General features: G+C 37.1%; 5 protein-coding genes across 6 annotated transcripts in view; 4 read left to right on the top strand and 1 right to left on the bottom strand.

The window, feature by feature from the left end:
- LOC140137878 (uncharacterized) overlaps nt 1-2,664 on the top strand; it is a 20,386-nt gene extending 17,722 nt beyond the window's left edge. The window contains exon 2 of the mRNA XM_072159682.1: nt 883-2,664. Coding sequence (XP_072015783.1) covers nt 917-2,359 — 1,443 coding nt within the window. The 5' untranslated portion in view covers nt 883-916 and the 3' untranslated portion in view covers nt 2,360-2,664. The remainder of the gene's footprint in view (nt 1-882) is intronic.
- A 23,683-nt stretch (nt 2,665-26,347) lies between these two features.
- Nucleotides 26,348-50,355, top strand: LOC140137243 (uncharacterized). Its single transcript, XM_072158891.1, is given in 5 exon segments — nt 26,348-26,360; nt 46,259-46,363; nt 46,366-46,459; nt 47,133-48,634; nt 48,637-50,355. Coding segments are annotated over 5 exon segments (1,833 nt in total). The 3' UTR covers nt 48,756-50,355.
- On the top strand, nt 30,639-84,998 carry LOC140137242 (uncharacterized). Its single transcript, XM_072158890.1, is given in 9 exon segments — nt 30,639-30,897; nt 54,704-56,442; nt 56,445-56,721; nt 63,110-64,182; nt 64,185-65,205; nt 74,603-74,847; nt 78,523-80,007; nt 82,923-82,994; nt 83,446-84,998. Coding segments are annotated over 8 exon segments (6,921 nt in total). The 5' UTR covers nt 30,639-30,897; nt 54,704-54,713; the 3' UTR covers nt 84,465-84,998.
- Nucleotides 70,104-116,648, top strand: LOC140137879 (kynurenine formamidase-like). Of its 2 annotated transcripts, none has more exons than XM_072159684.1 (12): nt 70,104-70,284; nt 97,969-98,060; nt 99,296-99,386; nt 100,532-100,639; nt 102,560-102,608; nt 102,933-103,018; nt 106,946-107,018; nt 107,582-107,682; nt 110,718-110,796; nt 111,968-112,103; nt 114,000-114,104; nt 114,797-116,648. In XM_072159684.1, exons 2-12 carry the CDS (start codon nt 97,986-97,988, stop codon nt 114,830-114,832), a joined length of 939 nt encoding a protein of 312 aa, XP_072015785.1. In that variant the 5' UTR covers nt 70,104-70,284; nt 97,969-97,985; the 3' UTR covers nt 114,833-116,648. The 2 variants fall into 2 exon arrangements, with proteins under 2 accessions (XP_072015785.1, XP_072015784.1); XM_072159683.1 differs by lacking the exon at nt 70,104-70,284 and adding an exon at nt 90,716-90,842.
- Nucleotides 116,649-125,451: 8,803 nt separating this feature from the next.
- LOC140137877 (small ribosomal subunit protein uS7) lies at nt 125,452-132,341 on the bottom strand. The gene is made up of 6 exons (XM_072159681.1): nt 132,252-132,341; nt 128,814-128,934; nt 128,180-128,389; nt 127,035-127,163; nt 126,691-126,789; nt 125,452-125,964 (listed from the first exon to the last, which is right to left on the bottom strand). Exons 2-6 carry the CDS (start codon nt 128,925-128,927, stop codon nt 125,896-125,898), a joined length of 621 nt encoding a protein of 206 aa, XP_072015782.1. The 5' UTR covers nt 128,928-128,934; nt 132,252-132,341; the 3' UTR covers nt 125,452-125,895.
- Between the last annotated feature and the right edge of the window lie 11,838 nt (nt 132,342-144,179).

The following is a 144,179-nucleotide window of genomic DNA, read 5'->3' as shown; positions in this document are numbered from 1 at the left end:
TATATAAATTAAAAAAACTGGGTGTGTATTGTCACTGTTGGCACGGCACCCTTTTTAAATCATTAAAAGGGTGGGGGTTTAAACTTTGCTGGTAAAAAGGGTGGATTGAATAAACAGCGGCGTGACGTTGGCTACAGCTTTTTGAGGCACTTCAGTGTGCACAAATGGCGGATCAAGCATTAAGTGGTGGGAGTCCTGACTTTGTACATAAAAAGGGTGCCTTGGTTAAAAGGGTGCCACAAAAATAAAAAGGGTGGGGGTCTGACCCCTCTGCCAGCAGTGATTGTGTACAAAGTATAGGCCATGTGGGCAAAAACTGGGTATGTATTTACAAATTTGGGTGTGTAAAACACTCCCTGCACGGCTGGCTGCCTAAGCCCTTGCATATATAGCAAAACAGCGCTTCAAGTTGTGCTAAAATAGTCTAAAAATTTTTTTCGCGCCCTTCGAGCGCAAATGTCCTTTTAAAATCTATGCTCGTCTCCCTCTAATGTAATGCTCCCGCCGACTTATACCTAAACTAAAACTTGGCCACTTGAGTGCACGTATGCCTTCCTCACGGTCCGTTTGGGGGCCTCCAAATTTTGGCCTGGCCCAGGGCCCCCAAAAAGGTAACTTCGGCCGCACCAGTGTGCAGTCACGTGTCCGGGGCTGGCTTTGGATGTGATCATGTAAAATCATCCTTTTTTAGGCGATTATAGCCATTAAGCCCCCCAAGATAACTCTGAGCCCCCCCAGGAAAATATCCTGGACACAAAGGTGGTGTGTGCGACCCTTATGAATCTAAGCCTCCCTCCCCCGCATGACTCTGAGAGCCCCCCGCAGGAACAGAACCTGGACAGGCTGGTGAAGTTGTTTCATTTTGTCCTTTTTTTAACACAGGTAAAGCAGCTATAGCTACAAGCATTTTAGATTGATGTCACTGAGGATGCCCTACATTTGTAAGATGTCAACAATTCAGTTACAGCCATTCAGATGTACAATATGTGAAGCCAGTTTTGACACCTTTGACAAGCGTGCACAACACATGCGTAGACACAAGGTGAAGTATAGTAAACTATGCAGCAAGAAGAGATATCTTGTACAGGGTGTGGAAACCTCATTCAGTGAGATATTTTTTCAGGATAAAAGGAAGATGTTGTGGTTATGTAAGGATTGTGAGAAATGTTATCCAAGTAAACGTGCCCTGCATAAACACTTAATAATGCACCATGGGAAGAAACCTTATGAGTGCAAGTTTTGTCAGAGAGGCTTTATGTGTATTATTGAATATGAAAAGCACATCAAAAAGAAAAAGTGTCGATTTTGTGGGATATGTTTTGCACCAAGTTGTAATTTAAAAGTGCACATGAGAATCCATTATACCAAAGGAACAACCTACCAGTGTGTGCATTGCCAGAAATGTTTTGCAATAAAGTATAAACTTTATCAGCACATCAGAAGTCACATCAAAGTGAAACCTTATAAGTGTGAGTACTGTCAGAAATGCTTTGTAACAAGAAACCGTCTCGAATTTCACATGAGAACTCACACCAATAAGAAGCGTTTTCAGTGTACGCATTGTCAGAAATGGTTTGAAGGAAAGTCTAAGCTACAACGACACGTCAGAACACATACAAAAGAGAAACCGTATCAATGCGAGTATTGTCAAAAATATTTTGCACAAAGTGCGCATCTCAAAGCACATGTTACAACTCACACCAAAGAGAAACCGTATCTGTGTTACCACTGCCAGAAAGTCTTTGCAACAACGGGTAATCTATCACGACACATGAAAACTCACACCAAAGAGAAACCTTATCAATGTGAAGTTTGTCAGAAATACTTTGCACAAAGTTTTAACCTCAAGAGACACATAAGCACTCACGCAAAACAGAACCCAGATCAGTGGGAGTATTTTCAGAAATACCTTACATCATTTAATGTTCTGCATCGACGCCCCAGAGTGCAAGAAAAACTCTTCAAATGTCAATATTGTGGGAAAGGATTTTCATATCATGGTGATTGCAGGAAACACATCAGCGTAACTCACACCAAAGATAATTACAATCAATGTGAGTATTGTGGGAAATGCTTTGCACAAAGTTGTGATCTCAATAGACACATCAGAATCCACACCAAAGAGAAACCCTATAAATGTGAGTATTGTCAGAAATGTTTTACTCAAAAAACCTCTCTGAAAATACACATCAGAACTCACACTAAAGAGAAGCCATACAAGTGTATGCTTTGTCAGAAATCGTTTGCAGTGAATGATACTCTACAGCAACACATCAGAACTCACACCAAAGAGAAACCCTTTAAGTGTAAATATTGTGGAGTGTGTTATGCAGTAAGGGCTAGCCTCAAAAACACATGAGAAACCACAGTAAAGATAACCCCAATCAGTAATGAAAGAAATGCTTTACACAAAGACAGCATCTCAACAAGTGACATTTATAGGTCACATCAAAGACTAGTGTTATCATGGTAGCAGAAATGCTTAAGATGAATGTAAAAAAACATAATTTTAATGCCAGTATTTTTAGCAAGGCATTTTGCAAAATGATACTTAGTTCAATTCAGTTCTCTTCAAATTACACAATTTACTAAATTACCCATGAGCACAAGGAGACATTCTGTCTTAATTTATATGAACAGAAAAAAAAATTTGACAGAAATAAGATAGTAAGTAGTTTTAGAACTATATAATATAATCTGAATGGAAATAAAAAAATTCTATCTAATTATATAGATGAGAATAGCCTACAGCTGTGATATATGGCTTACCACAATCCCCTTTAAGCCACTGACCAATTAACAGTCCTTATATATGGCATACAAGGCCAGACATGTTCCTACCATTAACAGCCCCTGGTAACAGCCCTCTTAATGGCATACAAGGCCAGACATGTTACTACCATTAACAGCCCCAGGTAACAGCCCTCTTAATGGCTTACAAGGCCAGACATGTTACTACCATTAACAGCCCCAGGTAACAGCCCTCTTAATGGCTTACAAGGCCAGACATGTTACTACCATTAACAGCCCCAGGTAACAGCCCTCTTAATGGCATACAAGGCCAGACATGTTACTACCATTAACAGCCCCAGGTAATAGCCCTCTTAATGGCTTACAAGGCCAGACATGTTACTACCATTAACAGCCCCAGGTAACAGCCCTCTTAATGGCTTACAAGGCCAGACATGTTACTACCATTAACAGCCCCAGGTAACAGCCCTCTTAATGGCTTACAAGGCCAGACATGTTACTACCATTAAGGGGGTACTACACCCCTACCCAATTTTGTACCTATTTTTGCATTTTCTCAAAAATTATAGCGCATTGGGGACAAGTAAGATATGAATATTATAGGGGCAAGGACTACAACTACTGCATTGGAAATTTTATTTCAGCACAGACAACAGTTGTGGAGTTGTGGGTCAAAAATGAGGAAAACCAATATTTGATCAATAAATCAATAACTACTTGCTTTAAGTTGTTGAATTTGCAGTACAGTAGTTGTAGTCCTTGCCCCTATAATATACATATCTTACTTGTCACCAAAAATGTGCTGTCATTTTTGAGAAAAATGCAAAAATATGCATAAAATTTGCCAGGGGTGTAGTACACCCTTAATAGCCCCAGGTAACAGCCCTCTTAATGACATACAAGGCCAGACATGTCCCTACCATTAACAGCCCCAGGCAACAGCCCTTAAAGCCAATGCTTTAAGCCAATGTGACCATATTTGGTCACAAGGACCATTGGGTGGGGGCACAAATGTTACATGACCAACTCGGGGTCAAAGGTCATCCAAAGGTCATTATGGCCAAAATGTGATTTTCACTAAAAATGCTTCTTCCACAAATTACATAACACAATGTCGTTACTTGCATACCTGCATCGCCTTTAGCCAGTGTCTAAAAGTTGTACAAAGAATTGAGGTCAAAGGTCATTAAGGGGGTAAAATCTTACATTTGCATTATCTCAATATCCGTAAGGGGTATGGGGCTCAAACTCGTTAACAACAAATCTCATGACCAGAGGAACATTTTACAGGGGTCAGGTCAAAGGTCATGCAGAGGTCATATTTTAGAAATGCATTTTCTGTACATCTGTAAGGGGTACGGGACTCACACTCTGTGACAACAAACTTGATGACCAGGGGAATATATTGGAACACTTTGCAGGGGTCAGGTTAAAGGTTATCTGGGGTCAAATCTTATAATTTCTTTTTCTGGACATCTGTAAGGGGTATGGGGCTCGAACTCAGTGATAACAGATCTCATGACCAGGGGAACATTTTGCAGGGGTCGGGTCAAAGGTCATGCAGAGGTCAAATTTTAGAAATGCATTTTTTGGACATCTGTAATGGGTACAAGGCTCAATTTTGATGACAACAAACCTTGTGACCTGGGAAACATTAGGTCAAAGGTCAGATCAAAAGGTCATTAAAGGGTTACATGCCTGGCGATTGTCTGCGCTCTGTGAGCGCAAATTATCTCTAGTTTTATTTGTTTCTAAGGTCAATATGACTTTGCTTTTATGCACATGATTTGCGCTTGATAATTATTTTCCAAGGTGTAATGCATAGTAGCTGGCAAAACAATTTTTTGCATGAAAAAGTCAACCTGAGGCCACCTGAGGTCAAAGGTCAAATGAGGTGAAATGTTAAAATGTTCAATTGGGCTTAAACTTGGTGCACATCATCCTTTATATGAGAATGTGGAAACAGTCAACCGAAGGTCATCTGAGGTCAAATGTCATTTCAGGGTCATCAGGGGTCATTTACTTTGCATGGTTTTCACTACCTATCTCTTTAGATGACCTATTTGGGATATCACCCATCCTTATTTTTACTTCTGTAAAGGTGCTGTGCATTGTGCCAAAAATTGCTTTCCCGCTTCAACCAGCCGAAAATCCCCCCCCTTTGCCATGCCAACAAATTCTTGTCCCACCCCCTCCATTGTACCATCCCCCAGGAATGAGCATTAATTACTGCACAGCCCTGTACAGCGCTGATTATAAATCTTGACTGAACCATGAGTTCTTCAACACATTTTCTTTCTGTTCTTTTTCCTTCCATTTTATCTACTGCAGGTGCATGTGTTATAAGATTAGATTGATGCCATCAAAGGATGCCAACCATGTTACAGCCATTTAGATGTACAATCTGTGGAGCTAGTTTTTATTCCCATGACAGATGTGTACAACATACACATATACACAACATGAAGTATAGAAAACTATGCAGCAAGACGAAATATCATAACCATAATCAAGACTTGGAAGCCTCGACCAGTGCAATATTTTTTCAGGATAAAAGCAAGACATTGTGGTTATGTAAGAATTGCGAGAAATGTTATCCAAGTAAACGTGCCCTACATAGGCACTTAATAATACACCATGGGAAGAATCCATATGAGTGCAAGTTTTGCCAGAAATGCTTTAAGTATCGTACTGAATTTAAAAAGCACCTCATAAGTCACTCAATAGATAAATGTTTTGCACAAAGTAGTGGTCTCACAACAAACAACAGAGCTCACATAGAGAAGCCGTACCAATGTGAGTATTGTCAGAAACGGTTTTCAAAAAAGTTTTGTCTACAACGGCACATCAGAACTCACACAAAGGAAAAGCCCTTCCAGTGTGATTCTTGTCAGAAATACTTTGCACGAAGAGACCAGCTAAAATCACACATCACACGTAAGCACACCAAGAGACCTTACCAGTGTGTACATTGTCATAAATGCTTTGCTGTAAATGATGATCTAAAAAAACACATTTTAAGGCACACTAAATATCAGTGTATATATTGTCAGAAATACTGTGCAAACAAAGACAAACTTGAAACACACGTCAGAGTTCACACCAAAGAGAAACCCTATCAATGTGAGAAATGTGGGAAATGTTTTCCATATACAAACTCTCTCAGCTCACACATCAGATCTCATAGCAAAGAGAAACCGTATCAATGCAACCATTGTCAGAAATATTTTTCAGATAAAAGTTGCTTGCAACGACACATACGAGTAATTCACACCAAAGAAACGCCATATCAGTGTGCGCGTTGTTGGAAGCGTTTTGTAGTAGTTAGTAAGCTACAATGTCATATGAAAATGCACACCAAAGAAAAACCTTATCAATGTGAGTATTGTCAGAAACGGTTTTCAAGAAAAGGAAATCTAAAGCAACACATACGGATTCATACCAAATCAATGTGAGTTTCGTCTGATATGCTTTACACAAGGACCTCCATAGGCGTAGATCCCGGGGCGTGGGGGGGATCCCCCCCCAATATTTTGCCAGGGGGGTGCTCCATACAATCATCCCCCCCCAATGTTGACGCCTGAATATAGGTTTCTGATCAAATTTATCTCACATTTGCCCATTTTAGCCCCAAAAGTGCAAATTTTGCGGCTTCAAGACGCATTTATTCCACTTTTGCCCCATATTTCATCAGTTTAGCTTCAAAATAGCAAATTTTTAGCACGCTTCGCGCGCATTTATAACATCAACTTATTCTGTCGCCAAAAGGTGATGGATTCACTATTGTTCAAGAATTTTCAACACCCAATGTCAAAAAGAAATCTACGCCACTGAGGACCTCATCTCAAAGCGCATATGAAAACTCACATCAAATAGGAACATCAATGCTAGAATTGAATATATGAATACAAAAGCCACCTAAGTCCATACTTTGGCCAAATTGAGTTAAGCATGGGAAATTGTTGCTATACATAGGCCTGTCATATGCATGAAAGAACAACTCAAATTCATTCTCTGTGTCTATTGGGCATGTGAAAAATAGCATGTATGAAAGAATCACCCAATTCCATGATTTGAGTCTTGTAACACATTGATTGAAATCCAGTATGTATGAAAAGTCCACTTGTAACACATTCATTGCTAGAGAATGACTTTTGAACAAAAAATGGGTTTAATAAAGGAAAGTATGTGGTTTATATTACATGGCAGAATGCTTATCAACATTATACATACCTGTGTGCTTTATTTTGTATTATCTTACTAGTGGTAATCTCATTCTAACATTGTTGTCTTTGTATATGATTCAAAAACCACCTAAGTCCAAAATTTAAAATGAACCCCACGAAGTCCCTGAAATGCTAATCGTCATACCTACTACAGGTTAATCCACTCATTTGCACGTAAAACTTACCATATTGACCAGGTAAATCTAACTGAAGGAATTAAAATGATACACGGGTTTTTCTCTCAAAATAACTTCGCATGGACTTAGGTGGCTTTTGTATTCATGTATTCAATTGTCAGACACGCTTTGAACGAAATGGCAGACTCAAATCACATTAGGGGCTGTGCGATAATTATGAGTTAATTATTAATTATGGGTGAAATTTCCATACGGTGTGCCAAAACTCCCCCAATCTTGGCCTGCCAAATATTATTTGCCCCCTCCCCCACTCGGCCTGCCAAAATATCTTTGCCCCCCACTGCAAATGCTTAATTTTTGTTTAACAATGATTCCAATTTCCAAACCTTAATGGTCTATATAGATAGCCCCATCGAGCAGGAAAATTTACATATTTAAGCATTTCCGCACTGTTTTCCTAAGCCTTTTTTGAGAGTGTTTTATTTATAAGGTGCCCCATGAATATGTGCCAAAATCGCTTGCCCCCCAGTCAGTCCCGCAGTCAGCTTGCCAAAAATTGTCCCCCTTCGGTTCGCCAAAAATTTCTTGCCCCTCCCCCAATTTTACACTCTCACCAGACCTAATAATTATTGCACAGCCCCAGGACTTGCCTGTTAGCAATGCTTACTTACTTGCTTTATTCGAGTGGTGTCCTCGAACTGTGATGGCTTTCCACAACTTCCTGTCCTCCATTGCTGTCTTGAAGTCTGCTGCCTCCAGTCCAGTGTCATGTTTTAGAATGTCAATGTAGGTCAGAGCAGGTCTTCCAGGTTTCCGCCTCCCATGTTTGGGTGTCCAATGAACCATTTTTGATGCGGGCTCATCACTTCTAGAACAGTGGCCAGCAAACCGGGTTCTTCTTTCCCTGATCTTGTGGCTTAATTTGGGGAGATCTCCATATAGGTCTGCATTTGACCTATGTTCTTTCCAGTGCACATTCAGGACAGTTCTTAGCATATGGGTGTAACAGCCATCCAGACCCTTTGCAAGTTTAGGGTGATGGTCCATGCTTCAGCATCCATAAAGCAGCACCGACTCCACTGTTGCAGCAAAAATACGAAGTTTGAAACTCTTGGTAAGAGTTGACCTCCAGATTTTCTTTAGTTTACTGCACGCCCTCCATGCTGCTGCTTTACGTAACTTTACATCCCTTTCTGTGCTTTTCATCCAAGCGCCTAGGTATTTGAAGTCATCTACCTCCTCTAGTTCTACACCCTCATTTGTTGTGATGCTTTCTCTCCTGTTATTGTAGGACATATACTTTGTTTTACTTCCATTCATCTTCAGGCCCACTTTAGCAGCTGAAGTCTCCCCGGGTGAAGTCTCCACTCTATGAAGCAGTTCTTGTGCTTGGTGTATTTCCTCAGACAAAAGTGCAATGTCGTCAGCAAAGTCAAAGTCTGTCACCACGACTGGACCAACTCTCCTACTTCGCCTCTTTTCTAGATGGAATCCTAGCTCCTCTTCATTTCCTTCAATAGCTATTCTCAGTGCAAAGTCGAGGACAATCACAAACAGGTATGGGGCGAGGGTATCCCCCTGAAGTACTCCTGCTAAGATTTCAAATAATTCTGTCTCGCCATCTGGTGATATTACTTTCGCTTTTGTGTTTTGGTACATTTTGCCAATAGCTTCAACAATGAGTTCGAATACCGTAGGCATGGAGTATCTTCAACATCTTGCCTCTATGGATGGTGTCGAAAGCTTTCTTGAAGTCGATGAATGTTATTATCGCTGGCAGGTTATGCGCCTTTACCTCTTCAATCAGCCTCCGTAGTGCAAGGATGTGTCCAACAGTCGTTCTACCAACTCTAAATCCATTCTGATTTGTTCTTAGATGCTGGTCAATTTCAGGTCTAATCCTATTAAGTATCATTCTATTGTAGGTTTTGGCTAAGATGGAGCTTAGACTGATACCGCGATAGTTGTTTCCTGAACTAAGATCTCCTGTTTTGGGGATAGGAACAATATTAAGTATGGACCATTGATCCGGTTTCTTCCCTTTGAGAAGTGCATCATTGCAGAACCCCAACACAATGTCATCTAGGTTGCATCTCTTCAGCACTTCTGGAGGTATGTTGTCCTCTCCACAGCTCTTTCCCTCAACCAAAGATGCCTTAGCTTCTTGATATTCTTCTTTGTCAAATGGCCCCACTTTAATATCAAGCTCGTCTAAAATTGGTGTAATTTCTTCTTCCTCATCATCAATGTCAGGAGGGCTTCCAAGAAGGCCTTTGAAGTGGTTGTACCAATTGGTGACCCTTTCACTTTGAGTATTTCCCTTCAACTGACCTGTACTGCATGCCTTTCTACCAGTGATGTCGTTGATCAGTTTCCAACTTTCACCATGTTTGGAGTTGACATGCGCTCTTTCAACCTCTTGCAACTTGCCATTTAGATCTGCCTCAATAACTTCGTTGTATGCATCATCAAGGTTTTTCTTCGCCTTCTTGTACTCCTCTCTTTTACAATCAGTAGTGTCCAGTTGATACACCTCATACGTCTCCCTGATATGGTCTCTTGCCTTTATGACTCTTGGATCACGAGAAAAGTTTGCCCTTCGAGATCGCTTCTTTGCAGGGATGATCTTCTCAGCTGCTTCTTTGTTGGCAGCGATAAATCGGCTGTACTTATCCGTAGCTGTTTCCTCCATGTCTTCAAGGATTTCAAACCTGTTGTGCACTTCTATGGTGTACATCTTTTGGATATTTCTATCAGTGCTCAGGGATTTCCAATCAAACTGGTTCTTCCTTGGTAAAGTCTTGCTCTTTCTGAGGCTTAGTTTTATTTCATTTCATTTCATTTCATTTCATTTCATTTTATTCGCCAGAAAAACATTATAAAATACATATATTGCACATTTGGGTGATTCTCTGAAAAGAGTAACTTTTAAGTCCCGCGACTTTCGGCGCTCATAAAAGTTTTAAAAGCGGATTTTTTTTTTTTTTTTGGCTTAGTCATGGACTTTTGTATGTATAAAAATAATTAAGAACATCCAAGTAGGGAAAAATTAATTTCTTGGTGTCAAAAAATTCTTTAATATCTGGCGACCCCCCTGAAAACCCCATGTCCCGATGTCACGCACCGAATTTTAGTGATTTTGTAGTATTTTGTGAGCAAGTGTGGGAAGTGAAAATTACCACTGACTGGGGTAAATATCATGTCTAAGAAGGTTTAAATGCTTAAAACCACTTCTAAAGTCAATATTATGGAATAATTCAAAATTTGTGTCAAAAATTGCTGTCCCTTGGTTTTGCATCATTGCCGTCACATTGGCATCAAAACGACTGGAGGTGAAGACCAAATATCAGAGGTCAATAATTTGACCCTGTACGCTGCCTTTTACAGACGACGAAAAACATCAACCCGGAATAGGTGCACATTGGCACTCTTTTCCTGCCAATTTTGAGGGTATCTTCAAGTATACGGTCGAATCCAACCAAAAGTGTCCACGGGCCAAAAATAAAAGTCCGAAATAAAGATGTCTCCACAATTTTTTCCTTTTGCCCATTGATTGATGACATATTGGCCTTATAGGAACCAAAAGTGCCATTACTAATCTTGAAAAATAAATCCAGGACGTGTGATAGTAAATGTGATATCAAAACCCAATGTTACCTACTGAATACCACTAGGATGCTTTCACTATCGCAATACTAATCAGCCTAAAACAAATGGAATATTCCCATTAACGCTTTTTTTTTGTAATATAGACCACAGGGTGTCAGGAAAATGCTAACTCAACCAGAAAATATTTGTTTTTATTTTTATAACGCGATCAATATGATCTTAGTCAATTTATGCTAGTTTATTTTTGAAAATGAAGTCTAGGTCAGTTGCTGTATTTTATTTATCAAATGAGTATGAATCAATTTACACATTGTATAAGAACGAGTATGATATATGTTTTCAAGAATATTAGGAATTATACGCATACACCTAACGCTTTATACAATGAAAAGGTGAAGAAACCCGGTATTCGTGAGGTAACATGAGCGATTTAACAATATCTATATTGAGTTTATAGGTTTAAATGTTGCTATCATGGTAATGAATTAATAAAATGGTAGTTTTTAGATCTCTTTCAGATGGTACGTCCAAATGAATAAATGCTATTACCTTAGATCAAAAAATTATGATGCTTTAAGCAAGATTTTGACCACTTCATTTTGATATACAAGTAGTTAATCAGCAATTTTACATAATAAATAATTGTTGAATGAATCCGTATATGGGTAATAATAGTGTCCTGGGGTACCGCTTAAAGTTTTTGACAATTAATTTCCATTGGTAGGGACACTTCATTACACATGTCATGTATTATGCTGTATTCGTAAGTAGCATTTCAGTATTTGTAGGTACGAATTAAGACTTTTGGTGGATATCGCAATCAAATCTTCATTTTATAAAGCACTTTGAATGTATTATTTTCTTTATGTGCGTTTATTGATACTTTAGACCCTATCATGTATTAATAATGTCGGTTCACAGCGGTTGAAAGAGGATTGAAGTAAGTAACAAAGGCACTAAAGTGACTTTAATTTGCTTAATTGCACACAAATCGCTTAAAACCGTTATTGCAGACTTGTGAAGTCCATCTTGGAGTCAGTTACGTCTTGTGGCCTTTCGTTTGAGGGCAACTACAATTAGCTTTATACCAGGGTCCATCAATGTGTTGTCTAGATCATGAGACAATGAGAACAGTCGTTTTTTCCATGGTATTCGTAGGTAACCTTAGCGAAAACGTCAAAAGTTACCTTCGAATAAATCAATTTGGACACAAATTACTCAGAAACCTGAAGGTCGGTAAACATTTAAAATGAAGCACACATGACAGTTGACAAATCCAAGTATTTATCCCTTCTAATCTTCTTTGAATCTGATTTTTCTTTCAAATGAGCAGACCGTCGTCTATTTCAGTACATATTTTTCACCAATTTAAAAGCCGTATTCAGTTTTGCATGGTGGGCATGTATGTGAATTCGCAACTTTCATTGACATATGATTTGATAGCAAACATCCAGGCCTTCGTTATGTACCAATATGGGCATTGGCATGAATGGCGGTGTTTCACAATGCTGTCATGATGTCAAAGTGTATTCGTAGGTAAGATTCGGTTACCGAAATTTACCTACGAATACTTGCTTTTATTGTTGACATCTCAGAAATATTTAAACGCAGGTTATTGAAACTTGGTAGAAATAAAGAGTGTATTACCCTGCACCTATTGCTTAACTATTGTTTACTATTCTCTCACTTTGTGGAAATGGCACAGCTTTTAACATGTATTCGGAGGTAATGCATATTTTTTACCAAACCTACCTTTGTGCTATTTAGAATTTCTGGCAGCTAAACACAATAATAAAGATGTCCGAATGCAATGCATTTCAGTATTGGACATATCAAAGCTTGTATCAATTGCGCATTTATTAGTGATTTCCATTTTGTAAAGATATATCTAGTGCTATGAAAAATTGTATTAGTAGGTAATGTAAAAAATACCACTCAAAAAATTATCACAAAAATTCATAATTATGTACAAATATGTGAAAAATTGAACAGGCAATCTTTGCATACACACCTTTCAGGAAATCAATTTAGATTCAATCCAATGACTTCTTTTCATAACTGATTTAGATGTTTTTAAAAATACTTTAAGAAATATTTTGAAAAAATGGGTAAAAATAGCATGTTTTGGGGTCTCTGTGTCTAAGTTTTTCACAGAAGGGGTCTTATTATATATGGCGCGAAGCGTATGATCAAGACGAGTAAACACAATACAAAAACGAATGCCAATTGATTAATACTTTTAAGTTATGGCCCTGAACATGCCGTGTACACATTTCATTGGATTCGACCATACACGTGCGTACCTTTATTCAACATCATCTCCAAACGTTTCTGATCAATTTGATATAAGTCTTATTGTTGAAATTTTCCGGAAAATAATGATGGTTGAATATGTCCCACAAGCTGTTGTGGTGATATGTAACACGTGGGTAAGATTAACCCTGCTATTAATCGTAAGCAATGTCTGAACCATCATCTCCGCTACATCAGTTGGCGTCACAATTTGCCGTGGCGGAGATGATTCTCTATAGGAATTAGTGTAGAAATATCATCTCCGTCACATCACCATCATCTCCATCACATCACCGGATCTTGAGATACAGCGAAGTCCAGTTTAGTTTATCAGAAAATGCTTACCAATTCTAGACCTTCTCATCTGTATGAATTTAATTTTCAAGTAGTGTGAAAACATTACTGAAATCAAATGTCTGTGACGGAGATGATTCTCTATAGGAATTTGTGTAGAAATATCATCTCCGTCACATCACTATCATCTCCATCACAGCATTGTCATCTCCATCACAATTGTTGTTGACCTTTATTTGACCTTTGACCCAGACAACATGGAATTTACTATTTGGAAATGTAATTGATATTGTATGTGTTTACTATGTCAATAGAAATTTATTTAGTTATTTCAAGCAAAATTATGAATATACTTAAGTTTGTATAAAAAAATACTAACAGACATGACATTTTCCGTACAGCCTGCCTCTCATTGTCCCAACTAAATGACGAAAGTACAAAATCATATTTTTTTTAAATGAAAAAAGCAAACATGAATCAAGCAACTTACAAGTTATCCATAAAACTCATAATTAAGAGTTTTAACAATTTTTTTGTCCTTATTTCCTTTTTGGCCTAAATGTGACGGAGATGATGCTCACCTGGCACAACCTGCAGATTACGCCCTCTATAATATAGAGGGCGCCCTAAAGATTGCGCCAAATATTGTTTTCATGCACTAGAGACTTACATCCTTACAGATATGTAAAGGAAACATTTTTATAATCATTTTCAAATTCATATTTGCCTATCTTCAAATAGTACACCTTTTCAGAGAAATACCCATTTATAAGTACTGCATCAAGAACAATTAGATATTTAAAAAAGATTAAATATGAGCCCCTTGAATAAGTACATCAGGACTGTTAGACGACATACCAATGGAAACCCGCTTCACAAGTACAACAATTCACTCCCTCTCCAGACGTCCCACCCCCGATCGGAGGACCCCCTCAGCAACACGACGAACCAGCAACACCCCCACCCCCATCTCCTGAGCGCACAGCTCCCCACAGCAGCCAGCCACACACATGACCTAGTGGTCATGTCCCTCATAAACAAGTCCGCCATGACAGATCACGCTTCACATCAAAACCAAAGCATCAAATGGATGCTAACGCCAATAACGGTGATGAAGGGACACACTCACCAAATCCTGCATATGACCAACCACCGCAAAGTCCGCACACTCCAGAATGAGAGTAGGACTGCCGCCAGCCCAGCATCACCAATGACGTCCCCCGACCGGAAGATGAGACGTCCAAAACGCAAGCAAACTACCGAACCCCCAAAGCAAAATTCACCAATAGTACTACATGTATATAAGCACTACATATGTGTACATCCACATCAAAACGATGCACCCGTCGGCCGCCATACACGTTCCATTCCACATAAACAGCCAGGGACGAATACCAGACCCGTCCCAAGCCTAAGCCGCCCCAAGCCAAAAAGCAAAAACTCCCACCAGGCGAGGCAGCTCATATGAATGTCAGACGACTCGACCTCCGGACTACTCGACTTCTGACAACTCGACCCCCGTAACAACTCGACCACGGACAAGTCGACCCCCGGGAGTCGACCTTCCTGAGAAATCGAGCTTTATATTCACCGTGCACTTGATGCATTCATCGCCGGTGGATGACTTGCTGATTGTGCTGTTTGTTGTGCATTTCATTTTACATCATGTTGAAAGATTTGCTTGCTCCATGTTTCCATAATATTTATGATGTGATGATTAGATCTACTATGGTTTTATTTCCTATGGTTTTATTGTCAATCATTTTAGTGATACTAGTAATATATTCAGACTTTTATTACAATATCCCGGTACAAAATTCCAACAGAGTCGTATCGGGGCCTACAAAAACATGTGAAAACACTGAATTTTTTGAAGTTGTTTCTTTCTTATCTCTCTCCCGGGTTATTATAAACTGGTATATTATCTGATGTCATTATTTATTTATTGATGTATTTATTTATTTATTTATTTATTTATTTATTTATTTATTTATTTATTTATTCCTATGTGCAAGAAGTCTTGTTTGTTTTTTTTTGGCTAATGGGGGCTGATGTTCTGTTTGCGCATATCAAGTGAATATTATTATTATGATCATGAAATGTACTTCAATACATGCCACTATCATTGTGGTTTTATTGTTAATTATTTTATTACAGTGATATTAGCCGGGACTATAATTAGAATGGTTAAGAAGTCATAATGAAGAACTTTATTAGTTTCTTTCCTTAGTTTTCTCTTTCTTGCTGTTACCCTTATTTTTATGCATTATGTATTTATTATGTCATGTTTTACTATTGTTATGTTTGTTTATTTATTTTTGCAATTTTATTTATTTCATTTATTTAATTAGCAATTAATTAATTATTATTATTATTTACTTGGTTGTTTATCTAACATTTAGTATATTTCAACATTGCGTAAGGAATTATTTATGGTATATTGACGATAGGTTATAATAATAAAATTATTGTAAAATATAATAGCTTGAAATAGCTCTGCGTAGGAGAGGGATGGGATATCTTGGAAATATTTTGTTATTGTCAACTTGATAAGGTGATTAGCGCAATGTCACATTGTACAATAGGAACAATAGCCGAATGGTTAGGATATTTAATTCTTTGGTATTAATCATTGACTAGTATGCTATTATTTATCAATGGAAATCTATAAGTATAATCAGATTCTAATCATCGATACCAAGTTGAAGAAAAGTTATAACAGTAAGAAGAATAGTTTGGATTTCAGATTATTCCCGCTTCAGAGCACAATAAGCAAATTAGTATTAATTAAAAAACTCACAAGCATGATAGCGCATGATAGGCATATCATAAAAGAATTCAGAAACAGGACAATAATTAATTTATATTTATGAAATTTAGGCCTTGATATTTATGATTATAATAGTTGTAAATGTAGAAATCTGCGTTTCAAATACATTGATTACAGTATGTATTTATTATTATGTTAAATTCCTTATGTACTTAAAGTTATGTTAAAAAATAATTAACTAATTTCTCCAAGACAAATGCGCACAGCGAAACAAACGCGAGCAGCAGCTTGGAGGAGATATTAAACTATTTTTGCTCCGGGATTTTTAAGGTACATTCGGCACCCACGTTTTGCACCGCGGGTATTTCAGTGCTGCCGAAAGCGCCGGGTGAGACAGGGGTTGAATCAACGGCACTGCAACCGAGCACGCTAAGGTGACAGAACGGACCCGGACGTACGATCGATTATTTGAGTCCCCGGGCCCCTCGGTAACGTGTCTGCATCAACTAGACAACTAGTATGTTCTCATCACTAGTATAATCGCCTGGTGAATTACGAGTCTATTACGGGCCGTTTGCCCGTGTCTTGTGCCGTGTTTTTGTGCTTGCGACGTATCCAGATATGTTTGTTTAATTTAGGGCCTATTATTGCAATTTATTTCATTTATTTAATTAGCAATTAATTAATTTTTATTACTATTACTAACATTTGGTATATTTCAACATTGCTTGAGGAATTATATTAACGATAGGTTAAAATTATTATAAACTAGAGCGGTTCTCGGGTTGCGCGGTTTTCGGCATACGCGGTTGGTGTGTAAGGTTGTTGGGTGATGGTATGGTAGTGGATGTGTTTAGATGTGAGTTTCTTTTCAGAACCCTGTATGGGCGAAGCCTGGATGGTGGATGGGGAGTGTGGGGTGATTAAAGAAGGAAATAATATGGAAATGTAATGGGCCGCACAGCTGTGTAATGTTTATGTTTTACAAGATGCCCAGAGCACGGGTTGGGATATGGGATATCCCCTTGTGGTGTCGAGTTCACAACAGGTGTTGGTATTGCTTTACCAAAACAACCCGAGCCGTGTGTTGGAAGTTTTTGTATGTGTAGACAGTTTCCTAGCAATGTTGACTGTACCCACCAAGTTTCATGCCCATACGACAAATTTTAGTCATTTGACCTCAGATGACCCCTAAGTGACCTTGGATTACCCCCAAAATGACCTTCCAAACATTTGACTCTTAATGTTGACTGTACTCACCAAATTTCATGCTGTTATGTCAGTTTTTAGTAATTTGACATCAGATGACCCCTGGGTGACCTCGGATGACACCGAAATGACCTTCCAATAATTTGACTCTAAATGTTGACTATACCCACCAAGTTTCGTGCCCATATATAGTTTTAGTAATTTGACCTCAGATGCCCCTGGGTGACCTCGGATGACCCCGAAATGACCTTCCAAAAATGTTACTCTTAAGTGTTGACTATACCCACCAAGTTTCGTGCCCATATGACAGTTTTTAGTCATTTGACCTCAGATGAACCCTGGGTGACCTTGGATGACCCTGAAATCTATTCAGCTCTGTAAGAACATCAACTACAAATACAACTGACCAAGTTTAGGCGATACACCATGTTGTTAAAACCCTGTAGACCCTATAAGGAACAAACCAAAAGATCGATGACGTCCTATAAACGTAACTAGTTTCATTTCTCAGCCGACCCCCTCCTCCCTGCCAGAAACGTAATAATGAAATGTTGAAAATTTTGACATAATAATAATAATGACACATTCTTCAGACCGATGGTTTTGTACAAACGTAATCGAGTATTTTTACCCCTCACCCCTAAACGAAACTCGTTTATAGGACGTCATTGATCTTTGTGGCGTTAAAATACCCAAACAATTAAGTTTCTGACGATACAGTTCTTTCAGGGACACCCTGTATATAGCATGTTTGTACTACAGTATCGATTTTATTGAAGGTCACTGGTAAACAAACACTTGATAGTCTGTGCCTCGGGGCAGACTGTATGGCTATCACGATGTTTATTTGGATCGCCCAACACAAATTGGCTGTGTAGGAGACTAGGTCTGTGCAAACAAATTAACGACTTTATAGCGAACGCGAGTGTTTCCAAAAAGCAGCACAAAAGCAAACAAAAATACACCCATTGCCCGCTATTTACCGCACGAAATGAACGACTCTAATCATGTACCGCACGAAATGAACGACTCTAATCAGCTGCGGCAATTCCCCAATGGTGGATAGGCCTATACTATACACGTATTCTTATTCGTGCATTTGACGGACTTGGGTGTTTTTGTTTTTGTTAAATATCTCCTCTCCTGAACACATATTATTATAGAAAATCTATCTACTTCTTCATTCGATTACATACTATATACCCTGCAACTTTCAATCTACACAGTGGCTAGATAAACCCTTAAACGTGCGAACAAATATTGCAAAACAAAATTAAAGTATGGCTCTCCGCCTATGGCTCCGCCCATACAAAGATAATAGCTTGAAATAGCTCTGCGTAGGAAAGGGATGGGATATCTTGGAAATATTTTGGTATTGTCAACTTGATAAGGTGATTAGCGCAATGTCACATTGTATAATACTAGGAACAATAGCCGAATGGTTAGGATATTGAATTCTTTGGTATTAATCATTAACTAGTATGCTATTATTTATCAATGGAATCTATAAGTATAATCAGATTCCAATCATCGATACCAAGTTGAAGAAAAGTTATAACAGAAAGAAGAATAGTTTGGATTTCAGATTATTTCCAGCTTCAGAGCACAATAAGCAAATTAATATTAATTTTAAAAAACTCACAGACACGATAGCGCATGATAGGCATATCATAACAAATGCAAAACAGAGGGAAACAGGACAATTATTAATTTATATTTATGAAATTTAGGCCTTGATATTTATGATTATAATAGTTGTAAATGTAGAAATGTACGTTTCAGTTACATTGATTACAGTATGTATTTATTATTATGTTAAATTCCTTCTGTACTTAAAGTTATGATAAAAATAATTAACTAATTTCTCCAAGACAAATGCGCACAGCGAAACAAACGCGAGCAGCAGCTTGGAGATATTATACTATTTTTACTCCGGGATTTTTGGGGTACATTCGGCACCCACACTTACCTATGTTAAACATGTTGAGGCGATTTGGAATTAACACAAGTCTCATACATGATGAAAATAAACACGTACATACCGTAATACTAAATGTATTAATGAACTTTTGCATTTTATAGACCCGCGCGCCGCGCCGTAAATGATATGCTCACTTTCAGAGCATAAATTATAATAAATAAATAAATAAATAAATAAATAAATAAATAAATAAATAAATAAATAAATAAATAATATAAGGAAGTCAATATTAAAAGCGAAGCTTAAATCAAACCCAATGGAAAATACCGGTACATTTCTAAAATATTATTTCTTGGTACTGAAATCATTTTTATTTCATGTCAAAAAATTTTTATAGTCCTAAGACAATTTATCCATCCATTCCAATATTTTTTTTCCATCCATTCCAATATAAAGAAGTTTTAATTAATTGTGTTTTAATAAATGCTCCGCATGGTGGTAAGAGCTGCATTTAATTCGTACACGGAACCCAGAAGCAGCTACTAGAGCTTACTAGCAAGCCAAGAACATTTCACATAATTTCATGACTTTTCTGTAGAAATACGCGGTCTGATCATGATTCTGTATCTGATTTCTCTAGTGATATTTACTCTCCACGAAAACTACTAGTTTCCTTTTTATCTGACTCTTTATTAAATTATAGATCCCATTGATCATGTTCATTGATAACAAATACCTGACAATCATTGATTTTATATAATACCAAAGAATTTAACCTACTGCGTCATTCTGCTATTGTAGGTAAGTGGCAATGCGCTAATCACCTTCTGAACCTTCTGAACCTTCTGAAGTTGTAGTCAGCAGGGCGAAAACCGCAAATCGCTAACTATTTGGTGACCTGCAAGCTAGAGGTTTTTCTTGAATATATCTAAAGATGGGGCTGATATAGTGGTTTGAGTGAGGGAATTCCATGCCCTTCCAGTTCTTGGGAAAATGAGTTTTATAGACGTCCTTCTTGATGAATGGAATTTCAACATGTAGGTGGTGGTTTCTTCTCAAACCCGCAGCAGAAGAAGTTTGAATATAGGCTTCTTTGTTGATTCCTACCAACTCATTTTGGATTTTGTAAAACATAGCTAAACGATTTCTCTCCTTCTGACAGCTAGAGTGTCCCATCCGAGATCTTCCAGCATTTGAGTGACACTACTTTCTCTTTGGTAATCCCCTGTGCAAAATCTTGCAGCTTTTCTCTGCACACTTTCAATCTTCTTTATGAGTCCCGCCCTGTATGGGTCCCATGCACACGCAGCATACTCTAAGACTGGACGCACTAACGTTAGATATGCAGTAGACTTCACTGCCCCTGGCCAAAACCACAAGTTTCTCCTCAGGAAACCCAGAGTCCGGTTTGCTTTGTTAACTGTGTTTGTAACATGTTCTCCCCAGTTCAGCTTATTATCCAGCTGCACCCCTAAGTAAGGATTTGAGTTTGGCTGCTGTAAAACTTGCCCGCAGAAAATATAGTCTCTGTGTGGAGGGTTTCTCTTCAAAGAAATTTCCATGACCGTGCATTTGGAAGGGTTAAAGCTCATCTTCCAGGTCTCCTGCCATGTTTCAAGAGATTTTAGATCAGCTTGTAGAGAGTCCATGTCCCTTTCATTTGACACCGTAGAGTACACCAGGCAGTCGTCTGCGAAGAGTCTTACTTGGTTGCTCAACATGTCCGGGAGGTCGTTTATATAGGTTAAAAACAACAACGGCCCCAACACCGTCCCCTGTGGTACTCCAGAAAGGACCTCTTTGGGTGATGAAAATTGCCCTCACATGCAACTCTCTGGGTCCTATTTGATAGGAAACTTCTGATCCATTGATGAAGGTTGTTTCTAATCCCGTAATGATGAAGCTTATTCAGAAGGCGTTCATGAGGAACCTTATCAAAGGCTTTGGAGAAGTCTAGAACTGCCATGTGCACTGAGTCCCCTTGTTCCAAAGCTCTTGCAATATCATCAACAGTTAAAATGAGTTGAGTTTCAGTGGAGCGCTTAGATCTGAAGCCATGTTGTGAATCAACCAAAATATTATGCTGCTCCAAGTGATCCATAACATGTGAATGTATAATGTGCTCCAGAATCTTGCAGCTGACGCTTGTTAACGAAACGGGTCTATAATTTTCAGGCACGGCTTTGTCCCCTTTTAAAGATGCCACAAATGTTTGCCTCCCTCCATTGATGGGGAGAGTCCCTTGATCAACAGAAGCTTGGAACAAGTCTGTAAATATCGGCGCAAGTTTCTCAGCAAACATTTTGAGAAACCATGGAGGTATCTCATCAGGTCCTGCTGCTTTATTCGGAGACAGTTCTTGGAGTTGCTTTAAAACCCCTTTTCATGGATAATTAAATCTGGAATGTCTTGAATACTGCTACTGCCAAGTGTAGGAATCGCTTCCTTGTCTTCCCTTGTAAAGACACTAGCAAATTGTGCGTTCAAAGCCTCTGCTTTTTCCTTCCCATCGCTAATGATATTATTGTTAACTTTGAGATCTGCGACACCGCTTTCACTTTTACCCAGTCTTTTCATGTATGACCAAAACTGCTTGGTGTTCTCTTTCATTGCAGTGGTAAGATTATTTGCAACAAACTCACGCTCGGATTCATTGAGAGATTTCTTAAGTTCTTTCTGGCAAGACAAAAATTTTTCCAGTCATCACTACTTTGCGACTTTTTCGCCTTGTTAAAAGCCCTCTGCTTCCTGCGTCTGAGTCTGTGGTGTGATCTCTTAAACCATGGCAAACTGTTTGGTTTAGCAGCTGTCTTTTGAGGAATATGCTTATTCATGACTGTCTTTATTTCACTCTCAAGATTGTCCCACTTTTCTTGCACAGAGACATTTCCCATGCTAAAATACTTGTCCTTGAAGGTACTCAACTCCTCATTAATCAAATCTTCATTTGCCTTCCGCCTGACGAAGTACTTCCGTCTTGGTTGTCTCTTCCATTTTGCTCTCAAATCTATGTCGGTGATTACCATGTAATGATCACTGAGTCCTGGATCAACTTTGACATCTCTCACAAGACTTGAATTATTAGTGAATACAAGATCCAAGATACTGTCTTTTCTTGTAGGTTCCAACACATGCTGGTTTAAACCAAAACCTGTTGTAGTCTCAAGAAGCAGCTCTGCTGTGGATTTAGATGCGGGTGATCGCGGATGACTGTGCTATTTTTCCAGTCAATATTTGCTTGATTGAAGTCGCCTGCCAGGATAATGTTATAGCCCTTGCCTTTCTTTTCAATTTTGTCAAGAGAAACCTCAAGATCGGTGACAAATTTTACATTGTCATGTTTATGTTTATAACCGGTGCCAATCAGTAGCGAGTGGCGCCCCTGGAGTTCAAGTTGGTTCCACATGAGTTCATTTTCTGTTTCAAATTCTTCCCGCCTTGTCATGATGAGATCCTTCTTGCACGCAAGTAGAACTCCACCATGGATCCCCTCTTGCCTATCCTTCCTAAACACATCATACGAGTCCGGGAGGATTTCAGAATTTTTAATGTTCGGCGAAAGCCAAGTTTCGGTGCCTTGAATGATATCAGGTTTATATTGTTCAATAAGCACTTTGATATCGGCCGATTTGTTACCAATACTCTGGAAGTTCAGTAACATAATGCGTATTGATTCCCTGCTACTCTTCTTTGTTTTTGCTTTAGAAGAAACTTTTTTAGCTGCTTCTTTACCCGGGGTACTGCGATCAGGAATCTGACAGTGGTCGTCAGATACGTCAGAGAAGGTTGAATTTCCATCGTCATTGTCACTCAAACTGGAAAATTGGTTGCTGGTAATAAAAAAAAAAAATGAATTGAATAGGGAGTCTGAAAAATTCATTATGTCACACATTGGGCATATCCAGGTGCAATTTTTTCCTTCGAATTGTAAATAAGTTTCATTATCAACTCCACCACATTGCGCATGGATCCACTTTTCACAGTTGTCACACTCCAGTCCCTGTTGGTATTTTGTCACCAGATTATCACACATACCACAAGGCTCAGGTTTACAAAGTGGGCAAAACCATTCCTGGTTCTGTTTGATAATGTTTTTGTATTCTTTCGAGGAAATATTGGCACAATTTGCATGGTATAAATTGTCACACTCAACACATTGCACTTTTCTGCGATTTTTCATTATTGGAACTTTACAGCTCTCACACTTGACTGGACCAGGGTTTAGATTGATATCACCTGATAACAATAAGATCATGCAGATGCCAATATGTCTGTTTGGACGAAGCTGGATATTGATATATCTTGGTCTAGACAACAATTTATATGTAGTAATATACAAAGTTGAACCTGCTGTACAATCCACTCTAGCTATTGTCTGAGAAAAACCTCCATCCCACGAATTTAACTTGTCTAATCCCACGAATTTAACCTTATCAAGTGGTCAATACAAAAATATTGCCATACCGTATCTCTCTATGCAGAGCTCTAATTATGATCTTGATAATCATGTCTTGTTATATGGAATATTAATTCATATTACGATATTATTTCACACAAAACATTTAAATGTAGGCCTACTAATTATGTTAGCTACTCAATAAAGTAATAATGATAAATAACAACAACTTCGTGCATGCATTTATCACTATTCATGAATGCACCAAGTGCACGGCGATTCTGGAGGTCGACTTGTCAGGAAGGTCGACTTGTCAGGGAGGTCGAGTTGTCAGTGGTCGAGTAGTCCGTGGTCGAGTAGTCCGGAGGTCGAGTCGTCCTGATACCGCTCAGAATAACATCTAAAAATGTAAATGAAATATTATGTAAAATTATAAAAAGAACAAAAATACAAAAGTATAGAAAGGAAAATTACAGTTATTGCACCCAAAAAGGTAAAAAAGAAATCAGGATTAGTTCTGGACCTGCCAGCTGATTTCATTTAAATGTTTTTTGTACCTTGTAAAAAACTAGGAAGACTCATCAAGAGTTGGTCCTTGACATAAGAGGGTAAATTGTCAAAATAAACAGGAAATCTATTAAAAACTGTGAATTTAAAACTGTCAGTTCTGGCATATGAATGATGAAACTTGAGAGTGTCTGCATGACGCAAATTAATCTTGATATATTTGAAGGATCAACATCGTACACACCACAGAGACACTTGGTTACATAGGCAATGGCAAGATATGTATATCTGTTCTCCAGTGAGGTGAGACTAAAAGTCTTTGGAGGCGCTCATTATAAGACAACTCGCCCCTAGGTGCAGGGATACAAGAGCGTGCTAACCGCTTCTGAATATTTTCAAGTTTTTTAAGATGACCAGACTGATGTGGAATCCAAGCTGGGGCCCCGTATTCAAGAATGGGGCGGCATAATGTATTGTAAAGCCTAACAAGGATATCAGCATCATTACAGCGAACAAGACGTCTGATGAAACCAAGCAGCCTTGAAGCCCTGGAAGTAATATGCTTAATGTGATCCCCCATTTCAGATTAGAAGAAATGATAATACCCAAATATTTGTAGCTTTGCACAACACCCAAAGGCGAGTTGAGAATATTATAAGAGGGACTGCGATGCGCAACACCAACTCTCCTACTTAGACGCATAACTTTGCATTTATCAGGATTTAAAGACATTTTATTGATTTGACACCAATAAGTAATATTATCAAGATCACCTTGTATGATGTTGATGTCATTTTCAGAACGGATAGGCCTGTAAAGAAGTGTGTCATCCACATATTGCGGAAGAGAAGATTGCACATAGTTTGGTAAATCCAAAACAAACAAATTGAATAAAAGAGGACCCAAGACCGAGCCTTGGGGGACCCCTGATTGAACAGGGATCCATCCGGATGAAGCCCCCCTAAACTGGACACACGTACTGAGAACGATTCATAAGAAAGGATGAAATCCAATGCCACAAAGGGCCACAAATGCCATAATGGTGCAGCTTTTTTAAAAGAATTTGATGACTCACTTTGTCAAAAGCTTTGCTCCAATCAAGAAAAATGACATCTACATCAGGAGGTGATCTTTCATCAAGAATCTGAGCCCAATGATAGCAAACAGAACTGAGAAGAGTGGTACATGACCGACCAGAAACAAAACCATGTTGCTGATGAGAAATCAGGCCAACATTACGCATGTACTTGACCATACGGCCAGTAACCACCCTCTCCAGCAGTTTGCCAACCACAGAACACAATGAGATAGGCCTATAATTTTTAATACTTGAAATATCACCAGCTTTGTGAATTGGCACTACGTTGGCTCTCCTCCAGTCATCAGGAATTCTACCTTCGCTAAGAGATAAATTGAAAAGCAGGGTAAGTGGCATCGCAACTTGACCAGCAGTAATTTTTAACATGGTAGATGTAATACCATCAGGCCCGGGGGCCTTACCTGACTTTAAACGATTGATAAGCTGAAATATCTCATTAGCGTCAGTACTGATGGCCACTAGAGGTGAGCCAACGTGTCCATCACAGGTGGTATCAACATCGGAGTCTACATCTGTAAAATTTGAACTAAAAAAGGTGTTAAAGTTAGTAGCAATAATTGTGGGGTCTGTAATAAAAATATCCCCATCTTTAAAAGATGTGGCACATTGTTTGGCCTTGGATGCACGCACAAAGGACCAAAATTTTGCGCCGTAGTTCGAGTTGTCAGCAGAAATATCTTTGAGATAATTGTAATAATCCTTTCTAACCTGAGACTTGAGTTTATTACGACACTTCTTATATTGGTTCCATTTATTATAGTTATCAGGAGCTTTACGGCTAGCTCTATACAGTCGGCGCTTCCTCCTAGCAAGATTTATAGTCTCAACTGTAATCCAAGGCTTCTTTAGCTTTCCGGGACGGCACATACTTGTGGATACATACCATAAATCTATCCCGAAAAGCGCACCAGGCATCATTAATTGATTTGCCACCGATGACTTTGTGCCAATCAATATTACCAAGCTCGATTCGAAGCCCGTCAACATCCGCCTTGGAGTACTGAAGAAAAGATCCAGGAGGAAGCGTCGGTCTGGGTAGAGCAACACTGAGTGTAAATTGAATACCAGCATGGTCACCACCTGTGATGCCATAATGTGGCATTACCTTACTAATAATATTAGTTATTTGAATAAAGATGATCGATGAGGGTAACATCAAGATCATTTTCTGAATATCTCCTAACAAAATTAACAAGTTGAGTCATGTTAAGGGGAGACACTATTCTGTGATCGGAACCCACACTAGCAAAGGTGTTGTATGTTAGCAATGCTTTGCAGGAAGATAGGGCCATAGCAAGCGGGCGGCCAGGATGCCATGGCCGCCCCACTTTTTGAGAAATTTGTTATGTTTTTCTTTATATTTTTATTTCAATTTGGGCATATATTTGTATTTGGCCGCCCCACATTTGTGATGGCCGCCCCACATTTTTCAACCTTGCTATGGCCCTGCAGGAAGATTTCAATGCAATCACTACAAGCTCATTGATGTGAGTATTGTAGGAAATGCTTAGCCAGAAGTCGCTTCTCATGAGACAGAGAAGTCATACCAATATCAGGTGCGGATCCAGAGGGGGGGGGGCGGAGGGGGCGCGCGCCCCCCGTAAAAATAGCAAAAGTAGGAAAGACGGGGCGCGATGAGAAAAGGGGAAAGAAGAGAAAGAGAAAAGGAGAAAAAGAGAAGAGGAAAGCGAGAAAAAGAGAAGAGAAAGGTTAAATTGCACGTAATTGAGTAGGCCCGTGCCTAAAAACTGCACAGTCGGGTCGATCGAAGGCTAATAGGCGTAGGTTTAAAGGCATTGCTTGAAGGTAGGTCCTCGGCCTAAAAGTATGTGAAAATCATAATACTGCGACTGCGAGCCCGCTGATTTAAAGCTCTGGTAGGCCTATGCAGGGCCCGTCACATGTAACCAAAGTCAGTATTTTAAACATGATTAAGACGAAGTCAAAGTCAATGCTGACATCAATCCATGCATGCCTAATTGTGTGTCTCAAATCTTACGAAGTGTCAGCATGGTCAGTGGACCAGTGTATTTGCAAATTGAGTTCGGGCCCTTTTTGGTTTAAAGCAATGATATAAATGGTGTAAAAATGATGCACCAAATGGCTTCTAAGTGGACCTTTATTTTGCAAAATTTCCCCCTCTGAAACACCTACGTATGCGTAAAAACTCGTCGTTTTCGCTTTTGTTTTGGACACCCGTACACTTTAGGCCTATATTGTTTTAAGTAATAACTTAATGATTAGGCATACATATACAGTAATAGTGAATAATGGTCCACAAATGGCTTCGATTGTGCCTTCATTTTCACACATTTCCTTTTATCTTATTAAAATTTTACACAATAATAATGTCAAAATCGTCCACCAAATGGCTTCAATTGGACCTTCATTTCCAACTTCTGAGGGGGGAAATCCCCCTTCAGACACCCCCCTGCGTATGTATAAAGAAGTTGCCCTTTTCTTTATGCTTTCGATACCCGGAACTTTATGTTTAAAGCAATTGAATGTATACAATAATATTGAAAACTTTTCCATAATGTGAAATGAGCCCCGTCATGGTAATTTCACAAATTTTCCGCTATTTTAAACTCAAATTTTACACAATAATAGTGTCAAAATGGTCCACCAAATGGCTTCAATTAGGTCTTCATTTTGCAAAAGTTTCTCACTTCTGAGGGGGGCACATCCCCCCTCAGACACCCCCTGCGTCGCACAAGCAATATTGAATTTATATAATAATCATGATAATTGTCCACAAATGGAAAATGAGCTGATGGTCATTTCAAAAATTTTCCGCTCTTTCAAACTCAAATTTTACACAATAATAGTGTCAAAATGGTCCACCAAATAGCTTCAATTAGGTCTTCATTTTGCAAAAGTTTCTCACTCCTCAGGGGGGCACATCCCCCTCAGACACCCCCCTGCATCACACAAGCAATTGAATTTATATTGAAAACTTGTCCACAAATGGAAAATGAGTTGATGGTCATTTCACAAATTTTCCGCTCTTTCAAGCTCAAATTTTACACAATAATAGTGTCAAAATGGTCCACCAAATAGCTTCAATTAGGTCTTCATTTTGCACAAGTTTCTCACTCCTGAGGGGGGCACATCCCCCCTCAGACACCCCCCACGCGATGACCGCTTCACGGCCATATGGTTCGTCGCCCTTTAGAAATCTCATGTATTTTGCGCCCCCGTATTTTTTACTCTCTGGATCCGCGGCTGAATATCTTAGAGAAACCTTACCAATGTGATTGTCACATTGTCTGGTGGTACTGGTTGTTAATTAAATTCATATATGATTTCATGAATTAACCTTAAACAATGAAATATGCTTCAGGGGGGCTGGCCAAGATCGACTGAATTTTGACGTCGTCATTGGTTTTACACGTAAACACGAAAATGTCTCAAATAATTCCAAAAGTGTACTGTATATTATCAAGCAATATTTTATCAGTCTAAATCCATTGAGGTTCGACAATGAACCTCATTGTAAGTACTGTTTTTTGAATTTTTTATATGAATAACGCACAACATGTTATGATACCGGTATATATTAAAATTACCCCTACGCAAGGTCTTAGCTAGAAATTCCAGTTTGCCTGCATGTCATTTGAATAAATTTTCCTGTCCCAATTTGACCTTCAAAACATTTAACACTTCTACAGCCCATTGGGGGTTCAAAGAGTTGAAATATGTACTGATATAGCCTTGTTTTTCTAAACACCTACAATTATAATGTAGCATCTGTTCTGGGGGGGCACTCAACACAAAGACCCCCTATATTTGACCAAAATAGAGCTCTGAAAGACCCTTGATTTTTATAATTTCAGCTCTGAAAGGTTTTTTCAGGCGATTTTCAACCAGAAAGCCAAAAAAGACCCTCGATTTGGACTGTTAGCAGCTCCAAAAGTCCCCATTTTACTTGTTTGCAGCTCCAAAAGACCCTCTTTTATCGTTACACTGTCAGCTCCCAAAGACCCACCACCTCAAAATTCCGGGGGAGCATTTTTGATGTGCCCCCCTGGGCATCTGTTAAAGGCACTAATTTTGCCCGTCCCAGGAGCAAACTCCTGTCTAAAATTTTACTATCTATTGAAGATAGGCCTAACTCAAATTAAATAGGTGTTGTCATTTTGTCTCCTCAACGTATTATTTTAAAGCTGTGTTAGTGGCGCTGTCTTTGAAGACAAAGAAATTTCCAATAATTGTGACGGTCAAAAATGAACGTTTTTAAAGCAAGCAGAAAATAAACATGTTTAGGGGAAATCTCCGGGGGAAATCTTCACTGCTTGAAATTTCAATTTGGTCTTCAGTAGATGTAGCACTATAGTAGGCCTAAATCTATTCAATAATATCAATATATCTTGATCAGGAGCACAGAGTTCTCTGGAATTCTGTGCTCAGGAGACAAAAATGAAAACATCATTTTATTTTGAGCTATCTTCAATTTGACAGTTTTACTCCATCCTGTGATTTCTAAGCTGTTGAAAACTAAATGGGGGGCACTCAACACAAATGACCATATGGGTATGCTCCCCCAGAAAGACCCCTCTTTTTGGATTTTGCAGCTCCAATAAAATAGAGCTCTGAAAGACCCTTGATTTTGATAATTTCAGCTCTGAAAGGTTTTTCGTAATCGATCGCGCTATTCGATCAATCTGCAGTAAATAGCAAAACTAGCATGAGAAATAAAACAATACCATTGACTAAATGCAGTGGCGTAGCGTCATTGGGGCACGGGTGGGGCATCGATTGCAAAATGTAGAAAATCCTAAAGGAAAATTGCCAAAAACGGCTTGTGCCCCCCCATCAGACCTGGTTCCCCCAATCATGCAATCATGGTCGGTGCCCCCCCCCATCGGATGACCCACCCTACGCCACTGGCCAATAGGGGGTTTGAGGTGCCCAACGAGGCAAAATAATTTAGGCCTACTGGTTGCCATTTTGAGAAATTGTTGAATTTACTTGTGGGCAAACATGTTTTCTGGTGCTCCTGCATCCAGTTTAGGAGCTGTGCAATAATGATCTGTCCCCTGAGGTCAAAATGGCCTCCTAAAAAATGCTCGGCCCCCTCTCCTTCAGCATGTCAAAATTGAAAAACCTTTCCCCCTCCTCTCGGCCTGCCAAAAGTTGCTTCCCCCCTTCTTGACCTGCCATAAATAGCTTCGCCCATACCAACTCCCCCACCCGCCCCCCACCCTTGCACATGCCAAATTTTTGGGAACCCAATTTGCAAACCTCAAATGATAGGCCCTATATAGTGTGAGCGACTGAGCGTATTGATAGGCCTACACGGTACCGCCAATACAAAATGGGGAACAAAATTACTTATGACGGAATAGGAATGGGCCGCACGCATTTGAGTGTCGGCAAATAGGCGACATGCTACGATTAGCCTGAAATCTGCGGATGGGTAGGTAGCGAACTTGGTAGAGATACCTCTTATAATTATTCATAAATTTCTTCTGTATCACATGTAAAGAGCTTTGTTTGCCATATCCCGCCTGCAGATCAATATAATTTTGCATTTATTTCACAACTTATCCACTTAATAAGTGTTTCCTTCCGGCGACAATTCCGTAGCCCGACACATCATTCATGGAAATTGTAGACGTACATGTAGTGACGGAGGTGTGAGTACCTCGGGCTAACAATTCCGGTGCTGCTTTTTGAGAAAACGGTAAGCCAAGTACCGTACTAAGATATTTAATTGCATAAATGAGTTGTGTTTTTTCAGGTGGGACTAGCCCCTGGGAACTAGCCCTACTCTGCCTGGCCACATACTTTAGGTATCCCAGGCAAACCTTAGTTAAAGCCTTAAAATGTACGATCTTTTTAAATTTTTAGATTTTTCTTTTTTTCTTCTATAATATGTAATCATTATGAAAGTTCCCAATACATTTGGACGCGAAAAACATTGGGAATTTGCAAAGAAACAACATCATAAACTTCACCTCTATCACTCGAAACATCTCGCACGATTTTGATTAGGACAGCGAAAAGTGCGGCCTCAGAGTTAGTCTCCCACGCTGTTAGTTTGGTTACGTTCCCTCCACATGTGGAGGGAGCGTAACCAAGCTAGTTTTGTAGGAGACTACGGTTTGCGATCATGGCCGACATAAAGTCATAATCTAAAAAAATTATGACTTTATGTCGGACCAACAGAAAATCGACCCGTCTTACTACAAATAGGACGAATTTGACAGATTGCTCATAGATTTAAATTAGAACACGTGTGTAAGTATTACAAATATGCCAAAAAATCGGTTTTGAAAAAAATAAAGGTAAATTCGGAAAAAAGATCGTACATTATGACTTTAACACATTTGCTAATCAGCCAAATTCGCCGAAAATGTCAATGCATAGAAATTTAAAACAACTGGCCGAAGAAGGAAACCTACATAAATATGTTTTCTATACTTCACTTGACCCAAAGATATGATTTTTTATGGTGATAAGACAATCGCACATGGAATTTTAGAGGGATTTTGATAGCAGTTCCATTAAAAAAAGCTGCTATCATAATGAGACTAAGATCTAGAAACACCCCCGAAATACCGTTTTGGGGAATTTTGCTAGCTGAATTTTTGATGAAAGTCAATCTTTGACAAGATGTAACTTTGCTACGGAAAGTGCTATGAAAAAAAAGGTTTTCAGTTTTGGCTTTGTTTAGGCCTACTCAAACAAGGGCTTTAATTTGATATATAAAATGATGCAGTTTGATGGCAAATTTGAATTCACCTAGCATACCTACATGTACATACTTTATATCCGTTTTTACTACTGGGGGATGTCATTTTATTCGGACGGGGGGTCATGAATATGTCGGTGACCGGACTAAGTTTTTTAACGACCTCCCTATCGCGGGCTAATTTTTTTAATGACCCGGCCCCTATCGCAGGTCAAAATTTTTTATAATATGACCCCTCCTTCTGCCTACACAAACTCGAGAGAAATTATTTATGGTCAGAACTAAGCCAAGGCGGCAGAGCGCGAGTGTGCGAAAAATGTAGTGCGAAGAAAGAGCGCAGAGCGCAGTAAAATTTGTAAGAATAAATTTTGCATTATACAGCGTGTCCCAAAAGTAACTTCTACATTGTGAATTTGCCATATCTCAAATATTTCCTACTTCATACCAAAATGGAGAACATATTCACATAGATTGATCTTTTAGAATTATTCTGATACCAAAAACAGCATTATTGATGACCCATTGACCATACTGTGCGACTGTACATATGTGTGTTTCAAACCCACAAAAGCAAGCTCATGTGTTCTTTGTTCAAGAACATGAAATGATGTGCTTCCCTGAACAATAGAGTTGGTTCACTCACTGCACATGCTACATTTAGGTATGAACATTCATGGATTACATGGCTTAGCGAAAGCGTGACTGCTGTTTTAGATTATAATTAGGATATATTGACAATATTAAACTTTACTTTAAAACAGTTGAAGTGAAGATGAATTTCCTATAGATCAACGGATTCAGGTCGTATGGTTCTTTGCTGAGACAAAGTCGGACAAACTCACTGAAGCAATGTTTAAGGAACATTTTAATGTAAATTATGTACTACCCAGCCGAAATACAATCCAGCAACTAGTGCTGAAATTCCTATCAACTGGATCTGTTCATGATCTACTTAGGGCAGGACGTGGAAGAACAGGAAGATCGGCTACAAACATTGATGTCATACGACGAGCCGTGGCGAAAAGCCCAAGGCGATCAGTAAGTCGACTTTCAATGGAGAACAACGTACAGCGTACAACTGTTCATCGAATCCTCAGAAAAGATCTTAAGCAGTTTCCATATAAAACCCAGATAAAACAGAAAATGAAGATTACGCATTGAAAATAAACAAACAAACAATCAAACAAACACAGCCAAATTAAACAAAACAGATTTTTAAAATGATAACACGTTATATTGTATTCACGTCTCGAATGACGAGACTTATTTTGCGTTTATAAAAGTGGGTTTTACAGTACGGTAGATATCCATTAATTTCATGCCAGAGGGTCATGACCACATAGGCATGTTTGGTATCATAACATTTCTAAAAGAATTATCTACGTACTGTGCAATTTTTATAACAACACTATCAACCCAACGCAAGTTATGGCAAATTCACAATGTTAAGGGACTTTTGGGACACCCGGTACAACTAAAGATGCACATTTTGATCGGTAAGTTAAAGAATGCGTGCACAGCGCACATAAATTTTGAGTTGCCAGCCCTCAATAATTCTATACGTATGTAAACCCCCCAATTTTGGGTGTTAAAAAATTATACGTATAGGGGTGCAGTTGTCCAGCTCAAAACTAAAAGGGGTCATATGACAGTAAAAGCTAACATTTTATGGAAAGAAATAAATGTACCGTATGTACCTATTTTTTATGGAGAGGCCTATGTTACAACATGGCTTTCAGATAATTTTATTTTGGACACCCTGGGCAAGTTTCCCGACGGGAGTCTTAGTAAGCCTTAGTCTTAAGGTGGCCTTGAGGCTACTAAGCCTAGCCCGCTCTCTAAGCCCGAGTCTTAACTCTAGCCGGATTTCTTAAACGCAAATCTAACCTACATTGTAGTCTAAGTGGCCTTAGAAATTACAGCGGTCGGGCAATTTTAAATCGATTTAAAAAGTTTTTTGATACGTTCATTAATTTCTCTAAAAGTAAAAATCGCAGTTGAACAAATAACGGTTCAAATGAAAGCCATTATTAGGGGCTAATTGTATCACTACGAAAGACCTGACACCAATATGTGACCCGTTACAGCAAAAGGTACTTTAAGTCGGGAGCTACATATGCCTCATTTTGCTAGTGCCAAATGCATTCTAAACAAATCATTAATCCTATTGTTGTAGAGGATAATAAGCTTGTACCTGTCTATAGAACTGTTTGTTATACAGCTCCAGCCTTTATTTGCTATGGCTAATCCCTGTTCAAGTGGCATGAGCGGTGGGTTACAAAAGCATTGTATTGTATTTGTATGGATATGTATTAGCCACCCACTAACAAGGAGAGGACATTCTTGAATCTCGTTGACTTGGAGATGATTTGAAATGACCGCCACTTCAGATTGTTATTATTGTTTGATATTTTCTGTCAACAATATGGAAAAACAGACACATGTAGCAGCCGACATAAGGTACCTTTCGCTGTAACGGGTCACATAAGCATTTGTTTCGGTGACCCAAGTTCATGGTCATTTTTTCTCACACACATTTTTACAGATTGCCTGGAATGTCATATTTCGGTTTCAGCGAAAAAGGTGGTATGTTTTTGAAAAGCATTTCCGCTTGAAATGTAGATAGTTATTGTTGCTATTACTGCTCGCGATTTTAATTTATGCAATTTTTAGCCGACAATTTTCAATGCATTTTACACACTAGAAATGTCGCTGGCATAGATACCGATATTTTTAACAGTAGGCCTTTTTTAAACCAAAATACCATCCACATTAGGGGCTGTGCAATAATTATGAGCCCTGGGGGGAGGGTAAAATTGGGGGGCAAGACATTTTTGGCGAGCCGAAAGGGGGGGGCAAGCAATTTTTTGGCAAGCCGAAAGGGGGGCAAGCAATTTTTGGCACGATTCATGGGGCACCTTTTTAATAAAATACTCTAAAAAGGCTTAGGAAAACAGTACGGAAACACTGAAATATGCAAATTTTCCTGCTCGCTGCGCTCGCAACATACATCTAGACCATTTAAGGTTTGCAATTTGGGATCCCAAAAATTTGGCATGTTCAAGGGGGGGCAAAGAATTTTGGCGGGCGAGAGGGGGGGGCAAGCGATTTTTGGCGGGCCGAGAGGGGGGCAAGCGTTTTTTTAGCCGTTCGAAATTTTACCCCCGGGGGCCTCATAATTATTGCACAGCCCTTAGTTCCCAATACTTTGATAAAACCATAGGTACCAAATTGGACTGCAGGTGATGAACAGATTTTAAACTAGAATTAAAAGAACCAGCGTAGGCCCTCTCAAAATGTACTTTTTTTTAAATATCGCGTTGTGATAAAAAGTTTAATTTTGGACTGCTTTTTCCTTGTTTTTTACAACAAGAAAATGCTTTAGATACCCCAAACTTCTCACATAGTCTTGGCGCCGTTACTGGTTGGTATTATTAAAATTAAACGATTTGCATTATTAACTTACTTTTTACCGCAATGTTTTCCTAATGCAATGTTCAAATATATTCCAAAATTGTGTCACATTAACATGATTAATGACAAGGTTATCCTAAGATGTGTGAGAGTTTCTGACACTATATTCACAGGTTTTCTACTAGCTATTCAAACATATGACAAATTTGGCTGGTTTGCGATAAGCTATACCATTTTCACCCTAATGTGGCAGTGACATCAGTTACTGTGTGAATTTCATTACACTCGCTAACATTGGATCAAAGCGCTGGTGTACACACGCACACGTTTAAAGACACAAGCGAAACGGCTGCTTCAACGCGTTGATGTCACTGCCACATTGGGGTGAAAAATGGTATAGGTAATAGATGACTATGAAAACTCAAACTCGTCCCCCGATAAAGGTTGACAATTGAAGCAGGCTTCGGTTTAACGAACTTTGTTTAATGAGAGTACAAGCGCCGCCCGGACTGTGAAGGTTTACACATACAGAATATGGGTTTAGCCTATTTAATGGCCTTTAGGCCCTATGATTTGTTTTTTGAAAAGAAAGCCTAATCCTGGAGCCTAATCAATTGAGGGAATGGATTTTGTCACAATAATATCAAAATTAATACTTGTCGTCCATAACAAGAAGGAATGCATCACGATTTTTTGATATCCAGCTATAGTATTTACACTAAACATGAAGCTATAATATCTCTACTATATAGCTTCATGCACTGAACATTTGCAGACCGGCCTTCTCCATGTAGCAAGTCCACATTAGATTGTGTTTACAATGAAATAATAAGCGCCACTTCCACAAAATTTCCTATATGCCAGCAACTTTGATGATAAAATATTGTCTACAACCTTACGCCTGTTTTTCAAGACCTCTCTTTTATCTATTGACCTCAAAGAAAGGATTAGAATTATTATAATAGAATCCCTGACCTGATGCAACGCATTATTAATGAGTCGCTGAGGGACTAGAAATCTTTCATGGTTGAATGAACAACGATGACCACTACATACACAAGTCAATGGCCTTATTGTGATCTGTCGGTTTTTAAAAGCACGGTCCCTGAGCACATCATGATCCTTGGGCATATTTCCAGACAAGGAACAATAGGGACAAATTGCCTGGCAATGATGTCACATATAATCCCAGTCTATATAGTGTGATCAGAACATTATAGGTAGGTGATCATTATAGTACGATCAGTACGAAAAGTCCAATGCGATTTTTAATGTATTTTCAAAAATTAAAAGAACCACTTTTCAGCGGGAATTGTTGTAAGTTACAGAGCTGAAGTTGTGAAATGGTTGAAATACTACAATATTACGGCGTAAACAAGAATATGTATGTTTGGTCTTTATTCCTACAGGCACATCCCTTAACACTTGACAACCTCGACCCTTTCTGCCAGCGACTTAATTGTAAGCTCACGCATTGGGTCACTTTCATGGTCTCACGCCGAGGTAGTATAATCTCACGCCTAGGTAGGAAATCTCACGCAAAAAGCTGGAAAATTAGTAAAATCTCACGCATCATCAAAATAATCTGTTGTCCACGCCTTTCAGATTCTCGAGGGCCGTAGTGGCTCAAATCATTAATCACAGGTCAAAATTAACATTGCCGGGAACATTGTAGTCAGCAAATCCCTGTACGCCTCTGTCTCACGCCAAGCAATGCCAAAAAGGTTGACCGCCCTGCTTTGTGTCTTTTATGTATTATTTTATTTCCACTTGACTTTTTATGAGTCCAACTTGTATGAATGACACGTCTATGCATTTTACTTTGCATCCCAAAAAGGGTAAAACTGTAAGCCTAATGGAAAGGAAACTGTGATTCCCCTTAAAAAGTAAAGCAAAAATTGTTTCAAGATCACACTTCAATCAAATCATTCAAATGTTTGTCAAAAGAAAACATTAGGCCTATTTAAGGATATTTTTGGTGCAAAAACATAACCAAACATCTCACATGAAGTCATCTGAGTACATAGCAATATTATATGCATCTTATCCATAAATTCAGTTTTAATACTGCATGTATTATTGTTTCGTGTCAAATATTTACTATATCTTTACCAATTTTGTTCTTCTATTGTATTTTGATGTGCAACCTGGTATAATATTATAACCACTCCAAAATTATATTGTAATACGTATAAAAAGGTCAGATACGAGTATCAAACTAAAGGCCTGGATAGGGACAGGTGAAATCATAGGTCTTCATGATGATGATGATGATGATAGCAACACAGTACGACAGCAACTTCGTGACCTCTTTTGTTTGACAGAAAATTTATACGGGTTGGTGAATACGGGTTACGTAACACAATGTTGAAATTTTAGCCGGCAAATGCTTTTTATCAAAATAGCTCCAGAAATGGAAGACACGGGTCGTATATTGCATCATTCATGTACCCTGACCACAGATAAGACATCAAACATTTGTAAAGCAACAAATAACGTGTAAAAGTTGAATTAAATGGAAAAAAAGAAGCTTGAACATGTCCAAAGTAGCTCGGAAAATGAGAAAAATTACATGTCACGAACACAAAAATGTTCATATCATCAAGCAAGAAAAAGCGGCGGAATCAAAAATGGGTGTCATGTTATAGAATAACTTAAGTTAGCTTGCCTGAAAATTTTGTGAATTTTGGTTGGGGTATATTCGTAGTCGTATATTGAACATGTTGAAATGTTTATCTTTGTGCGTGACTACTGTCACGCCATATATTGTACTGGCCGATGTTTTTCCTGCAAAGAAACTTTCATTGTCAATTGTCCATTGTTGGTTATTTAACTTGAAAATAATACTCCCAACTTTCAAACAATTTTAAAAGTCAGCATACATTGTGTAAAGGTTTGTGTTACATTATTTGGACGGTGTTAATTCATTCCAGAAATAGAATACACGAGTGAGGCACTGAGTGGGAATAACATTGCTATTATTGTCACCGAATTAATCATATCTCTGGTATGGCTTAGTGGTAAATACATGTATTTGGAAGTTCGATCTTGGTTCGAACCCCGCAAGCACCTCTCTTTGATTTTTGATTTGATTTTAACTCATATTTTTAAATCCTAGTTTTCATATTTTTATTAAGCCATAATATACAATTTCGGGCAAATTTGAAGTTTTGTTATTCCAAAAATTATAACAATATTTATAATATTAGTAAATAACTGTCAGGAAGATTTTCACGTTACATTTGAAGCAGAAGTAGCGAGATAAAAATGAAAGAAAACACTTAATATCTTGACCGCTTAACTGTGGTGTTCTATGGGGATTGGTCTAGACAACTAACTTGGCTGATTCCAATTATATTAGGTGTAATCAGAGGTGTAAGTTGAACATTGTGTAAAAATTACAAATATGCCAAAATATTAGGTTTGAAATTCGTGCATCTCATGATTTGATATATGTATGCATAAAAGCTCATAAAATATGTTGCCGATATGGCCCGTTGGGTTCAGTCTTCACTGACAATGTGTACGCATGATGGTTCCAATTAGGGGTACTTTTCAAGAAATGTCCGCAGAATTTTCGAGGACAAAATTGTTCGCGATTGTCCAAATTAGGGGTGTTTTGGAGCAAAATTATCCTTGAAATGAAAAATAGGGTATATTTCTAGGACTTTCATCCGCGTTTACTGCTACAGTTTTCGTCATTGTCCTCATTTCCCGTGAAATAGGGGGAAATTCAAAAGCATCCTTGAAATGGTAAAAATCGGGTATTTAATTTGGAAAAATGTCCTTGATTCCTGGTGATAAGGGGTGAAATGAAAATGCGTCCTCAAAATGATAAAAATAGGGGAGGTATTTGGTGGCAAATTTTCCTTGATTTCGCTCAAAATAAGGGGTAATATTGCTGCAAATGTCCTCGATTCCCTGTGAAATAGGGGTCATTTTCAAATCCTGGAACGGTCTTACGTCCTACCTTTAAATACAAACTGAACCCACCGGGCGATATGGGAGGGGTCTAGTCCAATTAAAAAATCGTGAATATCTGTGTTGACGTTCCTTTATTTGATAGGCCTAGGCCTATATATATTCTTGAACTTTTAAAAATTACTTAAGTTTGACATGCTTTATTTGATTATATCATATTGAAAGCTACTGAACTTAAATGCATTTTTTAAAAGATATGAACTCGAATGTAGGATTAGGCTTAAACATGAACAAGAAATAAATCATGAAAAAGTGGGCCTTCAAGCCGACATTCATTAGGCCTATATTATTAAAGACAAAAGGAGAGGAAAAAAAAAAAAAACGAAGTGAAAATTCTACATCATCGATAAGATAACATGGGAATCGAACTCTCAACCTTCGGCACTGCACACCTTCGCTCTGTCCACTAAGCCATCGCAACTTGTTCGGGCAAAGGGTATTCTTTTGCTATCTTATTTCTCGCTCAACGTGTTCAAGGATCTCACTCAACAACAATATTTTCAAAACTGCTTGTACTTCAGTTAAATGAGATGATACTACCTTCTTTGACGACTACAATATTTTGTTACTTAATAGAGTATTTTGCATTTATAAAATATATAACAATAGACGTTTTTAATTGCTTTATTAATCAATATCACCTATATAATAAACAGCACCGGCTGGGATCAATTTCGTGAAGCATCGTGACACTTGCAACGCGTGCGCTTCCGCACGAGGACTCAAAGAATGCAACTTTTCAACCTACGACTAGGTTGTTCCACCGCTCATTTTCGCTGAAATTTTAATACAAGCTGTGGTTAATTAATGTTTATCACAACAGAAAAGCATTAGACCGGCGTTTCCTCAAAGCTGCATATATAACCATTTTAGTGATCGTGACATGCATTCTCTCATTTTTTAGGCTACTTCGCGCACCAATTTTTTCCACAATAATTCAACTTTTACACGTTATTCTCCCGGGGGGGTCACTCGCTTACCAAAGTGGTATGCATGCTCGTCCCAGCACCTCAAAAATGGCCCCTAAATGGCGTAATCAGTGTAGAAAAATTTCACCCCTTATTGGCGTAAGGTTTCTGAAAATCTTACCCTAAAATATGGCGATTTCGCGAAGAAACTAAAATGGACCCCTAATTGGCGTAAACTCTAAAACAAATCCATTGAAATTGAAAAAAGATACCCTAAATGTCGAAACTTAACCTGTAAAGCACCCTTTTTTCTAAAAACGTCGACGCTGCCACAAGGCCAAAAATCAACCCTTTTTCGACATTTTTGGGGACGAGCATGCGTACCACTTTGGTATACGAGTGACCCCCCCGGGGTTATTCTTTGCCTTATACTCATGTTTCATATCTTATCTATGGGCTCAATATGGAAATGAAGGGAGAAACGACTCGTGTATTCCATTTTTTTTATGTTTTCTAAAAAACGATTTGCCACCTGATTTTCAACATTGCGTTACGTAACAGCAGAGGTCACGCCGGTAAAAATTACCGGAAGTGAGCTAAGTTGCTGTCGTACTGATGAACAGCAATTGAAAAAAAATAACTAACTCAAATGAACACTGAATAAAATGCTGAAATGTTCAACGAAATCGAACAATTACTCACAGTTGTCGGAGAAATAAAGTTTAATCTATGTGGTAAATTAAATATGAGCAAGGTTTTTAAGTCAAGTCAACACATACATAAATGACAGCCAGTGAAAAAATTTCACTGACTATCCAGGATTTGAACCAGGATTTGAACCTGGATTTGAACCTGGGTTTCTTTTTGACATGGGGGGATCCGAAGGTCCCAGGTTCAAATCCTGGATAGTCAGTGAAATTTTTTCACTGGCTGTCATTTATGTATGTGTTGACTTGACTTAAAAACCTTGCTCATACTCACAGTAGTGTAACTAGACATTTTTTATTGGGGGGGGCAAACATAATAAATGAGGGGCCAGGTATCGTCAACGCTGTTTGGGTTTGCAAGCGCGTCAACACACTTGTCTAACTAGGCGACACGGGGGGGGGGGGGGGGGGTGGGGAGTTATGGGTTCTGCTTGGAATGTGTCCCCGGAACAGTGGCGTAGATTTCTTTTTGACATGGGGGGATTCGAAAAATTGTCTGGAAGTATAGTGAATGCAGCACCTTTTGGCGACAAAAGAAGTTTTAATAGGCATATGGTATAAAAGTGGAATAAATGCAATTATTCATTTAACCTTAAGAATTGGGGTTTTAAGGTTAAAATGACCAAAATTAATAACTACAGTAAAACCTCATTATAACGAAATCTGATACAAGAAAAACCCTGTTATAAAGAAGTATTTTTCCAGAACCAAGATACAAAATTCTTTTGTTATTCATTGTTTTTACAACCCTGATGTAACAAAATTTGGATATAAAGAACTAATTTCTCTGTCCCTGACAACTTCGTTATAATGAGTTTTCACTGTATTAGAAGTAGGCCTAATTTAGGCCAACAGGCTTGCGTAGACTACGGCTACAGAAGATTGATTTCGAGAAATGTAAATTTTACCAAAGCCTGGGACTAATCCTACAAGCCTGGCCCACAGGCTAACTAAACCTCGAGGCTATGGTAGCCATGCTTCGGGAAACGCGTTTTCAGTTGAGCCTGGTCTTACATGTACAACCTCTTTAAGCCTTGAGGTTGAGGCTAGACAAGCGACTGCTAAAATTAAGCCACCCGTCAAGAAATTCGCCCCCTGTGTCCTAAATTTATTTTTCCACATCTGCTGAATCATTTTCTTAACACTGATTGTTCTTTCAACCTGGGAAAAAATAAAAAAATATGTGTTTAAACAAATGTGAAAAAATTAGATTTCAAAAAATGTTCTCATTTTTGTCCCTATTTACCCCCGCGTCCCTATTCGCCCCATTCAAGGGGTACCGTCTACTTAATACTCATGACTTAAGTGATGCAACCTAGATGGCCGTCATTTGTGATAAGCATTTTTTCTACCTTTGGTTGATCAAATCATAGAAACGGTGTTAGTTCACAATAATTTCTTAATTTTTTATGATTTTGTAATTATAATGAGAAATGTAAATAATGAGCCAAATGTTTTAACTTTTATGTCTTTTATAAAATGAATAATGTATTTTGATGTATACTCCTATTTGGATGTCTGAAATGTAAATAATGAGCAGAAGTTTTAACTTTTATGTCTATTATTAAAAGCCATTGTACGATCTTATAATATGAAATTGGTTAATTTTTTTCAAACCTGATTTTTTTTGCATATTTGTAATGTTTACACATGTCCCAACTTGCACCTAAATGGAATCAGCCAAATTTGTTGTCTTTGTAGCAAAGTTCAACATATTATCATAATTAAAAAATTATGATAATATGTCCTCCCATAGAACTGCGTGTTAAATGGCCAGAATAACCAGTGGGGTTTCTTTCACTTTAAGGGGGTACTACACCCCTGGCCAATTTTGTGCCAATTTTTGCATTTTTCTCAAATATTATAGCACATTGGTGACAAGTAAGATATGTATATTATAGGGGCAAGGACTACAACTACTGTACTGAAAATTCAGCAACTCAAAGCAAGTAGTTATTGATTTATTGATCAAATATTGGTTTTCCTCATTTTGACTGTAACTCCACAACTGTTGTCTGCGCTGAAATAGAATGTCCAGTGCAATAGTTGTAGTCCTTGCCCCTATAATATACATATCTTACTTGTCCCCAATGCGCTATAATTTTTGAGAAAAATGCAAAAATAGGCACAAAATTTGGCAGGGGTGTAGTACCCCCTTAAAACCTTGTTATTTCAACCTAAAATGGACACCAACCCTTCCCGTCAGTTATTACTAATATTATTTCAACATTTTGAAAAAGAATAACAAAATCAAAATTTGACGGAAATCGTACATTAAGGCTTTAATGATTGATGTATTTTCATATGCTCCTATTTGGATGTCTGTGTTCTTAATTAATTAATATATTTCTACAAGTGTTACCTACAAACAATGTAAATTGTATAAAACAAAGAAATGTAAATACTTTGACTTTTTATGAAATTTGATTTATTTGATGTATGCTTTTTTGATGTTTATGTTTGTGCTTTTAATAATTCTACCAAATGTTATGTACATTTTTTTAATGACACAGGACCCCTGTAATAGCTTATTTATCTGAAGGGTAACCCTGTATAAATGTGGTTTTAATAAATAAATAATAATAAATAAATTACCATATCCATTGAAGTGAGAATGAATTGAATAGCTGTGTGTATGTCACAACAGAACACAATAGAAATTAGCATCTCATGAATGCAAGTAACCAATCTTTAGAAATATTAAAGACTGCATAAATCATATGCACACAACAGCTAACGGAGGTTAAAGCCTTAATGTACGATCTTTAGATTTTTCTTTTTTCTTCTAAAATGATAATATGCAATCATTATGAAAGTTCCCAATACATTTGGACGCTTGAAAAACATTGGGAATTTGCAAAGAAACAATATCATAAACTTCACCTCTATCACTCGAAACATCTCGCACGATTTGGATTAGGACAGCGAGTGCGGCCTCAGAGCTAGTCTCCTACGCGGCCAGTTTGGTTACGCTCAACCAAGCTAGTTTTGTAGGATACTACGGTTTATGATCGTCAACATAAAGTCATAATCTAAAAAATTATGACTTTATGTCGGACTAACAGAAAATCGTCCCATTTTACTACAAATAGGACGAATTTGACAGTTTGCTCATAGATTTAAATTAGAACATGTGTAAGTATTACAAATATGCCAAAAAATCGGTTTTGAAAAAAATAAAGGTAAATTCTGAAAAAAGATCGTACATTATGACTTTAAGGTCCAATACATGGAGTGTGACAAGTGTTTTGCAAGGAAATCACATTTGACACAACACAAACACATTCACACCAGTGATAAAACATCAGGCCCGTACGAAGGGGCGGGGTGCAACCTCCGAATTTGGAAAATTTAACAAAAAGTCCCAACATTTAAGAATTTTCGAGCGTAGCGAGCAAAAAAAATCAGATTTTTTACGCTTCTTTTGGACAAAGTTAGGTGAAAAAACATTTCTATGCAATGAGTGTGGTAAATATTTTACATCAAAATTTTACATCAAGATTTGGCAAGACACACACGCATTCACTCTGGTGATAAACCATTCCAGTGCATGGAATGTGGCAAGTGTTTTAGATTGAAGACAGAATTGACACGACACACAGTTGTTCACACTGGTGAAAAACCATTTCAATGCATGGAGTGTGGCAAGTGTTTTACATTGAAATCAAATCTGACAACACACAAACGCATTCACACTGGGGATACACCATTCCAGTGCATGGAATGTGGCAAGTGTTTTAAATTGAAGACAATTGACACAACACACAGTTGTTCACACCCTTGGTGAAAAACCATTTCAATGCACAGAGTGTGACAAGTGTTTTACATCAAAACCAGAGTTGACAAAACACACACATATTCACTCTGGTGAAAACCCATTTCAGTGTATGGAATGTGGCAAATATTTTAGAGTTAAGTCTCATTTGACACAACACACACTTGTTCACACTGGTGACAAACAATTCCAATGCATGGAGTGTGGTAAATATGTTGCATTAAAATCAGATTTAACAAGACATACACGCATTCACACTGGTGATAAACCATCAGTGTTGGAGGACTCGGACTCGGACTCGAGTCCGGACTCGAGTCCTTTTTTCAAGGACTCGGACTCGGACTTGGACTCGGAAGCTAAGGACTTGGACTCGGACTCGGACTCGGACCCCAAGGACTCGGGGGCTCGGCGTCGAGTCCTCTTCGAGTGCGGCAAAATAGGGTCTTTTTAGGTCCTTTATTTTTGTTCATTGTAAACTTCTTCTTATGCTTGATCAATGATCACATCACATGATTAATTTAAGTAATTTTACATGCAAATAAATTCAGTTTATAAATAAAAGTACAACCAAAAAGCAAGATTGCTTTCAGTTATATCTTTAATTGGTTAAATGGATTTTAATCATAATCGTTTGTTTTGTACGGAAAGTCCAATCTACGGAAAGCCCATTCGGACATTGTAACAGCATGACTGCTTGGTTAGGCGCAAGTCTATAGAATATACATGAATAATAATTTGTGGGCAAAATAGGGGCTTGATGAACTGAAATTTCCAACATTTTTGTGGAGGTCTGTGCATATTTTTTTGGCAGGCCGGGAGTGGGCAAGCAATTTTTGGCAGGCCGAGAGGGGATATAGTAGGGTCCATAATGGATGTCCCGTTCTCGGTTTGAGTACAAGAAGTTTTGAAGGTGTTTTTTTATAGATTTCAGGACGCTGAATAAAATGAGAGGGGTCTTACCCATCGAAAAATGTGGGGAACTCTCGCTAGAGGGCGTTTTTCAAAATGGCCGCCAAAACCACTTAAAAAGCATCTCTTGCAATTTCACACCTCCCTGGGCTTCGTATAATTATTGCACAGCCCCAAAACTATACTAGGCATGCAAGGTGGGACTAACAAATTATGTATTTACAAGAAAATAATATAGAACTAAAATTCTAGTTAAATATAGGCCTACGTTGATAAAGTATTGGTCAAAACCCCAGGGCTTGAATTTGATACATAAGGACTCGGACTCGGACTCGAACATTGAGTTCTCGGACTCGGACTCGGACATCAGAAATTGGCAAGGACTCGGACTCGGACTCGGACTTGGACTCGGACACCAAGGACTCGGACTCGGACTCGGACTCGTATGACGAGGACTCGACTACAACACTGTAAACCATTCCGGTGCATGAAATGTGGCAAGTGTTTTAGATTGAAGTCTCATTTGACACAACACACACTTAATGGAGTGTGGCAAATATTTTGCATTAATATCCGATTTGACAAGATACTCATGGATTTACTCTGGTGAAAAACCATTTCAGTGTATCGAATGTGGCAAGTATTTTAGAGTTAAGTGAAGTCTCATTTTACACAACACACACTTGTTCACACTGGTGATAAACCATTTCAGTACACGGAGTGTGGCAAGTGTTTTGCAAGGAAATCAGATTTTATAAGACACAGATCCACTCTGGTGATAAACCATTCCAATGCAGGGAGTGTGGACAAGTGTTTTACATCAAAACCAGAGTTGACAGAAGTCACAGAACACACACGCATTCACACTAGTGAAAACCCATTTTAGTGCATGGAATGTGGCAAGTATTTTAGAGTTAAGTCTAATTTGACACAACACATACTTGTTCACATTTGAAATGTACGCTTTGCCGCACAGTTGAATGTAAGACTGCAAAGGATTATGGAAAAAGCGCCACCATAACTGAGAGGTTTTAGTCTAAATAGCAGGTCAGCTGCTAGTCTCAGATTCAGACTATCGGCGCTAACGATGAACGTTATTTTCCCAGTTAATATTTTGCTCTTTGCACTCGCTAATTTTTTATTGTTCAGGAAGCTTAGTCAGTTAGACTCCCGGGGTTAGACTTTATAAAGCCTGCAGTATGAAAAAGCTGAAGGCAGCAGCTTCTTATTTAGGGTTAAAAGCACCTGTTTCTGTGTGTTTACTTGTTTAGGGGTAATAAGTGCATCAATTACTTGTTCAGGGTTGGGGAAAAGACTTGTTTAGGGTTGCAAATCACGTTACTTATACTAGTTTAGGGGTTTAAATTTCAGTCTAAGAAATTCTTGTTTAGGGTGCTCATAACAATTTTTTTTTTAAATTGGGATCTCGTTGGAAATCGTTGGGATCTCGTAAATTCTATCAGCATTAATAAAAAAGAAAGCAAAAAGAAATTTTTAGATTTTTATAATTCCTGGATTGTTTGTTTACAGATTACTTGCAATGGAGACGACTTCCAAGTTACAAACTTTCCGTTGTCATTACTGCAAACGATGGTGGCACTGTTTTGATCAGTACAGAAAACACAAAAGAAGACACCAGACAAGGCACATACATCGGGGGATATTTCCTATGCAGATACAAGAAACCGCTGGTGATAAACCAATTCAGTGCACTCAGAGTGGGAAATATTTTTTGCCAATGACACATTTGACAAAACATACAGGAATTGACACAGGTGATAAACAATACCATTGCATGGAATGTGGAAAGCGGTTTATGTGGAAATCATTGTTGACAAGACATATACGTATCCACACTGGTGAAAAACCATTTCATTGCACAGAGTGTGACAAGTGTTTTACATTGAAATCAAATTTGACACGTCACAGAGTTGTTCACACTGGTGATAAACCATTTCAATGCACAGAGTGTGGCAAGTGTTTTGCAAGGAAATCAGATTTGACACAACACACAAGCATTCACACCGGTGATAAACCATTCTATTGCACAGAATGTGGCAAGTGTTTTAGATTGAAGTCAGATTTTACACGACACACAATAGTTCACACTGGAGATAAACCATTTCAGTGCAGTGAGTGTGACAAGTGTTTTGCAAGTAAAGGAGTTTTGATACAACACAAACTCATTCACACTGGTGATAAACCATTCCAGTGCATGGAGTGTAACAAGTGTTTTGGAAGGAAGTCAAATTTGACACAACACACAATTGTTCACACTGGTGAAAAACAATTTCAATGCACGGAGTGTAACAAGTGTTTTGCATCAAAATCACTTTTGACAAGACACAAACAGTTTCACACTGGTGATAAACCATTTCAATGCATGGAGTGTGACAAACGTTTTGCATCAAAATCACGTTTGACACACCACACATGCATTCACACTGGTGAAAAACCATTCCAATGCATGGAATGTGGCAAGTGTTTTGCATCGAGATCAGATTTGACAAGACACACAGTTGTTCACACTGTAGATAAACCATTCCAGTGCACAGAATGTGGCAAGTGTTTTGCAAGGAAAGGAGAATTGAAACAACACAAACGGCTTCACACTGGTGAAAAACCATTCCATTGCACGGAGTGTAACAAGTGTTTTGCAAGGAAATCACATTTGACACTACACACACGCATTCACACCGGTGAAAAACCATATAAATGCACAGAATGTGGCAAGCGTTTTGCAAGGAAAGGAGATTTGAAACAACACAAACGGCTTCACACTGGTGAAAAACCATTCCAATGCACGGAGTGTGACAAGTGTTTTGCAAGGAAATCACATTTAACACAACACACACGCATTCACACTGGTGAAAAACCATATCAATGCACAGAATGTGGCAAGTGTTTTGCAAGGAAAGGAGAATTGAAACAACACAAACGGCTTCACACTGGTGAAAAACCATTCCATTGCACGGAGTGTGGCAAGTGTTTTGCAAGGAAATCACATTTGACACTACACACACGCATTCACACCGTGAAAAACCATATCAATGCACAGAATGTGGCAAGTGTTTTGCAAGGAAAAGAGAATTGAAACAACACAAATGGCTTCACACTGGTGAAAAACCATTCCAGTGCACAGAGTGTGACTGACAAGTGTTTTAGATTGAAGATGAATTTGACACGACACATTCACATTGGTGAAAATCCATTCAATGCATGGAACGTGGCAAGTGTTTTAGAGTTAAGTCTCATTTGACACAACACACAATAGTTCACACTGGTGAAAAACGGAGTGTAATAAGTGTTTTACAATGAAATCAAATTTGACAAAACAGAAACGCATTGACACTGGTGACAAACAATTTCAATGCGTAGAGTGTGACAAATGTTTTCCAAGAAAATCAGATTTGACAGGACAATCATCCCCTGCCAATTAAACAAAAATCAAGCTGTTTGAGATAACCTGTGTTACTACTGTCTTTCTGTATGGGTGCGAGTCATGGGTAGTCATTAATGACATGGAAAACAAGATCAATGACTTTGCAACATCTTGCTACGGAGGCAGAGCCATGTTAAACATCAAGCGTGTGGGTTGGAATAAACAAATGAAACAATCTACAATCTGACCAAAACCACTCCACCACTGGTTGCCAGAGTCAAGACTCATCAACTCAAAATGTCTCAGCCATATTATGTGTCTTACAGATCAGGGATCCATTTAACTCTTATTGTGTATTTCTATAATTCTTTGTTTCCTTCATGCTTTACAATGAAATGAAATATAGTGTTTTTTATCAGTAGTACTAAGAAGTAGTAGGCATAATGGTGCATCAAATCACAAGAAATCGGTCATATAATTAGCAGAGAAGATGAGAAAAAAAAAGAAACCAGTGACTGACTGAACTGAGTGTGGGTCACAAAGAGTAGAAAGCTAAAGGAGAGGTGAAGGGGGAAGGAGGGAAACTGGCATGGTGATTTGCAAGTCTTTTTTTAAAGTGTCACATTAATATGGACCAGTGTAACATCAAATTTGGGTTGTTTTCAAAGGCAGGTCAGTACGCAGGATTTTTTTGGGGGGGTGCTGATTTTGAAAAGTGGACGTTTAACCCAAGAGGGGGCAATCAACTGATGATCTCGCTGGTGAAAGCACAAGACATTTTCCATCTGTAGTCTTTGTGTATATTTAACTCTGAAGGGTAACCCTGTAAAAATATGGTTTAAATAAATAAATAATAATAAATAAATTACCATATCCATTGAAGTGAGAATGAATTGAATAGCTGTGTGTATGTCACAACAGAACACAATATAAATTAGCATCTCATGAATGCGCAACCAATCTTTAGAAATACAGGGTGGGCCATTAAAAAGTTTACACTTTTTTGATGGCTTATTTCTCAAAAGTGCAAACACATATTGAAATAAGTTGAACATATTTGTAAACCTCTATGTCTGGACTGTCATTGCTGAAAAGGGTATTAACATCCATGGTCTAATTACAAAATGGCGGCCATTTGAAGCAAGGGAGTCAAAAACCACTTTGCACACACGTAAGTCAAATGGAGCGGATGATCACACGATATATGGTGGTCGCTGGTTCACACCACAATGGATTAGGAACAAAGGAAGAAAAATAACAGTATGCATGAAAGTTCTGTCAATATTTCTCTTGTAAATTAACCATATTTAAATAAATATTTCTTTTTCAAACAGAATATATGTAGCCTTCCAGTTGAACAGAATATGTAACAGTAGCTTTAAATAATCTCATGCAGTTAACGCTTGTTTGCAGTCGCATTCTAGATAATGTGCATAATTTTATACCCAGTCTTCATGATGGTTATTGCACTATAACGTAAATCTTATAAAGAGATATAACAAGATAAATTTATAAATAGGTGTCAGGAATGTCTCTCCTTCTCTTCGGAAATTATTTCTTCATATAGACACATGTAAACCGTAGCTTTAATGGAAATGAGTTATTTGTCTCAAATTGTCATGAAATTAAAAATATTGCACTAGAAAAGTAAGAATACAAGTAAAATCATATTTGACTCTGATAAAAATAGTTCTGTTCTTCATTACTGCTTATCATGGTTCCATAAAGTCACGTATTTATGCATGCCACAGTGAAAATGCTTCTGTCTTTAAAGTGTTCTTATCGTCCTTCAACTTTGCCTCCTTGCTCGCGAATACAAATCATCGCACGATCGTACATATGGTGAACTGTTCTTGAAGTAACCCTGGTGCGTCGGATCCTTGTCAACGCATCTGTAATACGTCTCCTCAGCTAGCTCCCGCAAATTCCTTGGCGGACCTTCGGCATACACAGACGCCTTGACATCACCCCAAAGCCAGAAGTCCAAAGGTGTCAGATCAGGACTCCTCGGAGGCCACTCCACATGTTGTCCAAGGCCGACAACACGATGCGGAAACAACTCCTGCAATCTGTCTCTAACAGCGATAAGACGGTGGGCTGGCGCTCCGTCTTGAAAGAACCACGCCCTGCAGATGGCACCGTTCGCTTGCTGTCCAAATATTTGGACCAGTTGAGGCTCTAGTTGATCATTGATTATGTCGAGGTAAACGTTTCCATTTATGTTCTGGTCAACGAATATCGGTCCTATCAACCGGTTGTTTCCTGTGACGGCTGCGAGAACACTAACTTTGCGTTTGTCATGTGGAACGTTAAAAGCAAAGTCTCTCGCAGGATTGCCTTTCGGTGCATACATCCGTACGTTTTGAGAAGAGACAGACCCGTCCATTTGAAAGTTTGCCTCGTCAACAACAACAACGGTATCAAGAAAGCGACGTGCTCTGTTAACTAACCAGTTACAAAACTGAAGTCGCCGATTTGGATCTCCTGGTTGCAGTCCATGACGCTTAAGGATCTTGTAAGGGTGCCATTCGATATCATGAGTGATGATTCGTCTGAACGTTGTCCTTGGAATATGGGGACAATTGTTCCGTCGAGTACTCAATCTTGGGTTAGCTTGCAAATCCTTCTAACATCGGCAATGTGATTGGCTGATCTTCCTGTTCGTGGTCTCCACTGTTAGATTTGTTCCGATTGAGAACAGTTCCATGTAAGTGAAACTTTTGTTTAATATTATAGATGTGTCGGCGACTAGGAAGTCTGGTATTCGGAAACTGGTTCGCCATGCATTCAGGACAGAGCGCACCTTTCCGGTTCTTGAAATTTCCTCCTCGATGAAAATTCGTTCCTCCTTTGTAAACTGCCGCATTTTGAACAGCAAGAATCACCTCAAAGTACTTACACGGGTATCTCTAACATGAATGACAAGAACGCACGCAAGGCATTTTAAATTTGAAGTTCCTCCAAAACTAGTGTATTTGTTATGTAAATGAGCATGTCCAATCGGCCTTTTGTGTCAATTTCACAGGTGAATGATTTTCAAACAGTAAACAACTCATACACGCATGAGTCCGATGACCCCGCAATGACACTCAAGTAAATGCATTAAAGTCATCAAACTTTTTTAAAACTTGCTTAAGCCTAAAAACTTAATATGCATGATCATTGTCTATAGTCTTACGTGTGTGCAAAGTGGTTTTTGACTTCTCTGCTTTAAATGGTCGCCATTTTGTAATTAGACCATGGATGTTAATGCCCTTTTCAGCAATGACAGTCCAGACATAGAGGTTTACAAATATGTTCAACTTATTTCAATATGTGTTTTCATTTCTGAGAAATAAGCCATCGAAAAAGTGTGAACTTTTTAATGGCCCACCCTGTATATTAAAGACTGCGTAAATCATATGCACACAACAGCTAACAGAGGTTAAGGTCCAATGCATGGAGTGTGACAAGTGTTTTGCAAACAAATCACATTTGACACAACACAAACACATTCACACCAGTGATAAAACATCAGGCCCAGATGAAGGAGCGGGTGCAACCCCGAATTTGGAAAAGTGTACAAAAAGTCCCAACATTTCAGAAAAAATCAGATTTTTTACGCTTTTTTGGCTTAAGAGGTTCAAAGTTTGGTGAAAAACCATTTCTATGCAATGAGTGTGGTAAATATTTTACATGAAAATGAGATTTGACAAGACACACACGCATTCACTCTGGTGATAAACCATTCCGGTGCATGGAATGTGGCAAATGTTTTAGATTGAAGACAGAATTGACACGACACACAGTTGCTCACACTGGTGAAAACCATTTCAATGCACGGAGTGTGATTATGTTTTACATCAAAACCAGAGTTGACATAACACACACATATTCACTCAGGTGAAAAACCATTTCAGTGTATGCAATGTGGCAAGTGTTTTAGAGTTACATGTAAGTCTCATTTGACACAACACACACTTGTTTACACTGGTGATAAACCATTTCAATGCATGGAGTGTGGCAAGTGTTTTAGATTGAAGACGGAATTGACATGACACACAGTTGTTCATACTGGTGAAAAACCATTTCAATGCACAGAGTGTGACATATGTTTTACATCAAAACCAGAGTTGACAAAACACACACATATTCACTCTGAAAACCCTTTTCAGTGCATGGAATGTGGCAAATATTTTAGAGTTAAGTCTCATTTGACACAACACACACTTGTTCACGGTGACAAACCATTCCAATGCATGGAGTGTGGTAAATATGTTGCATTAAAATCAGATTTAACAAGACATACACGCACCCCCACTGTGATAAACCATTCCAGTGCATGAAATGTGGCAAGTGTTTTAGATTGAAGTCTCATTTGACACAACACACTTAATGGAGTGTGGCAAATATTTTGCATTAATATCAGATTTGACAAGACACTCACAGATTTACTCTGGTGAAAAACCATTTCAGTGTATCGAATGTGGGAAGTATTTTAGAGTTAAGTGAAATCTCATTTTATACAACACACTTGTTCACACTGGTGATAAACCATTTCAGTACACGGAGTGTGGCAAGTGTTTTGCAAGGAAATCAGATTTTATAAGACACGGATCCACTCTGGTGATAAACCATTCCAATGCAGGAGTGTGACAAGTGTTTTACATCAAAACCAGAGTTGACAGAAGTCACAGAACACACACATTTGACACAACATATACTTGTTCACATTTGAAACGTGACGCTTCGCTGCACAGTTGAATGTAAGACTACAAAGGATTATAGAAAAACGCCACCATAACTGAGAGGTTTTAGTCTTAGAAATAGCAGGTCAGCTGCTAGTCTCAGATTCAGACTCTATCGGCGCTAACGACAAACTTTATTTTCCCAGTTGATATTTTGCTCTTTGCACTTGCTCATTTTTTATTGTTCAGGAAGCTTGGTCAGTTCACTTCCCTGGTCAGTTAGACTCCCGGATTTAGACTTTTATAAAGCCTGCAGTATGAAAAAGCTCAAGGCAGCAGCTTCTTATTTAGGGTTAAAAGCACCTGTTGCTGTGTGTTTACTTGTGTAGGAGTAATAAGTGCAGTACTTGTTCAGGGTTGGGGAAAAGACTTGTTTAGGGTTGCAAATCACGCTACTTAATACTAGTTTAGGGGTTCAAATTTCAGTCTAAGAAATTCTTGTTTAGGGTGCTTTTTGTGAGTCCATGACATGCCTGATACCCCGTGCAAAAATGTAAATCCAGGGATAGGTTTGAAATTTTCATGTGGCCACCCAACTAACTAGTCAATAGTCATAGTCATACTATAAGTTTGTGCAGAATTCTTTTTAGTTTTAGCATACTAAACCGTTCAGTGCATTTCATTTTCCACACGGGTCCTATGCGCACATTTGACATCGCGCTTGTATACGCGATAGTTAATATATAAAAGGAACCTTACAACAGAATAAGCTACTGTGATCATGTGCTTTCAGTTTCCCACATCTTTGAATGGGAATTGTTGAAATTTAATTTTGGACCAAAAACCTCATAAACGATAACACATTTGGCAGATTGGAAAATTTTGCGCCAATATTATCCCAATAAAAGTAAAATAGATTTTGAAACCTTCAGTTGATCTCATAAAAAAAAAAAAAAAAAATTGGGATTACGTTGGGATCTCGTATATCCTATCAGCATCAGAAAGCAATAAAGAATTTTTTAATTTATAATTCCTGGATTGTTTGTTTACAGATTACTTACAATGGAGACGACTTCCAAGTTACAAACTTTCCGTTGTCATTACTGCAAACGATGGTGGCACTGTTTTGATCAGTACAGAAAACACAAAAGAAGACACAAGACAAAGCATTTGGGGATATTTCCTGTACAGATACAACAAACCACTGGTGATAAACCAATTCAGAGTAGGAAATGTTTTGTTCCAATGACACATTGGACAGAACATACAGGAATTGACACTGGTGATAAACAATACCATTGCATGGAATGTGGGAAGTGGTTTATGTGGAAATCACAGTTGACACAACACATGCGCATTCACACTGTTAAAAAAACATTTCATTGTACAGATTGTGACAAGTGTTTTACAAGGAAATCGTATTTGACACATCACAGACGCATTCACACTGGTGGCAAACCATTCAAGTGCATGGAATGTGGCAAGTGTTTTAGATTGAAGACGGATTTTACACAACACACACAAGTTCACACGGGAGATAAACCATTTCAGTGCACTGAGTGTGACAAGTGTTTTGCAAGGAAATCAGATTTGACACAACACACATACATTCACATTGGTGATAAACCATTCCAGTGCATGGAGTGTAACAAGTATTTTGGAAGGAAGTCAAATTTGACACAACACACAATTGTTCACACTGGTGAAAAACAATTTCAATGCACGGAGTGTAACAAGTGTTTTGCATCAAAATCACTTTTGACAAGACACAAACAGTTTCACACTGGTGATAAACCATTTCAATGCATGGAGTGTGACAAACGTTTTGCATCAAAATCACGTTTGACACAACACACACGCATTCACACTGGTGAAAAACCATTCCAATGCATGGAGTGTGGCAAGTGTTTTGCATCAAGATCAGATTTGACAAGACACACAGTTGTTCACACTGGTGATAAACCATTTCAATGCACAGAATGTGGCAAGTGTTTTGCAAGGAAAGGGGAATTGAAACAACACAAACGGCTTCACACTGGTGAAAAACCATTCCAATGCATGGAGTGTGACAAGTGTTTTGCAAGGAAATCACATTTGACACTACACACACGCATTCACACCGGTGAAAAACCATTCCAATGCATGGAATGTGGCAAGTGTTTTGCAACGAGATCAGATTTGACAAGACACACAGTTGTTCACACTGGTGATAAACCATTTCAATGCACAGAATGTGACAAGTGTTTTGCAAGGAAAGGGGAATTGAAACAACACAAACGGCTTCACACTGGTGAAAAACCATTCCAATGCATGGAGTGTGACAAGTGTTTTGCAAGGAAATCACATTTGACACTACACACACGCATTCACACCGGTGAAAAACCATATCAATGCACAGAATGTGGCAAGCGTTTTGCAAGGAAAGGAGATTTGAAACAACACAAACGGCTTCACACTGGTGAAAAACCATTCCAATGCACGGAGTGTGACAAGTGTTTTGCAAGGAAATCACATTTGACACAACACACACGCATTCACACCGGTGAAAAAACATACCAATACACAGAATGTGGCAAGCGTTTTGCAAGGAAAGGAGAATTGAAACAACACAAACGGCTTCACACTGGTGAAAAACCATTCCAATGCACAGAGTGTGACGAGTGTTTTGCAAGGAAAGGAGATTTGAAACGACACAAACGGCTTCACACTGGTGAAAAACCATTCCAATGCATGGAGTGTGACAAGTGTTTTGCAAGGAAATCACATTTGACACTACACACACGCATTCACACCGTGAAAAACCATATCAATGCACAGAATGTGGCAAGCGTTTTGCAAGGAAAGGAGATTTGAAACAACACAAACGGCTTCACACTGGTGAAAAACCATTCCAATGCACGGAGTGTGACAAGTGTTTTGCAAGGAAATCACATTTGACACAACACACACGCATTCACACCGGTGAAAAAACATACCAATACACAGAATGTGGCAAGCGTTTTGCAAGGAAAGGAGAATTGAAACGACACAAACGGCTTCACACTGGTGAAAAACCATTCCAGTGCACAGTGTGACTGACAAGTGTTTTAGATTGAAGATGAATTTGACACGACACATTCACACTGGTGAAAATCCATTCAATGCATGGAATGTGGCAAGTGTTTTAGAGTTAAGTCTTATTTGACACAACACACAATAGTTCACACTGGTGAAAAACGGAGTGTTATAAGTGTTTTACAATGAAATCAAATTTGACAAAACAGAAACGCATTGACACTGGTGATAAACAATTTCAATGCGTAGAGTGTGACAAATGTTTTCCAAGAAAATCAGATTTGACAGGACAATCATCCCCTACCAATTAAACAAAAATCAAGCTGTTTGAGATAACCTGTGTTACTACTGTCTTTCTGTATGGGTGCGAGTCATGGGTAGTCATTAAGGACATGGAAAACAAGATCAACTAGTGGCAAATGGTGGTCATAGACCACAAACCTAGCTGGGGCATGTTGGTGTTGTGGAGGTATCTGACCCCTACAAAATGTTCCAAAAATGCTCCCCTGGTCATGGGGTTTGTTTTCACCAAGTTTGAGTCCCGTACTCTAACAGATGTCCAAAAATTCAATTCTAAGATTTGACCCCAGATGACCTTTGACCTGACCTATGCATGATGTTCCATAATGTTCCCCTGGTCTTGAGGTTTGTTGTCACCATGTTTAAGCCCTGCACCTCTTACAGATATCCAGAAAATGAAATTCTACGATTTGACCCCAGATGACCTTTGACCTGACCCTGCAAAATGTTCCCTGGTCATGAGATTTGTTGTCACTGAGTTTGAGCCCCATACCCCTTGCAGATATCCAGAAAATGAAGTTATAAAGATTTTACCCCAGATAACCTTTGACCTGACCCCTGCAAAGTGTTCCAACATGTTCCCCTGATCATTAAGTTTGTTGTCACCAAGTTTGAGCCCTGCACCTTACAGATGTCCAGGAAATGCGTTTCTAAAATTTGACCTCTGCATGACCTTTGACCTGACCCCCGCAAAATGTTCCCTTGGTCAGTGTTCGAAATAAGCACTTATCCTCTTGTCCTCTTGTCCAAAAATCACTGGGGGACAACCATATCGAGCTATGTACTTATCCCCTGGACAACCATATATTTTACCTCCAAAATCATGATTTATAAAATATAAAACTTGACATTAAATTTTGACTTTTAGAAACAAAGTAAGGAATCAAATAGGAAAAATAACAAATATATTTGGGACATGTTATTTATTTTGCTTGGCCTTACCCAATTATGGCAGTGCTTGAGATCCGCATGATCAGAACCAAAGACATTTGATTTTTTGCACTCAAAAATATGCCGCACATTTTGAGGACAACCAAAATGTTTTGAGGACAAGCATAATTTATGCTTTAGTTATCCTCGGGACAACCTCCATATTTTCCTTATTTCGGACACTGCCCTTGGTCATGAGATTTATTGTATTAAGTTTGAGCCCCATACCCTTACAGATGTCCAGATAATGCAATTGTAAGATTTTACCCCCTTAATGACCTTTGACCCCAATTCTGTGTGCAAGGTATGGGCACTGGGTAAAGCCGATGCACATGTGTAAGTGACGACATTGTGCTATGTAATATGTGGCAGAAGAAGCATTTTGAAGATATTTGGTTATATACCGAAAATGCCCTTTAATGACATTTGATCCCAATTCTGTTTGCACCCTATGGGCACTGGATATAGCCGATACATGTGTGCAAGTTACGAATTGTAGGGTGTAATATGTAGGAGGAGAAGCATTTTGAAGTTTTGTTGCCAGAAGAAGAAAGAAAGAAGAATCGGAGAGCATTACAGTACCTAGCTGGGGGGTGTAAACCCCCCAGCTAGGTAATGACTTGGCAACATCTTGCTACGGAGGCAGAGCCATGTTAAACATCAAGCGTGTGGGTTGGAATCCCGGGGTACTCAAGTTTGGTTTTGGTAGGGACGTGTCGCTGAGATTTTGGAAGTAGACCCATAAATATACCAATTTTTCAAGAAATTTGGACCCATTGATATATCAAAAGTCAAAATTTTTGGCTGAATTTACCCAAAATTGTCTTAGTTTTTACAAATTTTCTCAAAATTTTGGGAAAATGTTGGCTAGATTAAGGAAAAATTGGGCTGTTTTCCGAAAAAATTGAGAAAATCTTGAAAAAAGGATCCATTCATATACCAAAATAGGCTTTGAAAAAGGGGTCATTGATATACCAGAAGGCTACCCATGTTTGCGGCACGCCCCCGTATGGGCATTTGTACTGGGTCCCCCCCCCCCCCCCCGGGTCGGAATATACAAATGAGCTCAAATGAAACAATCTACAATCTGACCAAAACCACTCCACTGGTTGCCAGAGTCAAGACTCATCAACTCAAAATGTCTCGGCCATATTATGTGTCTTACAGACCAGGGATCCATTTAACTCTTATTGTGTATTTCGATAATTCTTTGTTTCCTTCATGCTTTACAATGAAATGAAATAGTGTTTTTTTATCAGTATTACTAAGAAGTAGTAGGCATAATGGTGCATCAAATCACAAGAAATCGGTCATATAATTAGCAGAGAAGATGAGAAAAAAATAATAAACAAGTGACTGACTGAACTGAGTGTGGGGTCACAAAGAGTAGAAAGCTAAAGGAGAGGTGGAGGGGGAAGGAGGGAAACTGGCATGGTGATTTGCAAGTCTTTTTTTAAAGTGTCACATTAATATGGACCAGTGTAACATCACATTTGGGTTGTTTTCAAAGGCAGGTCAGTACGCAGGATTTTTTTTGGGGTGTGCTGATTTTGAAAAAGTGGACATTTAACCCAAGAGGGGCTGCGATTTTGTGAAAAGTGGACTTTCTTTTCAAATTTTGGACCTTTTTTGATGAAAAACACATAGAAACCGGATTTCTAAAATGTTGGGAAATTTGTGGGAGGGGGGACGCACTCCAGCACCTCCTGTGTACGGTCCTGGTTTTAGGCTTCTAGTAAAATCTACTTAATACCATGAGAGACATGAGTAAGAGTGGCGCTTGACCACTTCAAACTCGGGTGTTCCATATAATTGCGTATGAGGTATGAGTTTGATTGACAACACCTATTACCTATTAGTATCACCCGCCCCTATTAAAATCAGATGCATCCCTTAAATGTTTTCGTTGCAATTGTTTTGACAGAAAAAAGTGGGCCTTTTCATTTGGATTGACATTTTGTCACATTAATGGCCATTAATCAAAGGCCTATTCTGCAATAGGTAAGAGGACATGAGGGAGAGGGTGCTAGACCACTAAAAATACCTGTGTTCCGTAATCTTGTCTTATGTAGCCTTTATTGACATCCACCTCTATCATGTCTATTTGATTGGTACTTCAAACATAACAATGAATTCACATAATCCAGCATTTTCGTGTCTGAACAATAGACTAACAGAAACTGAAAAGATAAAAAGACCCTTTTATATTATTAATTTTTGGGAGTCTATTGTTTGGAAACAAAAATGCAAGGTATAAAGTGGGTTGGTCTGTAATTTGACTTCATTGTTGTGTTTGGATTTGCCTTTGAATTCAATAGGGGGTGGGTAAAAAAACCTGTAATAATAATGGGCCACACTCATTGCTAAGGTTGAATAAGTCAATTATAATACACCAGGGCTTCAAGTGGTCAAGCGTCCGTCTTAAGCCCAGTCCTGTCTTCACATCGCAGCACGACCCGATGCTATAAAAACTGTAATTTGAAGTCAAGTTCTTAATCCACATCGCAGCGCGATGCGATGCTATAAAAATTGTAATCTGAGCCAGGTTTTTACAAGCTCTGCGGTGAAAATTCTCATCGCGCGATGGAAACTTTATAGCATGGCGCTGCGATATCGTAGTCGTGCACGTTTGTGATTGGCTGCTGGAAAATCAAGGTCGGCAGAATGACCATAAAAGGAGATGCAGACCCCACATGCTTTTAAAACATCGCAGCATTGCGCGATGAAATTAAAATGTACATTTTAATTTCATTGCACGATGCTGCGATGTTCTAAATGCTGCGATGTTCTAAAAGCATCGCAGCAATGTGGAGTAAGAATCAGACTTTAACCAGGTTTTTACGAGCGCAGCACCAGTGAAAATTCTCATCACGCGGTGGAAATTTCGGTCCATGGATTTGAACAATGTTCAACTTTTTCGCTTCGCGCTGCGATATCACAACCGTGATGCTTCTGATTGGCTGCTGGAAAATCAAGGTCGGTAGAATGACCTTAAAAGGAGATGCAGACCCCTTTTAAATGCTTTTAACACATTGCAACATCGCACGATGAATATAAAATGTACATTTCAATTTCATCGCGCGATGCTGCGATGTTTGAAAAGCATCGCAGCATTGTATTGCACTGCGAAGTGGAGTCAGGATCGGGCTTTACTAATCGCAATAATTAGATTTTACTATTACTAGAGGCAGGATAGCCTACAACAGGTCAGAACTGTGTCTGAATCAATTGATGTTGAATTGGTCCATATTAATGTGACATTTAAAAAAGACTTAAAACATCAGGCAAGTTTCTCTGCCCCTCTCTCTCCTCTCGCTTTTTGTCTATCCACTCTCCCCCTCCCACTCAGTTCAGCCAATTTATCTTAATTCTATTTACTGTTGTATTTTCCACCACACTTCTCCCCATCACTGTTTTATTTATTTATTTATTTTTTTTTTTTTTCATTTTGATTTTCTTAATTTATCTATTTATTGGTTGTGATATTTTACTTCAGCAATAGAATACTGCTAAAATTTAAATAAACTGAATAATAAAAATGAGTTTGAACAAATGGGGTCTTTTGGTGACAGAAGTGCTGTTGGGAGCTTTGGTATATTCCTCCCTCCCCTATTTGTCCTCCTCTCCACTCCTCTCCTATCTCCTCCCCTCAACCTGCTCCTCTCCTCTCATCTACACTCTCCCTCTCTCCTCTCAGCTTGGTCATTGACTGAAAAATAATATACATTTAAAATAGATTTGAGTCTAGGAATCTTTCCTAAAGCAATTATCATATTACCAATTCCAATTGTTATGGCAATGAATAGAACCAATTAGCTTCACTTGAACGTAATTCTTTTGTGTTGCATATTACCACACATGTGAGTAAGGTGTATTTTGGGCGAAAAATAATTCCTTGTTTCATCTTCATCTGATAATCTTATAACCAATTTTTTGTAAATGCACAAACAAGTATAGACAAATCCAACGAGCCAAGTCATGGTCAGGATTTGGTCGGCCATATTTGGTTCCCGCATGCACCAAACAGGTGTTGTGAGTGCCCAATTGGGTGGATTAAACCCACTTAAATTTCGATGTTAGATTCTTTTGTGTTGTAAACTGTCATCACTCTTTTGTCTACGTGTAATATGGGTGATATAATGCAGTTTATAATACTCTTCAAACGCATCATCTCACATTTTAGGTGAGATAGTTGGGTCCCTGTCGCGACTAATGGCTGCCATTGAGGAGTAGGAATGCGTGAAATTGGATTCGTCTCACGGTGATTTAAAATGAACTGTACCCAGCTTAACCCATTTTTTGTATATTTTTGCGGAGATTGTACATATCAAAAAACTATCATAGAAAGCAGTGATAAGTGTTCTGTAGTAAAAATTTTGATAATAAGTGGTTTTAGTTAGAAGATATCGCATTTTCAATTTATCATCCCATTTTAGACCAACACATGGAACAAAGTTTATCCGTGTTCTCTACCGCAGTAACAAAATTGGTGTGTTTTATAAAAATGTACTTTTCTTCACAACCATTTGAGGTAAAGACATGATTTTTTCACCAATAATATACTATCCTGTTACAGCTTTCAAACACAAATTATTTAAATGTCGGGAAGTATTTTATTCTAATTTTTTAATTTGGGTACAGTTCATTTTAAATCACCCTGTATATCATGAGTATACCTAAAGCTACCTAAGTAACTCCCGCAGTAAGTAAATGTAGCCGTGCAATTTTGGGACGTAAAATTTAGACCTCAAGTTTTGAAGTCGGCAATTTACACAACTCGCAAAACTGAAAACGACAATTGACTTCCTTCAACTTGTTAGTGAAAGACAAAAGCTAGAATAAAAAGATTGCAACATTGAAACAAACAAGGATAACTGGATGGAGGGAGGATAAAGTGCCTTGCCCAAGGACACAACACATTGGCACGAGCGGGACTCGAACGTGCAACCTATGGATTATAACTTAAGTCGGGCGCCTTATCCACTCGGCCACACGTGCTCCCATTTTAGTACTAGTACTATCATTTGATCTCACCTCGGGGCCCATAGTTTTAACCAGAACCTCTCATGGCAGTATACATTTGAATATTATTAATCCTATCAGCATTAAGAAAGAAAACCAGCACAATTTTTTTTTAATTTTTAATTTATAATATCTGTATTTTTTGTTTATAGATTACTTGCAATGGAGATGCCTTCCAAGTTAAAGACTTTCTACTGTCATTACTGCAAACGATGGTGGCACTGTTTTGATCAGTACAGAAAACACAAAAGAAGACACAAGACAAGGCGTATGCATCTGGGGATATTTCCTATGCAGACACAACAAACCACGGGTGCTAAACCAATTCAGTGTTTTGTTCCAACGCCACATATAACAGAACACACAGAAGTTGACACAGGTGGTAAACCATTTCAGTGCACTGAGTGTGACAAGGGTTTTACAAGGGAATCACATTTAACACGACACACACGCATTCACACTGGTGATAAACCATTCCGATGCATGTAATGTGGCAAGTGTTTTAGACAGAAGTCAGGTTTGACACGACACATACACATTCACTCTGGTGATAAACCATTCCGGTGCATGGAATGTGGCAAGTGTTTTAGATGGAAGTCTCAGTTGACACAACATACACGCAGTCACACTGACCCATTTGTGTGCATGGAATGTGGCAAGTGTTTTGGATTGAAGACAGATTTTACACGACACTCACTTATTCACACTGGAGATAAACCATTTCAGTGCACTGAGTGTGACAAGGGTTTTACAAGGGAATCACATTTAACACGACACACACGCATTCATACTGGTGATAAACCATTCCGATGCATGGAATGTGGCAAGTGTTTTAGATGGAAGTCTCAGTTGACACAACACACAATAGTTCACACTGGTGATAAACCATTTCAATGCATGGAGTACAACAAGTGTTTTGCATCAACACAGGATTTGACAAAACATACAAGCATTCACAATGGTGAAAAGCCATTCCAATGCACAGAGTGCGGTAAGTGTTTTGCATCAAAACCAGTGTTGACAAGTCACACACGCACTCACACTGGTGAAAAACCATTCCAGTGCATGGAATGTGGCAAGTATTTCAGAGTTAAGTCTCATTTGACAAAACACACACTTGTTCACACTGGTGAAAAACCATTTCAATGCATGGATTGTGGTAAATATTTTGCATCAAAATCAGATTTGACAAGACACACAAGCATTCACACTGGTGATAAACCATTCCGTGCATAGAATGTGGCAAGTGTTTTAGATTGAAGTCACATTTGACACAACACGCAATTGTTCACACTGGTGAAAAATTATTCCAATGCATGGAGTGTGGCAAGTGTTTTACAGTGAAATCAAATCTGACACAACACAAACGCATTCACACTGGTGAAAAACCATTCCAGTGCATGGATTGTGGCAAGTGTTTTAGATTGAAGAAGGAATTGACACGACACACAGTTGTTCACACTGGTGAAAAACCATTTCAATGCACAGAGTGTGACAAGTGTTTTACATCAAAACCAGAGTTGACAAAACACACACGCACTCACACTGGTGAAAAACCATTTCAGTGCATGGAATGTGGCAAGTATTTTAGAGTTAAGTCTCATTTGACAGAACACACACTTGTTCACACTGGTGAAAAACCATTTCAATGCACTGAGTGTGGCAAGTGTTTTGCAAGGAAATCAGACTTGACACAACACACACGCATTCACACCGGTGAAAAACCATTCCAGTGCATGGAGTGTGACAAATGTTTTAAAAAGAAATCACATTTGACAAAACACACACACATTCACACCGGTGATAAACCATTTCAGTGCATGGAATGTGGCAAGTGTTTTAGATTGAAGTCTCATTTGACACAACACACCCCTGTTCACACTGGTGAAAAACCATTCCAATGCATGGAGTGTGGTAAATATTTTGCATTAAAATCAGATTTGACAAGACACACACAGATTCACACTGGAGATGAACCATTTCAATGCACGGAGTGTGACAAGTGTTTTACATCAAAATCAGATTTGACACAACACACACGCATTCACACTGGTGATAAACCATTCCAGTGCATGTACTGTGGCAAGTGTTTTAGACAGAAGTCTCATTTGACACAACACACACAAGTTCACACTGGTGAAAAACCATTCCAATGCACTGAGTGTGGCAAGTGTTTTGCAAGGAAATCAGATATGACCAAACACACGCACATTCACACTGGTAATAAGCCATTCCAGTGCATGCAAGCGCAAGTGTTTTAGATTGAAGTCTCATTTGACACAACACACACTAATGGAGTGTGGTAAATATTTTGCATTAAAATCAGATTTGACAAGACACACACAGATTCACCCCGGTGATAAACCATTTCAATGCACGGAGTGTGGTAAATATTTTACATCAAAACCAGAGTCAGGCCCTCGAAATCCGCGGTAACGCGGCCGCGCCGTTCCCAGAAAAAAAATTGGAGGTCACAGAAAAAAAATTGGGAAAAAAAAAAAAAAAAAAAAAATTTAAAAATTTTTTTTTTTTTTTTTAATTTTTTTTTTTCTTTTCCAAAGTTTTCGGCGACCTTGGAGAACCACTGGACCTATTCTGAAATTCTAGGATCATTCACAGTTAATTTGAAAACAATTGGAAAAAATATAAAAAAATTACAGTTTATTATCCTTACTATGCAAACCACTAACTAATGTTTACCTCTTCATCTAGCACATATTATAAATGCATAGAAAACGAATGCATGTATAATAATGTGATAGATGAAGAGGTAAACATTAGTTAGTGGTTTCCATATTACGGATAACAAACTGTAATTTTTTGTAATTTTTCCCAATTTTTTCAAAATAACTGGGAATGATCCTAGCACTTCAGAATACGTCTAATGGTTCTCCAAAGTCAACAAAACTTTGACATGTTTTTTTTTAAATGGATTTTTTTTTCTGAATTTTTAACTTTGTATTGTGCATTATATCAGTGACCTATCAGTCACGTAGGCCTTGTTATAAAGTCAAAAATCGCTTCAAAAAATGATCGTTATGTACAAAAGTATAGGAAACTGCATTTTAAAAGCACATTTTCTATGTGAAGGAAGCATATTTTTCAAACTTGTAAAAACGGGTCCCAGAATGTTTTTTCATATTTCAAAGGTTGCAGTCATCAAATGATTGTGTTGAAATAATTGTTGCCAGATATGGAGTATAAATCCCTCCTGAAATGCAAACCTTCAGAATAGGTCTAGAGGTTCTCTACAGTGACCAAAAACTTTGAAAAAATGAAGAAAAAAATGGATTTTTTTTTAAATTTTCACCTTTGTATTGTGCATCATATCAATGTCCTATCAGTCACGTAGGCCTTGTTATAAAGCCAAAAAATGGCTTCAACGAATGATCGTTATGTACAAAAGTATAGGAAACCTGCATTTTTAAAAGCACATTTTCTGTGTGAAGGAAGCATATTTTTCAAACTTGTAAGAACAGATCCCAGAATGTTTTTTCACATTTTTTTCATTGTAGTCATCAAATATGTGTTGAAATTGTTGCTAGATATGGAGTTTAAATCCTCCTCAACTGTATAAAAGCCTAGGGCTTCATTTTCACCTTGTTCTTTATTGTTGTTTTTCTATAAAATGTGTCTTCTGTGAAGGGGCTTACAAGGGTTTTTACAGTGTAGAAACCCTTTAGCTTTGGGGGGCTTCGCCCCCTCAACCCCGCCGTCAGAGGCGATACTACGGGCGCTTCGCGCCCTACGTTCATCATGTACTCTGTTTTCTAGGTTTTCAATGTTGGCAGGTATGATATTTCAGAGTTTTTTTTTTTTTTTAAAGCTCACTCTCATGCCTGAATTAGAGCCTCAGAATGGTGATTTCTTACTTTAAAAGTCTAAAATCCATGAGTTTTTAAGCTTTTTGAGCCCCTGGACCCCAATCGTTAAGGCGAGCGACAAGGCACTCATGAATTTCACAGAAAATTTAAACCAACATAGTTTAAGTTCCCAGACAGGAAATATTTTTCCTATGCCCTGACCAGAGTTGACAAAACACACATGCATTCACACTGGTGAAAACCCATTTCAGTGTATGGAATGTTGCAAATATTTTAGAGTTAAGTCTCATTTTGACACAACACACACTTGTTCACACTGGTGAAAAACCAGTGTCCGAATTAAGAAAATAAAAGGGGTTGTCCCACGAACAAACCGGTTCTAATTTCTGGTTGTCCACCAAAGTTTTTGGTTGTCCATAAGCTGCCACAATCTGAAACGTGGCAATTAAGTGTTTTGCATGATTTTACCAAATGTTTTCTTTCAAATTTTCACATGCAAAAACATGTTTTGATTTTTTTTATATAAATACCCGATAGAATTGCACAATGCGCATATGTGACACGATCTGGTCCATGGGGCCAAAGGAGGCATTTTACTGTAATTATTACATTATACATACAATAGGCTATCATTTACTGAAAATTCCAAAGGTCTAAAGTAATGAAGTTTTTTATGTGTATTTTCTTATGTATTTTATAATTTTTTATTGTTTTTTACCCCATATTTTTCCCTTTATCTCAGTTTCAAATTTGCCGCGTTTGGCCCCCGTGGACCAGATCGTCTCACATATATGTCTAGCATTCCAAAAAATAGATTTGAATAAAAACAATGAGATTTGAATAAAAAATGTCAAAAAAATCAACAATCCTGATTATGTTTTATATACGGTATTTGGGCTTCTCCATCCAACTGCCTCTGTGGCCTAGCAGAAAGACATAACTGGATTCATAAGCATCGAAGTAATGGATCACTGGTTTAAATCGATTATAAGCTGTGGATTTCTTTTCTTTTCATAATGCATGATTGCCTTCCAAAATGAGTCCACTTAAAAAGTAAAAGTGGATAATGGTGAATCCAATGGACGAGGACACATCAAGGATCAATAAAGAGGATACCTTGAATGAACAACAGGAAAGAAAAAGAGTACACCAACTTGATGTGGGGAAACAAGTAAAGTACAGACTATAGACAGTATGCAGGGGGACAAAAACAGCAAATGTAGGCATAAGAAGTAGGCAAAGTTCGATAACTAAAAATCACAGAAGTGCTAAACTATGAGTGTAAATTCACGGTTATTTTTTTTATTCTCTTTTTCCTACCCTCAAACTCTAACCCCTCCCCAAACCTTAGTACATGTATACAAACCCACCCATGCCCAACAAGCCTAACACCCTTGCCCCAACCCCCAAAAGGGAACCCCGAAATCGGACCTGTATTGGCATGTTTGGTAAATGCATTAATATATAATAACTTTATTAGCCTCATCTCATCAAAATGACATTTTATGGAAAATTATACTGAAGGAGAACCCTTTCACATAATTTTGGAAATTTAAAACAATTCTAAAATTATGAAAATACAAAAAAAAAACATTTAAAAAGTGCACAAGCTTTTTCTTCTGGGTAAGAATTTATTTCTTGCATGCAACAGTTTTTTTGGTGCAGGTTAGAAATCTGATAAATAGGTCCATGCATGCATTTTGTATGGTGACCTTTTTATCAAATTTCTAACCTGCAAGAAAAAAACTGTATTTTGTTAAAATTTCCAAAATTATGTGAGAGGTTTCTCTTTTATTTTGTTAGCAATAAAAATAACAAATGAGGGAAAATAAAGTAATTAAAACATTATTAACATGCATTTAAAAACATTAAATATATAGGTCCGATTTTCAGGTGAAATCAATTTCTCTGCTAATTCCCTTTTGGGGGTAAGGGCAAGGCAAGGATTTTGGGTTAAGTTAAAGGTTAGTGGGCCAGGCTTGTTTACATGTACTAGTAAGGTTTGGGTGGGTTAGACTTTGTGTAACTTAAAAGGGTAGGAGAAACATTGAAAACCTTTATAAAGGTTACCAAATTAATGAAAGACTTAGACATGGAGACACTTGCTGACAGGAGGAAGATAGATAGACTTTCCATACTACAGAAAGCCAGAGAGGGTCATCTGGCCCTGCCAGTACAAAACATACTACAACCAACCCACCGTCTTACTAAACGAAGCCACGCAAATTCATATCAAGAATTACAAGTCAACAAGGACGTTTTCAAATACGGTACTCCTTCTACCCAAGAACTATCAAAGAGTGGAATTCTCTACCAGCAACACTTACTCAGCAACCAGACCCATTAGCATTTAAGAAAAGCATACAAGATCACATCCTAAAACGCATCTAAGCAGTCTTCACTAGTGCGCACACACTAGATTCCTTCCCTCTTGACTCCACTTGGAGTGTTGGAAAGTATTCAAGCAGAAGCAGAAGAAGCAAAAAAACACACTACCTGCTAAAAGACAGATCAATGGGATTACAAAAGTGCACTATAAAGAGTGATGAAAATCACTGCATAAACAGCACAATATTACCCGGGATATTGCCAAACAATCAGTGTACAAATCAGGCAAAAAACAAGTTCGATGGCCAACTTGCCAATAGAGAGTTCCTGTGTTTTGGGTTACCCGCCATCTTGGAGGGAAACCTAAACTCTGTTTACAATTTTCAGAATACCAACACTCGCGTAATAATTGGCAAATGTTATTTTGTAGAATGTAGCACCAATAGGGTCATTGACCAAATCAAAGGAATGAGGAATACGGCGGTGCGAATCACGTTATAAACACTATTGTAGTCCGCTCCGCTTGAAAACACGGGAACTCTCTATTCCAGAGCCCACAAAAGTGTCGGGAAAACAGTACAAAAGTACACTGGAAGGGATGAAAATCACTGTGCACATAGCAGACAAATAAAACCAATCAGACAAAAAGTAGCCAAAATGAAAAACAAATGACACTGAACAGCTTTAAAAGGCCCATTCATCGCCAGATAGGCCTAATTATTGCACTCAGGCTCTTATCTAACCTGCATGTTCATATTGTAGCCTATAATCATCATTGATTACCGTATCTTTTGATGTTGGAGTCCCATATCACTCAAAAATAACTGAAAAACAAGGTACCTCCTCCCGGGCCCCCAGCACTGGCACAAAACGGGGTACAAATTACTTTGGACGGAATACAAATGGGCCGAGCATGTACGAGTGTCGACAAATAGGCGACAGGCTACATTTAGCCTGAAATCTGCCGGAAGTTCGGTTTGGGTTAATTTTGTATCAGGGTTTGTGTACAAAAAACTGATGCATAACGCTGCAACGGCTGCATGACAGTCTTCAAAGTCTTCAAGTGTTGTTCTCCTAACAAAGCGAAGCTTATCCAATGTGTTGTATCCGCCCGCTGATCTTAGAATTCTGCATTAACTTCGCAATTTTTCCACTGAAGTTTTGTTTTTTATACGGTAAGAAGATAGCAAAATCCCTAGTCCGAATAATCAGACCCAGAACAAAATATTAATTTCTGACATGATCTTGTTCTGGGTCTGAACTGTTTTCATTCGAAATCTTGATGGCAAAGTGGACAAAAGAAGCACATGGTCTAGTCGGGATTATGCACTTTCAGTTTCTCACGCGCTTGAACGGGAATTGGATTGCGACTTTTTTTCGATGTCTAGTGAGCAAATTTCTTCAATATTTTGAAAAAATGATGTCAAATTTTTTATTCTATATTGTTTGGTAATAATGTCTTTTGCCAATAGTATGTTTAAAGTTGCAATTTTGTGTTTTTGATCGCAAAATCGGATATTTTCGCTCCTCGATTCAATTCTGAACCCTTCGCAAGGGTGCCGATTTCGCAGAACTTTGACGATAATTTTGCCTTTTGGACACTAAAATGCAATCGATCCTTAATTTTGTTTCAACCGAGTTTTAAATTAGCAAGCACAATAAGGTTGGTACCACTCATGCACTTTTATATACAATGTAGGCCTACATTGATAAAATTTTCAAGTTTCTAACCGGCGCAAATCGTTAAGTGTGTATTTCCCATTGACATCCAAAATGGCGTAAGCCAGTCCTTAATATACATAGGTACGGCGTATATAGGACTGGCAAGCAAGTCTAACATGGTCCCACTTCACAGTTTTTTAATCCCGTTGCGTGAATCACTCTATTTTTGTGGACCGTACTTTTGATACATTGTACTTACTCAAGTCTTGAGTATTTGGACAAGCGGAACAGTTTTGACAGACCCTTTGTCTACCTCTCTGTTTGTAAACAAACGAGGAGGTCGACCTCGCCGAATATGAAAGTCAGCGTAATAGTACTGCACTGCAAAATCCCCAATGTTTTAGTTTAATGGAGGAACCTCGTTTTTAGATGTAGGTACATGTACATCATGCATGGGTATTAGAGGCAAGCCAGAGAAAATGTTAGACTGCGGAACTCAGTCCTCAATGATAGCCAGTCACTTATCTTTTGGTCATTATATCATAATATGACTATCATTTGAGGACTGAGTTCTTACCATACATCTTCTGTGGTGCAGTTTCAGACAATAGCTTGGGATTATTGGGGCAGAGGTTATCTTTTGAATTCTTTCATGACCACTGAAGCATAGTCAAGCCTGTTAAGGACACTCGGCGTGAATTGAAAGACCATGTCACCAGGCCCGTACGCAGGATTTCACTTGGGGGGTGCTGATTTTGAAAAAAGTGGACTTTTTTCCAAGAGAGGGGGCAATTTTGTGAAAAGTGGACAAAATTTGGACCTTTTTTGTCCAAAAGAGCGTAAAAAACCCAATTTTTTTGCGCGCTACGCTCGTAAATTCTGAAATTTTGGACTTTTTGTATATATGTTTCCCCCTGCATACGGACCTGCATGTCACTTGCCACAAAAGAATGTCAAAGGTCATAGACACCAATTTGGTGTACTTCCACGCCTCGGAAAATGATGCTTAAGGTTTAGGACTAAGAAGATGTAAGGAAGAGGAGGGTTAACGGAATTATATACTTGAGATAATCCTGTAGGTAATCCGGTTGCACCTATTCAGAGTCCTTGATTCTCAAGTACATGTACATAGTTAGATATCTTACATGTACTTGCAGTAGCCTAGGCTTTGATATGAATTATGATGTGCGAGGCCGCTCACGGTTGACCGATTTGCACTCAAGAATTTGAAATATTTCAATTGTTTCTATAGAGAAAAGTATGAAACGTCAAACGTGTGTATTTATAATTTGCAGTGGAACTTTGGTCATATTTTATTTGAAATCTAACTGGATGTTAGGGTCTTTTACTCTTTATGCATGCATAGTATGATGATATACAGACACTGACCTTTCCCTAAAACTAGTAAGCAGCAACTTGTGTATCACACCTATCATGGGTTTGAACCCCTTTGTCGTATTTTATTGTTAAACCTAAATAGCGTGATTACTTTTGAATGAGCGGCAGCACACATATTTTGTTTGAGGATAGCTGGATCTATCTCCTTTTCCTTACATCTTCTCATAGTGAGGGTTATGTTACATAATACTGGATTAGAGAAGTGACAGGTGGGAATACTATATTGAAATTGGGTCGGGTCAGAACATTATATAGCAGTAGGCATGTCCACTAAAAATTTAAGTTCTTTTAAATTGATTCAATCCTATAACTTATTGGCTAGGAATTGATGAAAGAAATATTTTGTCATTTAAATAATCTTAAACGTTTCATTCCAGAGATATGGCCTTTCGAGTGTCACAGTTTTATATAGGGCTCCTAGAACATGTTAAAAAGTTGTAAGTCCAAAAAGTGCAATTTTAAGAACTTGTTGTTTTAAAATGTATTTATTAACTAGCATTATCTGGAACCTCAAGCATGATCATTGATGGCTGCCATGGAACATATCTCCATAGAGGAGATGGACAATCAGTGCTTTATTTCAAATGAATATAGGGAGACTTAAACATTGTTCAATCTTTTATGGTCAGCACATTTTATCTTCAAAAATGATTATATTTCATCATTACATATAAGTTTGGTAACATTAATCACTAATAATAATAATAATAAACACCAATTTTGAGAAATTTGCTCCAAGGCTCGAAGGTTATCTTTATCAAGCAATATATACAAATGTACTGTGTGTGCATGGAAGCCATAATGGATAGCATATGAAATGAACATGGTAGTCAGAAGTGCATAATTTGAGATGGGTTTTGGTAGGCTTAAACATTCTTTAATTTCTTACGTTGTTGTTCTCATCTCATTATTAGTTTCTTTAAAAAAAGTTGATCCTTTGATAAAGGAAGGTCCTCTCTATTTAATGACCAATCAGGAAAGACTTTGGTTAATGTTATCTAGTGGAATAAAGAATTTCTTGAAACACCCTGTTTTAGACCTATAAATTGGACCACAACAAGTAGGCCTACTGTTACCATTTATCAGGGCTTGGACTTAGTGCATGGGTGTGTGTTTGCATAGACAATACATGGGTGAGTGCACACACACAGCCAGTAGGAAACTCTTCTAGCAGAAAATGTATTGACAGTGGACATCCCTAGTAATACTAGTAGTAGTAGTCATATAATGTATGTCATTTGGTATGAAAAACGCCAGGAAAAAAGTTTATACACTTTTGCAAATTGAGCGAAAAGTCACCAAATCTGTTTCAAATGAACATAACTTTTATTCTATAGTTCGATTGACATGTAGTAAACGTATTTGCCATGCACACCAGTGGCGTACCATGGCCGCCCCTACCCCGGGGGGCTGATGAAAATTCAATTTTGCCGCCCCTTCGTCAACAGCCCGAAAAGGTTGCCCCATTTTTGTACGGTCGTTTGAAAAAGTGAAGAGCAAAAAAAAAAAAGTATTTATAGGCGTTTGATGTACAATGTATAGTACAGTTGTTTCAATTTTTCCGCCCCTTTTTTCTTTACTAATTCTTTTTGCCACCCCTTCTTCTTCCGCCGCCTCTTTTTGTCCGCCCTTCTTCTTCCGCCTTACGCTTTGACCCGGGGCTGGTGCCCCAAAGCCCCCAAAATACACGATGCACACGATCACCGACCTCATGCCACAGGAGAGTCGCTTGCCCGGCCAGTCACTTGGTGACTGCAGTAGTGTGTATAGTTACTTGTCAACAATGCGCTATAATTTTTGAGAAAAATGCAAAAAATAGGCACAAAATTGGGCAGCGGTGCAGTACCCCCCTAATGTGTTATTGATTGCAATACCTGTGAAATTTAAGACAGTTAGACTTTTCAAGGACTTACTTTGACCGATTTTGAGGCTAGTGTAAACTCTAGACGACAGATTTGGGTGATTAGCACTAATTAGCAATTGAGTTAAACAATTAATTAATGAGATTTTTTGTTTCAAAACATATTTCATTAGTTAAATGTGTTCTTGATTGCAATACATGTGAATGTTGAATTTCCCAGACCATGATTCATAACCTCATTAATATACGCGATACATGCGATCCAATCATTTTTATTTATTTGCCAAAACCCAAACGCTGAATGCGGACCTTGCTACATGTGATATTCCACAGTGGTCCTCGCGCCATCGGCGTAAATATTAGTAACCTCCTCGTGCGCTGTGTTGAACGTCAAACAAATTGCGAGAACACTGGCCGTCATATTTTGATTGCACGCTACCATATTAGCACAGATTGTGATTTGCACTTCTGTTATTGGTCGTCCTGTTTTAGCCTGATCCATTTTTGGAAAGGCAAAACATAAAAATTGTTTGTCGGAGCTAATTTTTAATTCCTGGATTGTTTGTTTATAGATTACTTGCAATGGAGACAACTTCCAAGTTACAAACTTTCTACTGTCATTACTGCAAACGATGGTGGCACTGTTTTGATCAGTACAGAAAACACAAAAGAAGACACAAGACAAGGCGTATACATTGGGGGATATTTCCTGTGCAGATACAAGAAACCACTCATGATAAACCAATTCAGTGCATTCAGAGTGGGAAATATTTTGATCCAAAGACGCATTTGACAAAACATACAGGAATTGACACAGGTGATAAACAATACCATTGCATAGAATGTGGAAAGCGGTTTATGTGGAAATCATTGTTGACAAGACACATACGTATCCACACTGGTGAAAAACAATTTCATTGCACAGAGTGTGACAAGTGTTTTACATTGAAATCACATTTGAAACAACACAAACTCATTCATACTGGTGGCAAACCATTCAAGTGCATGGAATGTGAAAAGTGTTTTAGACAGAAGTCACATTTGACAAGACACACACGCATTCACACTGGTGATAAACCATTTCAGTGAATGGAATGTGGCAAGTGTTTTGTATGTAAATCACAGTTGAAACAACACAAACTCATTCACACTGCAGTGATAAACCATTTCAGTGCACCGAGTGTGACAAGTGTTTCACAAGGAAATCAGATTTGACACAACACACACGCATTCACACTGGTGGCAAACCATTCGAGTTAAGGCAAAAAAAACCATTCAAGTGTATGGAATGTGGCAAGTGTTTTAGAGTTGAGACAAAATTGACACGGCACACAGTTGTTCACACTGGTGATAAACCATTCCAGTGCATGGAATGTGTTAAGTGTTTTGCATCGAAATCAGAGTTGAAACAACACACAGTTGTTCACACTGGTGATAAACCATTTCAGTGCATTGAGTGCACGGCAAGTGTTTTGCGAGGAAATCAGAATTGACAAATCACACAAGCATTCACACTGGTGATAAACCATTCCGGTGCATGGAATGTGACAAGTGTTTTAGATTGAAGTCTATTTTCACAAGACACACACTAATTCACACTGGTGAAAACCCATTTCAGTGAACAGAGTGTGGCAAATGTTTTTCATCAAAATCAGATATGACAAGACATGTACTCATTCACACTGGTAAGTGCATGGAATATCAGTTTGGGGCACTCATATATCACAGATTCACGGACGTCTCTGATATCAAATACTCTTGAAGCGTCATGTCACATACAGTATCATATTTCAGAGACGTACGCGTCTCATAAATTACATAATCCCTCGTTTCAAACGATATTAGTAATTGAATACCTGAGTGGAAGAAGGGCCCAACTCCCATTTTTTTTACAAAAATGAGTTAGACCCAGTATTTTATTGCCAACAGATTGTTCTTCCTTGTGTGTGAAAGAAGGACTAGAATCCACTCTCTAAATAGTCTTCCACGTACACTTAATCATAGTTTTCATGGAAGAAAGGCCCAACTCCATGGAGTTGGGCCCTTCTTCCACAAAATGGGTTTTAAAGGAACTTTGTTCATCCATGACATCTGCTTTTCACTTTACTCCTGTAACATACGTTACTACTGGTTCGTAAAATTCTGCTATTATCTGGTACTTTAGAGAATCTTATGCAAGTATTGGATCAAAAAGTTTCTTGTTTAATGTGTTTGACATATACCACCAAATAATTTCCATAATGCTTCCTCATATTGTATTGTGTCACTGTTAAGAATGGTAACGTATGTTACAAATCGTTTACATACTCATAGAACTCAAAAAATAAAAATGTTGTACAATGCTGGCCATGCAGGGCGCTAAATGGAATAAAAATTACAGGCAGGCGGAGTCTGTTGTGATTTTCTTAAATTTAATCATGATCGTTCAAATACTGGTAACGTATGTTTCAGTAACAGCTGTTTCATTTAAACTCTAAAATTTCCACATGTTCTGTTCAGTGCAACAAAATTATTTCACTTTTATCAGGGTATCACATGTTAATGTTTACTACCTACCAGGTATATATTCTACTGTTTGATTTTCAGAAAATTGGTAACGTAGGTTACTTTCCTTAACCATACGGTCATATGGATACCCACATTACATTTTCAGTCATGAATATTATTTCCACGTTATTAATTTGACATTATAAAGGCAAAACCTGATACCTAAATTGATTAAAAGGTTATCAAGGGTTAGATAACATGTCCATGTAACGTAGGTTAAACACGAAGTATTGCGACAAATTTCAATTGTAAATAAATCATCTTTTACAATTTAGGGATGGTGTTTTCCTTTTTTTTCTTGTAGGAATACACTATAAATTACATAAAATACTACTTCAAAGCATATTCATTTTCCTTTTAAGGGATCCAAAATGAGTGTTTATTATGCGTTTCGACAGTATTTTTTTGGGACATGAGAGCACCTCAGACCTATCGATTGCATTCTGAATCTGAAGCATGTCTTTCTGATATCAAATAATTTTCATTTTTAAAATCACAATATAATACAAATTTTATAACAAATTATAAAAATTTGATATTTTTCAAATTTTTGATATATAACAGTCCTCGAAGTAAATTATATAAATCTAATGATATATTCTTAAAGTGTATGTAGCAGGGAGGAAAAGCCGACGATCAATTGAAAATGTTGACCTTTCATATTGAAGATATGGATTTTTTTCCCAAAAGACCTAATTTTTTGGGTGTTTTGGGAAAAAATCCATATCTTCAATACTTAAAGGTCAAAATTTTCAATTGATCGTCGGCTTTTCATCCCACCTACATACACTTTAAGTATAAATCATCAGATTTATAAAGTTTACTTCAAGTACTGTTAAATATCAAAAATATCAATTTTTAATGATTTGCCATAAAATGTGTATTAAATTGCTAATTTCAAAAATCAAAATTATTTGATATCAGAATGACATTCTTCATATTCAGAATGCAATTCGATATGTCTGATGTGCTCTAATGTCCCAAAATAAATACTGTCCAAACGCTCATACCCCAGCCCTTAAGCACATTACACAAATATGTGAAGTTCATGATTTGCGATATAGGGGTTTTGACCACTCAGCCAACTTCTAAACATCGCTACTTCCAAAATAATACGATTTGAATGATGATGAATGATGAATTTGAATTTTCAGATATTATAACCAGATATTACAAGATCATTTCCTTATTATTACGATCCACATTGGTACAATATATTAAGTTGAATGGTTGCGACAGGATTTGCTCGTTTTGAGTGGTTTTGACCCTTACGAGTTCCCCCGAACTGATGTGGCAAGTGTTTTAGATTGCTCATTTGACACAACACACAATTATTAACACTGGTGAAAAACGAAGTTTTATAGTGAAATCAAATTTGGCAAAACACAAATGCTTTCACACCGGTGATGAACAATTTCAATGTGTAGAGTGTGACAAATGTGTTCCAAGAAAATATGACTTTACAGGACGCTAAGAATTGATACTGACTGGCGATAAACACACAATGAGACATGTGTTTTTCATCAAAACACGTGCTAACCGTCCAGTGCATTTTATTTTCCATAGGTCCTATGCACACACATGACATTGCGCTTGTATACGCGATGGTTAACATGTATAAAAGGAACAGAATAATTAAGCTACTGTGATGATGTGCTTTCAGTATTTTTGTAATTGTTGAAATTTTGGACCAAAAACCTCATAAACGATAAACACATATTTTACAGTGAATGGAAAATTGTGTGCCAACATTATCCCAATGAAAGTAAAACAGATTTTGAAACCTTCAGTTGGCCTCATAACAAAATGTTTTAAAAATTGGGATCTTGTTGGACACCAGAACCTCTCATGGCAGTATATATTTGTGTAATATGAATCCTATCATCATTTAAAATGAAAGCAAAAAGAAAACTAAATTTATAATTCCTGGATTGTTTGTTTATAGATTACTTGCAATGGAGACGACTTCCAAGTTACAAACTTTCCGTTGTCATTACTGCAAACGATGGTGGTAACTGTTTTGATCAGTACAGAAAACACAAAAGAAGACACCAGACAAAGCATTGGGGGATATTTCCTGTGCAGATACAACAAACCACTGGTGATAAAGCTATTCAGAGTAGGAAATGTTTTGTTCCAATGACACATTGGACAGAACATACAAGAATTGACATAGGTGATAAACAATACCATTGCATGGAACGTGGGAAGTGGCTTAAGTGGAAATCGGAGTGGACAAGACACATACGCATTCACACTGGTGATAAACCATTTCATTGTGCAGAATGTGGCAAGTGTTTTGCAAGGAAATCAATTTTGACAACACACAGATGCAGTCACACTGGTGGCAAACCATTCAAGTGCATGGAATGTGGCAAATGTTTTAGATTGAAGACAGAATTGTCACGACACACAAAAGTTCACACTGGTGAAAAACCATTTCAGTGCATTGAGTGTGGCAAGTGCTTTGTATGGAAATCACATTTGACACAACACAAACTCATTCACACTGGTGATAAACCATTCCAGTGCAGGGAATGTGGCAAGTGTTATAGATTGAAGTCGGATTTTACACGACACACAATAGTTCACACTGGTGATAAACCATTTCAATGCACTGAGTGTGACAAGTGTTTTGCATTTAAATCACATTTGACAAAACACACACTAGTTCACACTGGAGATAAACCATTTCAGTGCATGGAATGTGGCAAGTGTTTTGCAAGGAAATCACAGTTGAAACGACACAAACTCATTCACACTGGTGATAAACCGTTTCAGTGCACCGAGTGTGACAAGTATTTTGCAATGAAATCAGAGTTGACACAACACACACGCATTCACACTGGTGATAAACCATTCCAGTGCACGGAATGTGGCAAATGTTTTAGATTGAAGACGGATTTTACACGACACACACTAGTTCACACTGGTGAAAAACCATTTCAGTGCATGGAATGTGGCAAGTGTTTTGCAAGGAAATCACATTTGACAAGACACACAAAAGTTCACACTGGAGATAAACCATTCCAGTGCATGGAATGTGGCAAGTGTTTTGGAAGGAAGACTCATTTGACACAGCACACACTAGTTCATACTGGTAATAAACCATTTCAATGCATGGAGTGCAACAAGTGTTTTGCATCAACACAAGATTTGACAAAACACATTGGCATTCACAATGGTGATAAACCATTCCAGTGCATGGAATGTGGCAAGTGTTTTGGAAGGAAGACTCATTTGACACAACACACACTAGTTCATACTGGTGATAAACCATTTCAATGCATGGAATGTGGCAAGTGTTTTAGATGGAAGTCTCAGTTGACACAACACACACTAGTTCATACTGGTAATAAACCATTTCAATGCATGGAGTTCAACAAGTGTTTTGCATCAACACAAGATTTGACAAAACACATTGGCATTAACAAATAAAATGTTTTACAGTGAAATCAAATTTGACAAAACACAAATGCATTGACACTGGTGATAAACAATTTTAATGCGTAGAGTGTGACAAATGTTTTCCAAGAAAATCAGATTTGACGGGGCACTTAAGAATTCGTACTGACTGGCGATAAACCATTTCATTTTACAGAATGTGACATGTGTTTTGCATCAACATCCAATTTGAAACAATACAAAGGCATTCACTGTAGTGATAATCCATTCCAGTGCATGAAATGGATTATGGATGTGGTAAAGTTTCATACAAGGAAATTACCTATGAAACAACACAAACATTTTCACACTGGTGAAAAAACCATTCCAAGTGCATGGAGAGTGGTAAGGCCGTGTGTCCTGAACTCGCCACCCTTAGCGTTACATGACAAATATTATGAATTTTTACACCAACCGGGTTTCTAATTAGATTATCTCGACAATCATCAACCCTAAACTAGCAAAAGTATACATTTTTGGAAAGCTGAAGGCATAAACAATTCAAATATATACATTTCAACTCATTATACAGGGTGACCTGCAAGTTACAGGGTGGAATAAAAAAGATGTTGATAAAAAATGGGTCACTCAATGCATTGCTTATACATTTAAAATAAACTGGAAGTAAGCAACATTCACTTGGTTAAAGGATATGGAGAGCCAACTGACTTTGGAAGAGACCAAAATCACAGCTGTTTGGTAATCTAGGAATATAGGGTGTCCCTAAGTATGTTAGATTTTTTACAACTCAACATATTTTGAACCTAAACATTTCCCCCTAACCCATACAGAAAAAATATGTCCATATTTAGATTCCTCGTCAAATTTCCCTTCAGAAAATCTATACTTTGACTATGATAGGATAAGTAATTAACATTTTACAGTAATATTTAGATTTTGAAGACATCTGCATTACTTACTACAGTGTTTAATATGACAACGGGTAGTTTTGTATGGAAAAGTTTGTATTTTCTAGACTAAACCAATCATAAATTATTAAAAACAAAAAGGAGAATTGTTTAGCTGTAAGGCCATGAGTGTTTTAGATGCTAAATAGAGTCCAGATCCAATTTACAGCCTTTACAGAAGCAGATTACGCACTAAAAATACCAATCCTATAGAGTTTGTGTGTACCACATCCCCCACCACCGCCACCCTGCCCATTCTGAATTCTATGAAGCACAGTGTCAGTATTAAAAAAGTTCAAGTGTTTCTTTTTACAGGGTTGAAAGTGCATTTTATTTAGCAATAAAATGAGACCACAAGCATGACAATACCTTCTTGCTTGACAGAGATATCATCATTTGTTTTGAGTCGACTTTGGCCAAATGTAACGTTTAAATAATTTCAGATTTTTAAAGCTAAAAACAGATATATTTTTTCAAAGACACAATTTCAGGTCTGTAAAGTGAAGAGATGAAAGTGACGTTTATGAATGAGGTTAATAACTTTGCATTGGTGATATGTCGGCATTGGTGATATGTTGCGGCATTGTGAAAAATCTAATATTTTCCTATGGACCTCGGTACATATCCCTCAGGGATGTGCTCCGTGGTAATTTTGCCAAGTCTGGTATTTTGTGCCTCTGTCTCACGCCAAGCTTCGTCGCATAGTTGAATGTAAGACTGCAAAGGATTATGGGAAAAGCTCCACTGTAACTAAGGATTTAATCTAAATAGCAGGGCAGCTGCTAGTCTCAGACTCTATGGGCGCTAAAGATGAACTTTATTTTTCCCAGTTGATAGCACCCTCTAATTTTTTGATTGTACAGCAAGCTCATCAGTTACACTCCCTGGGTTAGACTTTATAAATCCTGCAGTAGGTAAAATCTACTGAAGGCAGCAGTTTCTTATTTAAGATAAAAAGCACCTGTTTCTGTGTGTTTACTTGTTTAGGGGTAATAATTGCATTAGTTTAGTTTAGGGTTGGGGAAAAAACTTGTTTAGGGTAGCAAATCACGCTACTTATCCAGTCTCAAAAATACTTGTTTAGGGTACTTTTTGTGAGTCCATGGACACGCCTGATACCCAGGGCAAAAAAGTAACTCCAAGGATAAGGTTTGAAATTTTCATGTGGCCACCCAACTACTAGTCATACTGTAATTGTTTGCAGAATTCCTTTTAGTTTTAGCATACTGCTAACCGTCCAGTGCATTTTATTTTCCACAGGTCCTATGCACACACTTGACATTGCGCTTGTATACGCGATGGGTAACATACGTATAAATGGAACCTTACAACAGAATAAGCTAATGTGATCATGTGCTTTCAGTTTCCCGAATGTTTGAATGGGAATTAGCAAGTTCGATAATTCAGAACAGAGTGCATTGTGGGTGAAAGTCTGTTGGGATATCACAGCCAGGCCTCACACAGTATTTCAATGGTGATGAACTTTGCACTTTTCAAAAAACATTTTTGATTTTTTTTGGCAAGTTGTTGGGTCTGATTGTCCCCATAGAACTTTTATATAACATACAAAGATAGTTTGAACCTACCTTGGAAGTACCAACGTTGTAAATGACAAATAAAATCACAAGAATTCCCGATCAGTCAAAGTCCATTCCTACAGCTGTCTATGGGAGGATTGTGTTATTATATCCCCAATACTGGCCAAGAATATTACCCACAATGCACTCTGTTCTGATTTATCGAATTAGCTTATTGTTGAAATTTTGGACCAAAAACCTCATAAACGATTATTAACACATTTTCCAGTGAATGGAAACTTGTGCACCAACATTATCCCAATGAAAGTAAAACAGATTTTGAAACCTTCAGTTGGTCTCATAACAACCAGAACCTATGGCAGTATATATTTGTATAATATGAATCCTATCAGCATTTAAAAAAGAAAGCAAAAAGAAATTTCTTAATTTATAATTCCTGGATTGTTTGTTTACAGATGACTTGCAATGGAGACGACTTCCAAGTTACAAACTTTCCGTTGTCATTACTGCAAACGATGGTGGCAATGGTTTGATCAATATAAAAAACACAAAAGAAGACACCAGACAAGGCAAAAGCATCGTGAGATATTTCCTATGCAGATACAAGAAACCGCTGGTGATAAACCAATTCAGAGTAGGAAATGTTTTGTTCCAAAGACACATTGGACAGAACATACAGGAATTGACAAGGGTGATAAACAATACCATTGCATGGAATGTGGGAATCGGTTTATGTGGAAATCGGAGTGGACAAGACACATATGCATTCATACTGGTGATAAACCATTTCATTGTGCAGAATGTGGCAAGTGTTTTACAAGGAAATCAAGTTTGACAACACACAAACTCATTCACACTGGTGGCAAACCATTCAAGTGCATGGAATGTGGCAAGTGTTTTAGATTGAAGACAGAATTGTCACGACACACAAAAGTTCACACCGGTTATAAACCATTTCAGTGCATTGAGTGTGGCAAGTGCTTTGTATGGAAATCACGTTTGACACAACACAAAGGCATCCACTCCGTGATAAACCATTCCAGTGCAGGGAATGTGGCAAGTGTTATAGATTGAAGACAGATTTTACACGACACATACTACTTCACACTGGAGATAAACCATTTCAATGCACTGAGTGTGACAAATATTTTGCAAGGAAATCAGATTTGACAAAACACACTCACACTCACACTGGTTATAAACCATTCCAGTGCACGGAATGTGGCAAGTATTTTGCTAGGAAATCAAGTTTGAAAGAACACACACGCATTCACACTGGAGATAAACCATTCCAGTGCATGGAATGTGGCAAGTGTTTTGGAAGGAAGACTTATTTGACACAGCACACACTAGTTCACACTGGTGATAAACCATTCCAGTGCACGGAATGTGGCAAATGTTTTAGATTGAAGATGGATTTTACACGACACACACTAGTTCACACTGGTGAAAAACCATTTCAGTGCATGGAATGTGGCAAGTGTTTTGCAAGGAAATCAGATTTGACACAACACAAACGCATTCACACTGGAGATAAACCATTCCAGTGCATGGAATGTGGCAAGTGTTTTGGAAGGAAGACTCATTTGACACAGCACACACTAGTTCATACTGGTAATAAACCATTTCAATGCATGGAGTGCAACAAGTGTTTTGCATCAACACAAGATTTGACACATCACACAAGCATTCACACTGGTGATAAACCATTCCAGTGCATGGAATGTGACAAGTGTTTTAGATTGAAGTCTATTTTGGTAAGACACACAAAAATTCACACTGGTGAAAAACTATTCCAATGCAATAATTGTGGTAAATATCTTGCATCAAAATCAGATTTGACACAACACAAACGCATTCACTTTGGTGATAAACCATTCCAGTGCATGGAATGTGGCAAGTGTTTTGCATGGAAATATGATTTGACAAAACACACACGCATTCACATGGTGATAAACCATTCCGGTGCATGGAATGTGGCATTTGTTTTAGATTGAAGGCTCATTTGACACAACACACAATTACCGTATTCACACTCATGAAAAATGGAGTTGAGTGTTTTACAGTGAAATCAAATTTGACAAAACACAAATGCTTTCACACAGGTGATAAACACAATTTCAATGCGTAGAGTGTGACAAAGAAAATCAGATTTGACAGGGCACTTAAGAATTCATACTGACTGGCAATAAACCATTTCATTTTACAGAATGTAACATGTGTTTTGCATCAACATCACATTTTTTGAAACACCACAAACGCATTCACTGTAGTGATAAGTGTTTTAGATTGAAGTCTAATTTGACACAACACGCACTAGTTCACACTAATGAAAAACCATTCCAATCAGGTGCGTAAAGTTTAAAGGCGGAAATTTCCGCATTACGCAACGCACACCTAGCGTAAGCATTGCGCCCAACAGCGTGCACGCCATATCAATACACAGTGTTACGAGTCTTATTTTTTCCACCTTATATAAACCGAACAAACATTAGCAAGGTGACAAAAAAGTGGGCGCGTCATGAAGCTGCAAAAAAAAGTTGCACAAAAGTTCAAAACAGTGAAAAAATTGCAAAAAGGTGAGGCTCCCCGCTTGCAACATACCTGATTCCAATGCAAGGAGGAGTGTGACAAGTGTTTTGCAGCAAAATCAAATTTGACAACATGCAAATGCATTCACACTGGTGAGAAATCATTCGTGTGCACTTTAATGTGGCAAGTGTTATAGATGGATGACAGAATTGACACGGCACACTGTTCACACAGGTGAAAAACCATGTCATATGCATTGATATCAATTTTGAAACAACACATTGGTGAGTTACCATTCCAGTGCATTGAATGCCATTGAATGTAGCAACTGTTTTAGGGTTGTGCGTCTTGAATTCGCCATCCAAAAAAGATGGCGATGTTACGTTTTTCCAAAGTTGAGTCCAATTAAATGATGATATCTCTGCCAAGCAATAAGTTATTATCATGCTTGTGGTCTCATTTTATTGCTAAATAAAATGCGCTTTCAACCCTGTAAAAAGAAATTCTTCAGCCTTTGTAATACTGACACAAGGGAGGATGGCAGGGTGGGGGATGTGGAGGTGGGGCGTCTTGAATTCGCCATCCAAAAAAGGTGGCGATGTTACGTTTTTCCAAAGTTGAGTCCAATTAAATGATGATATCTCTGCCAAGCAATAAGTTATTATCATGCTTGTGGTCTCATTTTATTGCTAAATAAAATGCGCTTTCAACCCTGTAAAAAGAAATTCTTCAGCCTTTGTAATACTGACACAAAGGAGGATGGCCGGGTGGCGGAGGTGGGGGATGAGGTACACACAAACTCTATGGGATTGATATTTTTAGTGCAGTCTGCTTCTGTAAAGGCTGTAAATTGGATTTGGACTCTATTTAGCATCTAAAATACTCATGACCGTACAGCTAAACAAGTCTACTAATAGTTTTTAATCATTTATGATTGGTTTAGTCAAGAAAATACAAACTTATCCATACATAACTACCCGCTTTCATATTAAACACTGTAGTAAGTAATGCGGATGTCTTCAAAATCTAAAAATTACTGTAAAATCTTAATTACTTATCGTATCATAGTCGAAGTATAGATTTTCTGAAGGGAAATTTAATGAGGAATCTAAATATGGACTTATTTTTTCTGTATGGGTAGGGGCAAAATGTTTCAGTTCAAAATTGGTTGAATTGTAAATAATTTTAACATACTTTGGGACTCCCTGTATTCCGAGATTACTAAACAGCTGTGATTTTGGTTTCTTCCAAAGTCAGTAGGCTCCCCCTATCCTCTAACCAAATGAATGTTGTTTACTTCCAGTTTATTACTGCAAGTTGGTAATAAGCAATGCATTAAAGGAGTATTTCATGATCCTAGCATCCTCTTTTTATGACATTTTTCAGTACATATCCTCGAAAAAAGCCTAATTCCAAAATTTCAGTTGATTCCGATTTTGCGCTTTGCGAGTTATGCATGATTATGTGTATTACACTGCTCCATAGACAATGCGTTGTAATTTCGTTCTGGTGCACCAGAACGAAATTCAAATTTCACGATATCTTTGCAAAACGAATTAATCTGCAAGAAATATTTTGTACATAAATATTATGTAGCCAGAGGTTTCCAGTGATATAAAAATCTCAACTTTTTTTTTTTTGAGAAAAGTGGGGGGATGAGGCTGTGGATCACGAAATGCCCCTTTAAGTATCCCATTTTTTATCTGAATCATTTTTATTCCACCCTGTATAACTTGAAGGTCACCCTGTATAATGAGTTGAAAGGTACTAGTGAATTGCTTATGCCTTCAGCTTTCCAAAAATGTATACTTTTGCTAGTTTAGGGTTGATAATTGTGGAGATAATCTAATTAGAAACTTGATTGGTATAAAAATTAATAATATTTGTGATAAGGGTGACGAGTTCAGGACACACGGCCTTAGACAAATTTGACATGACAATAGTTTTAGGGTTATTCAATACAAAGTGTGTAACTGAAAAATAATACGTAACAATTGATAAATTACCACTTTCATGGTTTCCTTGGTGCTTTGCAGTGAATTGAGTTTTGAAGCCTGGGCTATAAATTACCACTATAGACACGAGTAAGAGGGGCGCTTGACCACCAGTGTTTGTTTGTGTTTGTTTTACATTTGCTTGTGTCCCGGGGCTTGTGTTCCATATAATTGTCTCATACAGCCTTTGTTGACAGAGCTATTAGCTAAACAAGTCTACTAATAGTTTTTAATCATTTATGATTGGTTTAGTCAAGAAAATACAAACTTATCCATACAAAACTACCCGTTTTCATATTAAACACTGTAGTAAGTAATGCGGATGTCTTCAAAATCTAAAAATTACTGTAAAATCTTAATTACTTATCGTATCATAGTCGAAGTATAGATTTTCTGAATCGAAATTTAATGAGGAATCTAAATATGGACTTATTTTTTCTGTATGGGTTAGGGGCAAAATGTTTCAGTTCAAAATTGGTTGAATTGTAAATAATTTTAACATCCTTTGGACTCCCTGTATTCCGAGATTACTAAACAGCTGTGATTTTGGTTTCTTCCAAAGTCAGTAGGCTCCCCCTATCCTCTAACCAAATGAATACTGTTTACTTCCAGTTTATTACTGCAAGTTGGTAATAAGCAATGCATTAAGTATCCCATTTTTTATCTGAATCATTTTTATTCCACCCTGTATAACTTGAAGGTCACCCTGTATAATGAGTTGAAAGGTACTAGTGAATTGCTTATGCCTTCAGCTTTTCAAAAATGTATACTTTTGCTAGTTTAGGGTTGATAATTGTGGAGATAATCTAATTAGAAACTTGATTGGTATAAAAATTAATAATATTTGTGATAAGGGTGACGAGTTCAGGACACACGGCCTTAGACACATTTGACATGACAATAGTTTTAGGGTTATTCAATACAAAGTGTGTAACTGAAAAATAATACGTAACAATTGAATATAATTCTTGGTTTCCTTGGTGCTTTGCAGTGAATTGTGAGTTTTGAAGCCTGGGCTATAAATTACCACAGAGGGGCGCTTGACCACCGGTGTTTGTTTGTTTTTCTGTTTTTCATTTGCTTGTGTTCCATATAATTGTCTCATACAGCCTTTGTTGACAGATATTGACAGCACCCATTATTACCAACTACCCCTATTGAAATCCGATACATTGATGCCTTAAACCTAACAATAAGGGGAAGTTACAGAACTGTTGATCAGGTCCGAATCCAAATTTGATGTTACACTGGTCCATATTAATGTGACACTTTAAAAGACTTGCAAATCACCAGGCGGCGAGTGGCATGATAGAGAGAGACAGCAAAACTGCTCAGCCGTATGGCACGTACTTTCCATACAATCAGAACAGTCCTGAATCAGAACACGGAAGTAAATCGGGACTGAATTTTGCAGCTGCCATGATCACTGGTATGCGCCATTCAATTTGCACACTGAGTGATCGGGGCCTAACTAACACGGCAAATTTAAAACAGTCACAGTGACTCTCACCCAGTAATAATCAAATTTTACTGCAACGTGCCCTGGGCGCCACCCTTAGGGGGCGCCAAATTGACCGATTCAGCATCGATTCTGTGCCCCTCCAAGCGATGAAGCCTCCAAGCGCTTCACACGCATTTCAGCACAAAATCAATAGAAAGAACATTTTAAGGCAGTATTCAACTTATATTAACCAAAATTAATTAGTGGTAGGCCTTATGAGGCCCCGGCAAATTTTTTCAATAATAGGGGGGGGGGGGCATCCAAGATATTCTTAATTTTGTACCAATATCAAATTATTTGTTTTGATGATGATTTTCAAAAAATAGGTGCGACAATTTACCTTGGAGGGATTTCATTTTAGCCTAGTTCACCGCTATCGTTCCCCATACACCCAGATGCTTTTTTTTTTTTTTTTACTTCTTCGTAATCCTTAAAATACCTAGTATACACATTTTGTTGTTCCCACTGTGACTGTAGAGAAGAGGAGAGGGAAACGTTGCCGACAACAGATTTTAGTTCAGCATACCCAAATTAGGCCTAACAAAAATGAGCGGGTTGCCAACTCGCGCAAACTGGGAATCGAACCCGCATTTATGGCCCTAGCTACTATGGGCTATTTGCGGGGAGGAGATAAGTTTAAGTGACCGCTTATGGGTTCGAATTTCAACCAGCCTAATCATGAGGCTCCTGTGGCCCAGTGGTTAAGGCGCAGGTCTCGTAAAGCTGAGGTCCTGACTCCTGGGTTCGATTCCCAGGCGGGATCACTTTGTCTCCTTTATCATTTGCGACGGCGAACCTGGTTACAAATTATGTTTATTTATAATTCCCGTCGATCATGCCACTGTTTTTCCATGTAATATTTTCTCAAAGGGAGGAGGGCAATTTATTTCTTGCATTTACGGCCCTAGCTACTCAACTTGCGGGGAGGAGATAAGTTTAAGTGACTGTTTATGGGTTCGAATTTCAACCAACCTAATGTTCATGTATAGACTACCCCGTAGTCCACTTGCCTATTGTGCATACTCTGGATATTGTATTTAAGCTTAAAACTCTGATTTAATTAATGTGTGCACACTATTGATAGATTTTCACATCTGTTCTTTTCAGTCGCCCTACTCGATCCCTCGGTTTGTTAGCTTCCCAAGTGGACTACTGACATTGGATTGCGGTTTTCATGCTTAACACGGCTGTCTATGAGCTTCTATGGATGAGATTGTCGGAAATCTGGCCTACTAAAATTGGCCATGATGTAATGCATCTTTAAATGGATCTGGCTTGTGATTGGGCGCCCCGATCTCGTTATGGTTTAAATCCTCCTGGTACCTGTCATTACCATTAATATAAACTATATGGTACACAAGTATGTGGCCTACCCCGCCTTTGTGTTGTGTAATTGCATGAACGCGTCAATAAGTGCATGAACGTGTCTCGTATTTGCTTGCGGTTAAATTTGATTGATAAACAAGTATGATTGACAGTGTGAGTGTTAGGGACTTTGCCCATTCAAAATCCCGTTTAAAATCAAAAGTCCATAGTCTATTTTTAACCTGGAATTTCGCGATTAATAAACTGGCAGATTCTAAAATCAGAATTGTTCAGTATTGAAGTGCCAATACAATTATGACATTATGATATGTTGCATTCAATAATATAAGCCTACGTACACTTTACTTTTACTGTCACTAATACTTTTTCATAACAATTTTATACTAGTATTTTGATGTAATTAATATCAGTATAATTTCGAGTTCAACTGAATGCTTTCATCATGATTAACATCAAAAATAGACTATGGCATAGTCTAGTTCATGTATTAAAGGTCCCCAGAAAATGAAAACATTCTGTCTGTAAAACTTTTTCAAATATTAAGTTTTTTCTTAATATCTCAAAAACAGTTTTGATGGAGTTGGGCCCATCTTCCACTCAGGTATTCAATTGTGAAGGGCCTAAGGGTAAACTTTTTGCAGGCAAAGTCGCAAAGTTATTAAAATAAACCTTGTGGATGCATAAATTCACAGACGGTTACTAATAAATTACGAAATTTCAAAATAGCTAGACAAATTTTCTTTCCCAAAACTAGCCTACACGGTGTCCTACACCACTTGCACTGACAAAATGGGGGTACGAAATTACTTATGACGGAATGGAAATGGGCCGTATGTGTACGAGTGTCTGTAAATGGGTGACAGGCTACAATTAGCGTGAATTTTGCGAAGATTTCTGCAGCTGCTGCATGTATTTACACAAATTCTAGCCTAAGAAGGTGTCCAATGACCCCTGCAGATTTTCGAATTATACATTAACTTCATAATTTTCCTATGAAGTTAGTGCTTGTCTTTGAAAATACGGTAAGATACTTTAGAATTAAATATGGCATTTATTTTCATGTCATGCATCATGTAGGTATGCCAGGTGAATTCAAATTTGCCATCAAACTGCATCATTTTACATATCAAATTAAAGCCCTTGAGCAAAGAAAGCCAAAACTGAAAACATTTTTTTGTCATAGCACTTTCCGTAACAAAGTTACATCTTGTCAAAGATTGACTTTCATCAAAAAGATTCTGCTAGCAAAATTCCCCAAAACGGCATTTAGGGGTGTTTCTAGATCTTAGTCTCATGGCGATAGCAGCTTTTTTAATGGAACTGCTATCAAAATCCTCTAAAATTCCATATGCGACTTGATTATCACCATAAAAAATCATATATTTGGGCAAGTGAAGTATAGAAAACATATTTATGTAGGTTTCCTTCACCGACCTGTTCTCGAAAAAAATTCAAATTTCTATGTAAATATGGGACAGGCATAAAAATTTCAAATTAATTCTATTAACATGAATTGTTGTTTATTGGAAGAGAGAACTTCTCAGAAACAATTTGACACCAAAACCAACCTTCTACTGTATTGCTAAGTGAAGAAGTTATGACGAAATTACTGTCGGAACATTGGGCCATTTTCTCTGATAAGGCTAATGGAACTCGATTGTTAGTTTCCTATTGACCGCCCGCATCACTTTTTCGATTTGACCAAAACTTTCATTATTTTCATAAAAAAGTGAAATATCTGAAAATTGAAATGGAAATAATCAAAATTGAAACTCTCAAAATGTCTGACATCCCCTGCTGATCATAATCAGCAGTTTTTCTTAGTTGTAGGGGTAGAGGATGTAGTAAATAATGGAAATTTAAGGATTACCTCATCATGTTTCTAGTGATTACAAAAATTGCAAATTTCTTTTCATTTTAATGACAAAAGTCAAAAATTCAAATCTTTTCTCAATCTGTTGCAAAATGTCTGTAAAGATGATCTAAGCATTAATACCGGTTTTGAGATGGTCTTTCATCAACAATATATACTTTGGTACTGGTGGGGAACCCAAATTTGGAGAAAGCTGTTCATAAAATCATTGATTTTGTTGACATAATGGATAATGAAAAGAGACCGAATAATGAATAATGAAATAGCGACCTCGTCCTTTTTTTCAAGCATCCAATCGGAAACTAATAATCGAGTTCCATTGGCCTAAGACTTACCATAGGAGTGCATGGGGGACTTGATAATTTTTGTGCCCCCCTGTCAATTTTTTGTTTTCACTGTAATTTAATCTAATTTTTGTTGAATATTATGTATGTTATCATTTTCAACACATCTGTGAAATTTTGTATGAAAATTCAAATTTTAAGGTGGTAAAAAGTGATTTTTGTGCTAATTTTGGTCAAATTTTGCCATTTTTCGGCCATTTTGGGCCCATTTTAGGCAAAAACAATATAACAAAAAAGTGCTTTCTCCCAGCAAATAAGTAAACTGGAATTGTTATGTGAAAAGGATGAAAGTTTTTGTCAAACCATGTTTCCCTTTTGTCAGAAGATGAATTTTGGGTCAAAATATAATTTTCCCAAAAATGCCCCTTTCTGACCCCCTTTTTGACCAAAACGGTGATTTTCACCAAGGCATATCTCACAGAAAAAATATTCAAAAGTGAAGTCAATGTTGCATTCTGCTTCCTAAAGCATTGAATCTGTTGTCAATGCAAACTAGAGCATCTGAAACAGATTAATTTTGGTTTTATTCATCATTTTCTCCAAAAATGGTGTTTTCAGTGGCACAAAATGGCACAGATTTACATAGGGCTTTATTATCAAGTAAAATAAATAGCGCCCTCGCTCAGATTTGCCTGTCCCTAGCATTGTGTTTGGCCCCGGTCTCGGCGAATTTCGCTGACTAGCAAACGTGTTAACTAAGGTTTGCCTGGGATACCTACATCATGATTTCAAGAAGGCAGCCATACTTTAGTTTTATTATCATGTATAACAATTAACATATTCATACATGCATACAAAATAGATTATAGTGGAAATTTCATTTTCAATGAACACAGCTTTCAACAGACAGGTGTATTCGATGCAACCGTGATCATATTTTGGGTATTTCAAACTACAACGCGAACGCACGACCTTGGATACAGTACTAACCAATCAAGTGCGTTGGCATGGTTGGATTCACTTCATTGTTATGCATGCACAGTAGGGTGATTCACAAAAAATGAAATTGGTATTTTTCAACGGGACACCCCCTCATTTTGTTCATTTTGGTAATAAAATTATACCTGCAAAATATGAAAAAAATTCAAAAAAGTTTAGGGGTGCTACCGGTCAATGAACTTTTGTACACAAAGTAAATGGGATTTTTTGTCAAAAATTTCAAACGCTTATTTCAGGGCCTAAAAAGTCTACCAGGCTTGCAAAACTGAAGTAAATGTTCAATGATATACCTAACTTTGTGAAAACATGGGTTTTTACCAAATTAAAGTTCATAGTTGACTGTAATAATAAAAAATGTTTCAAAAGTGACAGAGGGAGTGTAGCTCAAGAAAAGAATACCCTGGGATATCCCTGAATCCCACCAGGCACCCCAAATTTATACCTTATTGAACTGAACTGTTGATAAAAAAAAATTAAAATTCTTCACATATTAGTTTACCCCAATGGTGATACCAGCTTTTGAAATCTTATGTAATAGTAACTATCAAAATCCATACATCTGTATCAGGGGTGGTCATTATGGCCATACCTGATGAAGATTTGTATTGTTTGAATTGAATGACCACAGGAAGGATTAGATTCACCATGGTTGAAAAGAAATGTATATAAATTGGGGTCACAACATTGGATAGTGGCCAGTTCAAAACTACTTGTGACAAGAGGTAGAGTGGCTAAGACACATTTACTACTGGATTACACATTAAACATTACACTACACTTACATAAAATTACAAACCTACACACATTCAAAACAAAACAACACATAATCATGATCAAGTAAAAACAAAACAAAGCAAAAACAAACAAAGAAACAAACAAAAAAACATTAAAAAAAAAAAAGAAAGAACTAGAGCCCCATAAACACAACTTTATATTAGCCAAGTACCATAATATTTTGGCTGTTCCAGCAACTGCCTTGCCCCAAATGTAACAGTTTTCACAAAAATGCAATTTTCTGGAAAGCGGGTTAACATTTTTACAATTTTCTTTAGCATTTATTTTAAGGACATTACTCACACTATGATCAAATATTTTTGGCACAATCAGGGAAAATTAACATTGCTTTTTTGTGTTGTAAAGAAAATGGCTCATAAATCCCATTGACATTGTGTACAAAAGTTCATTGACCGGTAGCACCCCTAAACTTTTTTGAATTTTTTTTTCATATTTTGCAGGTATGATTTTATTATCAAAATGAACAAAATGAGGGGGTGTCCCGTTGAAAAATACCAATTTCATTTTTTGTGAATCACCCTAATGCACAGTCGCACACGCTGGCGTACATATTACATAGTGCCGTACTATTACGCTGACTTTCGTATTCGGCGAGGAGGACGATTTCGACCTCCTGGTTTGTTTTTACAAACAGAGAGGTAGACAAAAGACCGTTCCGCTTGTCCAAACACTCCAGTATCAGAAGGATGGTCCACAATAGCGTGATTCACATAACATGAATAGGGATTAAAAAGCTGTCACGTAGAACCATGTGCTTCTATTGTCCAATTTGCCATCAAGATTTCATATGGAAACAGTTCAGACCCAGTACACGATCATGTCAGAAATTAATATTTTGTTCTGGGTCTGATTATTCGGACTACATATTACACAAAAATGGGCGATGCTGACTTTTGGGCCACCCGCGCTATATGCCAATGATAGGGCTGAAATATTACTATTTCATTAGTCCTAAACCTTAAACATCATATTCTGAGGAGCGGAAAGACACCAAATTGGTGTTTTATGACCTTTGACATTCTTTTGTGGCGAGTGACATGGTCTTTCAATTCACGCCGAGTGTCCTTGACAGGCGTGACTATGCTTTGGTGGTCATGAAAGAATTCTAAAGATAACCTCTGCCCCGATAATCCCGAGCTATTGTCACGCCAAGGTAGTATAATCTCACGCCTAGGTAGTATATCTCACGCAAAAAACTGGAAAATGAGTAAAATCTCATGCATCGTCGCGAATAATCTGTTGCTCCTACCCCCCCTTCTGCGTGGCATGCGAGGGGTCCGAGGTTCGAATCCCGGGGGTGCAAAGTGACTTCTTTCTTCATCTTCTCTCCTTTTTTGTTTCTTCTTTCCCTTCCGATAGCAAAAATCCCTTGTGTTCAGTTAGGGTTATGTAGCATGTTTAACCTAGATAGGCCAAAATAACCCTTACTGAACTAGATCTCAGTCATCTCACTATGAAAATCGCTGCTTGTGCACGCATTGCATGTGCCTTCATGACGCAATCAGCCTAAGTCATATATGCCCAGGGAATCGTTGGCCGGGCCAACGTCACCTGTGTGGCTACATGCTGGGGATCTTCTGCGTGGCATGCGAGGGGTCCGAGGTTGAATCCCGGGGTGCAAAGTGACTTCTTTCTTCATCTTCTCTCCTTTTTCGTTTCTTCTTTCCCTTCCGATAGCAAAAATCCCTTGTGTTCAGTTAGGGTTAAGCTTTAAACTAAATTAAGCAAAAATATCCAACAAGCTAAAAACGATTTTTACCTGTTTTTTAACAAGCTAAACCCAATTTTTGAAAAGAAGCTTAAAACATCAAATTTTTTTTAAATCATCTAAAAATCTTTAAAAATACAGTGACTTACCTAATATTACTAATCTATGTTTCCGATGATATCCAAGAAGCTAAAATATTGTGAGAGGGCCGGGGTTTTGATTAATGAGGGAAATTACAGAGTAAAATACATTACATTTTTTGAGAAATTCGCCATCTTGAACAAATGCAGAATTGCGTCACGCAGTAAAACGATGTCAAACGCGCTTGAAAATGCATGATACGCTAGCGTAAATTGCCGTCAAAACGAGCGTACATCAAGTGCTTGTGCTACGTGAAAACTTTTTGTTACCAGCTCTTTTACGTCAAAAATAGCTATAAAAACGTGAATTTTGGAACAAGCTTGTTGGATGGAATAAAAGGTATGTTTGTACAGTTGATTAACCTTGTTGCGAAAGTTTAATATGATAAATTTGCAATTTGTACCATATAGCTCAGGTGGTCTAAAAGTCAGGATGCCCAGAAAGTCATCATGCTGTATCAGGCTGTGTTCATTCATTTGAAATTTAGATAGTTTTTCTTTGGCATAAAATGTTAGCTTTTACAGTTTTACTGTCAGATATATCCCCTTTTAATTTTGAGCAGAGCAACTGAAGGCAAAGCAAAGAAAATTGGATTTTGCTCATGTACTGCTAGTGCCGATGTCGCCAACGTATCACTCTTTCATTCGTGTTTGTAACACAGTGTGATCCTTTGTTGTGTAGTCCACCATCCAGCACGCCACGTACATACTGTGTTATATGTGTTCGACTAATATTTCCATCGTAGTAATAAAAAAATGATGGTTCCTGCGTTTTATTCAAAATCTTTAATTTTGACAAAACTACAGCACCTTTTGGTACCTGCAGGCATAGCCTACTATTCTTCCAAGTTGTATTACAATAACATGCTTCTTTCTTTTGCACTTTTTGCAGTTGTGTACAGAATTAGCTTCTCCCTGTAGATTGGAAGTAAAATCCCTCACAAAAAGTAATGCAACCATTATAAATATGTCTATAAATATGCTTCAGACCTATTAAATGTATGCAAAATACTTTCACATACATTGTAGAAAGACAGGTGAAATGAGATACCCCACACAGTGTCAACACATGTATTATAAAATATTTTTTTCATAGCTCCATACTCTGTTGGTGAAATCAATATTCTATTGTTGACATAGATAAAGAAAGTTTACATATGCATTGTGAAATACATGTGTGATCGAATATTCAATACAAGCACCTGGATTTTAGGTGAATGGGCTATTTGTGTTCCTTTATATAATTGTAATTCTCAAAATTAAATATATCACAATTTTAACTTACGATTTAAAAATAGTTACGCCAAAAATGCAGTAAAAATGTATCCAGAGCCAACAGCAATGGTCGCTAATTAGTGTATTTAATTTCAAGTTAGTGTATTAAAAACAAAAGTCCCGGCTTACCTCAAAACAAATCGAATTTCCTTGCATTAGCAACACCATATGGGATACTGGAGCATGCGCAAATCGTTATAATTTGCAGAATAGAACTTGGTGGTATCTCACATGATAGTATAGCCTGAGTCGCCCGGCCTATCTCGAACAAAATCGCCATGCGTAGCTATTGAAAAACTAGAGGATTCGCCGTACTATCACAGCAATTTTGACACGAAGATATAGGGATGATGACGGTGTGCCCCATTCATCCAATTTTGTTCAATATTAACAACACGGCAGTATTTTTAAGGACAATACCATACACTGTACCGTACCAACTTGAAAAATCCTGTGCCTGGTCAAAGGGTCCACTAGACTGACTTCACCAAACTCACGAAACTTCACACCAATATCAGCGAACAAAAATTGTTATAAACAATCATTCCAACCAAGAACACTGATTGATTAGAATAATCTGCCAAAAAAATTACCACCATAGAAGAGAAGCAACAGTTCAAATCAGCAGTCCACAAACTTTTTAACATCAAAGAAGAAGAATGACAAGAAATGGCACTATACGCGCCCTCCTAAACCTACTTCAGTGACTCCTGAAAAGGCATGTTAGGCAGTATTCATGAAGACAAGACAAGACCTCAAATTTATTAAAAGTTGCGCTTACAGTGATCAGTGGTTATTAAGCGCAAGCATTGTGGCATGTAAAACCTGCCATTACCTTAACATGCTGGATTCAGTCAAAGCAATACAATGTAATGCAAAGTTTAAAGTTTAAAATTCAGGTATTTTTTCTTTTAAAAAAAGCTCATACATATTACATAAATATAGACCACAGTCTTTCTACATGTTAAAAGTTTGTCAATTTACAATAAAATTGTCTTCAAGCTATAGATGTATTTGTAACAGTTGAGTTATTGTGGACATTTATGAAATAATTCATTTTCTCCTCCATTTCAGAGTTCTGATCATAAAACATGTCATGTGATAATAACAATGTTAATATTAGCGAGAAAGATGCCAGAATTGATTGGAGAACTCTCTCAAAACAGGTATGTATGATGACATGAAGTTTAATATCATTTTAACATCTCATTTCCCTCAATGTGCAACATTCATTTGCACCAGGTCATTGCAAATAAAAACCTAGAAATTATTGTTAAAGGTTATTAGGTTCTGTTGCAGAAATTATAATTAAAAAAAATGTAGGTATTTTTATAGTGCTTTATGCCGTAAACAGTCTCAATCAAAGCGCTTTACATTTGTTCCGCTGTCATTAGAATATGTCGGAACCAGGTTTGCAGCCTAAAGATGGTGCAGAGTTCATCAGTATAACGACTGTGATTACCCCTAACAGCTTCCCATTGCACCTGGGCACAGTGTCAACACGCTATATTATCAATATTTATTTTCATAAAGCTTCATACTCCGTTGGTGATCAATATTCTATTGTTGACACAGATAAAGAAAGTTTACATATGCATTGTGATATACGCGTGTGATCGAATTTTCTATTATATACGCACCTAGCTGGATCATAAATGTGTTCCTTTATATTATAATTGTAATTCTCAAAATTAAATATATCATAATTTAAATTTCGATTTAAAAATTGTTATGTCAAAAATGCAGTAAAAATGTATCCAGAGCAAACAGTGATGGCCGCTAATTAGTGTATTTAATTTCAAGTTAGTGTATTTAAAACAAAAGCTTGGTTTTACCTCAAAACAAATCAAATTTCCTTGTAATAACAACACCATATGGGATGCGCAAATCGTAATAGAACTTGATGGTATCTCATATGATAGTCGTACTATGCTTAGCCTGAGTCGCTCGGCCTATCTCGAACAAAATCGCCATGCGTAGCTATTGAAAAACGAGAGGATTCGCCGTACTATCACTGCAATTTTTGACACGAAGATATAGGGATGATGACGGTGTGCTGGGATTATTAATAAAGAGAATTAGTGCAATTTGTATGCTGTGTTCTCACCTCAATCATTTCTAGTGTTTGTAGCACTTCTTTAAGGGAAATATTTTTTATATTCACTTCCGTAATTTTGCTTCAATAATTCATGTAAATTTCATGTTCGATTTAAATGAACAGGAAACTGACTGTGCATACTCAGGAAGCGTAGTGGAGTCGTGTGATCAAACCAGCAGATTCTCAAGCTAGTTTCATCAAATTTATCAATAGGAGTAAGTCGACAATCTTTGTACATAATATGGCCTTCCATAGATAAACTCATTTTGCTTTCATTTCATATTTGCCTTAATGCATGAACAGGAAAATGACAGCGCATATTCACCAAGCCAATGGAGTCGTGTGTTGAAACCACAAGATGCTGTAGCTAATTTCATCCAAGTTATCAATAATAGTAAGTTGGTTACACAAGTTTGTTTGTTTTCATGTTCAGTAAATTCTCCGGGTAGTGTCATGTGTCCACAGAAGGTACAGATTCTTACCCTTTTTAACACAGGCTTGTATCTGTGCAGGGTGAGAAGCGATCTATTGTTAAGAAGAACAAAGTGAAAGCTTAGGATGCCCTCAAGTTTGATTAAAATTCTGATTTTTACATGATTGTAATGTACAGTTATGAACTAACTTACCCTGCAAAAATCATGCCTTTATGTGCTCTATTTGTGACAAAATCCATGATTTATGATGAATCATTTTATTCACACGAATATAATGAAATATAATGAATACTGATACATTTGTAGTTGTTAGTTTGCATCATAAGCTTTACATTAAGTGGCAAATTTATTATCCCAGATTAATTAAAAGGGCATTTCGTGATCCACAGCCTCATCCCCCACTTTTCTCAAAAAAAGTTGAGATTTTTATACCACTGGAAACCTCTGGCTACATAATGTTTATGTTTATGTACCAAAAATTTCTTGCAGGTTCATTCGTTTAGCAAAAATATCGTAAAATTTGAATTTTGTTCTGAACGAAAGTACAACAGTGGCCTATGGACCAGTGTAATACACAGTCATGCATAACTCGCAAACGCAAAATCGGAATCAACTGAAATTTTGGAAATAAGCTTTTTTTTTGTGGATATCTACTGAAAAATGTCATAAAAAGAGGATGCTATAGGATCACAAAATCCTCCTTTAATTAGTTTGCCAAACATGCTAAATAGTGAAAAAAATACTGCTCCTGAGCCCATCATCATTCCGCAACTCGAAGTTGGCATAATGTAAATTCAGAATTGGTTTAGAACAGCTTCTGCAACCTTAATCTAATCATTTAACTTACCAAAAATAGTTTACCATTTATTCACCTTGTGCTGTTATACATGTTTGGCTGCTGCTTTAAAAAGAAAATTTGTACAAAGGCATTTTGCAGCAACGCTGAGAATTGCCCATATTATAACTAACATGCAGTGAAATTAACAGTGAAATACAAATCTGTTTTTATTGAAATTTTACAATATGGTTTTAAATATGTAAATGATGTCATCCTTTCAAATTTGCTTCCAAATATTACATACAGCCATGTCAATTATTTTTACAGAAAGTGATGCAGCCCGAGCAGCAATCAAGAATTGTGAATTTGATGTACCGTATGGTGAGAGCGAGCGAGAAAAAGTTGAAATCTTGAAGCCAGACAACCCTGCTGAAGGTATGAGCAGAGATTAAATAAATTGGGATATGACAGCTAAGGGAAAAGTATGTACATATGTGTAAAAAAAAGCGCAGTGATTTATAGTGCGCTACGCACAGGCACAACGCCTAGACGTTAATCCACAAGCCTCAGCACACTTTACAGGTTGTCGCTGACCACTATGGCCCCACATCATTCCAAAAACCATTAAACAACAATTCATGGACTTTGGTGCTTCAAGAGCGCACACCCTAGACATTCCACAAATAACCATCACAACCAGGATCAGCTCCCCGAGTTTTGTACGGGTTACAACGAGACAAGTTAGCAGTAAGTTCCTTGTCCAGGGGAATTTTAAGCTAACTCAATTTTTCCACAAGAACAAACTAGGCACCACCAGGGTTCGAACCCGCAACCTCTCGCACCATAGTCGAACGCTTTATCATGTGTATGCCGCCATTATCCTGCCATTGCGTATCCTGGAACACTACCGCAATTTCTACCAGCTGTATCGCGTCTGTGCTCGCGCTCACTAATAAAATTAATCAAAAAAAATCACGGCTTGCTGCATCCACGGTTAGAATTTTTCAAACCTGCTACAATGTATTTTTTTTTTCAAATCTTGAACAGCTATTTGTAATGACATTTTTAGTACATCCATGAACTATCTTTTATTAAATATATCAAATCGACCAACAATCCTGCTATCAGGCCAAGTATACAAGAAAATATTGTTTCAAACACGAAAATTGACCTAAATTTACACGCCTGTACGTAAGACTTAGCAATAGTCTATTCAGATATCATTGTCAAGCTCAAGGTGATTGACCCCCGTTGGGAACACATACTGTTTGTGATGTTGATCGCGTAGCAATGGTAGCCGGCTGCTAAAGGACGCGCTGTTAGCACCCCATGGCGGCCTCCATGGGTGTACCAGGGTGCTGAAGCTGGAACCAAAACAACAACAGCAATCACTGGTTAAAACAAACGGGAAAAGTCGGCACGCATACCAGAGAAATTAACTGTCAGAGTCCTGATATGATATGCAATGTGGTCAAGCAAATGAGTACGATGGCACAATAGAAGTATGATTTGGAAACAATAACATAAGACTGATAGACATGACTGATTGACTGACGGACAGACAGTCGACAGATACTGGGATAGAGTCTCATGTTGTCATTGCCTTGTTTGCTATTATTGCGTAGTATTATATTTAAATTATAAACAGAATATCACATAAAATTAGAGCAAAAGTGTCAATTTAGTATATGGATATACTGTACTGTACTCTCCACGTGAATAGTCCTTATCAGCAATTTATGTGGAAACATAAACATATGCATCCATTTATTACGAGGCAGTAACTCAAAATCTGCATTCAATTTAAAAACTGAAGTAGCAAAAAGTTATGCACATTTTGACACCCCCATTTGTCTGGATAGCTCAATATTTGTAGCCATGGTGACAGAAACAACAGTTGCACAGAAAAGATACTCAACGACAGTGTACCATTATATTTGCTACATGACTGGTCGAGGATGACCATTGACCAGTGACGAACAAGCACTCAAGGACAAAGCAACATTTTCAGTGGGTTTAGGTGCAACTTTTAAATCTGCATCTTTTTCATTCACCCCGGTAACACATTTTGGGCTATTAAGATAAATAAGGCATTAAAATTTGTAAAAGAAAACTGGGCTTTTTTTTGTTGGAATTTCACTTAGTTTTAAAATGTGATGCATATATTTTGAGTTATTGCCTCATAATAAAGGGGGGCGGGGTAATTACTTTTTGGGAAGCGTTAATATAACAGGATGTGTAGGAGTGGGTTGTGGGTATTGTGACCTACTTGCTGAATTGCCCTGTAGCTCTCTGACATATTTATTGCTTTTTTTTTAAAGAATTATTTTCAAATGATCTTGTTATCATTTTCAGATGCACCAGTGGTGGTATTTTTCCATGGGGGAGTATGGCAGCTACTAAGGTGTGTGTTCATAACAAATTGATTGGTTTGTTCTTTTATACCTTATTGCAATCGATGTGGATTCAGAGATGATTGAGGGGACATTATTTCTTAGGCATAATTTTGCTCAATCAAGACTACATTTGGAGATACCAGTTCTATTTCTGGTGGACTGAATACACCTGGCCAGGTTTTAGGCCCCAAATTAAGCAGATGTGGATCAATAACATCAACATTGGTATGAGAAAGCAAGAAGTACATGTAGCATACATGTGTGTTGGCAAAACTGTCAGCAGAGAAGAAGTTTCATGTTTTTGATTTGTTTTTTATATTTCATGTATCCAGCAAAGAAGAACATAGTTTGGCAGCACCTCCACTTGTTAAGCATGGTGCTATTATGGTGTCTGTTGGATATTCACTGGCTCCACAAGGTAGGCCACAAATATAATGAAATATGCATAAACTAAAGCGATACAGACTAACCACAAACAGCCAAAGTCCCTGTATCACCCGATAATGAAGTGTGACAGGCGAAACTGCTACACCCATACCACATATTTTTTTTAAATTTTTAGTCTTTCGCTTAAGATGTGAAGACACACAACACTCTATTGTGTATACGCGAAAGCACACAAGGCTTGCACAATTGTTAGACGTTGTTAGGAATGTTCGGACCTCATGAATATGCAAGGATCAACAGCATACCAAGCATGGGAACTTTGACTGTTGATGAATAGTCTGTATATCTTTAGTTTATGGCAATGTGATGCAACCAAGCCAAAGGTGGCAATTGTAACATTTAGATGGGAAAAAAGAAAAAGCCTCATAATAATTTGCCAAAAACAATTTGTATTATATCGTGAATTTCAAACAAATTAAAATTATTTGATATCAGAAAGACATTTCTCATTTTCAAAAAACGATTTGGTTTGTCTATTTTGCTCTCAGGCCCCACAAAAATACTGACCGACCCCTTAAGATTGATTGGAATCAATCCTAATATTAGGGATGACCATCATAATTTCATGTTGCCCCTTTTGCTACAAAAGATTGTTTTCTGGAAAGAACTCATCAACAGAAGTATTTTGGTGGTTAAATGGTCAAAATCGGTCAAAAACTTTTTGAATTATGAATTTTCAAAGTTTCCCATTCTGACCGGTCATTGAACGAAATAAATTGACAAAGTCCAAATATAGCAATGTGAGCAAAATTGGTATAAGCATATATTTACCTTTTTATATTTCTTTATTTTAATATATATGCAAACATGAAACAAGCATATTGTGAAAGTATCAAGGGGTTTCTTATGAAATGGCACTTTACTAGTCAATAGCATTAAGTATTTCTTCAAACCGAGGCACTGAAATCATGCTTTTAGAAAACATTTGCCAAAAATCATCCATAATGGCCAAAGTGGCACAAAATCAAAAGTCCAGGTGAACTTTTTTTCCACAACAATATACACTACACATAAGAAAAATACTAATGTACTACAAGGGATTTTCAACATAGGAATCCAAACAATCAAGTACCAACATGCACAGCTTTGTCCTGATATCACTTCTGGGGTTTAAAAAAAATGTTTAACCTCTATTTTTGATCAACTCTATAGTTATTTAGACTCTAACAATTTGATCTCTCCTTACCAATCTGGTTTTCGCCCTTCACATTCTACTTCAACTTCGCTTGCCTTGATAACTGAAGATTGGTTTGACAATATAAATAATGGTAATGTTATCGGTGTATCAATGATTGATTTAAAAAAGGCATTTGATACTGTAAACCATGCCATTTTGATAAAAAAATTGCAGTGTTATGGAGTTAGCAAATACAGTATTGATTGGTTCAGTAGTTATCTTTCAAACAGAACCCAAGCTACATCTGTTAATGGTTCTCTTTCTGATTTTGATCTTATTAGTTACGGAGTACCTCAAGGTTCAATACTTGGACCTCTCCTTTTTATTGTTTTCATTAATGATTTACCAAACTGTCTTAAATTTACTAAGATCAGCATGTATGCTGATGATACCATTATTTACTGTGCTGGCAAAAACCCAGCTGATATTGTACATAACCTTAATAATGACCTTTCTTCAATGAAACAGTGGCTTGACAATAATAAGCTAAGTTTGAATGTAAATAAGACTAAATTTATTATGCTTGGAACACCACAAAGATTGGCTAAAATTAATGATGATGTTTTGAATGTTCATATTAATGGTGATATTATTGAAAGAGTTTTCTCTTGCACCCATTTGGGTATAATAATTGATAGTAATTTAAATTGGCATGATCATATTGATTATTTGTTGAAGAAGTCTGCCAGGAGTATTTCTATGATTAGGAGGGCTAAGTCATTAGTTCCCATGAATGCTCTCAAGCTTATATACAACTCTATTGTTGCACCACATTTCAATTATTGTGATATAATTTGGGGTAATTGTACCAAAACAGATTCAATTAAGTTGCAACGAATGCAGGCAAGAGCTGCTAGATATATTTGCAATGTTCCTTGGGACACATCAGGGTCTGAAGTTCTTAATCAACTCAGCTGGTTGACACTTGCTGAAATAAGAAATATCCATTTGGCAGAGTTCATGTTCAGGGTTACAAACAACATATTTCCTGATAATATTTGCATGTTATTTGAGAAAAAGGAATATAATTATAATCTCAGGCGTAATCCAAATAATGTTGATGTTCCTTTTCCTTCAAATAACTTTAAGAACCGCAGTCTTTCATATAGGGGTGCTCATCTATGGAACGATCTCTCAGCTGAAGCACAGTTGTACGATAGATCTGCTGCGTTCAGGAGATTGCTTTACTGTAATTATGAATTGAACTTTGCCTAAATGTTTGCTTTTGGTTACCATATTACTTTGTCAATTTTACTTGCTTTGTATCATGTTTAATTTATATTTTATCACTTCGTCATATATTTTATCACTTCGTCATATAGTTTTTATACTTGTTTTGTATTTCCATTTACTTTTAATATCCTTGATATGATGTAATGTAACATGTAAATTTATGTAGCAACACGGCCCCAGGGAAGACCAGCTCAAGGGCTGATCTGGGCTTTTCCGTGTATAAATAAATTGAAATGAAAATGAAATATTGTGATTGGCAGCAGCATAAGGTATCTCTTTGATAGCTGATAATGCCCAGCCATTCAGCAAGTGGCTAATAACAGACCTTGATAGGCTTGAATGAATACTGTCATGTGCTACAAAACCATCACACTCCAGGGCCTGGTCACTCCATATGCTACAGTGAGCACAGTACTTTAACAATGGAGTGAAAGACTCATTATTGATTAGGCGCGTATTTTAAAAGTACAGCTCCTGTGCGTGTATAGCAGCAAGTCAGTGCAGATGGTATAAATATAAGAAAATGTTTAGGGTTGAGATCAGGTGAATAATACAACAAATGAGCATGAAACTTCACATTTATGTTCAGAAAGGTGTCTATTTAACATGATTGAAAGGTGTTTGGAAATTCCAAAGGGAAGCTGGTGATTTAATTTTTAACTCGAGATCTACTTGTCCGCTTTTTTTTTCCTTTTTACAGAGGGTATGATAGAGGTAATAACAACAACTCTGCCAAATTACAGCTCAGTAGGTCAAGGTGTTCACCTGATCTTATTCATCTGAATATTTTGTGCCATTCTGAGCAGTGCTGCACTGGGCCACTGGCAATTAAGCGCACTGTGGCGATGGACCAATTTTGACTCACACTTACAGAAAAACCAAATAAGTTATGATGCTGTAATTTGCAGGATAGTTACAAAACATAATGGCATTAACATCTCCAATTTTACAGAAAAATTATGAAAAATAAAAGAATGAGCTCAATTTAGAAATGTCTGTGCAAGCAGTGCACAGTTGAGCTCCCTGCATGTCTATGGGAGTGTTCTAATCAAGTTGATGGTTCATTGGTCATCCCTACTAATATTATTGTACATCTAAAAGTTGGATGTTTGTTCTATGTGCACATCATCATTTGTCTGTGGACAGAATTTAGATAGAAGTAAACTGAGCCTGAACTCTTCTGTCTTTCATGAGTTGTTGAATCTCTGATGGTTGTAGGCCAATATTATTCTTGATGGTGCTACGGTTTTCTACCTCTCTTAAGGTCTCCCATCAGGAAGGTTTCAAAAAATCAATTGGGAGCCAGGCTGGTCAACTTAATATGTTACTATGTGTTTTAGTACATGTACAATGTAATCGCCATATCAAAGCAGTCGGCTTTGCAGAATTCCCAAAGAATCCACTGGTTTGTAAAATATTTGATGCTAAATATCTTCTAGTTCTTGCGGGACAGACATTGTAACAAAACCATAACTTTGATTTTTTCAGCTTCTTTGTCTACCATTGTGGGTCAGTGTGAAAAAGCTGTTGCTTTTGTAGCCAAAAGATTTCCAAAATCAAGGTAGGTACAGTTATTTAAAAGTTGGCCAATATCTGCAAATCCATACCTTCTACCTGGATTATATAACAGACAAACACATTCACAATTATGTAAAGTAATAAAACCTTAATTATAAATAATAATAAAAGGAATAACACATCCCTAGTACATTGATGATTGCAGTACTATATGATATTTCAGTGCTTTCTGTACTTCTGATAATATGTGACACGATCTGGTCCATGGGGGCCAAAGGCGGCAAATTTGAAACTGAGATAAAGGCAAAAATATGGAGTAAAAAACAATAAAATACATAAGAAAATACACATTTCAAAACCTCATAACTTTAGAACCAAGTATGCTAGACCTTTGGTGCTTTCAGTATATGATAGCCTAATGTTACTACAAGGTAATAAGTATAGTAACTAAATTTTCAAAAATGCCTCCTTTGGCCCCCATGGAGCAGATCGTGTCACATATAAACTTTGATAATTTCAGTGCTTTCTATACTTCTGATGATATGTACACTAATGATTTCAGTGCTTTCTATACATCTGATAATATATGTACACTAATGATTTCAGTGCTTTCTATACATCTGGGCATTCTGCTGGAGGACACCTTGCTGCCATGATGGTGTCTGTTGATTGGACCAAATATCAGTTACCAGCTAATCTCATCAAAGGTAATAACAAGTGTGGGGGTGTGTGTGCGTTTGTAAGACGTGTGAAACAGGGATACATTTGTTTCATCCCAATAAACTGGGGATATGCCTGCAAATGGGGATATCCCTGTTTTTTTTACTATGCTAATGGGGCTATATAACCCTTAGAGAGCGCTAAAGGCATTAGTTAGACATAGGGCCTATGGTGGTGGGGGTGGGGTGAGGTCCCCCAGGTGCGTAGCAAGGTGATAAAAAGGTACACAAAGCTGCAAAAAGTTTAAAACTGTGCAAAAAAGTGCAAAAATTGCACAAAGTGCCAAAAACTGGGGCGCCTGCTTGTAACACACCTGAGGATCCTATTGCATTGTACAGAATCAGATGATACACGCACATACTATACTGTCCATACTATCTAATTGGGGATATTCCACACATGCATAGCAACATAGCATAGTCACGGTTGTCCCAGTTGCATAGCTGTACACAGATATCCCTGATTCACACATTGTAAAAGTAGGAGTGTATGTGTGGGGGGAGGTGTCTGGTTTCACTCATAATGGTGCACTTTTGTAGGGCATACATTGTTGATAAACAAGCACTGTGGATGGTTACTAGACCTATTTGATAGATGTTAGGTCCATGTTGTGACCATTAATTGTCAGATTAGTTTATAGAAGTCCATAGTGGAATGTCACAATTTTCATGTTCTTTGTAATTGTAGTTTGCTAATCGTAAAATCACTATAATAGCGACACATCTTCAGGCATCCAAACATATTAATTCTATATTCTTATGATTTATGGCTTTAATATTTAGATATGTGAAGCTACAAAATGTTATTTGGTCGCATGTCATAAGTTGGGTATGCTAAAAGGGTGGAGGGATTACACTTTTCTGAAAATTGCGATACAAATTTGATTGGCTTTCCGTAACCCCATATCCTACAGCAGTGGTTGATACCTCATTTTAAGCCTAATATTATACTCTTTCAGTCTACTGAAGCATTTATTATAAATTATTCAGTAAAAAAATCACATCAGTTGAAATAAAAAATGCCAGGGGTGGAGGAGCAGGCGGATGTGGAGCAGGCGGATGCGGGAGTGTGCAATAGGGCATATGTGAAAATTCACATGTCAGCATGTTAAAACTACTGGTTACTTTTTCAAATCTAGGGAGGGTATGATGTATTGACAGCTTTGAATGTTGAATTTGTACAACTAAAACAATTACTGACTACTTAAGGTGGCGCTACACCCTCTGATAAATTTTGTGACAAATTTTGCATTTTTCTCAAAAAGTAAAAATAACTACACACTGGTAACAAAAGTTATATGTATATTATAGGGGCAAGGAATCTAATTACTTCACTAAAATTTCAGTGATTCAAGACAAGGGATTCATTATATATGTTAAGAAGTGAGGTACATTCTAGCGGTACCTCTTTTCTTATCATAAATAACGCATCGCTTAGATTGAGTCACTGAAATTCAGTGTAGTAACTGGATTCCTTACCCTATAATATACATGACTTTGTTACCAGTGTGATATTATTTTTGAGAAAATGCAAAAATAGTCACAAATTTATCAAGGTGTGTAGTACCACCTTAAAGGGTTATATGTTCCATTTCTTCATTTTTAATGAAATCCTAGTTGAATTTCAGTATTTTTAGCAATATGCTAATGTACAATTCTCTTCTTGATATTCATTTCCTCAATAATAGAATAACCATCTTGCTAATTACTCATAAAAGGTCATTGACCTTTACAATGTAATTAACATACATACAATTATTTTAAATAGTTCATTTGAAGCATTAATGTTTTGAGAACATATCCTCCAGATCTGATGACATTCTTGCATAAAATAAAAATTTTACAGTCATTTTTGTAATTGAGGTCCGATTTGAGAAAAACGCATTTGAAAATTGAGATTTACATAGACGCCTGTGTATTAATTAATTAGTAATTAAGCATTATCTCAAAAATCAAGCAGGTGTTAAGGTTAAAAATGGTGTTAATTATTAGAGATTGTCAATACATACAACATATCAAAGAATACATTTTTTGTCATTTTTTACCATGTAATGGAAATTGTACCCAACTTACGAAATGCGACCATTTGTTTTAACCAAACATGTATGCAAAACAATATTCTTTCACTCTATAACACATTCTATAAAATGTTTCTAATCAATCTAAGTTGCAATGAGTTGTTTATTCCATGTCAAATCCACTTCCTCCATGTGGAAGAATTCACTGCCATCCACAGAATTAGAGAAGGAGAACTGGGACTCCCTATACCGCCTCATACATTCGCCCCATCAGCTATGGGGAGAAAATTGGGGTATTCCAGTTCTAACTGACGGTGCGCGGACACAAACAAAAACAATTCTTCTTCTCATCTTTAGCGTTTAGGTATCGTGTGCAGGTCGCACCAAGTGTGTCTCTCCAATCCATGATACTCTTGCATGACAATGAATGCCTCGATGGCATTCCGCGGGAAACTGAATACCCCATGCCTGTATCAAGATGGCGGTTGAGTCACGGTTCTCCTTCTTTAATTCTGTGCTGCCATCTCAATTTCAGTTGCTCCATCAGGGTCATAATTTTGTTTTGCAGTGTGAGAATCAATCTTGATTCTTAATTTGCAGAATAAATTTATGGGAATCATCACTTGATTCTTGCAAATCAACTTCTGTGTAAACTACAAAAATTTGTGAGAATCTCAATCAACTAGGATTCACACAAATCTGTTTACGGGAATCTTTGCGAGAATCGGTTCTCAGATTCTCACAGGATTTCTGACCCTGTTTCCAATCGAATTCACACTATTTGGCCTCAAATGAGTTAGCCTGAAATTCTGTTTGGATTCCAAAATCATCCACAGCTTTTCCAATATTTTTATGGATAAAAACGATTGGATCTGGAATTGTTTATATAGTGTTGAACTTGTTGTAATTCCAAAATCTTCCACAGTGGGGGTGTGGATTTCAATTGGATTAGCTCAATTTTAGTGTTCTTTCACTGTGATAATTTGACTCTTTATGTTTTGCCAGGTTCTTGCCCATTTTGTGGTATATTTGATGTTCGTCCATTTGTTAACACATACATGAACGATGCTTTAAAACTAACATTGTAAGTACTTTTGAAATAGTGTGCACCTACTTTATTCTGTTTGTGTTCTATTAACTTCGACACTGTTTGGATTTTTTTATTGAAAATAGAATCATGTTTTTAAAAAACACCTATTTTTTAAGATGTTTTTTTAATAGCAATACAGCAGCTTACAGTTTTCAATATACAAATTAGAACTGTGTGGCTAAGTTACTAGAACACATAAAGAGTTACATTCAAAATTGCTATTACAGTATATTGCAACTTCTGCTATTGATGTGTTTGGTTTTTATTGTACATACATAGCCCTGTACAGTTCAAAGGACATAACTCTTATTTCATAGAATGATAGGCATGAAAGCAGACCTTTTACTACAATTTGTTCTGTTTTATATAGAAGTGTCTGAGAATTTATTCAACTTTGAATTGCTCCCCTTCAAATTGACATGCTGAGCATTACGCAAAGTCTTTACCCTTTCGACTGGCTGGTAACAATTTTAGATCAGTGTGGAAAAATGAAAATGACCAGGCCACTAAATTTATAGTGATGAACATGTGCAAGGGCATGCCATGCATGCTTGTCCAAATTTGTATCCTTCCCCTGGTTGGTATACTCATATGGGTATAAAACAAATCAATAGCTCTTGTTCTGACTGCAAGAACGTTGCAAGCATTTCTTTTAATAATAATTAAATTATTTATGCTGTACAATTTATTGTAATAACATTGAAAAGTGATAATTGTGCCATCTTATAACTTTGCATTTCTTAAATTTATGGTTTAACATTATAAGGTACCTTTACAGACTGTCACATTTAATGACAAGACTTTCTTATTGAAAGTCATATCATGTAAAATATTGAGTTGTGTGCAACATGTATCTCTAACTTCATGAACTTTGAGCACACCTGTACTTAGCACACCCGCACACCTGTACAGTGTACAAATAGGTCACTCATGATGTATTTAGTACATATGGCCATACAAGGATGTGCCTCAAATTAAATATTGTCTCATTTTCGGCCATTTGGTATATTAGTTACCCTATTTTAATAGACCAATTTTGGTGTTTAAATTATATTTTAACTTTATTTTTTATTATTTAGGGAATTTATTTGGATATTTGCTTTCATTAACATCACATTTTCCCATATTTTTATTTCTGACTAATTTATTTTGTACTACTTCTCAGAGATGAGGCATGGGAGCTAAGCCCAATAAATCTTATTCAGAAAGCATGCAAATACAGTCCAGATACTAAAATGTACGTAGTATATGGAGACCATGACTCACCAGCCTATAGACAGATGAGCACAGATTACAGCAAGGTAAGGATATTGTTATTAAGAGAATGCTCTGGTTGAATGACCAATATCCAGTGTTGCCAAAACTTTTCAGCACCAAGGCGTGGCGCATTGACTCGCCAGGCGGTAAAGGATTCTCAAGTAGCCCAATTTTTAAGCTTCCATAAAAGAACGCAAAACACCCAATTGGGCGGAAAAGCACTTGACTTTAAAACTTCCAGTACTTGCTGGGAAGTTACTGACCGATCAATAAATGGTCACAAAACCCATTGTAATTTCAATTTGGAGCTTTATATACTCAAAACCTTTCTAAATAGGCTAAATTGAAAGGAAAATACATCAAATTACTGCCATGGCCCGAGACTGGCAAAAGTAGCCCAATTTTAGGCAAGTAGCGGCATGCTTTTTTGAGTAGTGGCAAGTGATCGCCAAGTAGCCTGATTGTGCGCCTAAGGCGCGGCATTGGCATCACTGCCAATATCAGGAATATCATTTATGTACAGGAGGAAGAGCCCCAGTATTGATCCCTGTGGGACCCACTGGTGACCTTTTTCTAGCTGGATGCTCCTATTTCTTAAAATCACCCATTGTCTCCTGTCACTCAGAAATCTTCCAATCCAAGACAAAAGGTGCCTCAAGACACCAAGGTGCTGCAATTTGTATTATAGGTGGGTGTGAGGTACAGTGTCGAATGCTTTTTGAAAATCAAAGTACATAGCATCTACTCCTTTATCTTCAGTTTTAATCAGTCAAATTGGCACTCTTATAATTGAGTGATACATGAGCATCTTATAAAATCCATGTTGATGACAGTAAATTATGCACCACTACTCTACAGGTGGATTTAACCAAAAAGGTATTCAATGGACTGACCTTATTTTTCACACCAATTCTCGCTATTCGCAATAAGGGCGCCGCCGGCGGTTTGCGATGTAATCGTGATGTATCATGGGGAAATCGTGATGTATCATGGGAAAAGGTCGACATCAAGTCAGCATAATCTGAATATTACCATGCTATTACATAGGAACACGTGACAATATTTTTTAGTTTGTCAATATAACGGTATTACACGCAAATCGATAGAGAAAAAATTAATTGTGCACATTTCAAATCACATTATTAAGTATTATTGAGTATCGATTAGCGTGTAACACCTTTATTTTGACAAACTAAAAAAATATTGTCACGTATTCGTATGTAATAGCATGGTAATATTTGTATTGCGCGGACTTGGATGTCGACCTTTTCCCATGATACATCACGATTACATCGCAAACCGCTGGCGGCGCCCTTATTGCGAATAGCGAGAACTAAAAGTGAGGCCAAACACATTTTTTTTCTGGGCCTAGGTTTAATGATATGCTTCAGTGTTCACTCTTCGATATTTATGTGTGGAAAGATAACACTCTGTACCTGGTAATCACCTCAAATACTAAGTAATATCTTAATCTCTGAAATTATCCTCATAGTTTGCTATTATTACAATCAGGCTTCTGAGAGGTAAAGTGATTTTACATTGTATGATGCTGTAACATTAATTTGATCTGCTTTTGAGTTTATGTCCATCATGAAAAATAATAACCAGGCTTGTGAGAGTTAACTGATTTTACATTGTATGATGCTGTAATATTAATTTGATCTGCTTTTGAGTTTATGTGCATCATGGATAATAATAATCAAGCTCCTAAGAGGTAAAGTGATTTTACATAGTATGGTGCTGTAATATTAATTTGGAAAAAAAATCCAACAGCTATATTATTATCAACATCTGTCAAAGACATTTTTATTGCCCATCCCAAGAGCAAAGTTGGATTGATACATGACAGGCAAACAGGTGACTAATTTAGATGCTCTCCATAATTAATCTGATGATGAGATTATTTGCACAGTATTTTTCTTCTATCTTTGTTCCTTCAGATGTTGATTAAAGCAGGGATGAGTTGCCAGAGTAAGCAAGTTACAGATGCTGATCATTTTGAAGTAATGCAGAATCTATCTGATGAAAACAATGAAGGAACACAGGTGAGAAATGCATGCTTAGTTACATGCACATATACATGTAGGCCTACACATATATAGTAGTCGGCTCAATCGGTAAAGCATTTGAATCGGCTGAGTGAATGGTATGAGACCCCGCACTGTTAATTTCTGTTCTCTGGAAAAATCTAGCTAGCTTTAAATTCCCCTGGAACCTGGCACCTTAGTGCTATTTGTTCTGGACAACCAGTACCAAACTCAGGGAGCTGCAATGTAATATAGGTTGATTAAAGCTGTTGCTGATCTTGAACTATATATCACTACAATGGTTTATAGAATGATTTGTGGGCTACTTTGATAAACCACTTTCGTGAAGTATGTGGCCTTGTGAACCTGGCAGCATACTATTAAGATTGCTCACAGCATAGGGTGGTCATTAAATCCAATGATTATGGTCATGCACACTCAAACAAATCAAGGGTACAATTACCAAACTGGGTACAACTTGCTGGACTTGAGTCCAGTTCTCGTTTACGGAGTTTAGGGTTAGAATTTATGGGGTGGGGCAGTCTTGTAACGAGACTAGTAGAGTTGCACGCTATTCGGTAACCGCTCCAAATCAAGAGCACCCATTTCATTGATATTAGAATCGGAATCATTTTACTCTCCCCAGGGCCTTAGTGAGGTTCATGAGATAGTGATGTTAACTTGTGCAATACTTTTATTTTTTATTGCAGATGCTGCTGGAAATGATGTCACTGAAAACCAATTAAACACACAGTACCGTATTCGTTCCAGTAAGCACCCATACCCCAATAAGCGCCCACCCAGGGTGTTTCGATTTGCTAAAGGGTGCCATTAATGTTGAAGTGACAGATAGATGTTGATACAGTGAATTAGCTGGTGGACTTTTAAGTCCTGTGTAAACTTGCAATACATTTTCTACATCAGAAAAGCTACTAGAACGTCTCATGACCCTTTTATAACATACGTAAATGCCCCTTATGAAAAAATAAGGTAAACCACGTAAAAAGTAAGTGCCCATCCAAAATTACTTTGTTAAGCGCCCTGGGTGCTTATTGGAATGAATACGGTACTTATGGTGTTATGCATATCAAGGGGTCAGAGCCAAAAGGCCGTAAGTACAAAAATGATGTGTAATGATACAGGCGTTTTTGGACTTGGGGCCTTCTGTCTCTTACACATTTTATGGGCAGTGTTGCACTTAGGGCTTTACATTTTCGCTGATAACAGTTACTGTGATCCCAGATCAATAGGTGCCTGATAAATGTACATTCTCCCTCTTATGCCCACATTGTGTAGTAAGGAAAATAATATGAGTTTGATCATTAATTAAAAAAATAACAATGAAAGCAGAATTTCTTCACAACAAAACCTGACGGCAACGAAATTTGCATGGTAGCTATAAAAATATTCACACGCTCTTTAAGGCAGTTTTCAAAACAGCCATTCTCATGCCAGTATTTTAATACTTAAAAGTGTTGCAGCTGAGAAATACAACTTCAAAATATTTCCTCGTAGTATTCACTAAATCAAAAATCTAAAAAAGTCATAAAAAATCTTCACATGTTTGTAAATAGAATGAGTGTGCTTATAGTGATGTGACTGAAAAAAACATAATAAGGGTCAAACTTCTTATTTTGGTAAATGTTGGGGGAGTTTGGCACTACATGCATTAGAAATCAGCATCATATTTAACAATGCTGTTTTCTTTCATTATGAAAAAAAATACCAATTTTAATAACTTATCCATCACTTTTAAGCAATTGCTACCAATTTTAATATTTATGCTGTATATAGTGCATAGATCCCATATACCACAATACACATAGGCGCCTGGTAAGTGTATATGTGACGTGTCATGTCAAAAGGAGACACTTTTGGGCAGGTTATCAATTTTGAGGTTTTTACATATCTTAAATATAGAGATATTTTGCTCCACAATGAAATTGGACATTCCTAAGCGAAGATATTGAGTTAAGTAAGTTGTGGTATTATAAAATTGGAAATTGAGATATCGGCCTTTAAAAATATTATTAACAATGTTGAGAGTAGGAATTACCTACAAAATGTCTCAACAAATACAAGATGCCAGTTATATTTCAGTCTGAAACTATCAGACAATATTTTACACATTAATAACATCACAAATTCGCAACAAACCCAAATTTTGAAAAAAAAATCACCCCGGGCGGATTTTTGGCTATTTCTCCATTTACGATCCTGCCCAAAAGTGTCTCCTTTTGACATGACACGTCACATATTCTCCCTCTAATGCCCACATTGTGTAGTAAGGAAAATAATATAAGATTGATCATTAATTAAAAAAAACAATGAAAGCAGAATTTCTTGACAATGAATGGCAACGAAACGTGATGGCAACGAAACTTGCATGGTAGCTATAAAAATATGTGTATTTTAAATGATTCTGTACATCAGTAACAATAATTTTAAGAAATGTGTTTTTGTTCATGTAGTTCATACATGTTTGTATATTTATGACAGTGGCGTAGCGTGGGTCATCACATTGGGGGGGGGCACCGACCATAATTGGGGGCACCGGATCTGATGGGGGGGCACAATCCGTTCTGCGGCAATTTTCCTATGGGATTTTTTGAAATTAATATCGATTGGGGGCATGTGCCCCTATGATACTACGCCACTGATTTATGATTTGAATTATATTTGGATCCAAACATAAGAAACTAATTCTTACCCCATGTTACTCCATCTTGCATCAATGGGAGACCCCATCCTTGTTGAAAAAAGTCTCGAACCACATCCGTATTGAATCACATGGACATTTGTGATGCGATCAAGCAAAATCAGTCGGAACTCGGAAATAATAAATATTCAGTTTCTTATATGAGAGTAAAAAACATTTACAAAGCTGCATTTTACAGAAAACCCTATTTAAATTGAACAACCAGTTCCTAAGATGAGTAATTAAATAGTTTCCAAAACAATAGGAAACAAAAGGAAATAATTGTTTGGCTATATCTCAAAATCAATATTTCCGAGTTCTGACTGATTTTGCTTGATTGCTTCACATTTGTGACTCCTCGCCACAACTGAGCCCGGATGTCGCCAGTGCCACTATTGAGATATGCTCCATCGAACTTAACAATAAACAATAGGAAAGAAAGGATTTATTGACTGTTTTATTGATTTTTCACTACTTAAATGTCAAGTACTATAGACATGATATACATCATTTTAAAGCTAATTTCAAGCAGAATATTTTGGTTGAATATCTCAAAAATGATGATTGGCGACATCCGGGCTCAGTTGTGGCGAGGAGTCACATTTGTGGAATATAGGACAATGTCAAGATCTTGGATAGAGACCGCAGATGGTTAGAGTGCAGTGCAGAGGTAGGAGTCGACGAGTCTGTGATCAAGTTGTAAGGTCAAAAAGGTCATGACCTGATGTCAGTGATCAGTCTCGCTGAAAATTCCAAGATAGGAATAATCTTGTGTTTGGATCAAAAGTTTAAATTCAAATCAAATGCATTTTGCTTAAATGCAAATGTATCTTTTTTCTTTGAACTTTATTTTGAAGTGTGCTTCTAGCCTGAAATGTATTTTAGATCAGTATTTTATAGTTTTTGGTTTTCGGGAACAGTTTTATAATATGATATAAAAATATACCAAAGAAGTTGAAATAATTTAATACGCACCAAAACAATATACTCCAAAATACATGTTGATTCAAGACATCGACTACTGTGAAAGTGCTAATTTTCGCACATGTAATTTTTCATGCTTTGCCGATTTTGAATTACATTGCTTGTTTTTAATTTCGCGATTTTGAGTTTTCTTACATAGACCTATACAAAAAAGAATATATTTTTATTTTTGCGGTAGCTGTGTTAAAGCGCGAAAATTAATGTACTACAAAAAAAAAAAACTTCAATTTTAATTCTGTTGCTTTCTTTGCAAACTATAATGCTATTGACAATCAAAGTGGTTTTGTAATTATGTATTTAATTAAACCAAGTCATATTCTAGGCAATTGTTCTTGAAGGTGGTCATTCAAATATAAAAGTACTACCCATGTTCAGTTAATCAACCCTTACAACAGAGAGATAGACTATTTGGTGTATTATGATATGATGGTAGCAAATTTGTTACCCGAAATGGCGTAACTGTAATAATTTCATATTCCTAAATTGTTGAAGCTTCTGCCCAAAATGTGAAATCCACCCCTTTTCACCATTTTGATCAACTTGCATGCTTATGTATTAATAATACTTCTATATTTGAGATACCATGCATGGGTTCTTGTATAAGTTGTGCCTTTAAGACTTGCTGACTAAATTGACTTTTAAAACATATCATGATAATAATTGTATTTAATAAATTTTTAGATGAAATTGATCATATTTTATGTTGTGGTTTTTTCCAAGTGTTTAACAATGTTTAGGCCTGTTCCAGTTCCCCTAACATTTCAATGAATAGAGTAATTAATGATAGTCCAAATCATGTTCCACAGGGATATATATAGTGTATGGGGATGTACAGTTAAAGCCTTAATGTACGATCTTTTTAAATTTTTAGATTTTTCTTTTTTTCTTCTAAAATGATAATATGCAATCATTATGAAAGTTCCCAATACATTTGGACGCTTGAAAAACATTGGGAATTTGCAAAGAAACAACATCATAAACTTCACCTCTATCACTCGAAACATCTCGCACTATTTGGATTAGGACAGCGAGTGCGGCCTCAGAGTTAGTCTCCTACGCGGCCAGTTTGTTTACGCTCCCTCCACATGTGGAGGGAGCGTAACCAAGCTAGTTTTGTACGAGACTACGGTTTGCGATCGTGGCCGACATAAAGTCATAATCTAAAAAAATTATGACTTTATGTCGGACCAACAGAAAATCGTCCCGTTTTACTACAAATAGGACGAATTTGACAGTTTGCTCATAGATTTCAGTTAGAACATGTGTAAGTATTACAAATATGCCAAAAAATCGGTTTTGAAAAAAATAAAGGTAAATTCTGAAAAAAGATCGTACATTATGACTTTAATACAATATACCTGCAGTATTATAATAGGGAAATGAATCATGTGTCACTGGAGCCAAAATAATTATATACCGTATTGGTCCCAGTATAGTCCCACCCGTTTTAAAAAGTTTTTTTTTTTTGGTTTTGTAGTGTCCCTGGACCTAGACCTAAATGCTAGGATCATTCACGGTTGACCTAAAAAAAAAAAAAATTTGCACAATGTTTTGTGTTTTTAATATGAAAATTGATAATTTGTTTTCATGTCATACTCTAAAATTTTGCCTCAAAGAAATTTCCAAAAAAGAGGAATTCAGCTTAAAAGAAGAGATTTCACACCCCTGTCAGGACTATACATTCTGTCAAAAGCCAAATAAAGTTGCATTATAAATCTCTTCAGGATTTTGACTTCAGATACATTGTTTATCTATTTTCCATGTGTATAGATTCCCAAATCTTTACTCCCATTTCATCATGTTAATAAATATTCTCTGAGAGTGATTGATTTTAGCCCCCGGTCGCAAATTAAATCAAAATATGGTACCTCAAGTTGGTGCCAACTCAGGTGTATTTTATTTGCTTTCAGTGTAATAGTCAAGTTTGAAGTGTCTGATGACATCTTGTGATTGACCTTTTCAGTAAATTCAGTAATTCCTTGTGGTTAGACCCCAGATGTCATCATTTGACGTCGTTTAGTGAACATCGTTTCTGCGCATTGCAAGTCGGTGTGACGTCAAATGACGACATCTGGGGTCTAACCGCATGAATTATGGGATTCACGAAAAGGTCAATTCCTATACCGATAACCCATGCCATCCTATAATATGAATCACTCCATCAAGGATGATATAAAATTGGATCGATTGAGCCGATATATATTGGTCGAGCTATGCGTTTTAAAATATTGGAAGAGACATAGTCGAGTCCAATATTTTAAAACTCATAGCGAGACCAATAAATATTGGGCGTAAAGCATCCAATTTTATCATTATTATGTTTTGGATCCAATATTTTCACACACTTGGATTCATTGAAACATAATAATGGAATAACTTTGGAATTTGCAAAAACATGGACAAACATTATACTCAAATATTTGGTCAAGCTGTTGATAGAAATGCAACACACACTCGCATACAGCAGCAGTGCATGAATGTGCTGAACACACACACATGGTCATGGTTTATTCCATGAGTTTTTTTCTGTGCATGTTAAGCCTTTTTAAAAATTGGCAGACACAATAGGAGGGGGCTGTTCAGTTTTGGTAAAACCTTTAGCATTTCCTGGAAAACTCAAAAGACCAATCTGAACTGCTCCCTCCTGTCGTGTCCACCATTCTTCAAAAAGGCTTTTTATATGTTACATTCAGCAGTTGCCCAGACATAGTTTGTGTTTTTGACTTTATTTTTAATTTCTCCATTGTCAAAAAACATTGAGAAAAATTTATTTTAAACTTTCTAATTGGATGCCCTGTCATTTCGTGCAGTGGTAAAAAAATTCCCCAAGCAAAAAATTGCACCACTTATGAATGAAGTTTAGAGGGCGCTACTGGACTTCTGCATGTGAAGTAAATGGAAATTTTGGGCGAAATATTTCCTTTGCCACAAAATAATGACTGCCTCCGAACTTGTGTTAGGTATGTTACTTCTTGCCAAAATTAGCACAAAAAATGGCACTGACTTTTAAAAACATGCAAAAGAAAAATGCAGTAACACTTTCTAAACTTGCACCAAATATTTTTCACTAAAATGTACAAAAAGAGAGGGATTTGAAAAAAATATTCTCAGAATACTGGTAAAAGGGATCGAAGATTTTCTGCACAAAATATTTTGTCAAACTACACCACCCAACAATTATCTAGCCAATTTGATATCTTGTGCCCATTTCATAAAGCATGATAAGTAGCTTGCTATGCAAGTGTAAATTATGTCAGGCGGATTTATCCGCCTGATATACTGTGAAGCTCTCAAATCTTCTTTCTTTAGTCCAGCCGAGCAACGGCTGGACTCTTGCATCCCAGTGGTTTCTGCTTCTTTCTTTCTGTCAACATTTGACATAATTGGCTCTAGCTCCCTAATTATTTGACCGATTCTAACCAAACTTGGGCAAAGGCTCCACTACCCCAGCCTTTACATTTGACATGACCCATTTGGGGTCAAATGTCACGCATGAGTAATTTTGGCTAAAAATGTGAATTTTACCAAAAATGCTTCTTCTTTTACAGATTACATGGTAGCGCAATGAAACTTGGTCATCGGCATCGACTATAGTTGGAGTCTATAAAATGGATCTACTATAATTGTAAATTGTTGTTTTAGTGTGCATTTGCATGTAACATCATTATAATGACATTTGAGCCCACAATGATGTATGTTCCTGTATTGTATTCGTATTAAGCGGGCTTTGGATGTCGATATTTTCCCATGATGCACTGCGTATTTTGGCCTCGACCCAGCGACCGCTGGAGGCGCATCGTATTGTGAAACACAAGAATTGTTCTTGAACCCAGAGGGGGTCATTCAAATATAAAAGTGCTACCCATGTTCAGTTAAAGCCATATTATAACATTTTTGTAAAAATAGATTAGTATTTGTTTTCCATAAAATGTTAGTTTTTACTGTCAGATATGTCCCCTTTTAATTTTGAGCCGAACAAGTGAGGTAAAGCATAGAAAATTGGAATTTACTAATAGTGCCCATGCATGTTACTCAGCTTGGGTTGTAATACTGCACGATCCTCGGGGGTGTATGTGTATCCCATACGCCGTGTAATGCACTGTGCATACGTGTTCGACTAATATTTCCATCGTAATAATAAAACGCCGGTTCCATCGTTTTATTCAAAATCTCGGATTTTGACAAAACTACAGCACCTAAAGTCTCGATTTTTGCAGAGTATCTCTATTGACTAAGTACATTACAATCGTGTAAAAACCAGAATTTAAAAAAATGTTGAGGGCGTTCTCCTCGGCAAATGTTATAATATGGCTTTAATCAACCCTTACAATAGAGATTAATTGGTGTATTATGATATGATGGTAGCAAATTTGTTACCCAAAATGGCGTAACTGTAATCATTTTGTATACCTAAATTGTTGAAGCTTCTGCCCAAAATCCACCCTTTTCACCATTTCGATTAACTTGGTGGCTTATGTATTTATAATACTTTTATATTTGAGATACCCATGCATGGGTTCTTGTATTAGTTGTGCCTTTTAAGACTTGCTGACTAAATTGACTTTTAAAACATATCATGATAATAATTGTGTTTAATAAATTTTTAGATGAAATTGATCATATTTTATGTTGTGTTTTTTTCCTAAGTGTTTCACTTCATTTACATTGCAAACATGTAACAATGCTTAGGCCTGTTCCAGTTCCCCTAACATTTCAATGAATAAAATAATAAATGATAGTCCAAATTATGTTCCACAGGATTTTGGAAAATTCACAAATCCAATATACATGTAGACGTATTTTAAATTTAGTTTTGCCCACTTTCTGTTTGATCGCTTGTGATAAATGAAAATCAAAAGCTAAAATTTAATATCAAGATAAAATTGATGTTGCAACTTCTGGATTTTGTCATCTTATCATCTATTGGACTTTTCAAAATGTGAAACCAGCAAATGAAAGTGATGAAAATAAGCCAGTGTTGGCTATTATTAGAAGATTTAAGATTTGAACAGCTGTTATTCTGTTCCAACTCCAGTGCATATTTTCCTGGGTATGATTATGTATATGTGTTCACAGGAAGTGCATGAAAACTAGCACTGCAGCCCTGTTCTATTGATTTTACAACTTAAAATGCTAATAATTAGGGAAATGCTAATAATAGAGAAATGAACAAGGTGTCACTGGGGCCGAAATAATAATATCCAGTGATTTATTTCGGACCTCGGCACAAATTAAATCGAAATATGGCACCCAAAGTTGGTGCTAACTCGAGTGTTATTTTATTTGCTTTCAGTGTTATTAGTCAAGTTTGAAGTGTCTGATGACATCTTGCGAGTGACCTTTTCAATAAATCCAGTAATTCCTTGTGGTTAGACCCCAGATGTCATCATTTGACGTCGTTTAGTGAACATCGTTTCTGCGCGTTGCAAGTCGGTGTGACGTCAAATGACGACATCTGGGGTCTAACCTCATGAATTATGGATTTACCAAAAAGGTCAATTCCTATACCCATGCCATCTCACTTCATCAAAGGGAATAACTTGCAAAACATGGACAAATATATTATACTCAAATATTTGGCCAAGCTGTTGATAGAAATGCAACACACACTCGCATACAGCAGCAGTGCATGAATGTGCTGAACACACACCCATGGTCATGGTTTATTCCATGAGTTTTTTCTGTGCATATTATAAGCCTTTTTTTTAAATTGCAGACACAATAGGTGGGGGCTGTTCAGTTTTGGTAAAGCCTTTCGCATTACCCAAACCGAACTGCTCTCTCCTATTGCGTCTGCCATTCTTCAGAAAGGATTTTTGTATGTTGCAGTCAGCAATTGCCCAGACATTGTGCTTTTGACAATATTTTTAATTTCTACTTTGTCAAAAAACATTGAGAAAAATTTATTTTGAACTGTTTAATGAGATGCCCTCTTATTTCGTGCATTTTGGTAACAAAAATACCGTAAGCAAAAAATTGCATCACTTATGAATGAAGTTTAGATGGTTCTAATGGACTTCTGCACGCGAAGTAAATGGGAATTTGAGGTGCAATATTTCTTCTGTTGGTTTTGCCACAAAATAATTGACTGCCTCCAAACTTGTGTTAGGGATATTACTTTTTGCCCAAATAAGCAAAAAATATCTCATATTTTAACATGCAAAAGTTCAGTAACACTCTCTCGAGTATTTTTCACTAAAATGCACAAAATGAGAAGGTGGCCTGTTAAAATTTTGAAAATATTTTTCTCATAATACTGGCAAAAGGATCGGATATTTTCTGAACAAAATATTTGGTCAAACTGCACCACCCAACAATTGCCAATTTGATATCTTGTGTCCATTTCATGAAGCATGATAAGTATAAATGAATAAGCTATGCAAGTGTAAATAATCCTTCCTTGGTATCGACTGCAAACGTACATACCCCACACCATCTTTCCCAATTCAGAGGGTGCAATGGACCACGGACAAAAACCTCCCAAAATTTTGAAAAGCTCCTGTACTCTTGTGCAGAGCAAATGCAGAAATATGGCTTGGAAACAAAACAAAACGATTGAGCAAAAAATTATACAGAAGTACTTTTTTTCATTTTAATATCAGATTGCTTTCTCATTTGCTACTTACTTGCTTCAGTAGCACTTCCATGCTTGTTGAAAAAAATGCAAATCTTCATTTTGATGAAATACTGTAAAAGTCAATATTTTCGCGATTTTGAAGATTTTGTCAATTGCACTAGAATTAAATTTCGCGGTTTTGATATTGATACAATAGAAACCTAATGCAAAAGTTTATTTTCATGAGTTTTTATTTTCGCGATTTGATGTCCACTCGCGAAAATGTCTACTTTTACAGTACTGTAAAAGTAGAAATTTTCGTGAGGTTTTTATTTTCGTGAGTGGACATAAAATCGCAAAAAATAAAAACTCGCGAAAATAACCCTTTGCATTAGGTTTCTATTGTATCAATATCAAAACCGCGAAATTTAATCCTCGCGCAATTGACAAAATCTCGAAAATACCTTCTCGCGAAAATATTGACTTTTACAGTAGCTTTGACACCTCCAAATTGGGCACTCATACATGTAAACCAGCCTCGGCGTATCGGCCGTATATAATAAGGCCACTACATAAGGCCACTACACAGTCTGTTTTCCATAATAGCCTTGTTATTCCCAACACCTAATACTGCGGAAAGTGCAACAAATTTTGCTGCCATATTTGTTACGACCAACTAAGCATAGATCTTTACCAACTCCTAGCTGTTTGAAAGGATGTTAATAAGAGTATAATATATCACCCGTGTCTTTGAAAGAACGCTACTATCAAAAATTGCATTTTGTTTGTATTTTCAATGCTCCAACAAAACAAAAAATAATGTCCGTTATTGAATAAAATGGCTGTCTCACATTTTGTTGCGAGAATAGTCATTTCAGAGTCAGACACACTGCTCCGTTCTTGAATAAGAATTTGAAAATCACAAATGATTTCTCTGTCCCTGACAACTTCGTTATAATGAGTTTCTACTGTATAAGGCTGTTTTATTACCCAATAGCTATTCAATTTTGTTTAGCTCAAGAATCAAAGTACTCATAAATAAAATTTCCAATGTTCTTTCAGAGACAACCTGTTATATAATTCAAACCTCATTTACTTCAAAATACATGTAATAACTCAAAACACAATTGTGACAGTTTCTGTGTTGTATCTTCACAGATAGTTTTTTATTGTCATAAACAACTTGTCAAAGTGGGATTTCCATTTCATGTGTGCATGTGTTTTGTAGCTTGCTGGCTGACATACCATCTTACCCCAAACTCATTTGTTAAATTTCAAAATACAACTTTTGTTTTTTAAACAGTTGTAATTTGAAACAAATCTTACAATTAAGCATAATTTACTTTGGCTTTGCTTTTAAATCAATTTTGAATAAGATGGATCGTCTGAAATTTCATGTTTGAAATTTTCTGTCCCGCAAGTAACAAAACACATGATTCTTCTCATTTTGCATTAAAACTGTTCAGGGTGTGAGATGTCCATGTTCTTTATCATGAGAGTTTCAAGTATAGACCAGATTCCATTTTGTACACAATGTGGAGCAAGCAATGTTGTAGATGTAGTGGAGTGATTTATCTGTTGGACTTGGCTACACGTTCCAGTTCATCCTTCTTCTTGATGGCATATGAGTTTGATGATCCCTGGAGTAGAAAAACAAAAACACAGAATTATTGATGATGTAGTTTGATTTCAGAGAATTAATGCTTATTATGTGCCTCTTGACAGTAACTTCCAACATTATATTAACCCTAAAATGTTCACACTTGTGCCTTGCTATCCCCGGTCTTGTCCTCTGCACCAGAGGGGTCGGTGGTTCAAATCCGGGATGGAGAAAAGAACAATTCTCTTGTCTCTTTCCTTCCCTTCGCCAAAAAGCAAAGGGATGGTTAGGGTTTAAGGGCATGCCTCTTGGCAAGATCGTTTTTCAATGGACGATTATAGGATCTTTTCAACATATCACCATGAATTAGCAGCGACTGTCTTTTGAAATGAGTTACAGAATGCTTTCCTGGTCTCATAAATTGTAGGCCCATTTAAGGTCTTGCTCCTGACATTCCATTCTTTTTTCCAAATTATTTCGGTCTTTCCTAGGTGGGATGGTTCTAGAGGTGAATTTACACCTGATTATCCCAGCCTATTCGCTTCTATATTTATATTTTTCAATATTTTGATATGTGCAATAATTTCATGTACCAGTGGTGAAGTCTAATAAACATATGCAACCTAAGATCAAGAAGAGCTCTTGAACATCGCATTACACTTCAGCGATACACATGTCACCTGTGGCAAATAAACTGCTCAAAAAAAGTATTGTTACACTTGAAAATGTTGACATGTTTCAAAAACAAATGTTTGAGTATACTAACCTTTGCTGCATTGATAAGTTCATCTGCCAGACATTCAGCAATAGTCTTGATATTCCTAAAAGCAGCTTCACGTGCACCAGTGCAAAGCAACCAGATGGCCTGTAATGGGAAAAGTAAAACCAATCCAAGTATTAACAGTCAACTTAGCCTCTCCTCCAAACATCAGGAATTCAGCCTGGTCTATTTGGTTCCTGTATGATCATGTGTCGGTCATTTTTGTTGTGACTCAATACAGTCCTTTGGCACTTACCCGAGTTTGCCACCTGTTTATCAATTCACAGATTTTGATAGAACCTAAAGCCCTTTTCACAGCGTTCATGTTATCAAAGTGTGCCATTGCCTACCTGATTGACTCTCCTAAGTGGTGACACATCCACAGCCTGTCTTCTGACGGTTCCAGCACGACCAATACGCGTGGAGTCTTCACGTGGTCCACTGTTGATGATTGCATTCACAAGCACTTGCAGTGGGTTCTGGAAATACAGATACACACAGAAAACTTAATATCATATATAGTCTGCAAAGTTGCAGCATATTCACTTTCACTTCTGATGCAAATTTAAACATTTTATGATTTTATAAATATGGTAAAGGGGCTTAATTATGAGTTTGGTACCTTCTGCAACTTCATGTAGCTATATGAATTTTCACCTTTTTGTGGGTCCTGTCAAACTTGCCTGCATTAGCCACCAACTGACCTAACCAACCAGCCTTTTCCAACTCAAAAAATGACAAATGATGAGCCACCCAAACATGCAATTACCTGTTCATGAGGCCAGCCACAAAAAAGTTTGGGTGATAAACAATCATGAATGTCATGTCATGTAAATGACAATTTCAATAAGAAATATGACAGAGTAATTCACAACAAAATCCTTTGCAATGAATAACACAAATGCACTTGATTTAATGTACTGTAGCAACTCATTTTCCCTGCACAGCAAAGGCATTTCGCACAGGAAAAAAAAGTTCTTTAAAATCCCCTGCCTTTACTAGGTACAATTTTAGTAATTATTATGTTTTGATGAATCCAAGTGTGAAAATATTGGATAAAACATAATAATGATAAAATTGGATGCTTTACGCCCAATATTTATTGGTCTCGCTATGCGTTTTAAAATATTGGACTCGGCTACGTCTCGTCCAATATTTTTTAAACTCATAGCTCGACCAATAAATATGGGCTCAATCGATCCAATTTTATATCACAATAGGTATTGATTGGAGGAGAGGGTCAAAAGTCTTGATTACATATTTTTGTACATTAAAATATCAAAGTTGATCTTTTGGGGTTGGAATTTTCAATATTTCAGATTTAGGGCCTATGTTGTAACAGAGAGGGAGAGAGGAACTTGGAAGGGGAACCTTATAACAAAAGCACTTGCGTTTATAGGACGTCATCATAATTTGTTCCAAGTTATTGGCAGCTCTTAGAATGTAAATAAAAAATATCAAACTGTATAACATGCAACAATTTAAAATCACTCACCTCTCCAGTAAGGAGATGGATGATCTCAAAAGCATGCTGCACAATGCGCATAGTCAGCAGCTTCTTGCCGTTGTTCCTGCCGTGCATCATCATGGAACTGGTCAAACGCTCTACGATGGGACATTGGGCCTTACGGAAACGCTTCACCTGGTAGCGTCCAGCACTGTGGGGAAGGTACTTGGCATACTTCTCTTTAACAGCTATGTAATCCTGTAAAAAAAGTAGAGGATAGGATAGAAGTAGTGAATATTAAATACTCAGGCTAAAATAGAAATTATGAATTATTCTTTTAAATTGTCCACCTGTATATTAAAAATGTTCATGTTTGCCAAAATTTTCATTACCTTGAATAACGCATACACTTTTTTTTGGAGATTTGGAGTATCGGGACTATCCGGTAAACATCTGTCCCATTCTTATCCTTACGATGATTTTAGCAGGGGGAGTGTGTAGGCTTTAGCCTTTAAATATTAGTATTTCAAGTACTCCCATCATATTTTTGATTCATTTGGAGAGGAACTGGTGTTTTACAAAAATCTGATCATTTTTGTGAAGACTTAAATAGGCCAAACAAAAGCGTAATATCATATGCTCATCTTTTGCTACCTAGGATCTCTGACACATTCTTACTTACAGTTAAACTGATGTCACTGACTTGGATGTCATCAGCACTCCATCTTCCAAACAACTTGATTTCTGGCACCTCGGCCACTTGAAGGTTTGCTGGTTCAGCGTCCCACTCTTCCATGTTGGATCTGCAAGAACAATTATATCGATCAATAATCAGGGGTGGCAGAGTTAAATTTCGGTCCAAGCTTTGAGATCATTAAAAACCGTATTCTGAAAATCGCAAAAGTCGTATTTTTGTAAATATCATACGTAGATGAGATTACGTACAATCTCATACGATCCACTGGTAATGTGAGCGATGTTGAAAATCCTCACTGCAAAATAGCACATCATGCACGAACACCGTCCAAGAAAAAAAAGTGTATTGCCATCTGGCCTGCACCAGGACAAGAGAATGTTTGCCAATTGGGAGATCAATTGATTCGCCTAGTGGCGTGTATTTTCCCAAACATCACGACAATATTCTATGTTTAATTCAAAATGAGTGGTAGCGTTTACAATATGCCTCATTTTTACCCCTCAAATTTTGAATTTTCATACACAATTTCAGATGTGTTGATGCTTTCAAGCAAGCCCACACTAAAGGTTTCTAAAAAAATCATTCAGTTTGAGCTATCGGCATAATTTCTGGCTCCATCTTCATGTGGGCAAAGGTGTAAAAAGGTTGCCATGCATAATAAATTAATTTTTAGCCTGAACACTCACGATACAAATATGGAAAAATAATATCATGGAAAAATGCTCGAGAAGCCTAGCCACGAATTTGCTCACCAATAGCTTCACATTCAAGGCTAGAGACCTTTGCAATTCAAAATCTTAGTCAGATGGGCGATCACATCAGAAATGTTGCTAAAATAGCACTTCAACAAAATTTTAGACTGTTCAAAATCTAGGCAAATTTTACTCAAAAAAGATTTAGTTGACTCATCGAAATAACTAATTTCAACATTAACTCATAACATCACCTCATCAGTTGCAAAAATGTCAACGCTGTCCTACCGAAAAACGATAGCTGCGACATACTCTAGCATCGAATGCGAAACTATCGCGTGCAAATTCTAAGCTCAAGTTCTCGAGTAAGGATTTTTTATTTTTTTATTATTTTATTAAAAAGTTGTCATGATAATTAGGAGTTTGGCCATCTTGACTAGACATGACCCGCACACAACTAATGAAATGTAGTGCTGCACACGCGCAGTGGACAGGGTTCGAATTCGGCTGTATCGCATAGCAGTTTGCTCCACATTTTGAATTAACTGCTACCCAATTTTGCATTTGTATAGCACTTTTTATAGTGCTTTAATATGGAAGTATCCTGATTATGATGAATTGGCCAAAAACTGCTACACAAAATGTTAAACTAATTGAACCCTGGCAGTGGACTAGTGGTAACAAAAAACAAAATGGTGATTTACACACTAATTCTACAGTGAAAATTAATGCAACATGTTTTACTAAATTTTTCTTTTCTAAAATCATTATTTTCAAACACCAATATTAAATAATATCAAAAATTATAAATTAAATAAATATTTTTGTACCGACTTCTCAAGTTTTATTACATTTTTGCGTTTTGTTGCACAAACCTGGCGGGATTTATATGCACTTTTAGTTTCTAACACGTATGACTTTCAGTGACTTAGCTTTGCTTAGGAATTCAAGGAATTGGATTGCATACTTTCCCATAACTTGCCTGTTTGGTGAGCATATTTCTCCAATATTTTGAAAAGTTGATGTTGAATGTTCTATTCTTCATTGTTTGGCAAAAAATTTTTTGGCAACAATAGTATGTTTAAAGTTGGAATTTTATGTTTTTGACCGCAACGCCAAAGTGGCAACCAAAGGACTAAGAAGATCGGATATTTTTTTATAGTTGGTCATGTTTTTTATACTGGGACCCTAAAAAAGGTGGTGCTGTCACATTTTGCTAAATCATTTTGTCTACTTATTCTTATATTTTTGCCAAAATTCATCATGAACAAATGGTTTTGGTCTTATTTTGAAGATAAATTATTAATCTAATGAATTAATAACAAATACAATTAAACAAATGTATTAATTAATTACAACAGCTTAATTAGGTTAATTAGTCAGGGGTGGTGCGGAAGTGGAGGGCGGAAGCGGAGGAGCTCTGTGTAATTCCAATGGGAAGTTGATGTTCATTAATAAAATTTATGCACTTTAGAAGTTAAAATGCATTTGCATAATGTTAATCTTATTTTTTAACTTTCTATAACAATAATTGCCTCGTTAATCTTAATAAACTTAGTAATTAAGAATTTAACAAGCTTTTAATTAATGCAGTGGAATGTGGGTCATGCAATACAATGGGCTTTAATTTTGCATGCATGCATATGAAATAAATTTCAATATTGTTTTATCTTTGAAATATAAAATAAATCTTCTCACAGGAGATTATTAGTCAAAGGATTTAATCTGATGATATATTGATCTCTGGTTTATTGTTAAATAGTTTATTGATACATGTATTGTGCATGTATATATATGCCTACATGTACATGTACCTTTGTTACTAATTATTCACTGTATTGATTTTTGGAACACCCTATTAGGAATTGGATATTTAAATTTGATATTATAGCAATTCTGTAAACTATTTTCAATATATTTTCCCAATTTAATGGCACTTAGGGAAATTTTACATAAATTAAAACATTTAATTTACAACTTTTTTCACACCCTGTATAACACAATGGGTTTAACAAATATAGTGCAAACTATATATTTAATGAAAGAAATAACTGTGTACATTCCAAATATCAAGTTCATTTTCCAATTTAATATACTATGTAGAAATATTGGAGTGGTAAAGAAAGTAAATTTTTTCGATATTTTTCAATGGAATCACCCTGTATATTTTTTGGTACACCCTGTACATCCACTCAAACTTTACAGATTTGCAATCATGACAATATATGCTTTCTCAAAATGTATACTTTTACTAGTTTGGGTGAAAACTTTTTGAAATATAATCAGAAATACAAAATAGGAGTTGATTTTTGACAAATTGCAAGATGTGACACAATTGGGTCCCACCTCAAAAAACATGACCAGTTACTTTCATTTCACCATTTCGTTTGTTTGCCCCAATTGCATTTTCAAAACAATCTACTTTAGTTTAACATTGGAATACAAATGATGGATAATGGATTCTTCTTGCACTTCTCATAATTCGCATCATCCATGATACTGCTGTAGGTACCCGTGTACCAGATTGCATGATTGCCGGGTGTGTTGCTACATTTACTCGGGGTATTTACACCCTTGAAAACTTTAGCCACACAAACCTTATGATTCAAAATCGTCATAGGTAGATATATACATTTATTATTTATACATCTAGTATTTAATATTGGACACAGGACATACGATTCTTGTAAAATACTACGATTTTGTTCGGGTTCATTTTCAGCAAGCTTACCGATTCGACGTGAGTCGACGAAAAGGTCACAACATCCGGGCTTTTGGCTAACCTCAATTAAGCGTTTTTCTTTTATGAGAAAAAATCTGCAACAACATTTTTAACATTTATACATAAAAACACTTTTCAAGAAAACAATATACATGTACATAGATTAATTTATAAAATACCCGTCCTCTTTTAAGTTATAAAATAGGGAAATCAAGATGTATGCAAAAATATTAAAATTAAAGGGATATCATCAAAATAATATAGAAACTCGAAATACTGCAGGTGGATTTGTGGATTGCGGACAGATTGGTAAACAATTTGTGAACATCATGATCGTGAACCAATGTCAGTGATTTGCGAAAGGGATGAAATTGGTGTGATTTGACATTTTACTTCCTAGATTTTAAACGGTAAGTAGTACACGCTGATTAATTGTAGTCATTACGAGTAACTAGCCTAGCAGTATACCTAGAAGTTATACTTTATAGTACCGGTAGTAGACACACAGACTGTCACAGACAGGTCACCCGTTTGACTAGTCGGTGTTAAGGGGGTACTACACCCCTGGCCAATTTTCTGCCTATTTTTGCTTTTTTCTCAAAAAATATAGCGCATTGGTGACAATTAAGATATGCATGTTGTAGGGCAAAGACTACAACTATTGCTCTGAAAATTCAGCAACTCAAGGCAAGTAGTTATTGATTTATTGATCAAATACTGGTTTTCCTCATTTTTGACTGCAACTCCACAACTGCTGTCTGTGCCGAAATAAAATTTCCAGTGCAGTAGTTGTAGTCCTTGCCCTATAATATACATATCTTACTTGTCACCAATGCGCTATAATTTTTGAGAAAAATGCAAAATAGGCATTAAAATTGGACAGGGTGTAGTACCCCTTAAGCACTTTCAGTTTTACATCATGACATGCGTTTGAATGGGAATTATTTTGCCTGCTCGCCACAAGTTTAGGGAGCACATTTCTTCAATATTTTGACAAGTTGACATCAAATGTTGTATTCCATTTTGTTTGGCAATAATGTCTTTTGCCATTATTAGTACTACGATGTCCAAAGACAAAATTGTAATTTTGTCTTTTTGATCGCAAAGATTGGATATTTTTATTCCTGATTCCAATTCTGCACTCATCGCAAGGGTGGAGAATTCGGCAGAACTTTGATGATAATTTTGCCTTTTTGGACACTAAAATGCATTCGATCCTTAATTTTGTTTCAACCGAGTCTTGATAAGGTACCGTACACCCATCGAATGTCAATGTGTGTCATCAGCCCTCGGATCGGCCCTCAGACACACACATATGCACATACAGGCATAGAGTTCTGCAGTAGCATGTTTTGTTGACATTTTGTGTAATGTTTACATCCATGACAGTTCTAATACCATCAACAGACAACTCAAATACAAAGAATGTCAGTTGGCAATCTTAATGTTATGCAATCAAGTTTACAACACTATCACTCTTACAATGAGCAGAAAGTCACTGAATCATGCAATTCAAGTACCAATATTGATTACCTGATTTTCTTGTTATTTTGCAATAACAAAACCATGTTTTCCTTGATTTTGGTATGAAATTGAGCAAATAGAATTAATTGTCACATCAATTTGGAGTTATTAGGGGCAACTAAAACTGATATGAGGTAAGTTTTATATGTTTGGAATCTGTATTGCCTATTCTGAAGGAATGATTGCCATGTAAACAAACCATCCCTTGGCCCATATGGACATGGTATACTACTTTTCAGTACCCTGTTAGCTGTTTTCCATGGGTGACTGTAGGAACCCATGGATTCGATCCATGTAACAATAAGGTGGGTACCAATTTTATATACCTTTTTATTGTGTTTATTTTCCATAGACAGACAAAATGGCGTCACGAGCCAGTCCTTAGTGCACCAGAACGAAATTCAAATTTCACGATATCTTTGCTAAACGAATTAATCTGCAAGAAAATTTTTTTGTTGAGAAAAGTGGGGGATGAGGCTGTGGATCACGAAATGCCCTTTTAAGACTGTCCTTTTTCAGATAATGCAGACAAAGTTTGGCCACCTCGTCTAGAAAAGGTAAAAAAAAAAAAAAAAATATCTCTGTGTAATCCTATGCAAGTCCACTCGTTGAATTATGAAATTGATCTGACTAGTCTTTTACACAGCTTGTCGCTCCTGTATGTTCGTGATAGCCTTACAACAAAATATGGTCAAACAACAGCTACAAATAAGTATACACTTGCGGTTCAGGCTTGCTGTTGGAAATACATGTAGTCCAGTGCCGTAGACTCGTATAGGCACGTATTTTGCACTGAAATTTGTCCTTTTTTATTTTTTTATTCTGTGAAGTAGCATCATCAGTCGGCTGCGGAGCAGGCGACTACAAGCTTTCTCCAACTGTTGCGATCTTGGGCAAGCGAAACAATTTTGTTTGGCTGCAGCATCCAGTGGAGTAGTGTTGGTCAGGTTGTAGATGGTTTCATTTGGGATCCGATCCGAAGTAGCAGGATATATTAATGACTTTCTTTGGAACATGTGTGGACTGTATAAAGTACGAAAAAACATCAACTACCTGGAAATACATAATGACAGTAAACTTAATGGCGAGCGGTCCGAATTTTGAGCCATACAAGTTTATGTGATGAACTAGGAACCCATACCATATGCACTTCAGTGCTCTTCTGCATCTATTTAAAGCATTGATACTCCCTCATCTTACTTACTGTGCTGTTATTTGGAATCCTTGTCAGACTGGCCTGCTTGATAGGTTAGATAAGAGTCAGAGAAAGATTTCTAAAGTTTTGATGTATAGGAAGAGGTGTCCTTCTGATCTTTCATATGAGTCTAGATTAGATGAATTTGGATTACTTAAAACATGCGACTTATTTGATTTGTTGAGGTTGATCTTCTGCTTTAAATTGGTTAATGGAATTGGTCCTTCTTCTTCTTTTTGCCAATTTTTCAAGCCTTCTAAGGTTAAGGAGTTTAGGTATCTCCACTGTAGTTCTCATACCAATGCCTTTTTCAACTCTGTTTTTGTTTCCTTTCCACGCTTGTGGAATGAACTTCCCACTGATGTACGCTCTGCACTCCCTTACCTTGTTTAAGGCCATGTGTAAAGAACATTTTATGATGTAATTATGTTTTTCATATGCATGTTATCATTTTGTTTAAATTTAGGTAATTTAGCTGTATAATTTGAGTTGCATGTAGGACCACTCTAAGGCAATGACTTTGTTCACGCATGTTTTATTTTCTGTACTGCCTATTTTGTGCACTGTTGATACATCATGTGTGCATAAGATATGTCATAGAGTGTTTCACTTATTTTTTTCCCTACAAATGTTTCTGGTTTAATTAATGCATATCTATTATCTTAATTTATATTATTATTATTATTATTATATGTACTTTAATATAATCAGGAAAGAAGAACACATTGTGCTTGGACTGTTTAGTCTATTTCTTCTTTCCTGGATTGTCATTTAAATTGCTTTTAATGTTTTTATCATGTTTGTAATTTATGGCAATTGAAATAAATATTATTATATAGTAGCTCTGCACAACGGTATGGGATAAAAGTGTAAGCTAGTGCAACTCACACCTCCGTCACTACGATTTCCACTGGCTTCTCCGCTTCGAGGTCTGACAGATGTCTACCATAGACCTTTCCAGGGTACATTATACTCGCTACCAGCATGACCATGACCAGTCCTACATATATGCAGTACCTAATAGGACTCCGACAAATTGTATCGTATTTCTAGGTCAAAATTTTGTGAACTTTAGTGAAACTAATTATCAATAGTTTTGTTAGACTTTTTGACACACCCATTGCTAGAGACACCTTCACTGTCGCCCTTGACCGACTATCCAAGTGTCACATAATATGGACCAGTGTAACATTATACCTCCAGACATGGATAGCGGGCAGCAACCGAAAAAGTGAAACCACTTGGCCACCATATTGCTAAGGGCAAAAAATAAATTTTACCTCACTGATGAGTTTTAAAAAAATCCCCCATCCAACTCTTATAAAGGTATACATTAAAACTGAAATTAAAATTGAAAAAGAAAATTGGTTTCGAAGGCTGCATAAAAAAAAAAAAAAAAAATTAGGTCAAATCGTCATCCAGAATTGACAAGTTTTGCATCGCATTCTGCGATGCGATACGGGCGAATTCGAACCCTGTCCAGAAGACATGAAAATGCATGGAGTACAAAAGAATCAATACCACTTAACAGGTGATTGGTATTGTACAGGCATGAGATTTTTCAGCTGATCACAATTTAGCACCTCAGCATTCCAGCAAGTCCCTGTGTTGTTGTAATGGTTTATATACTGCGCCAATAAAGTATCCTTACACTTAGAAAAATAATCACAATTTCAAAACTTAACAATATTGGGGTAAATTTTTTTTAAGATGCACTATCTAATCCTGCACATTATGACACCACATTGAATCCAATGTGACCTCAAGAAGTAAAGTTGCAAGCAATTGAATAGATGAAGGTCCAGTTTTAAAAGTGACAAACTGGTCTTTATACAAGGTGCAAAAAGATTCCAACAAGCGAAACGAAGAGACAACACAGTTTCTTATTGAAGCGTTATTTTTAAGCAGTTTTTATTTCAGTTTTTAATTCTCTGTACTTTTCATAACTTTCACTTTATTTGTTAGTTCTTTTTGTTCCTTTTGTTTAAAATTAAAGCCAAACGCATAAATTAGCCATTCACCACTCTCAAACCAGATTTCTAGTCTGTGGAGTTTTGAATAGGCCAGTTTGTCACTTTTAAAACTGGACCTTCGTCTAATCAAATGCTTGTAACTTTGCTTCTTGAAGTCACATTGGATTCAATGTGGTGTCATAATGTGCAGGATTAGATAGTGCATCTATTACAAAAACCAATTTACCCCAATATTGTTCAGTTTGGAAATTGTGATTATTTTTCCAAGTGTAAGGATACTTTATTGGCGCATTATAGAATGATATAGGGCCGTAGTGGTCAGCGACAACCTGTAAAGTATGTTAAGGCTTGTGGAGCAACGTCTAGGTTAGACTTTTTTTTGAATAGCCATTAAATGTGAGAGCACAGAGTGGCCACAGAGTGGCAAACTTTTATTCCAACTTGTTGTTGAATGTAAATATATTTGAATCATTTTACAATCAATGACTAAAAAATTAAGGTTCACAGCCAATGACAATGAGTACTTCATTGAGAGTGTAAACAGCCAACTTGTCTGGACATATAATGGTTACGTAACTAAACATTGCGTTGAGTGATATGACAATCATTTTCATGATTTTCAGTTTCCCTTTATCAATTTCCTCTTCATGCATACATTTTAGGATCTGATGAATCATTTAGAGATCCACAGGTTTATTGACATGCCAATACTGTATTGGGCTTTTGCAACCAGATTGCAGTGAAGTTCTATAAATAAATTGATTCATAAGTATAAATTCCAACATAGATGATAGTGAAAGGTGTAAATAAATTTGACAAAGTTTATAACCCGGGGGTCACTCCCATTGTGGCCTGTACCCCATCCGCGATAATAAACTTTTGAAAAGCACCCTAAACAAGGATTTAACCCTTGGCTAAAACAATACCCTAAACAGGGATTTTATTCCTTGCATCAAATTTCATACCCTAAATTTCATTTCGCAGTATTAGCAATTGCAATTTTGCTACCCTTTTTTTTTTTTTTTTTTGTTTTTGACACCCTAAACGTGTTACGCCCGTATCGTGCTTACCCACGAAAAACTACCCTTTTTACGCGTTTTCATTATCGCGGATGGTGTACAGGCCACAATGGGAGTGACCCCCCGGTTCATAACATATGCCATGATATTGCCATAAATAAATCCAGGTAAAAGCAGGACTGTAAACAAATATAAACCGACATTTAAATGTTCTTAAAAGGTTTTGACTAAAGCGAGAATGTGCAAAACATTTTTGTGTTCGCTGGGTTGATTTGGAAATTGTAATATGTGTGGGGTTTTTCTTTAAAATTTTAAAATACATTACAGAGAGAGCTATTTTCAGCTGAATTTAATGTGTTTCTGAATCTAAGCACACATCAGTTTTAATTTATTTGTGCAGTAATTTGTTTCTATGTTTGCTGTAAATTGAGTGGATTGGGAAAGGTCGATTTTGATAAAGTACTAGTATACCACCGTACTATTAATGGATGCTGGAAATGAAATGACTGTATTATGCACCCTGTGTTAATGAAGTCGAATATTGCTTAGAAGCTTTAAAATTCAATTCAAGTATAGGCCTACCTAGAATTATTAACATTTTATACTGAAAAACAATTTTGGTATCAGAAGAAAGCTCATAATTTCTCGTTACCCCAGTAAAATTTAATGCCCATGATTTGTTTTGTTGTGTGAACAAAAATGCGATAGAATGTGGTAATCACTACCTGAAGTACACGTATGTATGTAGTGTATGGGGCATAGTTGTGTTCACATAGTATCCTATGGGGCATAGTTATCTACACATAGAATTATGTGGGGTATTATGGTCAATTGGTCATATCAAAACTGCTGGAGGAATACAACTTTGGAAAACAGATTGTTTTTAATGGTAGACCTCAATGTAACAGAATATGAACAAATCTGACCTCCTATATTTAGTTATGTTATAATATAATAGAAGGCACCCAACTGAAGTCCTTTTAAAAACAAAACAATTATTGCTATATGACAATACTTCGCAGGGGTGGAAATCAATAGCCTTCAGGAATTTCAGCTCCAATGCACCAGTTTCTTCTAGTATAGTATGCTATTAAGTATATGTAAGTTTCACCAATTAAAGCTTAGTTCCACCATGCTTCAAAAGTACATGCCAACTGCTTGTAGCTTGATCAATTTTCAACAACCATCGGCATTGCATGTTTAAAATTAAGTTTCGTTACAAGTGAACAGTGTTCGAAATAAGCACTTATCCTCTTGTCCTCTTGTCCAAAAATCACTGAGGACAACCATATTGAGCTATGTACTTATCCCCTGGACAACCACTATATTTTGCCTCTAAAATATGACACATTTTGGGGATAACCAAAATGTTTTGAGGACAAGCAGATATTATGCTCTAGTTGTCCTCGGGACAACCTCCATATTTTCCTTATTTCGGACACTGCAAGTGAATAATTCAATTTTCTTCAAGAGCGAGTATTGAATAGATCCCTATTTAGCCTTAGGTTTTAGTGGTGATTAAAATAGCACAACATTATAGTGTGTGCTTCAGGATAATTTGCTGTTGTTTAGGCTGATACTCTTATGCATTTTATTAAACCACGGGGCAGGCTGAAATGGACAGTTTTATTATTATGAAATGGTAATTGGTATTGTAAAAATATTTGCAGTCAAACCAGACCTCTTTTTTAAATTTTTTTTATAGATTTCTCTGTTATCCAGACATATGTGATATGTTTAATTTCATGCCCCTATCCTTAAGCATTTAAATATCTACATATACATTGTATTATTGCGTTCAGCACTCAAGAATGGTCTTTCAGTGTTATTACCCCACATTGAGTAAGCTTATAGATTTTGTTATCTCAATTTTAGCACTTCAGACATTCAATGCAGAATTACAAATAAGATTTTTCACTTTATCTAGCCAGAGGTTTGTCTATATTGGAACAACAGATTTTCGGAGATTCCTTGAAAATGTGTAATTTATTTATACATCACATTTTCCCCGATTAAGGGGGTACTACACCCCTAGCCAATTTTTTGCTTATTTTTGTGTTTTTCTCAAAAATTATAGCGTGTTGACATAATTCACTTTGTCGACAGGATTCCGACAGAGGACCTGTCGACACCGGCCTTACAAAGTATTATTAATTGCCTTGTTTATAGTTGCCTCTGAGTAGCCAGGGTTGGTGATTTTTATTTTTTTATTATTTTTTTTGATAGTAAAAAAAAAGCAGACATTTCATTTATGAAATACGTTGTATGATATACAGACTCCATTTTCAATCTCTTCTGCAGACTCAAATATCAATCAATGATCAGTATCTGGAGTACCAAGTACTGAGACAGATCAACTATTAGAAATATTTAGTTTAAATATTTTTAAAAATATTTTTTTGTATTTTGCATCAATTCAGTTCTTTACCCATTTCTCTTTTGATGATGCAGAATGCTTGTGTATATGGGGTTGATGATTTTGGTAAACTGCAACTTAGTAGTCACGTTTAAATGAGGTATTATTTTTAAAAGGATAAATGTTTTACTTGTATGAACCAATAATAGCGGAGCATACCTGGTATTGCATTAATTAGACAAAGTGGTTGTTTTAGAGCACCAGTGCAGTGCATGGTGAAAATTGTGACCAGAAATATGGTTGGAAATTGACTGTGAGTCCTGGTTTGTGTATTGTTATTGCAATACTGCAATAGCACAGATGCCAGAGGTTCAGATCAATAGGTAATATTGATAAATTGCTTGGCTTTATGGTCAAAAGCTGTGCAATGTGTGGCAGAGTGGAAAATATGATGTTAATTGAACTAATTCTGAAATTCAGATCAGTAGATTTATTGGTGAACTCTTGGTCATAGTTTTGGCCCAACATGTATACTCAAAAGCTGTGCAATAGGCCTATGCATGTGATGAAGGTTGGTAGAAGGATCTGGTAAGTCAAATACATGTAGGCTCTTACTTGAATTTACAATCATATTTTTCCAGCCATGGCTTAATTCTGAATTGTCACCTAATTTGGGTTACTACTTTGTCTTGGGTCCAATCTCTATCATGGAAAGTTTGCTATATCTTTCTAAATATAATGATTGTTTGTTCTAGATTTGTGTTTTAGCGTTTCATATTTGAAAGAATTAATGTTTAATTGCAACATTTCGAAACTACAAACCCAAACTGGGTGCTATGATGTACAAGATTGGGCTACGAGTATGCATTTTACCAAGTTAGCAATAGGTATTTTCTTCATGTTGCCAATGCATGACTTTCTTTATTATACTCAAAAACGGATTTTATTATACATGTACTAGAAAGTTGTTTACGTGCATATAGGCTCCTTCACAGTCGGTTTCTGTTGTGTATGTTTACAACTGAGCCACCTACAGATTGGGTTGCCGGGACTACCAGACAAAGAATCTGTTTTTTGACTATAATTTGGCCTCCTATCAGTTTTACTGATAAGATGGCTAATTGAAAATAAACACTGATTTTGTAAACAGATAATGCTCTGTGGTTATTTATGGATGGAAACTTAGGAAATTGCTATTAATGAAATAATTAATATATTAAACATACATTTTGCTTTGTTAAAAATAAAAATCTGTTCACTATAAGGTTTTTAGGAACCATTCGACAATAAACATTTTGAACAATTTTGCTCTATGAAAAAGGATACAATTGCACCCCTGCTGATCCGACTACTGATAAGCTGTCAACAAGCATTGACAAGTAAAGTATGACCACTAATTAAACAATAATAATGAGCATTATCTGACCATTCCCTGATCTGACCAGAGCTGGGTATAAATAGTGCAGGTACTACCAACACTAATTGATGTTGGGAGTGACACTAGTCGTCGAGGGGCGGGATACCAGTAATTGGGGTAGATAGTGGCTTTGGTTTTATACTTTTTTGGTACATGTAGAGCAACCGGGAATCCCTGGGATTGAGTAATCAGTCTTTTTGATTAGGCCAATGAAAGTCAATTTTGAGTTTCCGTCACCGCCTCTGACTTCATTTTCGCGCCTCACTTGAATTCATTATTGTGACTATTTTTAATATACTTTTGAATCTCATTAGGGCTAAACATCCATCTTCAAGTGAGTGAGTGGCAAATAACAACACATTTTACATACATGTTGGTCATATAATGAAAGGCAGAAAAATAATGAATAATGAAAAAGTTACCTCGCTTGTTTTCAGAAATTATGTGACGGGAAACTCAAAATTGACTGCTAGTGGCCTTATAATGTGATTGTAACTACCAGTAAACTATACATTGCGAATAAATATATCTAAAATTAATTACCATGCTTTTAATGGATTTTATACTAAATATTGGTAAATAGTAAAACACAGAAAAGGTAAAAGGACAGAAATTTGGAGTTTTATGAATAAAAGATTTGAGAGGAATTCGAAGGAGTAAGATTGTTATGGACATGGTGGGTTAGTAAGCGGAAAATGTTGAAGGTCAGGTCAAGGTCATCCGAGGTGAATTGAGTATAGATTGTCAGATTGTGGATAACAATTCTGCCCAAAATTGTTAAAGGTCATTTGAGGTCGACTAAGTATTGTGTTGGATTGTCAGAATGTTCAAAGTGGTGTCAAGCGCATTTGATGTCAACAGAGCATCGATAGTCTGATTTTCATAAAACGTGGTGCATGTAATCACAATTAGGCCCTAAGGGTCAAAACCATCAAGGTCATATCAAGGTTAACAGTTACTGATAATAGATAGTTGGATTGTCATGAAATGTGGTTGATATGAAATCCCTTAATTAAGCAGCAAACATTCTTAAGGTTATCTGAATATAGATAGTTGGATTGTTGTAAAACTCAGAGGATGTGATTTCAATTGAGCCGCTTTGTTACAAGTACACACATTTTCCAATTCAGCTTTCGACATGAAAATTTTGAGTATTTCCTAACATGTCATTGGTGGTATTTACCAATAAATGCCAATATTTCGCACCCGGTTAGTTGTGCCAAACATTCAAATTTAAAGTACTTGCAATGCAAAATTATGAAACATGATCTTCATCCATGGCATTGTCTTTTTAAAGACATTTCTTGTTTGTCATTATATTTGTTATGTTTTGTTTTGTTTCATAGGTAGGTGATCAGATTTTTTCATATTGTGTTTTGTACCTCACATTTGAGGCCTGTACCAAAATAATCTGATTTTGTTAAGGTAAATTGCACTAGCCGTTTTGGCGTTTTGATATTGGAAGTAAAAACGTGTTTCACAACGGCCCATAGAACGGTATGTTCGGTGTCCCACAATTGGGGATCATGCAGGGATGAGGCTATCTCTTTTTTGTTGATAACATCTAAATGGAATATAGTCCTAAAGTTTCACCGGGATTATGAAAAAAATATGAGCTTTCTTCTGATGCCAAAATCTCCATTTTGATAGGAAAAAGTAGGGGGATGAGGCTGTTGATGGGGTCACCCATCTTTAAATGATCTTGCCACAGGAACTGGACAACAACCCATATAGAACAGGGTCATTTACGTATTGTAGAGATAGCATGACAGTTCATCTGTATTGGTAATCCAGAAAGATTTTAACTCGTGATCTCAATGCAAAATTATTTACCTCTGTAATTTTCAACTGTCACTATGGACCACAATGACCTCATCCCAATGGCATACTTCAATAACCTCAATTAAACAATCAAAGTGCAAAATTTGACCTAAAGTTGCAGAGTATGAGTTTTTGTACCCAAATTTTCAAAGGTCATTCAATGAATGTACAAATGTTAAAGGTTAAAGAACTGTGACCTGATAGATGAGCATGCTGTGGATCCTAGTGTGTTACTACTACATCATTAGTCAGGGGAATGACACCATCTGCACTCTTGAAGTGTGAGGTAATAGGCAAGGCTCCCGCTAGCCTTCAAAAACTCTGCGTCCGATCGGACGCACAACTGTAAAACCTGGTCGGGAAATGTGCGTCCCATAAAATTTTTGTGCGTCCGTACATGTATGTTGATGTGTTGGGCAACAGGGAATACAATTTTACAAAGCCCATGATTGCCGGTATATTGCATCGCATTACATCGCAGTTTGATGCAAATATTTGACTATTTCCTTTCAGATTCCTGATGAGATTTTAAAGATGTATGTAAATATTATTGTCAATAACAAATTACGTGAATGCAAACTGGCTGACAATGTACGATAGTTTAGAAAGTTGTATTTTTGCTCTTGTGTTTG

The sequence above is a fragment of the Amphiura filiformis genome, chromosome 17, assembly GCF_039555335.1.
Source record: "Amphiura filiformis chromosome 17, Afil_fr2py, whole genome shotgun sequence".
Lineage (NCBI taxonomy): Eukaryota > Metazoa > Echinodermata > Ophiuroidea > Amphilepidida > Amphiuridae > Amphiura > Amphiura filiformis.
The sequence above is the reverse complement of the archived record's forward strand: the minus strand, read 5'-3'. Positions and strand labels throughout refer to the sequence as shown.

Bases quoted from the DNA above. Each gene is read 5' to 3' on its own strand.
- LOC140137879 (XM_072159684.1), top strand. From the start codon at position 97,986: ATGTCATGTGATAATAACAATGTTAATATTAGCGAGAAAGATGCCAGA. The intron at 103,019-106,945 runs GTAGGCCACAAA...TGATTTTTTCAG, and splicing joins ATATTCACTGGCTCCACAAG to CTTCTTTGTCTACCATTGTG. The intron at 114,105-114,796 runs GTGAGAAATGCA...TTTTTATTGCAG, and splicing joins AAAACAATGAAGGAACACAG to ATGCTGCTGGAAATGATGTC.
- LOC140137877 (XM_072159681.1), bottom strand. From the start codon at position 128,927: ATGGAAGAGTGGGACGCTGAACCAGCAAACCTTCAAGTGGCCGAGGTG. The intron at 128,390-128,813 runs GTAAGTAAGAAT...CTTTTTTTACAG, and splicing joins TCAGTGACATCAGTTTAACT to GATTACATAGCTGTTAAAGA. The intron at 125,965-126,690 runs GTTAGTATACTC...TTTCTACTCCAG, and splicing joins AACTTATCAATGCAGCAAAG to GGATCATCAAACTCATATGC.